This window comes from Labeo rohita, chromosome 18 (genome assembly GCF_022985175.1).
Source record: "Labeo rohita strain BAU-BD-2019 chromosome 18, IGBB_LRoh.1.0, whole genome shotgun sequence".
Lineage (NCBI taxonomy): Eukaryota > Metazoa > Chordata > Actinopteri > Cypriniformes > Cyprinidae > Labeo > Labeo rohita.
Genome location: NC_066886.1, coordinates 17,328,718 through 17,450,786, shown reverse-complemented (window position 1 = coordinate 17,450,786; position 122,069 = coordinate 17,328,718). Strand labels below are relative to the sequence as shown.

Sequence of the window (122,069 nt, the reverse complement as noted above, 5' to 3'; positions counted from 1 at the left end):
ATTAAGGACATTATTCTTAATAAAATTACACGAATGTTACAGACTGACAGTGTTTTTGTGATTTACAGCATGTCTTATAATATATCTGGAGCTGACCCAGACCATCACATTCTATAAAAGCTAACGGGTGCCCTGCTGTTTTACAGCTGCTTAAATCACACTTTGATGTTTTTCTCGTTGTTTCTTGCAGTGATTAAATAGCCGCTCCTAGTAAACATCTGACCTCTGCTAATTCAAAGAAGCAGCCGACTCTTTCAGGACGGAGTTAGTGTTCTCAGGGGAGTGACTGCAACAAGCATGTACTCCAATTAAACATTCTGCCTTGGTGTGAATTGATTTTCAAAAGTGGTATTTGTGTTTCTAGGCCAGAGGGTTTTTGCAGTAACGACATCAATACTTAAAGGAGAAGTCCACTTTTTTAAAACAAAGATTCACATATAATGTACTCACCCCCTTGACATCCAAAATTATGTTTTTTGAGGAAAACATTTCTGCTTTTTTCTCCATATAATGGACTGGTATGGTGCTCCTATTTTGAACTTCCAAAATACAGTTTAAATGCGGATTCAAATGATCCCAAATGCGGTTGTAAACAATCCCAGTCGAGGAAGAAGAGCCTTATCTAGTGAAACTAGATTTATAGTTATTTTCATTAAAAAATACAATTTAAATACTTTTTAATCTCAAAAGCTCATCTTGCCTTTTTCTCCCTGAACTCCGTGTATACTGGCTCAAGACAGTTAGGGTATGTTGAAAAACTCCACTCATATTTTCTCCCTCAACTTCAAAAATCATTTCAAAATCATCCTACATCGCTGCAGAAGTACCGACCCAGTCTTTGCAGAGTGAACATGCAAAGAAGATCAAACACCCTTAACAAAAAAGGTAAAACAGCAAATATAGGATGATTTCGAAATTGAGGGAGAACATGAGATGGGAGTTTTTCAACATACCTTAACTGTCATGACCTGGAACAAAAACAGTCCAGGCAGAGTAAGACAAGACGAGCGTTTGGCATTTAAAAGTATATAAATTGTATTATCTTTATTCAAATAACCGATCGTTTCACTAGATAAGACCCCTCTTTCTTGGCTGGGAATCGTTTAAAGCCACATTTAAACTGCATTTTGAAAGTTCAAAATCGGGGCACCATACCAGTCCATTATATGGAGAAAAATGCTGAAATGTTTTCCTCAAAAAACATAATTTCTTTAAGACTGAAGAAAGAAAGACATGAACATCGTGGATGACAAGGGAGTGAGTACATTTGTAAATTGTTGTTCTGGAAGTGGAGTTCTTATTTAAGTAGATCTGTAAAAGATGTGACTTTTTTCATTATTAGATTGTTTCCAAATGGGAAGTTTAATAGTATTCCCTTTTTAATTCCCTTAAAATAATTAAGTTTCTTTGAAATATATAAAATTGTCAGTTAGGATGTGAGCTTGTAGGCAGGCATTTGGTAGTAGCTGTTGTTCTCAAGTATCAGAGCAGGATCCAGGATCATGGGTTTGATTCCCATTGAAAAGGTGAACTTGATGAAATGTATCTTGCAATGCAGTTCGCTTTGGATAAAAGCATCTGCCAAATGCATAAATGTAATCTAATGTTAAATGGGCTGGCTGCCCAAAGGTAACAGGTTATATCCTCATAGAGTTGATAATGTATTAACAGAGATTCCCTTTCACTAATGCGCCCTTGAGCGAAATATTTCATCCCAGGCTACTACAAGGGAACTGTCTCTGAAATAAATGTGCTGCAAGTCACTGTGGCTAAAGGCATCTGCTAAATAATGAGTAACCATTGCGCAATGAAGTTAAGTCAAGCACTGTTGAATTCTGTTGAAGTGCTGAGGCATTGTGTCAAAGAGTGCTGTTATATATCAAGCGCAAATGGCCAGGCACTGACTACATACAAATGCAGGCTTTCTGCAATGCTTTTTGCAGCTTAAGAACATTATGATGAAATGAATCTCTGCTGCATTAGTTCGATTCTGCATTCTATATGGCAAGCTGAAAAAACAACACAGCGCATCTCTAAAATCCCCAAACATTTGGACAGCTATCAAACCCAGACTATTGCTGTCAGTGTGAAAACAGCAGCCAAAACCAAGGAGCTTTGGCTCTAAAATGCAAAACATGCAATGGCACTGTTTAATAACTTTTGGTGGTACGCAGATTCAGCATAACATTGGCTACAAAGCCAAGGAAAGACGGCAGGGTGGGACTGAAAGTGCTCACCACAGCAATTATGATGAGTTATCTGCCAAACACCAAGAGACAGGAAATGTGTTATCACAAAATATTATGGCAAAAATAGTGATACTCTAAACCAGAGATGCTGAAACCTGGGCCAAAAAACATGCCATTGAGGCATGTCTTCATTTCAAATAGATTTTTGTTTTACCATTTTTATTATTATTATTGTATTTCTTTTTTCATTGTTATTTGATTTTTTGTTTAATAATATACTTTTCAAAAATTTAATACATTTGAATATATTTTGGACATGATGCAACATTTACTTTTAGCCCACAGAAATCAAGTTTTCTGTCATTAATTCTCACCCTAATGTTGTTCCAAACCTGTAAAACCTTTGTTCATCTTTAGGACACATTTGAAAAAAATCTGAATTTTTTCATTTTTTTCAGCACATAATGCTATTAAACATTATTTTACTTATGAATAACATCCCAGACCAGCATCCTGAAAATTACGTCAACTACAAAATAGGCAATAGTTTGGTTGAATTACTCAAACACGCTGTGGAAAACATTCAGACTGGGACCAGAACACTCTAAACACCCACATAATTTTGACACAGTTGAAAAGATCGTGGAACTGAGAGCCTCAGTAGAGCATGATTTGAACAGGCATGTTTTGATTATTTACTTACAATTCTGGTGTGTTTGTACTTTCATCAAGATACTGATTCAGGCATTCAACATGCAGAACATATTTTCAACTAAGTTAAAGAAAGGCTTGTTGTATATTTGAAAACCTTGAAATTTAAGGTGACAACAGAACCCTCTTTATGTTGAAATAAAAAACAAATATTTGTATAGGAGTAGATGAGAGTTTTTGTGAATGTGGTTTCAGTGTTAATTTGCCTACACATTTCAGACACATGATTATGGAAGCCCATTTTCCGCCCCTGAATAAAATTAAAAAAGATCATTCCAACTTCTATCTCACAATTCTGACATTTTTTTTGCAATTGCGAGTTTACCTCTCGCAATTCAGATTTTTTACCCTCAGAACTGTGTGATACAAACTAGCAATTTTGACTTTTTTTCTTAAAATTGTGGGATGTAAACTCGCAATTCTGAGTGATAAAGTCAGAATTGTGAGATATAACCTTACAATTCTGACTTTTTTCTCAGATTTGTGTGATATCAATTTGCAGTTGCAAGTTATAAAGTCAGAATTGCGAGAAAAAAGTCAGAATATAAGCCCACAATTGTGAGAAATAAACCTGTTTTGAAGTGGAAAAAAGGCAGATATTTTCTTAGAATAATGAGTTTATATCTCATAATTCTGATTTGACTAAAACTTCTGAACTCAAAAATTTCTCATAATTGCATGGTGTAAACTCAAAATTGAGAACTCTAAAGTCAGAATTGCAAGTTTATATCTATGTGACTTTTTTCTCACAGTTCTGACTTTATAACTTGCGAGTTTATATCACACGATTCTGAGAAAAAAGTCAGAAGTGAATATCTTGCAATTTTGGCTTTATACCTTGCATTGCGAGTTTACTTTCAATAATTCTGACTTTATAACTCAAAATTCTGTTTTTTTTTTTCTCAGAATTGCGTGATATAAACTCGCAATTGTGAGTTAGAAAGTCAGAATTGTGAGATATAAGCTTGAAATTGTGAGAAATAAGAAATAAGATAAATAGTTCAGAGAAAATAGTCAAAATTGTGAGTTTATATTTCGCAATTGTGACTCTTTTTCTCAAAGTTGCGAGTTTATATCTCACAATTCTGACTTAACTCAAAATTCAGATTTTTTTCTCAGAATTGTGTGATATATCTCACACTTTTTTTCTCAGAGTTGCTTGCAATTCTGACTTTATAACTCATGAGTTTCTATCACACAATTCTGAGAAAAATAAATGTCAGAATTCAGAAAAAGTCTTTATATCTTGCAATTCTGGCTTTATTCCTTGCATTGCGAGTTTACATTCTGCAATTCTGACTTTATAACTTGAAATTCTGACTTTTTTCCCTCAGAATTGCATGATATAAACTCACAATTGTCAGTTATAAAGTGTAAATTCTGAGATATAAACTAAAAACTGCAAGAAATAAAATATAAGATTAATAATTAAGAGAAAACAGTCAGAATTGCAAGACTTTTTTCAGAATTGCGAAAAAAGAAGAGTTTATAACGTGCAATTGTAAAAATTTTTTTCCTCAGAGTTGCAAGTTTATCTTGCAAATCTGACTTAATAACTCGCAAGTTTATATCACACAATTCTAAGAAAAAAGTCACAAGTGCGAGTTCATATCTCGCAGTTTGGGCCTTATTCCTCACAATGCGAGTTTACATCTCGTAATTTTGACTTTATATCTCACAATTCTGACTTTATAACTTTAAGTGATGTAAACTCGCAATTGTGAGTTATAAAGTCAGAATTGTGAGATATATACTCGAAATTGTGAGAAATAAAAAAATATAAATAATTCTGAGAAAAAAGTCAGATTTGCAAGTTTATATCTCGCAACTGTGATTTTTTTTTCTCAGATTTGCGAGTTTACATCTCATAATTCTGACTTTTTATCTCGCAATTCTGACTTTATAACTCACAATTGTGAGTTTAAATCACAATTCTGAAAAAAAATTTGAATTGCAAGTTTGTATCACACAATTGTTGTAAAAAAGTCATAACTGCAACTTTATATCTCACAATTCTGACTTTATTACTGGCAACTGTGAGTTTAGATCACAAAAGGAAAAAAAGTTGCAATTACCTTTTTTGATGTTTTATTCAGTGGCAAAAACAGGCTTTTATACATGATCAACACTGCTTCAGTTAGTGAAGTTACTTTTCTGTAAGGACGGTAATGGGTTAAGAAACAGGACAACATAAACCCTCTTCCTCCTTTATTTTGTGCATACAGCCAAACACTAAATCCACAATTAATGAAATGAAATATTTCTTTTCCCAGGTAAAGATGGCACTGGACTGACAGACACAGAGATGCCTCAATCTGCTGATCCCACAGGTATTGATGGTAGTTACATCAATGTTAAAGAGCCCGGGGTCAAAGGTCAAACAGAACGGTCTGTCTCTGAGCTTGGCAGTCCTATGGACAAGAGTGAGCCTGAGAGCAACAAAGGCAAGAAGAGACGAAACCGCACCACCTTCACCAGCTATCAGCTGGAAGAGCTGGAGAAGGTTTTCCAGAAGACACATTATCCAGATGTCTACGCTCGAGAACAACTAGCACTCAGGACAGATCTCACAGAAGCAAGGGTGCAGGTAGGCCTGGTCCGCCCATCGTTGTAAGAACATTAAAATATGATTTTGATTCATAAACACTTCAGTCCCCCCAAATTCAGCCCACAAAATCTGTAGATTCTGCTCTGCTAAAAAAAAAGGACAACAGTCTCTGTTGTCTAAGACTTTTCCAAACTTCTAGTCCCTGTTTAATGTACCTCTCCACACCACAGCGTTTAAGGATGTTCAGAAGAGTTAGGGAGGAAAAAGCACACGTTCTCTGGCAGGGGAAGAAAACACAGTTTGAGATGCCATAATCAATTTCAATGCAGAGAATGAGGCATTGTCAGGAATCTGGCCATGTTTTGAAGGTACAGTGCAGTAACTGCGTTCATTCTGAGTCCAAACAGAACCAACTATCACACACACATGAGTCTAATTACCTCTGTAGGCTGACAACACAGTGCAGACTCTGTTGAGTGACTACAGGGTTTGACCCGTATTTCAAAAACATACCTACAGACATACGTAATTGAGATGAGCCCCTCCTGCTTTCCTCCCCAGCGCTGTTGTTTAGTGCTGGCTGCTGCTCTGTCTTGCTCGCTCTCGCTATTAAACAGGACTTTTTCTCTCAACAGACTGTAGAAGAGGATGTTTTGGGTGATATCATAGTTTTTGTCCTTGGGACATACTTGGAACATTTTGGAATGTAATTGGGTATCTCCTTATTTTCTAAACATGCATATTGAGAAGCGAGCACATATGTGTAAGGAAGCACACATATGAATTGTTCTTATACATGGCAGTGTACAATGAGAGTATGTGTGTGTCTGTGGATCCGCACAAAAGGTCCACTGCTCTAGTCTGTGGGTCTCTGAGAGGTCAGAGGGGGCAGCTCTGGAAAGCCGAGGGCTTAGGCGTCAGGAAATTAAACATGAAATGTAAACAAACTCTAGCCTGAACATTCTCCCCTTTCACTTTCTAACATCCTTATTTCCCTTCAGATTTTGAGTTTGAAGAAAAGAAAAAGGCTGCATCTGAGAATGATGAAAACAGAAAAGCTGCAGACATAAACTTAGGGTTACAAGAAAAAAGTCAGAATTGTGATGTTAACCTGCAGTTCTGAGAAGAGTCAGAATTGCAAGATGTTAATTCAAAATTGTAAGATATAAACTCAGAATTGTGAGAAATAAAGGCAGAATTGCAAGATGTTAACTCACAAGATATAAACTCACAATTGCAAGAAATAGCCAGAATTGTATTATAAACTCAGAGTTCTTAGAAAAAGTCAGAATCGCGAGATGCAAAATTGCTTGATACAAACTTGTAATTATGAAAAAAAAAAAAAAAAAAAATCATAATTACAAGGTGTTAACTCACAAGATAAACATTTGCAACTGCAAGAAATAGTCAGTTAATTGTTATAAATATGTAATTTCGAGTGTTCAGAATTGCGTAATGTTAACTCGAAATTGCAATTGCAAGAAATAAAATCTGAAAAAAGTCAGAATTGCTAGATGTTGACCCCAAATTGCAAGACATAAACTCAGCTGTGGGAAATTAAAGCAGAAATGCAAGATGTTAACTCGCAAGATATAAACTCACAATTGCAAGAAATAGTCTGAAATAAATTTACAATTTTGAGAAAAAAAAAGTCAGAATTTTAAGATGTTAACTCAAAATTTCTGTGAGAAATAACCTGAAAATTGTGAACTCGAAATTCTGAGAAAAAAAAGTCATAATTGCAAGGTGTTAACTCAGAATATATAATCTTGCAACTGCAAGAAATAGTCAAAATTGTATTGTAAATTTGCATCTGAGAGAAAATAGTAAGAATTGTGAGATGTTAACTAAGAATCACAAGATATAAACTCACAACTGTGAGAAATAAAGGCAAAATTGCAAGATGTTAACTCAAACAATAAACTCAAAATAGCGAAAAATAGTCAGAATTGTTATAAATATGCAATTGTGAAAAAAGTCAAAATTTTGAGACGTTAACTCAAAATCTTAACATTTAAAATCCCATTTGTGAGAAATAAAGCCAGAATTGTATTATAAACTCAGAGTTCTTAGAAAAAGTCAGAATCGCAAGATGCAAAATTGCTTGATACAAACTTGTAATTATGAAAAAAAAAAAAAAAATCATAATTACAAGGTGTTAACTCACAAGATAAACATTTGCAACTGCAAGAAATAGTCAGTTAATTGTTATAAATATGTAATTTCGAGAGTTCAGAATTGCATAATGTTAACTCGAAATTGCAATTGCAATCTGAAAAAAGTCAGAATTGCTAGATGTTGACCCCAAATTGCAAGACATAAACTCAGTTGTGGGAAATTAAAGCAGAAATGCAAGATGTTAACTCGCAAGATATAAACTCACAATTGCGAGAAATAGTCTGAAATAAATTAACAATTTTGAGAAAAAAAAAGTCAGAATTTTAAGATGTTAACTCAAAATCTCAACATTTAAAATCGCAGTTGTGAGAAATAAAGTCAGAATTGTGTTATAAACTCTAAATTCTGAGAAAAAAGTCAGAATTGCGAGATGCAAAATTGCAAGATATAAATTCGCAATTGTGAAAAAAGGTCATAAATGCAAGGTGCAACTGCAAGAAATAGTCAATGTGTTATAAATTTGTGATTTTGTAATGAAATTCAGAATTATGACCTGTTATGACCTTGCGTTTGAAATAAAAAAGTCAGAATTGCGAGATGTAAAGAAATAAAGAATTGTGAGATTGTAAGAAATAAAGGAAGAATTGTAAGATGTTAACTCGTAACATATAAACTCACCATTGCGCAAAATACTTAGAATGGTCATGAATTTGCAGTTTTAAGAAAAAGTCAGAATTTTGAGATTTTACCTCAAAATCTCAACATATAAAATGGCAGTTGCAAAAAATAAAGTCAGAATTGTGAACTTGGAATTCTAGGAAAAAAGTCAGAATTGCGAGATGCAAAATTGCAAGACATGAACTTACAATTGTGAAAAAAGTCATAATTGTAAAGTGTTAAGTCACAAGATTTAAATTTGAAACTGCAAAAAATAGTCAGAATTGTTTGCAATTTTAAAAATAAAGTCAGAATTGCAAGATTGCAATTGCTCGAAATAAAGTCTGAATTGTTATAAACCTGCAACTGCAAGATATAAACTCACAATTATGAGAAAAAGTCAGAACTGTGTTATAAACTTGTATTTGTGAGCAACAAAAAAGTACAAATTGCAAGATATATATACTTGGAATTGTGAGAAATAAGGTCGGAATTAGGAAATAAAAAGTCACAATTACCTTTTCAATTTTTTCTGTCTCATATAATGCCTTACAGTCTACTTAGCTGGTACAGTTTGGTCATTAAACCAAATGTTTAATGTAAAAAAGATTTACATTATACAATGTCCTTCAATTCGTCTCCAGCACATTTCCATCTTAGTAGAGGAAGGAGGAACAACATAAACTGAGTATACAGATGCTGCTCAGGTCATTGATCTTCGGTCATTATCTCTGATTGCTCTAAATTTCGTAGACCAAGGAAAAACAATATAAATGTCCAAAGAGACAGGGATTAAATTAGAAAGATTCCCAAAACAGATGACATGATCATAATGGCACTAGGATGTCAGGAGCAGGCCATGACATCGGTCTGAAAGATCAAATTACTTCATTTACAAATGGCTCCTAGAGGACAACTTAAGCTAATTCAAACAATATATTTTGTAGCTCAAATAAAGAAAAGTGGAAATGCATTGTATCTTTTCTAACTTTTTGTGGTTCCCCATTCTTGTGACCGCAGTGTGCCATTGTCTGTTACCCTGCCATAATATGTCTAGGGCTCTTGGGGATTATGGAAACTGTGATTGGACAGAGATACATTCCACAATTCACGTTTAAGCTCAGTGGTATGGAGAGATTGCTGTTGCCCTTTAAAATAGCCAATGAAAGCATACTTATGCATGAATGCATAACTACTTAAATATGGGAGTCATCTTCCAGCCATAAATTACACATGAGTTAATATCAGTGTGGTCAAGTGGTGATTGTGGAGACCAATTTTTATAAATCCACAACAAATCTGAACATCTCAAAACCTTCTTTTTTACTGCCATGTGCAAGAGAGGGACTCAGCTGTGGTTTGGGGTTGTTGGTTTGTGTCACGGTGCACTAACAGCGGATCAGAACTGGCCTCATCGTGATTGATGAGGTGGACCTGCTCCAGACATAAGTGAGGCCGGACCCGCTGGCTGAGGGGAGACAGAGGAACAGCTATCAAAGAGCAGAGCTCCAACCTGTGCTGGCAGGGGAGAGTTCAAATCCATACATAAATAGTGCAGTGTGGACAGCACATTAAAGACGTCAGCTGAGGAGCCGTGGCATGGCTTTCATGTGCCTCACGATTTATGGCTTTGCATGTGCTCGTTTTTTCACTACAAGTCACTAGAGGGAAAATCCAGTTCTTTTCACTCTAGTAATAACGTGCACCATTATAAGCAGCATCAATGATTAGTATTTTCAGTACCAATATAGAAACAACATGACGTTTTTTTACAATAAAATGCACAATGTATTCACTCCAAATCTTGGGCTTTTGCAGACAGATATTTCATATCATATCTTGGCTCATTTTTTTGCAGGTGTGGTTTCAGAATCGCCGGGCCAAATGGAGAAAAAGAGAACGCTTTGGTCAGATGCAGCAGGTTCGGACACACTTCTCAACGGCATATGAGCTTCCTCTTCTTACACGACCAGAAAATTATGCACAGGTAAAAAGCCTTGCCTTGCCTTACACCAGTTTAATGAACAAGAAGTTTATACATCTTAATTTTAGCCACAATATTTAGTTACTTTGTCTGAAGAATATCCAAAGAAAAAGCCTTAGTAGTGGCATACCTGAATGAATCAGTGTTCTTAACTAATCATTTGTGTGAATGATTCAGTGAGTCAGCTCATAAAGACAGTTGTTTTGTTCCTGAATGAATAAATGTTTTTGAATGAAACAGTTGAGTGAATAGTTCAATGACAGAGGCTGCGTCTGAAATTGCATACTCTAATTGGCAACTTTTTCTGAATACATTATTACTTTGAAACCGTTAAAAAAAGTGTTTTATATACAGTAGTATGAATGTTTATATAAATGTAATCAATAGTTTTCGATGGAAGTATGCATATGAGAACGCAGCCAGACACTTATGAATGAATCAGCATTATGAATGAATGGTTTGAGTGAATGATTCAAATGATTCACTCATAAAGTACTCGTCAATGACCTACTGGTGCTGAAAGTCTCTGAAATAAAGTACAGTAAAAACATTTAGTGTTAGACTGTGTATGAGTGTTCTTTGAACAAATTGTTTTTAATTTTTTTAACAGATCATTTAAGTGAATGATTCAGTGAGTTACTCAAAAAGACATTTGTTTTTTTTCTGAATGAATGTTTTTGAACAAAACAGTTGAGTGAATAGTTAAGTGACTCACTCATAAAACAGAGGCTGTGTCCAAAATTGCATACTCTGTGAGAAGGGTACTTATTCTGAATAAGTTATTACTTTGCAACCATTTAAAAAGTATGTTCTATATATAGTAATATGAATGTTTATAATAATGAAATCCAGATATATGACTACGAATTAGGTCATCCAGGTAGATTTCACACCATTTTCCACCTGATATATAGTAGGGAAGTATGCGTATTAGGGCACAGCCAGACACTTGTGAATGAAGCAGTATGAACGAATCATTTGAGTGAATGATTCAGTAAGTAAATCATAAAGACAGTTGTTTTGTTCCTGAATGAATGAATGTTTTCGAATGCAACAGTTAAGTGAATAGTTCAGTGACTCACTCTTAAAGGAGGAGGCTGTGTCCGAAACTGCATACTCTATGAGTAGGGTACTCCTTTTGAATAAGTTATTACTTTGTGACTGTTAAAAAAGTATGTTATGTATAGTATGAATGTTTATAGTATATGTATGAAATCCATATATGACTATAAATAAGGGCATTCGGGTACTTTTTTCAGACTGTTTTATGAATACTGTTGATTCGGACATAGCAGTCATTTCACACACCGTTTTCTGCCTGATATATAGTACGAAAGTATGCACATTAGGATGCAGCCAGACACTTGTGAATGAATCAGCAGTATAAGTGAATCATGTGAGTAAATGATTCAGTGAATCATTCATAAAGACAGTTGCTTTGTTTCTGAATGAATAAATGTTTTCAAATGAAACAGTTGAGTGAATAGTTCAGTAACTTCATTTAAATAAGTTGTTACTTTGCAACTGTTAAAAAAGTATGTTCTATTGTATGAATGTTTATAGTATATGAATGAAATCCAGAGGTACGGTACATTTTTCATACTGTTTTATGAATACTGTGGATTTGGACATAGCAGGCATTTCACAAACCATTTTCCGTCTGCTATATAGTAGGGAAGTTTGCATATTAGAACGCAGCCAGACACTTGTAAATGAATCAGCAGTATGAATGAATCATTTGAATGAATGATTCAAAATGACTCACTCATGAAGTATTTGTCAATAACCTACTGTCGTTGAAAATCACTGAAACAAAGTGGAGTGACACAAACAGTAAAAAGTTTTAATGTTGGACTATATAAGAGTGGTCTTGGAATTAACTGTTGTATAATTTCATTTTTTAAATTCACATTAACTTAGAAATTCCACGTGTTTTCTTTATTTTTTATTTTTCTTTTAGATTCAGAACCCATCTTGGCTAAGTGGCAGCAGTGCAGCCTCACCAGTGCCAGGCTGTGTGGTACCTTGCGATACTGTAGCTTCCTGCATGACCCCTCACCCTCACTCTGCCAGTGGTATGTCTGATTTCCTCGGTATGCCAAGTCCGGGTGGGAACATGGGACAGACACACATGGGCAGTCTTTTTGGCACCTCGGGAGTGGGTGGAACCATTAATGGATTTGATCTCAGCGTCGAACCAGATCGCAAATCCTCCAGCATCGCCAGCCTGCGTATGAAAGCAAAAGAGCACAGCGCTGCAATCACATGGGCCACATGATGCCTTCATCTGGGACACAGAAGACCAGACAACCTCAGCCCTAAGCTGTCAGCACTAATGAGGTGAAAGTTTATGCCATCTGGAGCCAATATGACCATGAGAAATGGAGGCTAGAAGCTTTAAAACATTTGTAGGAGATTTCATTTTGAAGTTTTTTAGAGGAAGTGGATTGTGCAGTGAGACTTTGAGCTTGAATGTGTGGAAACCAAAGAGCCAGTTTTGAAATGGAGACTGTTTTATGAATATACGGACTTCCCGTGTATTACCCAAAAACTGAAAAAATGTATGCACTATTTTTCCTTATCAGTTACCAGACATATACACTATTATTCAATAGTTTGGGGTCAGTGGGATTTTTTTTTTTTTTTTTTTTTTTGAAAAAAGGCTGCATTTATTGGGTCATTAATATAGTAAAATAGAGTAATATAGTGAAATATAATTGAAATTGAACATAACTGTTTTCTATTTTAATCGTTTTTTTTAATCCTATGATGGCAAAGGTGAATTTGCAGCAGCCATTAGTCTTTAGTGTCACATGATCCTTCAGAGATCTTGACTAATTGGCTAATTTGGTGCTCAGGAAACTTATTATTAATGATGAAAGCAGTTGTGCTGCTTGATATTTTTGTAGAAACTGTGTTACATTTTTTTCAGGATTCTTTGATGAATACAAAGTTCAAAAGAACAGAATTTATTTGAAATATATATATATATATATATATATATATATATATATATATATTATAACATTAGAAATGTCTTTACTGTCACTTTTGATAAATTGAATGGATCCTTGCTGAATAAAAGTTTTTTTTTTTAAATATCTTACTGATCCCAAACTTTACAGTAGTGTAGGAATAAAATTGGTTTTACAGGAGGTTATGGAATAAATAATGTCAGTAGTGAATCCTAGAGGGATAGTTTATCCAAAGAAAACACAAAAAATACATTCTGAAAATGTCTTTGTGTGTTTTTTTGTTTTGTTTTTTTACAGTGAAAGTTAGTGGGGTCCAATGTTGCTGTTTTGGGTCAATATATTTGTATGGACAATAACATAGAAACACACATGAGACATCATATAGGTTTGAAATTACAAAATAATGTGTGAGTGATAACAGAAATGTCATTTTTGGGTGAAAAATCCTTTTAAAATAAGTCGTAAATAGTCACAGCACAGCAGTAGAAGTGCTCCACATAGAGCAAATTTGCACTTAGCTTCATGAAAGCCTGCTAAACCAAAATGTTTGACATTTTATCTAAATTATTTGAATTAAATACCTGAGCAGGACACACTGTCAGTGCTTGGTTTTAGTAAGGCTTAAGAAGATGTCTCTGGCATCAGTTCTTATGCACAAGGCTTAAACTGTTCACTATGGGCTAGAATATAGAAGCATAATAAAACATAAGAAGAACAAGTGTTTCCCATTCAATCTGAGACATACTGCAGGGAGCAGATTTCTGCACCAGCCAAACAGCACACCTAATAGATCCAGACGGGGTGATAGCTACTCTATATAAGCCAAAGAAACATCAGGTTTTGTCCTCTTCATTCTTGATGTGCCGAACATTCAGATTCCTAGAGCTCAAGCCCCAAAAATACTCTTTTTAATCACAGCCACATTCTCTAAAGCAGAGGTAACAGCACATTGTTTCCAGATAAATGCTGGAATGTTATGTTTGTTTTGTGTTAGAGGGAAACAACTCTATCAGCTGGAACATAAGCCTAACTTCATTAATTTCCTGGCTCTCGCACCAGCATAGGTCTAGTTTCTCCTGCTGCAGGGTGGGTCACCATTCAAAACCTCTGCTTTTTCTCAACATTCTGATTATCGTGAAGTGTGAGAAGAGACACTAGGTTTGGCGCCATTAGGGTTCCCTAGCCAATAATGTGCTGCAGAAAGATTTTTTATTAGATGTTGACAAAAGTAAATTCAAGTCACAGTCTCAGTCACAGTTGGCATAGAAGACAAACACAGCAGGGAAGTAAACAATAAATATTAAAGGCATAGTTCACCCAAAACTGAAAATTCTGTCATTAATTATTCATCCTCATGTATTTCCAAACCGTAAGACCTTTGTTTATTGTCGGAAAACAAATTAAGATAATTTTGATGAAATACCAGAGCTTTCTGACCCCCGCATAGATAAATAAAACATTCTGACGTTGTTAAATCAGTGGTTCAACCGTAATTTTATGAAGCTACAGGTTTGGAACAACATGAAGGTGAGTAATAATGACAAAATTTTAATTTTTGGCTGAATAGATTATGGTTTAGCTACACTGTGTGACTTTTAGTTCAAAATTAACAAAATTTACATAAGCGTGTACAAACCGTCATCCGTTATGGTAACCCTGGTGAAAAAAACAGCATATGCTGGTAGGTATGTTTTGATGCTGGGATGCTGGTTAGGTAGGTTTTGATGCTGGTTTAAGATGGTCCTTTGCTGGTTTATGCTGGTCCTTGACCAGCAACATGACCAGCAAAAACCAGCAAAGGACCAGCATAAGCCAGCAAAGGACCATCTTAAACCAGCATCAAAACCTACCTAACCAGCATTCCAGCATCAAAACATACCTACCAGCATATGTGGGTTTTTTCACCAGGGGAAGCTTACAATAATTTGAAGTATTAGAGCTGTCCCGGATTTCCCGGGAGACTGCATACTTTCATAATTGTTTACGTCATGATATTCGTAATTTCACGTAATTACAAACGACCAAAACATTCATTTACTTACCAAAGGACTGTTTCTCCACAAGTAACTTGTACTTTTATGCTTCAACAACTAGAGGGCCAAACGTAACATTGTGTAGCTTTATAGAGCTCGTTCTGTAAATCAACGGAAAAAGTGCTTTATAGACTTCCTGACTGAGATTAGCTAGAACATCTTGAATTTCGAAGTCTTTCCACTTCTAAATGTAGAAGACAATGTAACAAAGAGAGGTCAATGGTCTGTATTCAGAGAGGGCATAACTATTGTTTTCTACAATGAGGCTCCATTGTTCCTTTATTAGTTCCTCAGTTTAAATACTACTGAGACATGCAGTTAAATAATATCATCAGATCTTTGTTTTTGTACAGCATGCACTTTGTATAATACAATGATTTGCTTCTTATGTGTGTTTGAATTTAATGAATGTTATAGTTTTCCTGGTTTTTGTTGTTATTCTTGATAACACAACTAATTTTCTTTTGTAAAATCCTCATTAAATTCCATCCTGAAAATATTGTACACGTTTGTACTGTAAGTGTCATGAAATTCAGGCTGTGTAAAATACAAAGCATTTTATCCATTTGTGTTATTGCTGAATAATAGAATTTTGAAATGTATTAAATTAAAATGGCAATACTTACAGCCAACTAAACACACTCAAACATTTCATGAGTTTCAAACATTTTCTACTTGAGAAGACAGGAGTTTTGACAAAGTAGGTTATTATTGTCAAGTCATATTAATTTTTGTGCTGTGGTGAGCTCATGGGTAATTGTTTTGGGCTTAATTTATAACCTAAAATACAGAAATAACTGCATTTGAATGCATGCATTTTAATACACAAACTTTTCTCATGGTAAAAAACTGCCTTAGTAAGCTGAACCAGAGAAAGGGTGTGGAAAGAGGAAGAGAATGATTTACATGCAAATTGCTTCTCAGCAAATGAACAGTTCACAACAACCAAGAATTGGACTTTATTCCAAACATTTTAAACTGCTTTGCAATAGGATCCATATTTCTAAAACAAAATATCCATAGAGAAATTCAACACATTGCAAATGGAAATTTGCACCTGCGTGTCATGTAAGTCATCTGTTGGCAAGGATGCCTATTGAAATTTAACAGACAGCCAAAATTTTGATAGATTGTAATCCTGTTTATTTGTCATGTTTAAAGCATGAAAAGATCAGTGGTCCCTCAATTCCATATTAGAAAACAACTTTCAAGATAAAATGCACATGCTACATAAAATGAGCATTTCACAGACTGAGTGCCAGAGTTCAACATATTTCACAGGACTAAGGAGCAAACTTTGTCTTCTTCTTCTTGAGCAACAGTTTTGGTCTGCATCCAGAGCTGTAAGGAGACAGCCAACACAATGCTTGTCACCCAATAAAACCTCCGCTGGGACCTGACAGCCTTCCAGATGAGGCTGGAGCGCTCCCAAATGAATCCATCAGGGAAGATGTCTGGCACTCACACAACCCATTTTTACTTTCTCACTCCGTGAACGGTCCGATCCCTTCACTCTTCTTACATTTCTGGCAGAGTTTTAGTCCCTTGGGCTTTGCTAAACTCTCTCCATCTTACACGCACAAACAGAAAACCAAACGCACGTCGGGAGACAAAGATAAAGGAGTTTACGACTGAAGAAAAAGTGTAGGGTGATACAATGCAGAGAACGGGAGAAATATGAAAAGCACTGCATCAAAAACCCTCAGTGAAATATGTCAGGTTGGTTCTATAGCTGTAAATACTGGCACCTTTATTGGCTGCTTAATCCACAGATCTTATGATTTAAACCTGCTTTGCACACATATTATTCACAGTGTTTTATATAGTCAAACAAACATGGTCTATTAGGTCCTGAAGGCTGCCATTGATCATGTTTCAAAAACTTTTTAAGATGTTGCAAAAGGCACAATAAATCTGTTTTTCTTTATTTCATATATTTATTTTACAAAATAGCCTACTATTAATGAAACAAAGATGATTTCCATTAACTGCCTTAAAAAGAGCATTGGAAGGAAAATTAACTTTTATATGGTGTTTGCATTTATGTCTTAGCATATGTGGACACAACAAATGATAGAAATCCGTTTACTCCTTTTTTAATTCCCCAAAAACCTAAACAATCTCATTTATGAAGCGTTTTGATTTTCTGAGCAGTATAACGTCATACTGCTCAAGCCCCGCCCACGACCGCTGACGGGCTGTCGCGTATTTGCATATTCCCGCCCTCAGCCAGTTGAATGCTATCTGCCATTTTCTCCGCGCTCGAGCAGCTGTAGCAAGTGACAACAGTGTTTCGTAAGCAATGCAGGTGTGTTGTAGTTGGATGTAAACGTGAACATAAGAGCCTTTTTCTCCCAACATCAGAGCCACTGAGGACGCAGTGGATTAGTTATATATTTTATAACGCTCATCTTGTCTTTCTCTGCCTGGACTGTTTTTGTTCCGGTTCATGACAGTTAGGGTATGTCGAAAAACTCCCATCCCATGTTCTCCCTCAAATTCAAAATCGTCCTATATTGCTGTTTTACCTTTTTTGTTAAGGGTGTTTGATCTTTGCATGCTCACTTTGCAAAGACTGGGTCGGTACTTCTGCAGTGATGTAGGATGATTTTGAAATGATTTTTTAAGTTGAGGGAGAAAATACATTTGGAGTTTTTCGACATACCCTAACTGTCTTGAGCCAGAATACACAGAGTCAATGAGAGAAAGGCAAGACGAGCTTTTGAGAATAAAAAGTATTTAAATTGTATTTTTTTATGAAAATAACTGATTGTTTTGCTAGATAAGACGCTTCTTCCTCGGCTGGGATTGTTTACAACCGCATTTGGGATCGTTTGAAGCCGCATAAACTGCATTTTGGTTTAAAATCGGGGCACCATATGCTGAAATGTTTTCCTCAAAAAACATAATTTATTTACGACTGAAGAAGAAAAAACATGAACATCTTGGATAACAAGGGGGTGAGTACATTATATGTGAATCTTTGTTTTGGAAGTGGACTTCTCCTTTAACGTTACATATAAGCTTTCAAACCTCAATCCTGTAAATTTCTGTTGATATCAGTCTCAGATGCTCACCACTGACTATAAGAATCATCTGATTTTTTTATGAGGCAATTAAGAGATTACAGATTGGGAGTGGCAGAGGTACAATGTGAGTTCACATGTGTGATACAGAATACCACTTGATCAAAATGTGGGCCTGAATTTGTTCTGTTTTTACTGAAGCTATGAGACACAAACACAGAGTACATCATCACAGTACAAATGTGATGTGGGCAAACATTTCTGACCACCTCTATTGGTTAGTAGCTCCATTCGTCCACTGCTATACTTATGTATGGGCCATTCTACAGAATTGGTCCAGAGTTGGAAACGTCTTGGAAAAAAAAGTTTGTATGTATGGCAATTGTATATTATTCAAGGTACACATTTCTAGTAATCGTGCAGTTAATTCTCATATTGTATTTTCAGAAAGTTTTGGAATATTTGTCCTCCCCAAATTTGTCATTATCGAAACACTGTAATAATAATTTATTCAAAGGGGTTATATTGATCTAGTAAGATTTTGCTTACATCTACATTGTAAATATATATTTTTGCTATTTTATTATTTTTATTCAGAGGTAAATCCATAACAATTAAATTTTGAACAACATTTCAAGTGTAATTTAGAGATTTGTTGTATTTTGAATCCAGTTTTTCTTTGTAAAAGGCAAAACGTTAATCATATTGATTCAAAGTTAAGAATTCATTAGTTTGAATATACATTGAACCAAAAACTATCATAACATCGAAATTGATAATTCAGTATACTTTATTTTTCACAAAACATCCCAAGTTTCGGTAGTGACAGTAATGCTTTGGTAGCGACCACGTCACATTACACATTACATACTAAAATATTTTAAAAAAATAACAATAACTGTACTAAAACTTTGTTTATTTCTGCCAAAAAAAAAATGGGGATTATGTGTTCCCTTTTGTCACTACTGAAACAACGATGACGTGTTTCTGTAGTGACTGTTTTGGTTGTGACAAATTTAGATACTTTTGAACCTAGCTGAAAGATGCTAATCAGCACATGGTTAGCTAGCACAGTTCTGAACAGTGGTACACATATAAAAACTAAATGTTATGGAACAACTCCCAAAAAAGTGTGCTTAATTGTAGAAAAAAAGGTGTTTCAGTAGTGACATTCCTTAAAGTTACACACAGATTTTTCAGACTTTTGAACACATTTACCTCAAAATGATGAGAGCTATCTACTCACACTTTGTAGCTATGAGAGAGGGGGAGTATTGGCACAGGAATATTACCTAAACAAATTTATGGGTTTAGTTAAAATCAGTATCAGCCAATAGACTAAAACAGGGGTTTTCAAACCTGTCCTAGAGGCCCCCCTGCCCTGCACATTTTGTATGTCTCCCTTATTAGACACACCCAAATCAGGTCTTGCAGTCTCCACTAATGAGATGATGATTTGAATCAGGTGTGTTTGATGAGGGAGACATGCAAAATGTGCAGGACAGGTTTGAAAACCTCTGGACATTTTTCTTTTTTACATAAAGTTTTATAATTTACAAAGACAATATCAAATAAATATTTTTTGAACTTCACTTTTTAAAAGAATAAAAAAGATTTTTAACAAATACACAACAATAGAACAGAATTTAGGGGTTAGGGTTCAGAACAGCCACCTCCCAATTGAAAGTACCCTACAAATGATGATTTTATATATATTAAGCTTACTAATATTTTAAATATTATTGTGGGTTTCAATATATAATAGAAATATATTAATAAACATCTAAGATTTGAATACTTAAATGCTTTTTAAATTTATTTACTTTTGTTGTGGGACAGCAGTTTCCGCCAATTCTGTAGAATGGCCCATATACAATTATATATAATTTTTAAGCATGCTGTAAAAACTGAGATGCTTTTTCCAATTCTAACAAACGGCAGACATATGTGATCATATTACAGGTTTGAGTTCTCTATAGTTTCTCTTATTTATTTATTTGCTCTTTGAGACTTTGTTCACCGTTAAATTATATGGTTGTGTTTGATTTCACAGCCACATGAGGGCAGCAGACATCTTTTGAAATCTCTGCAGATGTAATCTAGAGGAGTTTACAAGCACAACAAACCTTGATTTTATATACTGTACAGAGATATGAATTTTATTATAATTATAGTATTAACCACGTGCTTTTTATCCTTTTTATTAACCACAGCCAAGCACAGAAAATACTCTTTATCTTTTTCCTTATTTGGCATATAAATCATATTTCAGAAACATACACAACCCTAATAAAAACATGAGTTTTGAAAATATAACAGTTACCTGTGAAAATAGTACTTATCAATCAATCAATCAATAAAACAAAACAAAACTGTAACTTAACTTAGTCCTCTACATAACTATCAAAACAAGATATTCAAGCTTACTCCTACTCTATAAATACTTCTCTCAAACACTAAAAGACATTTAAACAGTTGGTCGCCTTAGAATTATAAGGTTCTATCTGCATTCTGAGCACTTTTGAGATATTGAGCTTCAAAGTTTTTGCGTTCCATAGACTTATAACCATTTTTTGTTTTATATATAAAAGAAAAAAAAACAGGACGTACACAGGTTACAAAAACATCACATAATGTAAACAAGTTGTCACTGAATAAGACTATGTGAATAATTAAATTTTGACAAAAATGTCAGATAGAACCATATAATTCTAAGGTGACGAGTTGTCTCCATGTGGACTTCTCTGAAACAGATCTGGGTTTCCTCCAAGTACTCTAGGTGAACAAAGACATTCAAGTTAAGATATTCATATAGAGGTTGGCTTAACTGGTACAAATCTGCCTTATAAGCCCACTCTGACCTTGTTACATTTGCAACTTACTGTATGTCATCTTTATTATCATTCTTACCTGCTTCTGTGTAACGTGCCTGCTTCTTTAATAAGGGTGCCTTATTAAAATGCCAGAAAAAATTAATTTCTTACAGCAGTTTATCAGTAATACTGTTTTTATGGAGTGGAGACCAGGTCAGGCTTGAGGTGGCAGAGACAGGGAGCCCTGGAACAGGGACAGTCGGGACAGCAACTCGGGGAACAGGCTGACCGTGACAAAGATCTATAAAAGAAGGAGGCTGTGATTGGACCCTCTGGGATCTGGCTGGCCCAAGAGAGAGAGCTCTTACCCATACGGAAATGTAATATATGTGCTTATATGAAATACCCATATATTGAATACATGTTTATATATGCCATATCCATATATGATTCCTATTAGAAAATGGAACAATTTCATATATTGACATATAAGTCTACCCCATACAAAAATATATGTTTATGTATGTATAATACATGCATTGCCATATATGAAATGTATATAATTATTAATATATGTGAGATATATGTATGTTTTTATTATGTTGTATACAAATTAGACATATATGCATGAAATATATGGTATCATATATTTAATATTTTAATATGTGATCTTTGATCTTTAAATAGAGGTTGTAGACACATGTAAGACACTCTACAAAGTTGCAGTGCATTGCACATTTCACACCTTTAGCCTTAAATGTTAAATGGGACAGAAAGTTACACAAAGAAGCATCTTTATTTAAACAGAATTTATTTAAATAGAAAAAAAAAGTTACTGACCTGCACAATCAAACAGGACAAAAAGAAACAATTACATATATAACTGATCAAAACACTGAACAGGCATAAGAAACAGAACATCAATTGTAGTGGTTCAGCTAAAGGTCTACAGGTTTGTATTCCCACAGCTTGGTTAGTTTTTTTTTTATTGCCATCCCCAGTAGGCCCCAAGTGAAGAAATTTCTGGATTCCAGCATCTGTAAAAAAAAAAAAAAAAAAAAAAAAAAAAAAAAGTTAGGTTTTTTATAAGATAATTACAATAAATTTTCTGCACCATATATGATTTCAGGAAATGCACCACATTCAAAAGCAACTTTTTAGCTTTGGTAGTGTTGGGTGGTACAGTAAACTAAACTTGATTTTAGTCAACATGATATTAAAATATAAAACCTGCTTAAATCTTGCAATCCAACATTGTACCAAAGTTTAATTTAGGTTTTTAGTTAGAACTGTGCCTGTATCTTAAAGTGATTAACTACTATAAGATGACAAATATACTGAGTATTAAACATGGTTGGTAAAGTTAAAGATTATTTTAAAACTGCAGAATACTCATTATTTATGTAATAATTATAAATTGTAGTTGTAAAATATTCCCAGATACCACAAGGACATGGCAGAACAACGACAGAGCACAGCCTGCATGCCCATTCAAATTATATGTCTCTATATACATGAAGAACTAAACTATAGTAACCCAAATGCTCAATGACAGAGTTCACAGGTTACAATTTAATTTGCTATTTAGCATCAATGAAATAAAGTGTTTACATTCATAATACCTAATATGTGCATCGAGAATGTGGCCTGGAGAAAAGAAATAGAGGGTGGAACTATGACATGGGTTTTTGAATGACAATTTTGATTAAATCCCCTAAAATAAGGTCTGCGGTTTACACAAACTCATAATATTTTCACGTTTTATTCTATGACATAAAACACACCAGTTAAACCCCACTCTTGATTTTTATTTATTTTTTTTTTTTTAAACTGTTATGTTTCTTAAAAAAGGTGGTTGCTAACATGCTGCTAAATGGGACTACAGGCCCTGTCGGAGGCATTAAACGTCATCACGCTGAACAGTTTATCAATTTACAGTATTTTCCAATTGTAGTATAATTTATGGTACAATTAATTGTAGAATAACCAATTAATAGTTTCCCGCATGCAACACAAGTCTTCGGATGGAAGATGCTCATTTGATCGCTTTCCTACTGATATGGGGACTCTCTCTGTATTTGTACCATAAATATTACAATTATTCCATATAAACACCACATTTACTGCCTTTGTCACAGTCAAAGTGAAACTTTAATAATCTATAGTGCTTAAAGCCACGTTACGGCCACATGAAGCTGTTAGAAAGCAGACAGATTAAGGATTTTCTAGAAGCAAGGATAAAATAATATTTTGTGTACCCACCCTAACAAAATTAGAGCTGAAATGTGGTACTTCATTCACTAAAATAAGTTTAATCTAACCATATCCCAAAACTCACTCACTCCACTGTTATTTAATAGATTAAATGCACTAGAATTGTATTAAATAGTACATGGAGACACATTTTTAACTAAAATATTTTGTTGATTTGATTTGTTTACATGTATATTGCAGATGCTAGTTTTGGTTTCAATAAAATATTTAACCTTTTCTGTGTAGATGCTCCATCATTCACATCACTGCCATCCACATCTGCAGGTTCGGCCTCCATTTCTATTTTCTGAGAATGTCGGGACTCATTACCTTGTCATGGGACACAAACAAGAATAGCACAATTATCAGCAATGATATGAACAAAATTTACTACGATAGATTAACCATATGTTTAAAACCCCACAATCACATCCTTTAGTGTAACTTACTGTACCTTTATGCAATATGCACATACATGTGCTTACGCACCCACTCTAGGCATGTCACGGACATGTCAATGCACTTGGTGCAATATAACCAAGTACTGTCATTTACTATATGAATTCAAGGTGCTTGTATTTAAATAATTCCATTTCGTGCAGTTTTATAGTTCTAGTCTAGACTACATCTCAGAGATAAACATTATAATTTTCATCCATTATTTTTGTCAGACAGCTTTAAATAATTTCCAAACGTGGCATTGCTTATCAAGTGAAAACAATGAGCTCACAGTATCTCCATACAGATTAACCTGTTACCCAAAAGCTAAAATTAACTTTAACGCGAGCAAATTGCAAAACACATCAATGCAGCTGTAATCATAACATCATATATACAACAATGACAGGGAATATTTAAAACATTAGCTGATCTATATAGAGACAGAGGCTCTTGCAGACCAAAACAATCATATAACACTTAGTTTCTATGTAATATTAGTGTAGGAATAAAGCGTTGAGTAAATTAGTGTAAATTACCTGCACCGCTGCCACATTCAAAGGCGTTTCATCCACTCCACTCAGTGATGTCGGTCTGTCTTCGTGCCCGTCTATAAAATCATTGTCGTTTATTATGTGAAGGTACTGGCACATTTGTTATCCTTCCACTAAGAAAAACATCTTACTGCAGATGACTGTTTGTTTAGCCGCAGCCATTGCTCAGACGCTGCCGTTAGCGCGGGTGTGTTTGAATTTTGGCGCATGCGCAAAAGCGCTATTGTGACGTTCACATACAATCGCTCATGTATTTTAATAAAATGCATTTTAGTTCATTGATGATGAGAGCACATATGGACAAACAGTTACATGAAGTGTTTCCCCCCTCAATAACTCTATAATACATTCCTACAAGTAACTTTTAGTACATTGGCATTTTTTGAACAGGTTATATATTCATCTCTACTTTTTCCCCCAGAAAACTAAATTGAAACAATTAATAAAGTTAAGCAATGAATTGTGTTATATGATTTACAATAAGCAGTATCTTTTAGGCATATATGGTTAATAAACTTGCATAAATTCAGTATATACATTGGTAACAAATGGTCAAAACATAGAGTACCATATATAATTTTGATATATATTGTTAACATATATGGTCATAACATATAATACAATATATAATTTTGATATATATTGTTAACATATATGGTCATAACTTATAATACAATATATAATTTTGATATATATTGTAAACATATATGGTCATAACATACAATACCATATAAAAGTTAAACATATATATACTTTCAATATATGTTTATATACAAATTGTACTATGGGAAATTCATATATGTTATAAACATATATCTACATATATCCAGAAAATGGATATATGTGATAATAATATATTGCCCTATATTTAACATATATGAGAGTAGCACTTCTGATATAGGTACATATATGTCATATATTACATTTCCGTATGGGTAGACTGAGGAGCTCTTAGTAGTAAGGGACCAAATCTCTGTGGTCACACGGCTAAGAGAGAAGTCTGAGGTGGCAGCTCGGGGACCATTATATCGTGACAAAGTACTCTGATGTTACCTCAGGTGTTCTGAGTGATAGACTGAATGAAGACTGGGGTGATGTTGGGCATTAGCTAGTTTCTCTGGGACTGGAGCTCTGCAACCAAGAGGCTAAAAGAGATAGGGCTTTGGATCTGGTGCAGTCGAGATGGGACCTCAGGTAGCAGCCATGAAATGGAGCTCTTGGGGCAGCAAAGAAAGCAACTCAGGGACTGTGACCGAGAACTCTGCTGTTACACCAGATGTTAATGCCATTGTAGTCTCTCGGGAGGCCAAGTGGATCGTTTGGGATCTGGATGGACAGAGAGAGAGTGCACATAGACTAGGGGTCTGTTTTGTCATTGACAGTCATGTCCGACACAGACTGGGCTGGAGTTTGGAAGATGTCAACACTCCAATCAAGTGTAGTAGGCACTGGAGTCTGGAGCATGTAGATCAGGGTGTCCAAAGACACCGCTAAGAGCGGACTGGAGCAGGTAGGATGTTGGTGTGCCAGTCAGATGCAGTGTGCTCTGGAGTGGGGAGGATGCTGTTGCTTCAGTCATGTTCAGAGCACAACATGGAGGACATTATCATAGGATGACCAGATGTGCCACTTCACGGGGACACATTAAGCACAGGATTTCTAAATTGGCTAAAATAACCAAGTGGTGTCAAAGTACCGCAAGAGTGATTTGAAAGCATGGAGCGTCTACTCTGCTCTATATAGCTCTCACGGTACTTTGATGACGTGCAACGATCGATCAGCGTAGGGCAAACAACACCTGGTTCATATAAGCAATTTAGAAATCCTGTGCTGAACGTGTGCCTGGGAAGTGGCACATCTGGTCTGGAAAAGGCCCACCTCCAAAAACTTTTCTTCTTTTTAATGGTGTCCTTCTTCCTTCCTTTCTCTTTCTTACCGTCCACATCCCCCTCTGCAACATCAACGGGTTGTGTATTGTTTTCCACTTTACTCTACTGGAAGATTGCGGTGGTGTACCATGATGGTTTTTGTACACACTGCCACAATACTTTATTGCTGGCTTACAACATGAACTGAGTTGTCTCATATTTGCTGTTGTTAGTGAGTTGCAGAATGAGCAAAGTGAAGATTTTTTGCCCTTATTCACTTGTTAAGAGATGACGTAATGCGTCCAACGAATGCTGTAAAGAAAGCTGTTTATAAAACCTTTTGCAAGATATTGTGACATCCAGGTCATGACTCTGTGTTTCTTACTAATTTCACGTTATGCTAATGTCAGTACCCCATTAGCCTGTTCCACTGTGTGGGCATGACTTCCTCTCAGTGTCTATGTGCCACTGTACATTTTTAAAGGGGCAGAAAGTGATTTGTGTACTTCTGCAAGAAAAAAGACACATTTTGGACTGCAGTCTTCAACTTGAACTCGTCTTTACTATTATCAATATCCTTACAGTTCCTTACTATTTTATATGGGGTTTGACAGCAAAAGTGCTAACCTGTAGCAAAAACTTGAGTTTAGCTTTACCTGTTGAGAAGAAACCTTGTAAGTTCGGCATCACGATTGAAACCCAAACGTTCCATTAAGTACCTCCATTTTGTACAAGCAACCTGTGTTTACTTTTATTTTTTTTTTTTTTTTTTTTTTACCCAGTTGTCTGTTAGGGTTAGGGTTAGGGTTCTGCATATTTTGGCTTCAAATTTCGAATCTGCATTTTTTTAATGGGGTACCCAAAAGTATTTTTTTTTTTAAGTACTCTACTCTCTAGGAAAACATTTATTTCAGTGAAAAAACAACAACAAAAAAACAGCGAGTCCAAAACTCATTTTTACATTTCAATTTCAACATTTTGAACAATAGGACCCTACACCCTGGTGAAAAAACCAGCATGGTAGGTATGTTTTGATGCTGGGATGCTGGTTAAGTATGTTTTGATGCTGGTTTAAGCTGGTCCTTTGCTGGTTTTTGCTGGTCCTTTGCTGGTTTAAGCTGGTCCTTAGCTGGTGATCCTGGTCCTTTGCTGGTTTATGCTGGTCACGTTGCCTTGGCCTTGGCCTTGGCCAGCAACATGACCAGCATAAACCAGCAAAGGATCTTTTTCTTTTTTTTTTTTTTCTTTTTCAGAGTGTTTTGTGTTTTCATTTTTCTGGTAATCAAATGAAGGCATTAAACATGTATTTATTTTAATTTACTCATCCAAAAATTGACGAATTCCATGGCATTCCGTGTTATAGAGTAATATAGAGAAATATATCTAAATATAAATACTGTTCAGTTTCTCGCACAAACCGATCGTTTCGTGTCTTAGGACATCAGTGTATCGTCACGAGCCGCAGGGTTTAATTTGGTTTTGTTTGTGTATGTTTTTTATTTACTCTTAAAGATTTGGTAGCTATTGACTGCCATTATATGACTGACAGACTGCAACGTTTTGACTTAAAAATCTTTGTGTGTGTTCTCCTTAAGAAACAAAGTCACCTACATCTTGGAGGCCCAGATAAACAGATAAACATCAAATTTTAAGATAAACAGATAAGCAGATAAACATCAAATTTTCATTTTTGGGTGAACTATCCCTTTAATGTTTATTTTAAAATTAAAGTGTCAATTTTTATAGCTTATAAGATTTTTTTTGTTGTTGTTGATTTCACTCACACACCACTGAATTATGTGCTGTTAGTTGATTGATTAAAAGAAGACAATTTTTATATGAATGAAATGACATTCCTACTTTTTAACTGACTTAAAGTGTCCAAATCTGCTGCTGTTGCTTTTTTTTTTTTTTTTTGCCACTGCATTTTGTGCTGTTACCTGATTTTTGCTTAGACTGACAATAATGAAAATAAATAAATAAATAAAACCTGATAAGGCACCTGGCTAAACTATAAATCTCACATAAAAATAAATGAATAATAAAAAAATAAATAATAAAAATAAAATAAAATAAGGCACATACTTGAAAGACAGATAAACAAAGAAGTCATACAAACCTGGGTTCTGTTATTTATCATTTCATAAGGCCACACAATTAAACTAAACTTGGGCTTCCAAAGACCAGATTTATAGACACACTGAGCAAATGGTTCATCAGAGATTCCTTTAATGTTAGTTTAATCTTCAATACAAATGCATACACATCAAATTTCAGCTAAAATCACACAGAATTACTATTGAATAAACATCACAATACGAAAAAAAAATGCTGGTCTTCAAGCAAGGAAGAGGTACATTCACCTTACACACACACACACACACGCACGCACACATTTCCAACATCCGCACAGGAATAGATAAAAATGGCAATTCACATGACTATACAACACTAATATAATGTGCTTGTGAAAGCTTGCATTCAAGGACTGTGGTGATGTGTTGGTGACGGGAGAGTGGTTTGTTTTATTTTTTTATTTTTTTGTTTACTAAAAGCACAAATGCCTATACAAACAAGCCAGCATTACTCAGTATAAATATTCTTCATCCAAAATCAGTGCAGCACCTTCTTCATCCATGTTTCAGGCTTTATCTGGTCTATTTAACACCTGGTCGAAATTATGCATGGGCTTTCTGACAAAAAGCCCATTTAATCTTCGCAGTATTCAAAGAATGTTCTTTTTTTGTCAATGTTTCGTTTTGTTACCTTGTACCTCAAAGGTCCAGCTGTGAAGTACAGGTCAATGAAGGTTTTTTTTTTGTTGTTTTTTTGTTTTTTTGTTCCTTAATAACTTTAGAGATATAAAATGGAGAAGTAAAACATTCTTTGACAAGTGGTTCAATTTTCTTTTGTGGTGTTTTCCTCTTTGAAAAAGTCTTTCGGCGAACTTGATCTATTGGATGCCCCTGAACAGACACATGGCGAACACCATTGCGAAAAGCTGTTGAGAAAACAAACACAAACATCTTATGTGGATTCACATGAAAGTAAATGCTTATGAGTCATTCAAACAGTTTTGCTTGTTTTAATTATATAAAATAATCAAGACAGATTCAATCTTAAAGGCCTCTAACATGTTTAATCAATATAGCACGATGGTTCTCAGAAGTCACTCAATTCTGTTGTCTGCCTCCAGCACATTACCACACGAGGGCAGCAGTGATTTAATTTACAGTCCTGGTTCTTTTCAATTTAGACTCTCATATCTGTGGTCATTTCCTCAAGACCAGAACAGTTTTAAACAGTTTTCTGAGGTAATGTCAATAAAACAGACATTATGAAATACCATACCTCAATCGTGAGTACAACAATAGCCAGGGCACCAGCAACATAGATGTACATCTCAAAGTAGTCCACAACCGCTGAATAGCAGCCCTGCCAATCCAAACAGAAAGAAAGCCATTTTAATTTGTACAATTTTGTAAAATGACACCATTATCTAGACACCTATGCAAAAAGTATGCAATTTTTCAGACTTCTCGCAAGCAACAATTTCATTTTCATTTATACTTTCTAACAATCGCAAGCAAACTACCTGATTTCATGACGAAAACGTACCTGTGGAAACTTTTCGCAAGATGCGAAATACGTACGAATAAGTACATATCACTGCAGTTTCAACAGAAATGAACACTAGAGGTGGTAAAACAGTGAGCACTTGTAATAGTTTTTGTACACAGCTATGATTACAGCTCTATATGTTTCGCTTTTTCTGGAGGTAACAAACTTGCTCGGATGGCACGGAAGTGGACTTAGGATGAGGAATCCTTGGGTACGAATCCCATGAAAAACATGACTCATGGTGACAGAGCTGAAAGATGAGAGATTGAAAAACAAGCTAAAACGGCATACTTGCGATTGTTTTTACGTCACATTCACTTTTGTTCGTACTATCGGGTAGGTTTAGGTGTAGTGCAGATGGTATGTTCTTTTAAAACATCACAGAGCATTAGAGTTATAGCGCCACTTAATCGACATTTCAATTCAGAACTGCAGTGACACATACAAAACCAACGTCACATAAAACATACCACATGTACGTTCATCTGTTCCAGGGAAAAAAACGAACACTGTTTTAGCACCACCCAGTGGATATTTCACATCAAATGTGTCATGAAATGTACATGGCAGTTTGTATTTTACGTCTTGCGAAAAAGTTCCCACAGGTACGTTTTCGTCATGAGATCAGGTTGAAACCAACCAACATTTAAATCTCTCAGTAGAACAATACATCTGAACAATAGCTGTGTTGATAAACAACTAGAGGTGTGACGATAAATCGATTCATGGATAGATTCTGCAATTTTCACGAATGCATTCATGAATAAATTCCAACGAATCCAAGGATTTTTGAACAAATCATTTGAATTTGTTTTGAGTGAGGTCGCACAAATTTGTACGAGTTAGCCACATCATACAATGTAAGATTTCTGTGAGGCGCAGGTTATGGGTGTTCATTCGTACGAATTCCAACGAATCCAAGGATTTTTTTTTACGAATCACCTGAATTTGTTCGAGTGAGGTTGTACGAATTAGCCACCTTGTACAATGTACGATTTCTGTGAGGCACAGGTTTAGAGGTGTTTGTTCATACAAATTCCAACGAATCCAAGGATTTTTTAACAAATCATTCAAATTCGTTCAAGTGAGGTCATACGAATTGGCACGAATTAGCCACCTCGTACAACGTACGATTTCTTTGAGACGCAGGTTTAGGGGTGTTCTTTTTTACGAATCCAAGGAATTTTTTTAATAAATCATTCAAATTCGTTCATGTGAGGTCGTACAAATTGACACGAATTAGCCACCTCGTACAACTTACAATTTCTTTGAGACGCTGGTTTAGAGGTCATTCGTACGAATTCCAACGAATCCAAGGACTTTTTAACAAATCATTTGAATTTGTTTTGAGTGAGGTTGCACGAATTTGTAGGAGTTAGCCACATCATACAATGTAAGATTTCTGTGAGGCACAGGTTTAGGGGTGTCCATTCATACGAATTCCAACGAATCCAAGGATTTTTAAAAATAAATCATTCAAATTAATTCAACTGAGGTTGTACGAATTGGTATGAATTAGCCACCTCGTACATTCTACAATTTCTTTGAGACGCATGTTTAGGGGTGTTAATTCATACAAATTCAAACGAATCCAAGGATTTTTTTAACAAGTCATTCAAATTAGGTCGTACAAATTTGTACAAATTAGCCACCTCGTACAGTGTACGACTTCTATGAGGCGCAGGTTTAGGGGTGTTCATTTGTATGAATTCCAAACAATCCAAGGATTTTTTTTAAACAAATCATTCAAATTTGTACGAGTGATGTCATATACATTTGTACCAATAAGCCACCTCGTACAATGTAGGATTTCTGTGAGGCGTAAGTTTAGGGGTCTTCATTCATACAAATATGAATTTGAACAAATTCAACTTTCATTCAAATTCGTCTCATTTTCATTCTTGTCAAAAATTAAATATGGTGCGAACTTGACTATAGTTAGATCTAAATCCAAAAGCTCACTAAGGCATTAGACAAGCAAGTATGACTTCTGATACAGCTCCTTTGAAAAAATGCGTATTCTGAAAAGTGCTGTACAAATAAATTTGACTTGTGACTTGAACGATTTAAAATGGACTGGACAATTTGATCAAGAATCAAACTGACTAAATGGATCTGGTCTCAAATGAAGAGCTCACTGAAGCAAAAGATTATTAGTCAACAATGAGCCTGTTCTTCACACAAAGCTATCAAATGACTCCAAATGACCTGAAATATGACTATTTTTATAGTGTGTTTTTCTTCATTTTTGAGGCTAAACAGCTGTGAACTGTATAAGGATTTTTCAAAATGATAAATTTTGTATTTCACAGATACAATCATGGAATTACATGAGGGTGAGTAAATCATTTTCCCAACACATACACAATGTTTCCCAAAGGAAACATTCTTTTGCTGAAAGTCCACTTGTAACTTCTTAATACAAGACCACATGACTAGTGGACATCTGTCTGAAAACCCATGCAGACCCTTACTTAAGTTTAACTGCCCCAGCTCGCTTTCACAGAAACTCTCACACGCGCTCACATTCCCCAGACACTGAGAACATGGAAAAGCACTAGTCAGCATTGGGAGAGCTGAAGCTGAGTGGTAACCCTATTCCTATTTCCTGTTTTTCTGCTCTAGTTAAATTTGAGCTTTTGAGCAGGCAGAGGGAATGTGACGTATACAACAGTACGAAAGCCCACCTTGTTGTTCCGGTACAGCATGCTGCCGGACAGGCATTCGTCCCTGTTACTGAACCCTACTTCTCCAAGATGACTGTTCCTACGACAGCAGGCCTCAGGCACCACTTCACCGGGGTTTATAAACCTGAAGATGCTTTCCTCAAAGTCTTCTGGACTGTTCACTCCACAGCAGTCAAACTAGAGGGACACAGAGATAGGCGAGTTAAAATAAGCAAATTTTTGGCTTGTAAGCATCGATTCACAGTAGCTGGTGTTTGAGGAACAAACAAGACCTACTGTAGTCATAATGGCGTTCCACGTTGATGTGAAGACATCAGTGTTGTTGTAGCCTTGGTAGTGCTTCTTCAGTTCCTTAGTGAAGTATTCTCTGGTCAACTGTACACACACATTCACAAATAAAAATGTTAGAGATATTCGGAGCACAGCACCACTGATAGCTGAAATCTGTCTCAACATGTTGGACATAGCCACTCACATGTTCCCGGAAGATGAAGGCGAGAATGGCTGCCGCCAGCTCTGCCAGGAATATAATGAGGATCAGCATGAAGAACTGCAGAGAGAGGAGGATTTTGTCACACAGTCAGCGTTTGGGTTGGACAACTGTATTTACTAACAGACTAAATCCTGTCTGTATGAATAACTGAAGCTGAATGTATTTAGTTCTATGAAACAGGACTAGCTATTTTGCTACACTCTTAAAAATAAAGTTTTCAAAAACGGGTTTTCACAACAGTGCCATAAAAGAATCAACTTGGGTTCCTCAAAGAACCTTTCAGCAAGGGTTGTTAAAAGAGCAATACTTTTCTTAGTGTGAGAAACATCTTAATAATGTGAAGAACCACTAGCATTATTGCTGCTGCTGAATATGGTCAATTATTGTCATGTTTTGGGCTGTACTAATCGGGTTGGACCAGAAAAAGCATTTGGAATACTACAGTCTGCCAAAAGTTAAACAAATCAAGCAGAAGAGTGCGAAAAACTGTCAGAGGAACAAAAGGCATTTGTAGTTGGCCAGACAAAACCAGGACTTCCAGGGCAAGAATCCTGACAACATTCATTAACCGTGCAGTCAATGCTGTTGTTTACATCTGAGTATCTCCAGTATGGCCGCACATCCGGGTAACTGACCAAACCGTGACATAAGTGCAAACCCTCTATAGAAAACCTTATGTCCAACGGAAAGGTTTTCAAGATTCTTCATGGAACCATAGATGTCATCGATGTATGAGACAGCAGTGTTACTGGAACATAATGTGGAATAAACTGTGACTTACAAAAAGCAGCAAACACTTGTTTTCTCGTATGGCTCCGCAGCAGCCCAGGAAGCCCAGCAGGAAAAGCATGCCCCCCATGGCCAGGATGATGTAGACGCCCGTGAAGAGAAGGGGGGTTGGCGGCCACTATCTCCCTAAAACCTGTGGGGTCCACCACAACCCACACCCCAACACCAAGGAGGAAGGAGCCACCCAGCTGTGGAGATGGAGAGATAAAGCAAAAAAGCCATTTAATATTACTATATTACAGTTTGTGTAACATTTAAAGGCATAGTTTACTCAAAAATGAAAATCGCCAATTACTTAACCTCATGTCATTCTAAACCAGTGTGATTTTTCTTCTGTGGAACATAATGAAAAGTGTCTCAAAATGTGTGTTTTTTTTTTTTTTTTTTGTCAAACCCAAATAGACAAAACCCAATAGCCAGGTTTCCATCCAAACTTATGCGCAAAAATTGGAATATCGCATAAAACATTTGCAAATAAGCACCGTTTCCATCCAACAAGTCAAAGGGAACAAGATTGTCACTTCCTGATAAACTAACACTCTATAAGTAGGAGAAGCCACTTAATGTAGTAATTTCATATATAATAAATTACTTGTGCCTCAGAGCGAGCAGACGAAACACAATAAATGTGATCATTTCTTTAGGAGGTGGATGCCTGCTGTTTGGGAACGCAGTCGTGTAAGACAAGTCTGGGAGGCAATTATACAGAAATACTTTGATGACAGGCTTTGCTCAGGCATTTCAGAATGATCATAACAACATTTCCGATGCTGTAGAATGAGATAGGTCAACTGGTTAGACGGGTTTTGCTGTCCCATAGACTTTTTTGATGCATATGGAGGAATTTATTCGGCAAATGCATTTTCATCTCCCATCAAAATGTTGATTAAATGTTGGTCCAGGCATATGAATCTCAAATAAAGGGATAGTTCACCCAAAAAGGAAAATTCTGTCATTAATTCATAAGACTTTCATTCATCTTTGGAACACAAATTAAGATATTTTTGATGAAATCTGAGCGCTTTCTGACCCTGCATAGACAGCAACACAACCAACACGCTCAAGGCCCAGAAAGCTAGTAAGGACATTGTTAAAATAGTCCACGTGACATCAGTGGTTCTACCTAATTTTATGAAGCTACAAGAATACTGTTTGTGCGCAAAAAACAACTTTATTCAACAAGTCCTTCTTATTCCTGTCTGTCTTCGATGCACGTTCACAAGAATACTGGTACTAGGGATGGGGGAAAAAAATCTATTCTCATATGAAGCGTGAGATTGAGATCTAGCAATTTGTATGGGAATGTGTAAGATATTTTTGATTTATTAGGAAATTGATAGCTAATAGGAAACATTGATTTCTTAAGTCAGGACTACCCATACTATAGACTGGTCTGTTTTTGTATCAAAATACTGGTGCGTTTAATGTCACAAAAAATTGATGAAAAATTGTGAATCGTGATTAAAAATCATGAATCGATTTTTAACCGAATCATAACCCCAAGAATCAATATGAATCGAATCGTGAGGTACTGAAAGATTCCCACTCCTAACTGGTACACTGTGGTACTCTCGTGAACGCGGATCAAAAGACTTGCACGGAAGAGAAGACATTTTTAAATAAAGTCATTGTACTTGTTTTCTTTCTACAAAAAGCAATCTCGTAACGTCATAAAATTACGGTTGAACTACTGATGTCACATGCACATGCATTTTACGATGTCTTTACTACCTTTCTGGGCCTTGAACTTGGTAGTTGCGTTGCTGTCTATACAGGGTCAGAAAGCTCTCGGGTTTTACCAAAAATATCTTAAATTGTGTTCTTAAAAAAGGTCTTGCAGGTTTAGAACAACCTGAGGGTGAGTAATTAATGACAGAATTTTCATTTTTGGATGAACTGTCCCTTTAATTGTGACTGGAACAGTTAACATGGGGCCACTTCACACACCCTTCACAACATCCAAAATAATTCCCTACCTTAATTTTATGGGCATTTTAATTTATATGGGCAAGACTCTTCAACAAAAGAACATTTGTTCGTTTTAACTGAAATTTGTGTTTTCACCATAAATGGCATAAAATGCCATTACAATGGTATGAGTCTAAAAAACATGGCATTTTTTGGTAGTTGTTACTTGTCCACTAATGGCGCAAAATAAAACGCTCTTACATTCAAGACACATTCTGTGAAAGCAACATCCATTTAACATCCTCTAATAAAATAACATCTTTTTTAAACTGGAAATAAAAAAGATAATGACTGCTGATTATTTTGCAGTGCAGGATTAATGATTGCGATAAACATGAAAAATTACCACGCACCACAAATTGCTGTTGTTCGCACATTACTTGGTAAAGTGAACACAAAGGTTAACGTGCCACCGAGCAGAGAGAGAATACTAATGGGCTCTACTGCTGAAAATAAATCATTTTTGAGTAAACGGCTACCGAAAGTAACGCTTCCAGAGAGGAGGGGGAAGGTGAATGGATAGAGGAGCATGAGGAGTTTAAACAGGCGAGTCAAAGACAGTCGAGTGGGGGCTGGGAAACACTGCTGTTTCTTTTGCAGCTTCCCACAATCCTCTACCTGTCAAAGTGATACCCTTCCTCCATACCATCGTTCATAGACACACACACACAGATGAAGGTTTGAGCAGACACCAGACTGGTGATTAAGCAGCTCAAGAAGCGCATATGTGTGTGTGTGAATGGGTTTGTGTGGTGTGTTTTGAGATAAGAGCCTCACACAAAAACATGTTCCTCAGTCTCTCTCTCCTGTGAGCCAAACCTGGGATTCTTTTCATGGATGGCATTAAGCAATGTGTCTGTCAAGGCGAGTCCTGTCACAGCAGCTATTTTTGTCATAAACAGTTTGACTGTATCACTAAATTGGTGTTTTAATAGTTTTTAGGGTTGAATAAATATGAGCATCTGTTTTCGGCTTATTAAAAGGATTTCAGAGAATTATTTTAGCATTTATTTTGAAAGAAAACAAGCTATTTTATTGTTAGCGTCGCACTTACGTGTGTACATCACATTATTTTTTGCTGTTGCGAGATAATTAATTCAGTCAAACGAAATGAGTCCAAGTCTGTCTCAGTTTATGCCAATCCCACAGTGGGCATTTATGTTGTCAACCTAGATAGATGATCAAAGAAGCACTTTCTGTCTCTTCCCTCTTTCTCTCTCTTTGTCTGTTTTGCTTTGAAATGTTTAAACAAGTAGCAGTTCTGCTACAAATCTGTGAATCACAACAGTCTACAGGCTGAATCTTGGGGGAAATATAAAGTCAAAGCATATCTTTATGAAAAGGAGGACCCTTTAGTATGTTTATTATGCAAATAACACATATTTAAAACAATATACACTACCAGTCAAAAGTTTTTGAACACTACGATTTTTAATGTTTTTAAAGAAGTCTCTTCTGCCCATCAAGCCTGCATTTATTTGATCTGAAGTACAGCAAAAGCAGTAAAATTGTAAAATATTTGTACTATTTAAAATATCTGTTTTCTATTTGAATATATTAGAGCTGGCAAATGATTAATTGTGATTAATCGCATACAAAATACAAGTTTGTGTTTGCCTAATATATGTGTGTGTACTACGTCTAATTATTATGTATATATAAAATACACACAAATTACAGTATATATTTAAGAGAAACGTTATTTATGTACAAAATATTTTATATATAATATAAATTCTAATTTCTAATTGTAAATCATCAAGAAGATTGAGCGAGTGCGGATCCTTTACTTAAATATATATAACATAAATTCTATAAAATTTATAATAAATACATATACTTGTAAATACTTCTTAAATATATACATGAATGTGCTTGTATTTATATATACAAAGTTACACACAGTACACACACATATATTAGGCAAAGTCAAACTTTTATTTTGTATGCGATTAATTGCGATTAATCGTTTGCCAGCCCTAGAATATATTTAAAAATGTAATTTATTCCTGTGATTTCAAAGCTGAATTTTTAGCATTATTACTCCAGTCACATAATCCTTAAAAAATCATTCTAATATTCCGATTTGCTGCTCAAAAAAAAAAAATATATATATATATATATATATATATATATACATATTATTATTATAAAAACAGTTGAGTAGATATTTTTTCAGGTTTCTTGGATGAATAAAAAGTTCAGAAGAACATCATTAATCTGAAATAGAAATCTTTTGTAACATTATAAATGTCCTTTTCATCACTTTTGATCAATTCAAAGCATCCTTGCTACATAAAAGTATTCATTTCTATAATATCTTTCCCAACAACAACAAGAAAAAGTATACAGAATCCAATCTTTTGAATAATATAGTGTATACTGTTGCAAAAGCTTTTTAGATAAATGCTGATCTTTGGATCTTTCTATTCAAAGAACCCTGAAAAAAGTACTGTAATAATGTTTAATAATAATAATGTTTCTTGAACAGCAAATCAGCATATTGGAATGATTTCTGAAGGATCATGTGACACTATAATACTGAGTAATGATGCTGAAAATTTAGCTTTGATCACAGAAATGAAATCACATTTTCAATACAAAACAGTTATTTTAAATAGTAAAAATATTTCACATTTTTTCTGTTTTTGCTGTTACTGTTCAAAAACTTTTGACTGGTAGTGTACTTTTGCAATTTTTCACATTCATTTTTCTTTGAGTAGTCTGTATCTTTCCCTTTATACTCGTCTATACTTCTCTGCTAGATCAAATGCGAAGTGTAAGTCAAAGTGTGACAGATAAATACTCACAAAGATAAGGAAGTTGAAGACAAACATGAGGTACTTGATGCAGCTGAGGCAGTCTCCTTCCATGCTCGTCCCCCTCGCTGAAGCCTCCCCGAGCCCCTTGGAAGAAAAACAAACATAGCGTCATCTTTGAACTGATCTTAATCAGAAACACTCACAATCGAGGCTTTCATGTACATATTGACACTCGGCATAAAAACATTTGTACTAAAACGCTCTATAAAAACTTAAAAAGGTTCACTCAGTTTGTAGACCACAGAAAGAAGAAACACCAGCATCAAAAAAGGCTTTTCCCATAATCCTGTATTCAAAGTGCATTAAACAAGGTGAATTCAGGGTTCCCATGTGCATACTAAAACGGCCATACTATTTTTAAAGGCACAGCCTTCCTTTTAGTGTAATTAATGATGAGAGGCCCTTGTATTTCAGCAGACCATCCCTCTACCTGAAAAAGCACTCTCTGGGATGAAGGCCTATTACGGCGCCACTTTCCTTAAATGAAATGGGGCCTTTTTCATTAGTTCTAGGCGAGCGCTAACAGCAAGCACTAGCAGAGCTACCCTACCATTACTCAGACAGCACAGAGAGGGTGTATTACAGGAGGGTGTCATCCTTAAATACATGTTCGAGTGCAACCTTATCTCACTGTGCAGTGCTAATACCACAAGTCTTGTTGCGAACAACAATACACGATGGATCGTAAACATTATTAATAGATATGGTAATCATAGCAGTGAGAACTCTGTGGAGAAGAGAGGCCGGGAAAATCACTTGGGTGTGTTGACTTGAGCCAGAAATAGAATGTGGCTTGATGTCAAGTACACTAGCCGTGACCTTCCTTCTTGTTTTCTTTGTATTTTCGTATCTTGTCAGATGCATTCCCATTATGCTCTGGCGGAACTTTCTCAAAAGAGGTTTTTGGCTCGCCCAGTGTTGTTTTTCTGGCTCACCCTGTATCACCCAAAGTGGTTTTCTTAGAGCTCTATAGATATTTATTGAGGAGATGAGGATGTATCTGCTATCTGCCAAAATGGAATTGTCTGTAGCAAAGGTTTTAAATTAGACTAAAAGGAGGTCAGTTTATAAACATTACTTATATTCTCACAAAAAAAAAATATATATATATATACATATATATATATATATTTGTATATGTAATGTATATTGCAATGTTTCTCTTCAAGTGTTTTTAAGCATTTTACACGTATTCCAAAATAATAACTGAAGGCAGTAACAATTTAAAATATTTTACATATGTTTACATACACCTTGCAGAATCTGCAAAATGTTATTTTACCAAAATAAGAGGGATCATACAAAAAGCATGTTATTTTTTTTTAGTACTGACCTGAATAAGATATTTCACGTAAAATACATTTACATATAGTCCAAAAGAGAAAATAATAAATAATAATTTCACCCGTTCAAAAGTTTACCTACACTTCATTCTTAATACTGTGTTCTTACCTGAATAATCCACAGCTGTTTTTTTTTTTTTTTAGTGATAGTTATTCATCTAGTTTGTCCTGAATAGTTAAACTGCTTGCTGTTTTTCAGAAAAATCCTTCAGGTCCCACAAATTCTTTGGTTTTTCAGCATTTTTGTATATTTGAACCCTTTCCATCAATGGCTGTATGGTTTTGAGATCCTTCTTTTCACACTGAGGACAACTGAGGGACTCATATGCAACAACTACACAAGATTCAAATACTCAATGATGATCCAGAGAGATACACGAAGATGTGTACATTTTTCTTATTTTGCCCAAATATCATATTTTTTTTCCATTTAGTACTGCCCTTCAGAAGCTACAGAAGATACTTACATGTTTCGCAGAAGACAATATAAGAAATTTACTCTGATCTTCAAATTCCAAAAGTTTTCACCCCCCAGTTCTTAATGCATCATGTTTCCTTGAACCTTCTGTAATAGTTGCATATGAGTCCCTCAGTTGTCTTCAGTGTGAAAATATGGATCTCAAAATCATACAGTCATTGTTGGAAAGGGTTCAAATGCACAAGAATTCCTCAAAAACCAAAGAATTTGTGGGATCTAAAGGATTTTTCTGAAGAACAGCAGGCAGTTTAACTGTTCAGGACAAACAAGGGACTCATGAACAACTATCACTAAACAAAAAAACATAGCTGTGGATCATTCAGGTAACAACACAGCATAAAGAATCAAGCGTATGTAAACTTTTGAATGAGGTCATTTTTATACATTTACCTATTATTTTCTCTTGTAGACTATATGTAAATGTCTTTTATGGAAATATCTTATTCAGGTCAGTACTAAATAAAAAATAACATAATTTTGGTAAATAATTAACATTTTGCAGATTCTACAAGGTGTATGTACTTTCAACCTCAACCTGTATTTCAGGATGTGGGTACCTCACAAAGGGATCATCATATTTTGGGGTCTTTATCAAATATTTTGAAAAGCCCTAATGTGGCAAACCTTGTTGCTCTTATCCAAAATAATGATTTTGTAAAATGATGATCTTACAATTCTTCATTGCCCAAAGAAATAGACCTGCAGCCTGTGTTTAATGGATCCTTTCAATTAAATGGAGGGCCCAAGTATCAAAAGTGTCGGCAAAGTGCTTAGAGCACCCTCAGGGCAATTAGTGTTTTAATTACCCTCATTCTTAATAAAGGCCAAACCAGGAGGTTTTAATTAGGGTTGCATAGATTAAAGCTTTCATTAGCAGCATCTGATGACCTCTCTTGTATAATTCGATATGTTCTTTGCAGGTCGGCACAGCCATTAGCAGCTGGACGTGGGAGCGTGGGCTAAGAACGGTGTAAAAAAGCTTTTAAAAAGTGGGCCTGCAAAATTTGGATCCACATCTGAGAAGGCGTTTCTTTGGTTTTGTGTAAAAACTTCAGCATGATGCTTAGCTTGCTGAGTGCAGGAGACCAACACACACTCGCAGTTGGAGCGCACTGGTGTAAAGCATCTTGGATCCCAGTATAAATCAAACTGCCTGCGGATCGGAGCTGGCTCTGGAGAAAGTGCAGAATAAACAGGGTATTTTTCCCAAGACTCCCACAGCACTGCAGTCATCATCAATCAAACACACAAAGCTACATATAACAGGAAGGTCTGCAGTGAAACTACATGCTCGTTGCAGCACATTTGCACAGTCCAAAGAGCTTCAGCGGTGAAACACGCAAATCCAACAAGACTGATTTGTGTTCAGCTCATTATTCCAAAGCCTGGGGTCTCTGATTATGAGACCAAAAGCGCAGTGTGTTTTTTAAGTTCCAAGAATCGTCTTTGAATTCTCGTACACAACAAAAGCAGAAGCACATTCATCAAAAGTGCAGAAATATCTGAAGCGAAGCAAAAGTGAGGCCAGATCAACAACATGTGTGTATACGAAAGAGACAGACATTAGCTGACACGTGCACAGTCAGTACCCACAGAAAGAAACAAACACACCCTACCCCCACTTTCGAATAAAACTAAACCCACTCTTTGTGTGATACGTTCACTGCTATACAGTAGTTAACATTGCGAAATCTTCTATTTTGGTTTTACTGAACTACAATCTAGAGGAAAAGTAATTCCAGTTAATATTTCCTGACTGAAAATCCACAGACATAACAAATTAACAGCAAAATTGTAGATAAGAACCTTACATTTGGAAGTGAATAAATGTCATAAATGTGTTTTAGATTCACAACTTCAATAATGATCCCTTCACTGCAGGGTTTCTATCCAGGAAACGTGTTAGTTACTATAATGATTCACAAGTAGAGGTCAGTTGTAAGGAGCTCATTAGTGGAATTGTTTTTCATCTGTGTTAACTTCGCATTCGTGCAATGCAAAGATTGAACGCTTATGCCAATTTTTTTTTGTTCCAACAATATTTTTGTCTTCATTCTTGTTGTATACATATATTAGACTATGGGGGGGGGCGCCATTTTTTCAATGATTTAGTTTTATAGCAACACAACTTGGAAAATAAAATACTGATACAGTGACACATTATGCGGCTTTTGGTTGCAATTTTCAGTCGAAGGGCAACAAGAGTAGTGATGTATGTCTTCACTTCTTTCATAGCGATACGACGAAGAGAAAGGAATGGGAAGATGCCTGTGGATGAATAAAACTTCCAAAAGACTTGAGTTTTTGTTATCTCCACTTTGGCCCTGATGGCTTTTAGGCTTTTAGCAGACCACAGCTACTGAAAGAGTTTACAAAACGGCAGAGACAAGGAACGCTAGATGCCATCCTGGCAGGATGTAAACATGCAGACGCTTGTCATGATGCTGCAGCCACTGAAGGAGTTTCTCAGCGTGGATTTGAAAAAATGACGCCCCCATAGTCCAAAATATGTATAAAATGATGTGGATTTTTAAAATAACATAAATCTTTCATAGGTTTTCTACTACATATTTCAGTAATAGCATCATTTACATTATATTAGTCCATACAAGTCTTAATACCCAGGGTTCCTGTTAAATTTTTCAAAAAATTTATTGGAATCAGCAGTTTAAATCATTTAGAAAAATTCTGTTATTAACAACAGAGGTATACATTGTTTAGGCATTAACGCTGTTTGGAAACCAGTGTTAAACCAGTGTTTATGGTAACTTTTACATTACAGTTCAAATAATGCAGTTCTAACAAAAACCATGGTTTTCTCTATTCCAAGACTTTCAAGGACTTTTTAAGCACTACTTTTTTGATTTTCAAGAAACCAGAGATCTCACTTATGGTTTGATGTTTTCTACTGTTTAACAAAAAAAAAAAAAAAAAAAAGCGTGAAACCTCTTCGAAGTCCTGATCTGAATTAAATGATTCGCAAACCGCAATTTGAAGGCCAAATCTGAATCAAATGATTCATGATATGAGATCCATTTGGAGCACTTCAAAACAGTGAATTATGTTATGATGCAATGTTTTTTTTATGGTTTTTAAAATCATTACAAGCGATGTTAAAAATTCGAAATTAATGGCTCTTTTAATTTGATCTGGTTTTTGCTAGTGAATCACTTGAAATGAAAAGAAGTCCAACTTAAATGACTCACTCAAATGATTTGGTTCATATGTTCCTCTTTTTGCATCTTCAGCCTTGTTTTCACGACACTGTCAGTACTACTGCTGGTTTAGCTTGACAGTTTTATGACATTAACTGAAATAGGCAAAAAAGTATGATTTTTTTTAATTGTGTGAAAAAATATGTGCTTAATAAAAAAATTAAGCACTTATTTCATACATACGTTGTCTTTCAATAAACCTCTTCAGGAATATTGCTATTTTCAAGGGTTTTCCAGGCCTTACATTTCAAAAAGTCAAATTCAAATACTTCAAGCACTTTAAAGGGGTCATCGGATGCCCATTTTCCACAAGTTGATATGATTCTTTAGGGTCTTAATGAAAAGTCTATAATATAACTTTGGTTCAAAATTCTCAATGGTTGTGCAAAACAACACTCTTTTTACCTTGTCAAAATGAGCTCTGCAAAAATCATCCCATTCTGAGGGATTGTTCCTTTAAATGCAAATTAGCTCTGCTTGCTCCGCCCCTCTCTTGCTCTCTCCCCTCGCGCTGTGGAGTGACGAGCCTGTTTACTTTAGCTGCGTTTAGCCGCTAAACTTGCTAACTAGCATGTTATTAGGAAAGGCGATCGCAAAGATTCATAAAAAAACCCTTATACACACTTCTGCTGTAAGTGAAGCTGGATCACAAATGATTCGCATGAACATAGACAGATATATGTAGATTGAGAGCCGCATTCCCTTCACAAACAAACGTACTCCACTTTATCTTCAGCGGCTTAGGTGTCAGGAGTAAATGACGACCACTATGTTCATTATTACATCCAGCAATACAACACCTCAACCACTCAATCTGAGATATTCTTGTCTAACTTACATCCCTGCTCCAGCATATAAACAATGGAGGTCGGACTGTTACAGCTGATCTGAGGTAAGACGCTCATGTCAGTCAACTATGGTGGGAGGGGCCTCTGTCGGTGTGACGCCAGGCATCTGAGAATGGCTATTCTGACAAAAGAGTGAATTTGCCCCCAAAACACACACACAACTAAAAAAACTCTTTTTATGTATCGTATGAATGGTGTATTTCATTTGTACATTTGTATGTATACAGTAAGCACTAGAAACCACCCAGAACACCCTAGAAACCACATAGCAACAACTACAACACCATAGCATAGTTGCTGAGAGTTCTACAAACGCAATTACCACTCACATATCCTTTAGAAAATGAAAAACCGAGTTCGCAAGCTAAAAGTCACTGAGGTCTTCCTTTTGAAAACCACACTTTTTTAAACAAATAGGCTGAAGAGACTCTCCTTGAAGTTGACACTTTTACCAGGATTAATCCACTCTCTGCTTTAGTCACTCTTACCTTGCTAACTGGGACAAGATCATTAGCTGAAGGACGAGGACACTTTGTGCTGGTCAGCCGTCCCCCATCAGCCATGAGCTTGCATACATAAAGACCAATATAGCATGAAACACAGGATTCACAAGAGCACTGAACTTCTTCACCCTCAGTGAATCAAATGATTCCTAATTGTTCTTTTCAATGCACGGCTTGAACAGCTAGTGACAAATACGCTCTGTCTGCGTGAGTGTGTGTGCACATCAATAGTGCTCCGTTCAAGAAAATTCAGCAAATCTAATTTTCCGCGTAGACGTTTTTATAATACATGTGAAACTGGAAAACATTCTAGCTGTGTTAGGGGAAGGGCTATGACAGCATTGTCTACCCAGCAGGCATGTATAGTCCCTTAATGAACCTCCAATTAGGGCTGAATAAGTCACATGATTCTCAGCTTTGAAGTCTGCATAAGTTAAAGCAGTTAGAGCATGTTCATAAAGAGGGCAGGTACCTCACATGTATCAGAGAACACGGTAATGACTAACTGGCTGTATAATTAATGAAAACTTCAGCCTATAATGAGCCTAAAGCTTTTAGTGGTTCATCAGTGATCATTTGGATAAGACAAGTGATAAGAACCGATGGATTTCTTGTCCTCTGGAGGAGAATTTAAATGTTGAATTGGACACAAAAAGCCTGCAGTGCCAAAGCTCATTCATTTCACCAGCTGACTCAAGAACAATGACCTGATTTAGATATTTAGAGAAAGCCCCCAGTGAAACCAGAAATATGACTTGATGTTATTCAGACAAAAAAGGGGTGTAATCGTGAGTATACTGTTACTTTTATACAAAAATTCAATAAAGAACATGCTAGTGTTGTGCAACTTGTTTTAAGCACTGGTAACTTAGTCTGGTTTTGCTTAGCCAATGCAAATAGAGCCAAACAAAGTGCCTCCGAGCAACACTTTCTGAATGAATAGGGATTCTTGAATTAATTGGTTGAATGAATGATTCAATGACCAAGGCCACATCCGAACAGTGTTTACTATATGAGTAGGTACTTCCTTTGAATAAGTACTTCATGACCATTAAAATAGTATGCTCTATATAGTGTGAATGTAATTCAGTGGTAGTTGTGTTGCTGCCATTCATAAATCCTCTCCTGTGGCCTCATGGGATATTAAAGTGTATACACACTGTATATGCACTTCAGAATCTCGCTAGAAGTAGTGGTTCATCTGGGTACTTTACTACTTTTTCAGCCTGCTATATAGTGGGAATGTATGTACAGTATGGTTGAAGGAACGATTCAATGATTTACTCAAAGACTTGTTTTAACCCCTTAATGAATCAGCATTTTTAACAAATTGGCTCAATGATTGACTTAAGTTACTTTTCCATAAAAACAATGCAAAAATGCAACATTTGTTGGGCTTTAGTCAGCATTTTTGAATGAACTGGCTGGCTGAAGGAATGATTCAATGACTCACACATAAAGACTTGTTTTAATTCCTTAATGAATTAGTGCTTTGTACAAATCGGCTGAATGACTGATCAAGTGACTTTCTCTTAAACACAATCACTACAGTACAAAAACAAAGCATATATACTTTGGGCTTTAGTCGCCATTTTTGAACGAACTGGTTGGCTGAAGCAACAATTCAACGACTCACTCATAAAGACTTTTTAAAATTCCTTAATAAATCTGTGTTGTGAGCAGTTGATTGATTAACTCAAGTGACTTTCTCATAAACAATGCAAAAACGAAATATACTCTGGGCTTTAGTCAGCATTTTTAAACAAACTGGTTTGAAGGAACGATTCAATGACTCACCCCTAAAGACATGTTTTAATCCTAATGAATCAGCATTTTATACAAATCAGTTGAATGATTGACTCAAGTGACTTTCTAATAAACAATCACTGCAATACAAAAGAAAAAGTATATGTTGGGCTTTAATGAGCGTTTTTCGAAAAAACTGATTGGTTGAAGGAACGATTCAATGACTCACTCATAAAGACTTGTTTTAATTTCTTAGTGAATCAGCTTTGTGAACAAATCAGTTGAATGATTGACTCATGAGACTTTCTCATTTCTCAACAATCACTACAATACAAAAACAAAGTACACTTTGGACTTTAGTCAGCGTTTTTGAATGAACTGGTTGGTTGGTTGAAAGAACGATTCAATGACTCACTCACAAAGACTTGCTTTAATTCTCTAATGAATCTACATTTTGAACAAGTTGGCTAAATGATTAACTCAAGTGATCTTCTCATAAGCACAATGAAATACTAAATAAACTTTGGGCTTTAGTCAGAGTTTTTGACCAAACTGGTTGGTTGAAGGAACAATTCAATGATTTACTCATAAAGACTTTTTAAGTTTTAATCCCTTAATGAATCAGCATTTTGAACAAATCGGTTAAATGATTGACTCAAGTGACTTTCTAACAAACACAATCATTACAATACAAAAAAGAAGTATATTTTGGGCTTTAGTCAGAGTTTTTGACCAAACTGGTTGGTTGAAGGAACGATTCAATGACTCACGTATAAAGATTTGTTTAAATTGCTTAATGAATCAGCTTTTTGAACAAATCGGCAGAATGATTGACTCAAGACTTTCTCATAAACAATCACTACAATACAAAAACAAAGTATACTTGGACTTTAGTTAGCGTTTTTGAATGAACCAGTTGGTTTAAGGAACGATTCAATGACTCACTCATAAAGATGTGTTTAAATTCCTTAATGAATTAGTGCTTTGAACAAATTGGTTAAATGACTGGCTCAAATGACTTTCTCATAAGCACAATGATATATTACCTACTGTCACTTACTGGTATATCGAAGTAACATTCAGGAAGAGTCACTGTAAAACCCACGCCATTAATACACAGACTGGCAGTCTGTCTCAAACACATGAACACAAACAACTAGAGCAATACAGATGAGAATAGTTCCAGTGCTGTTAGACTGTTGTACAACAGACTTCAAGACTGTTGTACAACAATAATAATCAGTATTCATATAAACTGCATTATTGAACATCTTATGTGAGATTGTGTGTAATAAGCTTTCTAAAATGTTCTGTAGTGAGAAATGGAGTTCATTACAGAGATCATTGTTAAGATGCAGGTGCAGGTTTCAGATGAATAAAGCCACTTTATCTTTGTCAGTAGGTCAATGAATGCCGCATTCACTGAGGAGAGAAACCCAGTGGACTTGGGGAAATGGTCAGTGCTGGTAAAGTGAAGAAAATGAAAGAGGAAATCTATGGAAAATTGTCAACCTGCAACTTCCTGTATGAGTTATGACTGCCAAGCTATTCAATATAATGAATTTACTACTTAAATGCTGAATGAGGTCGATACGAAACCTAATAACTTCACACACATAATAACTGAGAAAAATTCTTTGTTCTTAGATATAAAAACACAGTTTAAACACTTCTGTGATCCATATACTTGTATCTGCTGCTCTGGTGAAGTCATCAATCCCAAATAGAGAAGATCACTTGCTCAGCAAGATCGATAAGACATTGATCGGTTGAAGTCCTTCTCCTTTGTCTTCTCAGCCTCTTTCTGTCTTTCAACAATGTGGATCACATCAACACTAGTTCGTTAATACAATAGGGATTTCCCATGGCACTGGACTTTCCCTTTTTATTAAATCAAACTTTAAGTCACTTGTACCGTGTAATTGGTTATTTAGGTAACACTTTCTTAGCATTTCTCGAAATGTTTAAATCTGCCAAGTGACGTACTTATAAAACAATTTAGTGTTCTTACACATGTTACCCTTTAAGGATAGCGTAATATTTTTGGTCTTGAAAGACCAGTTGCACAATCGTTTGCTTGGTAATCAAAAACATCCCACATTGCATAAGAATCTAATATAAGCTGGGGAATGAATGTCCAAAAGTAAATGAATTTCCATTTAGGGAACTCTGAACCTCAAAACCACAAATAAAATGAAAGAAAACATTTTCCACAATGACAATGGATCTCTGTCCTCAGCAGCAGGCTAAAGATACAGCACTGATTACCAGCACAGGAATTGAGAACTAAAACATTTCATAACAGCAATAAAATTTAGATGGTATGCAAATGAGCTATGTGGGAACGTAGTGATTCGCCAACTTATTCAACAACCAATCAAAAATGGCATCCAACAACCAACAGTCACTGTCAGTGTGAACGGGTCCTAGTGATTTAGTGTAGGTCAGCTTGTTTCCTACAAACATTTGCGGTCAAACTGACGTGACCTAAACAGTGAGGTTTGCATTAGTGCTGAATTGTTATGTGAAGGAAGAAACACACATGGAGAGTTGGACCACAAACACTGTGTTCGGCATGTCAACGCAAAAATAATTAAAAGTCCTACAGGGCAAATATCTTCTCCCCTTCTTCTCACCTCATTCCAAACGTCACACAAACTCAAGAACGTGAAGTTCAAACGGTCCACTCCCCCACATTTGAGCTCTGAAGTTCACATCTTACATCTTGGCTGATGTTTGAAACAGGAAAATGTAGTTTTGCCAAGAAGATAAATATGGAACCATAAAGCAAAAGGGAGGGACTTCAGCATATTTTTATGATAGCTTGGCTTCTACAGTCTAAGCTAAATTGGAGGGGGTTGGGATAGATGGACGGCCCTTTGTTTCTAGACGGGTGTCTGGCGTATCCACTTAACACCAGTTCCTGTCAGAGCAAACACGGAAAGCAGCAGCCTTCTGCAGATGGAGCACAGCTTGGACTAGCGTTTGTCTAATGAGTGATCACTCAGAGGCCTGTCAAACATGCCATCTGGAGGAGGACCTCTGGTCTGCCGTGAAATATGGAGTTTGTTGACACTCTGTGTTAAATCAGTCCCTTAGTGCATATGTTTGGTGATGACAGTCGTAAACACAAACGCAGACAGAAGATGACAGTGATATAGTTATTAGAAAATACATGGGAATTTAGTCTTGGTATGCATTATGGTTTGGAGTATGGTGAGGTCCAATTACTCAATTGGAAAGATGCATTCCAGCATGCAACATTACATTTCTGAAGAATCTGTGCCACAGTAAAGATATTAACTCAAATCATGTGCTTCTCCAGTGACAAAGAGCTCACAGAACAGACTGTTCATTTTTCTGACAGCCTTATGTTGAAAGATGTCCTAAATAGGAAAAAGCTCCTAGAATCTCAAGGGTACACCCATTACACAACTAAAAGAGTAAAAATATCTTGTTCAATTTTGAATCCACCAATCCACATGTAAACAGTGTGGGGTAAGACGGGGTAAGATGTTGTCCCCACATTTAATTTTTTCTCTTGATCATATGTCACTAAATCTCTCTTTTTCTCTCTCTCACACACACATTGGGTTTTCATATTTTATGAGGACATTTCATAGGCGTGATGGTTTGTATACTGTGCAAACTGTACTTTCTATCCCCTTTCCTTAACCCTACACCTAAACCTACCTGGAAACTTTTTGCATTTTTAGATTTTCAAAAAATCTGTGTATGATTTATAATCTTGTTATATTTGGTCCCTCATGGGGACCAAAAATGTCCATCTTTGTAACATGATGTCCCCATAATATTAATTTATACCTGACCCACATATCCACACACACACATACACACACACACACACACACACACCAACATTTATAGAATATGCAAGTTTGACATTTAATTCAAACATCATTATTTAAACATCATGAAATGTATATAATCTGGACAGTTTTTCTTAATTGATTAAATTTTTTAAGGGTCTGATTAAGCTTAATGAATTTATGATTCTCTGAAACTCATGTATGTATTTTTTTTTATACATAACAACAAATACATAACAATAACAATAATGATTATAAATTCAAATTTAATAATTGCAGGTTTTGACAAATGATAAAGATGCAATGCAATTTAATTAATGGAGTTATTACTGATATTTCCAGAAAAATAATCTTTATCATTTGCCATAACTTTAAAGAATTTATAGTTGTTATTATTGCTATCGTGACATGCACTCTTTGTTGTATAAGTATGATATTTACAATAAGTATTTTATACATATTGTAAATATCAGATGACGGCTGGATCAGGTGGGTTATTACCAGTACTGGGCAAGTTACTTTTAAAAGTAACGTATTACAATATTACGTTACTCCATAAAAAGGTAACTAACTGCATTACTCAGTTATGGAAAGTAGGACTTTCAAACGATTAATCGTGATTAATCACATCCAAAATAAAAGTTTATGTTTACATATGTGTGTGTGTGTACTGTTTATATTTATTATGTATATATAAACACACATACAAACATGTATATATTTTTAAAAAGTTAATGTATATTCATAATAATATATATTGTATAAAATAGAATATATATTAATATAAAGATATAAATCTAACATATTTTTTGTTAAATGTGTGTGTATTTATACATACATAATAAATATACATAGTACACACACATATAGCATGTAAATATAAACTTTTATTTTAGATGCGATTAATCGTTTAACAGCCCTAATGGAAAGTAATGCATTACGTTACTTTTTCTTAAAATTTATTTTTGGGGATTTTTGCCTTTATTATAATAGGATAATTTTGAACAGACAGTAAGCAAAGTAGGAACATGACTGGGAAGGGTCCTCGAACTGGGATTCAAACTCTGTTCGCAGAGCACCAACACTATATGTTGTCGCACTTGCCCACAATGCTTTCGGCACCGACTGCATTAGATAACTTTTGCGTTACTTTTTGGTACCTGGACTGGGTATGCTTACATATTTTTAATGAGAAAAACCCCAAAAGTTACATTTTTTATACAAGCTCAGGTTGAAGGAAGTTCCTTTTCTCAACACTGAGACAGGAGAGCTGTCAGTCAATAAATGTGAAAAAAAAAATCCACTGGCGTTACTTATTTAAAAAATAAGTAATGCATTACTAGTTACTTGAAAAAGTAATCTGATTACGTTACCCCCAACACAGGCACTTACCCAAGCAAGACACATGCTTTTCGATGAATTGCAACCACTATATTAGCAAATGCTTCCATTTATTTCACTTAATAAAATTGGATGATACATCATGCATGTGAACTTCATCTCTAAACAGGTTATGATTTATAACTAACTGTACATTGTTTTTAAGGTGGCGTCCCAGCGTCCCCTTGTTTTTCACCTTACATGGATCTGAAAGAATCATAAATGAAGTGGAAACGAACAAAATTAAATATGTATTGAGCGCCTTCTTTCTGAGGTACACTGTGAACAAGTCCCACATGATTAATGTGAAAATATTGATGTGAAAATTCTGAAATTACAGACGCCATTACACAGCATCAGACTCCCTGTTTGAAGTGGCCACTTGAGAATCTCCATCATTGTTATAGATGGATGGCGTAGAGATGATTAGTATGAAGAGTTACCATCTGTTATAAAACGCCATCAGTTTAACTTTAGAAACTGTCTGTGGCATCTACAGGATGGCTGATTTTCATTTCCATCTCTGCAGATGCTTTCTTTACCAAAGCAGCCTAAATGGCACAAAGGGCAAAAATAAAAGTCAAACCACCAATCTTCATCAACATAGCATTTTGCTTATTTGGCATTTGAGGCTCGGCTTTCAGGGGCGAACGGAGCGGTTGATGCATCTCTGTCAGCGGGACCTTTAACTTTGAGCACCACGTATGTGTATTCCTGATATGTGTGTGGAATTTTAATGCACTGAGTTTTAATGCAAATCAGTTCCCCACAAAGACCGGCTCCCAGCCATGACAGAGAGAAATAATAGATGCCGCTTCAGTATAAGACAATCACCTCTCTGCTGTTGACAGTGTCACAATGGCTTTGCGCACCAACAGCCCTCCACCAGCCAAACAACGCTGTCAACACAATGATTTCACTGCATTTCCACTCAGTTCATTTTAGTGAAGCATTTCCTTTTAAATGAAGCTTTCTGCTGGATATGGTGCATGAAAGGAGAACTGTGTGGAATAGGCTAAAATGACTTGCAGGGACTAGATTAATGTGGTATTGACTGATGAATTTACAAAGCAATTAATATGTATAGCAAAATCACTGCCCTAAATTGAGCAAATCCCATTTACACAGGTGAAATGCAATAGGTACTGATTGTGATTATCATAGCTGTGAAGAAAAAAACATTCCTATACACAAAGAGATGATGCATGCAATACAAGGTTAAAGAAATAGATAAAGGGATAGTTCATCCAAAAATGAAAATTCTGTCAATTATTCCTGTGATTTTTGGTTTCTTTGCACACAAAAACATTCTTGTAGCTTCATAAAATTATGGTTGAACCACTGATGTCACACAGACTATTTTATCTAATGTCCTTACTACCCTTCTAGGCCTCAAATGTGGTAGTTGCATTGCTGTCTATGCAGGGTCAGGCTCTGGGATTTCATTAAAAATATCTTTTTTTGTGTTTCGAAGATGAACAAAGGTCTTACGGGTTTGGAAAGACATAAGGGTGAGTATTTAATGACAGAACTTTCACTTTTGGGTGAACTATCCCTTTAAATGAACATATGCACTGAATTTGCAAATTATTATTTAGGGTTTTTTTTCCCATACAATGTGACAATGTCTGTCAAACTCTAAAAATGACCATAAAAAACCACCATAATAGTGGTTCAAATGAGACTTTTGAAGTCATATGTCACCTTTGTGTAAGGAACGAGTTGTTATTCACAGAAAATGTTCCTTTCTGCCAAAGCTCTGAAATCTTATCTGAGTTTACATTCAGATTAAAAAATGCAGGTTTGACGTCCTTGACACCAAAAACTATCGTGTTGTAGCCGAACGTGACAACCAAGTTTGAATATACAGTACAGAATGGAGAATGAAATCTGTGCTGTAGAGAACTGAAAATAGTTTTAGTGAATAATAAGCTAAATTTGAGTCTTTTCTTTACACAAAGTTATGGAATGATTTTAAAAGACGAGTGTTTTTAACACTAAATGGCAAAGAGCAACGTAAATATTTTTTTGGTTAAGGTGCAGTCACATTTACTGTCGTTCAATGGATTTTTGAGAGTAAAGTCCAGTCATTTCAATAGGAATCCATGCGACCAGGAATATTTCATTAGAGCCAAAAGATTTCACCATGTTGATTTCGAAACAGATTCAAGTTGCTCACATGGATTTGTTCTGCTTGGTTTAAAAGTGACTTCATACATCGCTACACTATTGACAATTGAAAAACTGCCATTGAAATGTGTTAATGTGATTGAACTTTACACTGAAAAATTAGGAAGCATCTATTTGCTTCTATTTGCTAAACAATGCTAGATACTGTTTGCAGCACAATTACAACATTTTATTTACACCAAGTTTAAATGTTGTCAGGGCTCCACAGTGCGACCATTTCAGTCACATTTGCAAGCGACTGTGAAAAAATATTTAGGAGGACCATGTTCAAGCGACCTGATCAGCATCTACATGTTCTATCTAAAAGGTTTCTACGCGTTTTTGCAATGTTGAGTTAATGTATCACAACATATCTCATGAACAAAGTGTTCTCCTTTCATAAACAAAGTGTAGAGAGAGTGTATATAAGAGATTCATTGTGCAGAGTAGAGAGGTTCATTGATTACAATGGAACTTGCGATGAACTAAGACGAGTGACAGCTTGTAATGATTTTTAAGGGCGTTTATAAATGAGATATTGAATTAAAACAACCGGTAAATAAACAAGAAGTTAATGTTAAGTGACTTTGTCGGACTTTAACACTATTGCCTGATTTTGCTCTATTTCGTCATCAAAAACAGTTTGAAACAAGTCACAACTGAGCTGCTGTGTATATCCATTCAAACACAGCGGTGTTTTATTTATGAATGAACATGCTTTTTAAAAGAATCTACTGACTCAGTGATTCAATTTTCCATTCATAAAGACAGTCACTTGCATTATTCCTGAATGAATCAGCCGTTTGAACGAATCAAATGAATGAATGACTGAATGCCGCCAACTACCGGCAGATTTAGTTTCATTTTTAAAGTATCTTTTCTGTTATTTAAATCATTTAATATTCAAAATATTATATTTAAAACATTAATCTCAACATGAATTTATCAATTTGATTGCACTCATGCCACCTCTGAGCCTTATTAAACATGAAAATACACCTACAAGACACTTTTGTGTTCTTCTGTGCCACTTCTGTAGTACAAATTAATTTTGTTAATACTGATTTCATTTGATTGGTAACTCATTCTTATTTTACTTGTTCTTATTCTATTGTTTTAATTAAAATTTTAAAAAGCTTAAAATATATATATATATATATATATATATATATATATATATATAAAATTTGACATAAAAGATAATACTTTTAATAAAGTTTGAAAAATGTCACTACAAAGGTAAAAAGAAAAATTCCCCTCTAAATTACTTTAAGGAGTCAAATATCACCTCGTAATGAGAAGGCTAATTTTTGATTTTTGATTAGAAGGTGCTCCTAAAATTTCGACTGAATTTTTTAAAGTTAGAAGCATAAGTGCTCCTAAAAAGAAAAGTAAGTGTAGAGCTCTGGTTGTTAGATGCTTTTCAAAGTGTAAATGTAAGTAATATTCTGAGCAATAGTGCGAGGTGTTCGCAAACAAAGTTGGTTATTTGAAATTAGTGTAAATAGACACAAACAAATAAACAAATACTGAAAAGAAAAAGTAATAGCATCCATGTTTAAAACCAAATTTAAAACAGAAACAGGGTTGTTTTCTGTTGAACTATCGCTTTAAGAACACACAGATGCTCTGTTTATGTTAATAAGCAAAAGCACCTACCATGAGTTCTTTGATGTAGTTCAGGATTCAGGTCAAAAGATGTAGCGCCTCTGCTCTCTCTTCCGTCTGTTCTTATTAGCTGTGAAAAGAAACACAACCAGAGGTCATGGCACATATTTAATCACACCAAGCAAACAGCAAAGCAAATTCATATCCACAAAAGCACAATAAAACATGAAAGATGTAGGAAAAACAACACTCCTCCACACTGAACTGGCTCGGAGGAAAGCTTGGTACAAGGCAGGTAGTAAGTACGAATCTTGGAGTGCGACGAGATTGAGGATTCATTATTGATGGCATTCCCTGTGGTGCACTACTCTGAAACAGCATGTGCGTGAATTTTTCACTTTGCAGCTTGAGTAAAGAAATGAACTGGGACAGAATGAGCATCACACTCGCTTTAATCAATCTAAACCCGCGACTGAAGCGGGTGAAATATTAATGGCTGCCGTTGCTTATCAGATCCGTTGCTTGGTTAATTGCTCTTTATTGTTCGACGCCAAACTGATTGCATTTTGCCTGTTATGCTCGGTGCTACTAATCTTGATTAGTGTCGGAGGTCATGAATAATTTATTAGAAACAGCATTCCTAGCTAATTACCTGTAGCCGATTCTCGCTGTCGGAGAGGATCACCAACTGTGTGCAGCTAACAAGCCTAAATGCTTTAACTTTCTTCTATTCATATTGTTTTGCCACAAGTGTCTCCCAGTTGCAATACGCTACTATCCAATTAAAATTGAGATGTTCCTGGCACACTCTTAAAAATAAAGGGTCTTTCTTTTCTCCAGTGGTTCTATGAAGAACCTTTAACATCCACGGAACCTTTCTGTTGCACAAAAGGTTTTTTTGTAGTGGAGAAAGACTAAATAAAGAAAAAATGGTTCTTTTAAAGTCCCCATGAAATTAAAATGGAAGGTTTTTTTTGTCTTGTTTTGTTTTGTTTTTGTTTTTTGGCTTTTAGGAAAACAATTAAAGGAACAAGCCTTAAAGGAACACTCCACTTTTTTTGAAAATAGGCTCATTGCCCAACTCCCCTAGAGTTAAACAGTTGAGTTTTACCGTTTTTTAATCCATTCAGCCGATCTCCGGGTCTGGTGGCAGCACTTTTAGCATAGCTTAGCATAGACCATTAGCATCTCACTCAAAAATGACCATATATAATGACGATATTTTTTCCTATTTAAAACTTGACTCTTCTGTAGTTACATCGTGTACTAAGACTGACAGAAAATAAAAAGTTGTGATTTTCTAGGCTGATATGGCTAGAAACTATACTCTCATTCCGGCGTAATAATCAAGGAACTTTGCTGCCATACCATGGGTGCAGCAGGCGCAATAATATTACGAACTGCCTGAAAGTGACCGGCACTAAGTTTGTGCAGATGCAGAGTTGCAACCGGCAGAGTTGACGGCTGCGTAATATCATTGCGCCTACTGCACCCATGGTACAGCAGTAAAGTTCCTTGATTATTACGCCTTGCCATATCGACCTAGAAAATCGCAACTTTTCCTTAAAGGTTTTCTATAAGCCAGTGTGTATCAAAACTTCCGCCAATATGGATCAACACTTTTGATGAGATCACCCTGCACTTCAGCTTCTCATTAAACTTTCTGTCCAATCAAATGCTCTCTAGAATCTGAAGCATCCCACACCCTACACTATAAATAGACACTGAAGCTGTAAAGATCTTCAAGACAAATTAAGTTATTTTTGCTGAAATCTGAGAGCTTTCTGACCCTGCATAGACAGCAACACAACCACCACGTTCAAGGCCCAGAAAGGTAGTAAAAACATCATTAAAGTAGTCCAAGTGACATCAGTGGTTCAGCCCCCTACACTATAAATAGACGCTGAAGCTGCGACTGAATCAGTCATTTGTTCACAGAATTCGTATTTGCTGTACGGTGAATGGTGAACTTTATAGTGGATAGGGAACGATTCAGACAGTGTAAATATGCCTTCCATTGGTGCAAAAAAAAAAAATTGGTTTCGTCCTTTGTCACGCGAACCCCGGCAGCACTCACAGTCTGCTACGGTTCAGAGAAACGATAGCACAGAGTGGATCATATGCGCGAGTCGGTGCAGACCATAAAACGTATCGGATCCATTTGAATTCCACATAGAATGCTAGATTTTGTAGCGATATAGCCATACACTGTCAAATGTGGCTTTACTGTGCTCAACAGCTCTGGCCCAAGCTGTGATATAAGCAGAACGCTATTGGCTATTTAAAAAGGGGGGGCGGGACACGTTTCTGAACACATGGAATAACGCTGCATGTTTCAAAGCACTTCAGTGGACCTTTAAGAACTGCATACTGAAAGGTTCTTTAGGGAACCCCAAATGTTTCTTCTATGGTATCACTGAAAACCCCTTTTGGAGGCTTTATTTTTAAGAGTGTGACCACAAGATTTATTCACGATAAGCACTGAAAGCTTTGTGAAAGCTGTAGCAGATTTTTCTTAAATAAGGACAGATTAACGTAGGGAGAAGAATAGGTTTAATAAAATCCAGGATGCTCAAGTATTAACTCATGTAAGCACAATGAACCCATTTCTTCAGAAGTGTTTTGTAGATAAATTCTGTGTTTCATCTATGACCTGGCAGAGCAGAATCCCCTTGTTCTCCAAGCACGCTACACTCCCTACAAAAATCCTTGTACAGAATATCATTAGTTTATACAACAATTGTTTCTATAGTGACACACTGGAGGAGAAAATAAAGCTGCAAAAGAGTACAACAGTCAATTTCCACTACATTTAAAGGTTTTCCAGTGAAATACAATACATGCAATCATGAAGCAAGATTGCATTTACAAAGACAGAACAGCAACAACAAAAAAAAAAAAGGTCAGTGAGGGTTTTTTAGAAGAAAGGATGCATTAAACAGATCAAAAGTGACAGTAAACCTGTTACAAAAGATTTTTTATTTTAAATTGAACAGAATATTTCCAGTGCATTAATATTTCAATTGAACAGAATATTTCAATCTTCTGAAATTAATCAAACAAACCTGTATCACAGTTTTCACAAACATATTAAAGGGACAGTTCATCCAAAAATCTAAATCCTGTCATTAATTACACACCCTCATGTCGTTCCAAACCTGTAAAGATCTTCAAGACAAATTAAGTTATTTTTGCTGAAAACTGAGAGCTTTCTGACCCTGCATAGACAGCAACACAACCACCACATTCAAGGCCCAGAAAGGTAGTAAAAACATCATTAAAGTAGTCCATGTGACATCAGTGGTTCAACTGTAATTTTATGAAGCTGCAAGAGTACTTTTTGTCCGCCAAGAAAACAAAAATGAAATGAGTCTTCAGTGCAACGCCGCCTCCTGCGTCAACAGCACCACAAGCACACGTTGTGGTAGTCTTGTGAACATGAGTCGAAGACTGACACGAAAGAGAAGAAATTCTTAAATAAAGTTGTTATTTTTGTTTTCTTTGCACACAAAAAGTAATCTCATAGCTTCATAACATTGCAGTTGAACCACTAGCTGCGTTTCCATTACCTTTCAAATTGCGCAAATTGAAAATGCCGCTAATGGAAATGTGTCGATTTCACAAAAACAACTCCCATATAACGCAAAAAGTCATATGATCATCCTTCAGTGTACTATAACCTCCAAGAAACACTTCATATGTGGCCCTCTCAAGTATAAGGGGCTTTCCATGCCATTAATGCTTATACTATTTACACTGCACACATCTGCGACGCGTTACGGCTCCGACACGGCCACCAGAGCTGAGTAGCAACTCTAATCAATGCTTATGGCCTTGAACGTGTCAGTTGCATTGCTGTCTATGCAGGGTCAGGGTCTGATTTCATCAAAAATATCTTAATTTGTGTTCTGAAGATGAATGAAGGTCTTATGGGTTTGGAACGACATGTGAGTAATTAATCTCATTATTGCTGATTCAATATGTCATGGTATGTCATTCTCAGTTCTTCATATGAATGATTAGTTAGTATGTTCTCTTGAAAATGTCTTACATCTTCATCTCTCTTTTTCTTAAAACAGTCCTAAATTTTAAACAAGGTGATTGCTTTTTTCTCATTTTTTTTTAAATCTATGAAAAAATGAGTGGGAGAAAAACATTTCACAAACAATACATACAAATTGCATCTACTCTTGAGGCTTCCTTTACTCAAATCTCTTTTACAAACCTCTTTCACTCTCAAATCAATGGCATTCAATGGCATTTAAGATCGACCACAGTGTGCACTGATTGGTCATTCCCTTCTAAATTGATTTGTTTCTTCTGACCTTACGGTCTGAGGGGACCGTGTGCTCTTTAATTGTGTTCTCTACACTTGCAAACATTGTTTCCTCCATCTAGAATCAACAAGGGGTTTGAACAAAAGATCTCAAAGGGCATCTGCATTATGTTTATCTGCGTCCACGCTAAAGGTCCCTTTTCAGTCTGCGGTACATTTGAACAATGCAGGATGACTTAAAGTTCAATGCTAATAGATGACCGGAGAGGGTGGGCAATAAAGGATGTGCTTGTTGTTATTTGTCATTATACACTCTCACTGGCCTACCTCTTCCCCTCTCTGTTTACGATCATGCTACGCTATTCGCATACACGATGAGTGAAACATCCTACAGGACGTCTGTCCCTCTGGAAGGATGTGATGGCCAGGCTTGCCAACTGTCTAGTCATTCGAGGCATATGCGAAGCACTTTTCCTCTAATAGACTATGTATTCATGTTCAATGGTTAAGATAAGCATGACCTTGAACTATTACTTTCATAATTTACAATATTATCAATATTACAATAGTGGGATATTGTACTACCGTTTAAATGTATGGGGTAGGTTAAATTTTTTATGTTTCTGAAAAAGTCTATTATGCTCACCAAGGCTGAATTTATTAAATCGATGATACAGTAAAACAGTAATATTATGATATATTTAATTTTTTATTTTTTTTTAAATAACACAAATTCTTCTTTGAAGACTATAAAGAACCTTAAAAACACATGGGGAGTCAATGACAAAAAAAATATTACTTATATTATGGACTATGGAAGGCCAAATGCGTCAAAATACATTTTTATTTTTTTTAATTAATATTTTGGTGATGCCTGAGGCTAAGCCTATAGGCCTTTTTACACTAAATGCAGAAATTCAGTGCGAATGTTCGATGCAATGACGCTTTTCAATCCAAACAATAGATCCCTATGGGGCTACTTACACCAGCCACTATTAAGTGTGAAAAAAGCGACAATTTTTTCCCCCAACGGTCCGCAATGAAATGGGCCACCGAAGAGCTTAGATCTTAAATCATGTGCCCGGAGCAGCTGTTGTTGCACAAAAAGGTGAGAGTGGTGGCGCTGTTTCGAAAGTAAACAAACGCCAAAGAAAGTGGGTTTTAAGCCAAAACTTTAATAGTATTACAAATTTTTAAGTGTAGCCTAATGCTAATTCAATGCTGTATACTGAGCACCGGACGATGTTAAATCCATATATGCACCACCTAGCGTGCAAAACAAAGATTCATATATAATGTACTCACCCTCTTGTCATCCAAGATGTTCATGTCTTTCTTACTTCAATCGTAAAGAAATTATGTTTTTCGAGGAAAACATTTCAGCATTTTTCTCCATATAATGGGCTGACATGGTGCCCCGATTTTGAACTTCCAAAATGCAGTTTAAATGCGGCTTCAAATGATTGCAAATGCAGTTGTAAGTGATTCCAGCCGAGAAAGAAGGGTCTTATCTAGCAAAACAATCGGTTATTTTCATAAAAATAATATAATTTATATACTTTTTAATGTCAAACGCTCATCTTGTTTTACTCTGCCTGGACTGTTTTCTTCCAGTTCATGACAGTTAGGGTATGTCAAAAAACTCCCATCTCATGTTCTCCCTCAACTTCAAAATCATCCTATATCACTGTTTTACCTTTTTTGTTAAGTGTGTTTGATCTTCTATGCATGTTCACTTTGCAAAGACTTGGTCGGTACTTCTGCAGTGATGTAGGATGATTTTGAAATGATTTTTGAAGTTGAGGGAGAAAATACGATTGGAGTTTTTCATAAGTAATGAAAGTAACCGATCGTTTCACTAGATAAGACCCTTCTTTCACGGCTGGGATCGTTTATAACCACATTTGGGATCATTTGAAGCTGCTTTTAAACTGCATTTTGGAAGTTCAAAATCGGGGCACCATAGCAGTTCACTATATGGAGAAAAATGCAGAAATTTTTGCCTCAAAAAACATAATTTCTTTTACGACTAAAGAAAGAAAGACATGAACATCTTGGATGACAAAGGGGTGAATACATTACATGTGAATCTTTGTTTTGGAAATGGACTTCTCCTTTAAAAGGGTGTTTTTAGTTTTAGCTCCAGCAGTAATATTAAAACAGTAGCCACGTTTTTATTACCCTTCAAATTGTGCAAATTGAAATTGCAAATTATAATTATACCCAATGGAAACAAAATTTTTGCAAAAAAAACCTCCCATATATAACATATCTCAGAAGGCAATCAATCGTTTTAAGCTTGGTGTGAAAGCACAGTTTGGCGCCAATTCGCCTCACTTTTTATATAACCTTTTATATAACCTCCCATATATAACATAGAAGGAGAAATCTCGGAACTGCAATGGAAACAGTTTTTTTGCATGTACAGGTCACATGGCATATGTAAAAGTCACATGATCATTCTGATCATCTCTCCGTGCTGGTTCATTTAAGATACATGGATATGTCTCATTCGATTAAAAATAACGGCTAGTGCGGTGGCTGCAATATACGTAAATCTACAAATATCCACCACCATGACTTATTGCAAGAGGAAAAAATTACATTTTAGAAGCATAACATCAGTTAATGGAAATGCCGTCAATTTGCAATCGTTTTTTTAATCAACATTTAAAAATATCGTAAGTTTTGCACAAATCTGTAATGGAAACAAGGCTAATGCCACACTGCAGATGTAATATTTCAACACTTCACTTCAAGTGTATCATATTCCAATATTTTCAAAGGATAGGCATTCGCAGATGTCTGGACAGAGTGCCAAATACTTCCTGACACTCTATGAGATTGTTTCTGAATTATATTGATAAAACACATCAACTAAGCACATATTTAAGCAACTTCTCTGCTTTAGACCCTTGATTGATACATTTGATTGAAACGTGGTAGGATTTGCTTCGCCCAGGTGTCCTCTGACCTTGCGGCAGGTGTCTGACCAGGTCTTTAAGTGCAGTCCCTTGAGGAAAAGGAGGCTGTCAAAGCGTTGAGAGAGTCACATGGTACAGCTCCTGGCACAACACACAGTGCTGTGATAATGACCAACTCTGTACACACCTACTTAGTGTTTCCTCTACGCAGTCTGTTCTTGTCTTTCATTAAAACCTCCCTCTCCCTTTTTAGGCCCCAAGGCCGAACAGACCTCAGTCTCTAGGGAGAGAAAAGGTTCAGGGCATCAAAACAAGCCTTTGAAGCCGAGCGATTAAACCTGTTGGAATGGGCCAAAAGGGCTTAAAGGTGTGGGGGAGTCAGCTTCTCCAATTAGGGACAAGAAAGGTTGTTAACATGCAACCCAAGCAGTCGTGAAGCTCTGTTTTTTCAAAAAGGGTTATGCAAACAGCCTGCAAACAGGATAAATGTTCTGAACTTGTCAATAATGAGCTAATGATTGACTACATTGATTGATGTTAGGTGAATACAGATCTCTCATTTTATCAACACAGAGTAGCTTTTTGAGCAAAATTGAGCTATACTATGCATTTTCTGCATTAATTGATCTAAAATTAATGTTATGGCTGGATTAAAGAGAAAAAAACCCTCATTATTATTAAATAGGGGCGAGTGGGTAAGTTGACCCACCCCCTGTATTTTGGCAACTGTACATTTTTATTGTCATGTGACCATGTATTTTGGAACCACCCATCATTTCCACCAGACTGTGAAAAGGAGAAACACCTTTTTTCAGAAAGCGTGTTTGTTGTGTTTTATGAATAGGCACAAAAAAAGTACAAAGAAGATTTGGTGATTCAAGAAGATAAATATATTAACATTATATGACTTGATGAAATATACAGTTATATTTTGCCATCTTGTAAAACCAAAAACAAGTCAATGATTTTTATAGAATTTCTGGCAACCAAATCTACATTTTTTCTCATAAATTTAACAGGAAATTTTTAAAAGTTAAATTTTTAATCACTGTCCTCCACATTTATTTAGCTCTGTGTCAGACAAGCTTCTTAAATATGTGCCTACATCTGTTGTCAATTTCATGTCCTCGTTAAAATACGTGCCAAACGTCATAGCTGTCGTGGATGTTGTGTCTACTGTACTTTTATTCCTCCTTCATTCATTATAAGTCAAAACAATGTATGTTAATATTCAAAAGCAGCAGTATGTGTATTTGGTAAAAAAAAATCTAATGCAGTCTTCATCCTTCTGTTTATATATCCTTATAGGGTGTACATTGTTTATTTATTGCTGACAAAACGTAAAAATTCAAAGCGCAATCTGCCGGACCGGAAGCACTTGGTTCCCTGAGTCTTTCTTAATTAAAACCAGAGAAAGAACTATTTAGTCCCTTACACAAACACAGGACTTTCCTCAAGCCAGTTCATATTCCCAAAGCAATTGGTTTGAAAAATGAGCAGATTCTGCTGTTTGGTCTCAGGAACAGCAGGGGATTTGGAGGACTAACCAAGCTGCATGCTGTGTCAACACCAAACATTCTCTGCTGTCAGTGTAATCCAATTCACCATGGGAAAACAGCACGGCACCTCAGCACAACAGAATGAGTGCGGGACATGGCCAAAAACGGGCAACAGGATCTCAAATGAAATCATGGGTTGAGGGTTCCCTTTGTAAAACCCGGTTCAGACTACACATTTGTTTTTGTCGGTTACGACAGTCAGAGTATCCGATTTTGACTCCTAAAATCTTGTTGTATCGTTAACAAGAAACATGTCAGACTATACGCTGCTACCCGACTATTCACAGTGTACAGTTTTTAACGCCATGCGTGCTGTCATCGATACGGTGACATGAGCGTAAACAAACAATGGCTAACAAACAGTGTGTTTTGCTCTGTCTTGTCGTCAAAGCCCAAAAAAGAAAGAAAACTTGGCAGTGGACACAAATCTGGATTTCGTAAAGAGAATTGAGGTAAAATTGTTTATTTGACCTTTTTTTCACTCTGTCGTGGTAGTCCCTCATCATAAATGCAGGAGTAATATTGTCATAGCGCCATTGAAGATTTCCTCCATTGTAAAAATCCACCTAGCAGAACCGATACTATTGTCTCTCTTTCGTTTCAGCTTGTTTGATAGCATGTATGAGGACGCTTCTGTGCTCTTACAGATGTGACACTGGCCAGTCACTCGTCGTAGAAAAATTAAACATGCTAGTCTTTCTGTGGTGATTTCGTGAAGTGTCGCAGACGTGGCAACGGTGGTCGTCAACTATGACACATTACACAAGATGAAACAATTGGATCTTGCGTCTCGACGTCCCTATTGTCGTTTACGAATCCCCACGGCACTCTATGTCAAGCAGATCCTGCCCAAATTGGGCTAAAATTGTGTAGCCTGGACCGGGGTTAACTTGATTTGAAACCGACTGATTTTAGAACTTAAAATGTACAAGAGATCTTCGACACAAAAAATTATAATGTACAGCATGAAAAAAATAGATATTCATGAATAGTTCTGCGAAAGATTTCATTTAGTAGTACCTTTTACGGTTTTTCAAAGAAACAGTCAAGGTGACACCCATTTTTATTAAAGAAAATATTATCTAAGACACTGAAAAACTGGAAAACTGTAAATTACCTGGTTGTGGTCATTTAAATATATATTTTTACAGTATTTAACAGTAAATATTCATATAATGCAATGGTATTTTGAAAATTAACATTTTTTTTTTAACTGTTTTTGAAAGATGTCTGATCAAAATACTAATACTAATAATTTATAATTTAATACATAACATTAATAAATATATCTGCAAGCACTTTAAGTCATTTAAGCACATGTGAAAAAAAAGACACCAGACATCTTGAGGAGTTCTATCATATGATACGAATATTGTGCATATGTGTGGAAAAACTGTGCAATATGCAATCGTTTATGGCCTTGAAAAATCACAGACTAGGGCCATGAGTCAAACAGCCAACCAAATTTTATTCTGATCAACCTACATTAAGCTGGTCTAATAGGTGCTCAAAGTTCATCGGCCTATGGCGAGCATGTTTTTTAAGATATGCAAATGTCCTTAGTTTATTTGTTTTGTATTTTTTTTCCCTCTTACAGCACAACCAAGTGGCCAAGCTCCACGACTCTTCTCATGTGACCTCAACTTTTACATATGCATTGTGAGTTTGGCAAAAATATCTCATTCCGTTCAAAAGTTATAGCCATTTTAGTAAAGGCAGCCCTGCCCCCTTCGAATGTCTTGGCGTCCATTTTTTGATAATTATTGATATTCACTCTCCAGAGAATCTTTCCTGCACCAGATTGGTTCCGATCAGGCAAAAAAACCTAGAAGTAGTTCACAAAAGTAGGTTTTTCAAGAAATTCTAAATATCTGAAAAAATTTCACCTGAATGACAAGGATTCCAACAACATAAGACACTTGAGCCTGCGATGAACGGTTTAGGAATTATGAGCGATTTCGTACTTTTGCTGATCCTTGGCCATTCTAACAAGCGGTTGAACCTCTAAATATTATCACAATTTAAAATAACTTTTAATATATTTATAATTTTAATATATTTAATTTATTCCTATGATGGCAAAGCTGAATTTTCATTACCTCAGTCTTTAGTGTTACATGATCCTTCAGAAATCATTGAGAAATCAATATCATGCTGATACTGAAAACCAATCAATATTGAAAAGTCGTGCTACATTTTTGTGGGAACTGACATATTTTTTAGGATTCTTTGAAACTTCGAAAGAACAACATTTATTTGATTTATTATTTAATAATGTAAAATCCATTTCACTTTTGATAAAATGTAATGCATCCTTGCTGAATAAAAGTATTTATTTCTTAAACAACAACTTACAAATCTCAAAATTAAAACAAGTTTCTATCTATATCTATCTGTTCACCTCAAATATCCCAAAAATGACAAAAACACCAGACTGCAATCCCCTCTCCACCCACATCCTCCTCTCAAGACACCTAATCAGTGGATTTCACGTGTGTGAATATGAGATTTTGATACACGCGTATAAAACCGCAGCATCTGTCAGACAGAGATTCGGAAGAGAAGCTGGATGCTATAATTGATCTAGACTGAGATTTGACATCGCTTGAGGCTTGAATGGTAATTCTGCACTGCGCCGATTTCACGGGCACAACCGGAGGAGCAAAAAGAGCAGAAGTCATGCTGGGATATAAGCACATCAAGCCTTAGAACAGAATCACTGGCCTCATCAGGCAGAAGCTCAACAGTGGGATCTCCTCGTAAATGGGCATGTTTTGTTTAACCCCTACACCTTTGTATGGTTTGCTAAAGCTCTGGCTGTGCCTGAAATCTGAAAAAACATTGTTAGCGTTTCCATCTTTCTGTCTGGTGTTTCAAATGCTTTGACGTTAATTAAACTTAGGCTAATTTTGCTTAGCAGTTCAAAGCAAAGCCGTTGACACAAGATGATAAATTAAGAGCGAAATATGATTCACTTGGGTCCTTCAGACATCAATAAGGCTTGTATTTTTCCTATAATCAGTTCATAAAATGTTTCTGTTTTGCAATTTCCCAAAATCCCATTACCCTCAGGAAGTAAAGAACAAGACATCCTAGGGTAGATATCCTGCTTTTTACAGGATCTCAGGAGGAGACTATCCGGGAGGGGTAAGTGGCAAAACGACCAGACATTTTTTCCACAGTAAGGTCTTGTAAAAAATCTCTCAGTGCTTTTAGAAACATTCCTCCCCCCGGCCATGGGAGTAGAAGCACAGAGACGTCAAGAGGGATCACGCTTAACGCAAACACAAATACTCTTAGAAAATCAGATGTAATCTTCAGGTCTAAATGCAAATACCAGACATAAGCACTCTGAGAGGTTTTACGATTCTCAAAATGTGTTCAGTCTCATTCGCCTGGATAAACACTGCAAAAACAGTCTATAACCTTAAAGACCTCAGTCGGAATAATTGGAAATTTCAGAAACGTGTGTATCAGAGGAATACGAGAGGTCATTTCGGTCGTTTCTGCCCTGAGATGTAAAACCTGATGTTAACTGGTCACTACGCAACACTCTCCACTAGAACAAGCGCTTCAGCTCACCAGCTGTGGGAACGGCAGTGTGAAAGATTACATCACGATGATTTATGGCACATGAGGAGGAGTCGGAGAAACTATGGAACATGAGATCATTTGGAGGGCATCCAAGAAGAGGTCTCAATAGGAGCACAAGTCAATTGGTTTCCACCACAGAAGATGATGGAACACCAGTGGGACAATAAATGAATGTGCTGAGAAAGTTAAGAGAACATCTCAGGCTCACACATACTATATCATAATACACATTCTCTGCTTTTTTAAGGAAATGGCATCTGTAAATGGAAAATAAGGAAGAGGTAAATCATTGGACCATCACTGGTCAAATGAATGAAACTTTATATACTGTTCTATAAAACCAACACGACATACTACACAGTCAATTAATTCATATTCTTATTTTTTTGGAAGATTTCCCTTTGAGCTGATTTCTATTGTAGCATAACTCTGGGTGGTTTGCTGCTCCAGTTGTTGATTAGATGAAAGGTAAAACATGCCGTTTACAACTGATCTTGTAGGCTGATGCTTGTTCCATATGTCTTCAATTGCCTCTGAAAGTCTCTAGCCAATTCTTGAAATTCAGTTTTTGTTCTCCAAAACAAGCGTAAACAGGGCCACACAGATTATCTGACTCATTTTGACTCAGATCTCTTTTTGGACTGGATTCTGCTGACTGACACTTCCAACTCAATGATTTCCTTTTTGTTGAGAAATAGGCTGAGAAGAACAATAAATCTTTCTACCTATTCACCAAATTTCACATAATTACAGTTGTGTAAAAATTATGAGTAATGCAAATCTCAAACCTTCGGGACGTGGAAGAAAGTCAGTGACACAAGGAAAATTAAAGGGGTCATGACCTGAGAAATCAAAATTCCCTTGATCTTTTGACATATAAGAGGTCATTTGACTATAGCAAAAAAAATCCTGTAAGTTTCAGAACTCAAAACCTTCTCATTAGTCGAAAAACAGCTAATATTGCCAGAACAACAGGTTGTAGAATTTGCCAGTTTATGATGTAATAGTGTGGCTAAACTCCGCCTCCGCAGAAGATGATCAATGCCTGCTTCTACATCACTGCCTGTTTCGCCCCACCCACCAATTCACACATGTAGTGTAAATAAGAGAGGCGAACACAGGTCTATGTAGAAACCAAACGATAAAGATGGCTCCGACGAAAACAAGACATTGAACAGTGCGAAGTTGTGGAAAAACAGTTCTTCTGATCCCAACATTAGGAACAAGTGGATGAACTGTATTTTTAATGAAATTCCAGACCACATCAGTAAAAACTCCATCCTTTGTTTACTTTATTTAAGGCACAATTCGATGCGTGATTTTCAGAAAGACTGAAACTAAAAGACGATGCTGACAGTAATGTGTGAGTAACTGTTTTTTTTAGCTGGTCACTATTGCTTTGTCTGTTATTACAGATCGTTTGATGTGTACTAGTGTATAATTATGCATTTTAAACCTAAATCACATCAGCATCCATCTGTGAAGGATGTAGGCTGTTAAACATACACAACTGCTAGCCAATCATACCAGGGGGCATTTACATCTGAGTCTACAAACAGCCGTGTCTATTCAAACAGAGCGTTCTGATGAGCGGAGTCAAAACACGACAGAAAATAGCCTATTACTCCTAAATTATGATGTTTTTGATGTAAAACTCTTGATAACATTATGTGTGTACAACAGAGTTTTAGTGCCATGTTAAAAAATCTAAAATTACGAGATTAAAGTCATAATATTTTAAAAATAAAATAAAATATTTCAAGAATAAAGTCAAAATTACTAGAATAAAGTCTTAATATTTTGAGAATAAAGTCGAGATGTTTCAAGAATAAAGTCAAAATTTTGTAAAAAACAGTAAATGATTTGAAATAATATTTAACATCTTCCATTCATTATTTGTTGCACACCAGCCACCCAGTAATTGCAAAAATTTTATATAACTTTAATATAAAATTTAATATAACACAGCTCAGCTTTTAAATTCGTTTTATTTATGTGTTTTTCTCTTTATTTCAGGTTTATATATATATATATATATATATATATATATATGTATATAGCCTAATTTAATTAAATGAATGAAAAAAAGACTGATTGACATGCCACTTAAAATGAGGCGAATACATCGATCTGTCACGCCACACGCCAGCGTGAAAAACACATTCTGGTAATAGACATATTGTTTGTATTTCACTATAACACTGACAGATTTTGAAAGCTTAGACTTTGGAATATCTCCTGGTGCTCCCAATCTGGGCCATTTGCATGTGCAATAGGCTAGAATATACTCTCAGAATATTACAACTTTAATCTCGTAATTGCTACAAATTCATTTTAATGTTATTCTCAAAATATTTAGATTTTATTCTTGAAACATTTCGACTTTTATTCTCAAAATTGTGACTTTATTTGCATAATTTCAACTTTATTCTCAAAATATTTTGACTTTAATCTCATAATCTATGATTATTTTTATTTTTTAACATGGAACCAAAATGCAATTCTATATGTGGATCTCAGAGAACAGCACAAAATAATAAAAAAGGCAGTTCATGACTCCTTTAACGGTATCAAAAGTGGTGCATACAACTCATGCTATACTTCAAATGAAAATTTCCTCTGCTGTAGCTCCCAAATGCAGCCTGCCAGACACATCGCAGCAGGATAGTCTTTAAAATGAGTTTGAGCAGGCATAAAAGATGACAGGATTTTCATTTTTGAGTTAACTGTGCTTTTAAATGCTTCAAATCACATTTCATAAGGTATTTTAAAAGACACAGAATCTATTTGGACTTCAAAGGCCAGGTAAGTTATTCAGGCACAATATTTAAGGGCTTATGGGAAGGAATTGAAAAGGGTTTTTATCATTCTATCAACTTCAAACTATAAAATTAAGCTTTGATCAGTGTGGTGTGAAAAAGATGAGTGAATAATAAGATATGAGTGAACCATTTCATGCATGCTTAGCACTACAGTGTCTATCGCCCACTAAAATCAATCAGTCAGTCAATAAATGAATACATTTAAATTAAATTTTGATGTCTGTGTTTGAACATTAGGGTCAAACAAGGTTATCATAAGGTACTAATATAAAAAAAAACACTATAAGGAAAAAAATAAAGTATGAGGAAAAAATGTTTTGACATGCATTGAAAAATAAAGTCAGTATTTGAATGGAAAAATTAAATGCTTTTCAATTTAACAAAGAAAACAGTTTTCACAACAAAACAAGTTGACATTTCTTCAAGACTAATGATGGATGACGCACATTTTTCCATGAAAAAAATAAGCATTTAGCATACAGTAAACAGAAATCATTCACTTTCCAATTATTAATTACATCTCTGTTTATTTCCCATTTATTTTTCCCGAATGTTAGCCAAACAATGAAGCCAGTGAGTTCCACTTCTATTGTTCTATGTTAATGGAGTTTTATTGGGCTATTTTAGGTCTGGGGGGAACATCTCATATTCTACTCTAAGACATTTTGGCAGGCAAAGAAGTGCAGCACTGAAATATCCATTTTTGGTTGATTTACACCATCTCAGATGCCATGGTCTCTCAGGACCCAAGAAAAACATTACAACTTGCCAATCATAAGATTATCCCAAAAGAGCAAACAGCTGGAGACTTGCCTCAACTGCTGGGTCTGATGTTTTCAGTCTTACCGTCTCAAGCAGGTGGTTGTAATTAAGTCAGCGTAATGTGGCCACTAGCTGGCAAAAGAACATGTGACTAATTATTGGGACACAAGCCCAGGTTTATCATTTCCTGAAGCTCTCCTTCTTTGACCTGCATGAGGATTTAACTTGCCAATCATAGCCCAAAAATGCAGCACCGAATCAGAATAAGCACCTTGTAACCTTCAGTCTCGAACAATCCTGTTCTCTCCATCATCAAAAACACAAGCTGGCACATTCAATTTATGTTAAAATAATCAGTAACATGCAAATGATGCTCACACAGAGCATTTACTACCTTTGAAGGGTGCTCAGTCTTTTCCTCTGGCAGTTTCCAAATATGAGCAGAGATTAGAAAAGGAAGAGATTAGACTTCATGGTCTATTTCATCCATTGTCCAGCCTAATCAGTGGGGAATGATATCACTGCCCTAAATATTTCCTCAGCAGCTTGAATGGAGAAGCGTGTAGTTTCCTCATTAATGACCACACAATGTGACAATACTCCACCTTCCTGTGATCACGTTATCTCATGATTAAAGAAGGCAGCTTTCCTCATGGCCCTGCATTGAACCGAGAAAGCTGACTGACAATCGCCGTCCTGCAGAATGATGCCTGGGGCTTCACGACATGGCCCTAAAAGCCACAAGATGGCTTTAACTTTAGTGACCCAACAAATCTGTTGAAAGCCACATATGGGTAAAGAAGCCTGGCTGAAACATTTATGGCATCTCATAAAAAAATCAGGAAGAGTAAAACTAAAAAGTACAGAACATGTCAACTTAATCTGCTATTAAACACCAGGCATATATATATAGTGGCATCTGATGTGGCAGACTTGTACGAGGAAGTTGTCAGATACATTTTCAGGAGACTGGGGAAATGTTCTGGAGAATCAGACATGTATTGTACTTGACATTAACACTGACATACAAATGTTTTTTGTCAGTTCGGTTGTGGTTTTGTCAGTTTAATTGAAAGCACTGTGGTTCTTAGTCTATCTGACAGGAACGGTTATTTACACACTACCTGTCAAAAGTTTGGACTAGGGCTGCCCTCGACTAAAGATTTTTCTGGTTGACTAGTAGTCGTTCATTTTAAGCATTAGTCGCACGTTTATTAATAAACCATATAAATCATAATAATGAGCCTGTAATTGCCTACATAGCCTAATAAGCGCATGCAAAAAAAGCTTGCCACAGTGCACTAGCATCTGGGAAAAACAGCAAGGAGACTGCATTAACATTTCAATAATTTTTTGATAAACTAGAGCTTTCTTTGTTTTTGGCTTAAGAGATGAAGTCGGCGACAATGTCTCGTCATCTTCGCAGTAGTGATGCGCCTGTATGCATGTTTCATACGGATTGCAAATTCACAGAAAATCTGTTTTCTATTTGAATTGGTTCATTTAAAAGCAGACATTTCACTCTCTATAGATATATTTTATGTCTGTAAGGCAAGTATACACAGAGTTATGAAGTCTGGCGCTCAAGTAAGAGACCAAGACGGCAGAAAACGCACCCTGATTGCTTTAAAGGAACAATCCACTTTTTTTTGAAAATAGGCTCATTTTCCAACTCCCCTAGAGTTAAACAGTTGAGCTTTACCGTTTTCGAATCTATTCAGCTGATCTCTGGGTCTGGCTTAGCATAGATCACTGAATTGGATTAGACCATTCTCAAAAATGACCAAAGAGTTTAGATATTTTTCCTATTTAAAACTTGACACTTTTGTAGTTACATCGTGTACAAAGACGGACGAAAAATGAAAAGTTGCGATTTTCTAGGTCGATATGGCTAGGTCAAGGAACTTTGCTGCCGTACCATGGGTGCAGGAGGCACAATGATATTACGCAGCCGTCAACTCTGCTGGCTGCAACTCTGCATCTACATAAACTTAGTGCCGGTCACTTTCAGGCACTGCGTAATATCATTGCGCCTGCTACGCCCATGGTATGGCAGCAAAGTTCCTTGATTATTATGCTGGAATGAGAGTATAGTTCCTAGCCATATCAGCCTAGAAAATTGCAACTTTTCATTCTCCGTCAGTCTTAGTACACAATGTAACTACAGAAGAGTCAAGTTTTAAATAGGAAAAATATCGTCATTATATATGGTCATTTTTGAGCGAGATGCTATCGGTCTAATCAGATTCAATGATCTATGTTAAGCTATGCTAAAAGTGCTACCGCCAGACCTGGAGATGGATTAGAAAACGATAAAACTGGAAAGTTGGGAGTTGGAAAATGAGCCTATTTTCAAAAAAAAGTGGAGTGTTCCTTTAAGTATTTTACAAAAGTGCAACATTTCATTGTTATTGTGAGTGAAATATGCATTACTAAGAACTTCATTTGAACAACTTTAAAGGCGATTTTCTCAATATTTCAGATTCCAGATTTTCAAATAGTTGCATTAGGGCTGCACAATTATGACAACAATCATAACTGTCAATTATTCTGTTGAAATTGTAATTACGGTGATCACAATTTACATTTAATGATGCTTTGAATAGCTTTATACCATTGTTTGAAGCATTGCATGCCACCTTTTTGTATATAGTTTCTTCTTTAAATATAAAAATAATGTTAAAATATAAAAATTATAACAATGAAAAATAACCTTAAGATAACCTGTAGGGAAAACACACACACCCACATCTTAAGCAAGCAGAATAATGTAAGTGGATCTAGTTGTTGTTTTTTTTTTTTTTTTGCCTTTGAATGATTACATAATTGTGGCATCTGTAATTGTAATCACAATTAGAAATTCAATTAATTGTGCAGCCCTAAGTTGTATCTTAGCCAAATATATCCTAACAATTTTTTTTATTCAGTTTTCAAATGATGTATACATCTAAATTTTAAAAAACTGACCCTTATGACAGGTTTTGGGGTCCGTGGTCACATATAATAAAAAACTAAAATTAATCCTATACCTAAAGGAAATGCTCTGGAGGAGTTTGGCCAGATTGTGAAGAAAAATCATCCAGCAAGTCTCCAGCGTGTATGTAAACCCCTTCAGCACTGTTTACAAATCATCCCAGGATGCACTTCATGAAGCTAAGAGAATTCCCAGAGTGTATAGTGCTGGAATCTTGTTTAGCATTGTTTTGGTCAATAAATAATTCCCATACTTTACTTCTGTTTAAAGGATTAGTTCACTCCAGAATTAAAATGGCCTCATAATTTACTAACCCCCAAGTCATCCAAGATGTTCATGTCTTTCTTTTCTTCAGGTGCAAAAGAAATTAAAGTTTTTGAGGTTCACATTCCAGGATTTCTCTTCATATCTCTCTTGGGTTGAAGGTCCAAACTGCAAATTCAGTGCAGCTTTAAGGGGCTCCACACTATCCCAACCAATGAATAAGGAAAATAAGGAATAAGGAAAAAAAAAAAAAAATTATTTACTTTTTTAACCACAAATGCTCGTCTTGCACTAGCTTGACTTCACGCATTATGTGGTCACCTTGGAAAGGTCAAATGTGCCGTAGGTGACAGTACCGACAATGCAAACGTGCGAAGCGCCATTTACAAAAAAAATGGTAACAACGATATCAGACAATTTTAAAGTTGAAGGAGAAACTGAGATGGAGTTTCTCACCCTACCCTACCATTTGAACCAAAGTACACAGACGAAGAACTAACCACATGTGACCTTTGCAACGTGATTACGTAATGTGTGAAGTTGTGGACACAATACTAGTGCAATTGTAAATTTGTGGTTAAAAAAAAAAAAAAGTATACACTTTTTTTTTTTTTTTTTTTTTAAATTACCAGTCGTTTCACTAGATAAGACCCTTATTCCTCGGCTGGGATCGTGTAGAGCCGTTTGAAGCTGCATGGAAACTGCAAATTAGACCTTTAACCCGTTGATCCCCATTGAAGTCCACTTAATATCTTTTCGACTGAAGAAAGTAAGACATGAACATCTTGGTTATCAAGCAATTTTAATTCAGAAGTGAACTAATTCTTTAAGGGTTTGTGGTCATTAAGTTTTTATTTATTTATTTTATTTTATTTTTTTGTGTTTATGTTAGTCAGTGGGGATCTATTACATTTTCAAAAGTGACAGTCATGCATAATGTTACAAAAAAATTTCAATTTAAAATAAATGTTGTTTTGAACTTTTGAACTTTCTAGTCATCAGAGAATTTTCAAAGAAACTGTCATTTGTCTTTGTTTTTAGTTTTGACTATCATTCTAAAATATGGAAAATAGTCAAAAGAAAGAATGACTTGGTGTTTCCAAACATTTGATTCATAATGTGTACAAATATAAAATGTTTTTGTCTGTATCACTCTTGTTTTGTTAAGCTTGAACTGTTAACTGTGTTTTTACACCAGCCTAATGTGTTTTGAAATTAAAGACAGAATGAATAAAAACATGAATACATTCTAATGCAGAAACATCTTGGTTCTACAGAAGCATATTAATATGATGTACTAATGCATAATGCATAAAAGTGCATAATGGTAATAAAATCTAGGGGAAAACAACACATAACCCATTTATGTCCAAATGGTTCATATACTGTAATACTCATCATATTTGTGTTTTAAGGACAGCTTATCTCAGCACATTGAGATTTTAGTGCTTAGCCCAAAATATCATGCAAGTTCTGCTATTAAACCACTATCTCCAAATAGAAACACTGCACCCGTAAGCTACATTCAGCTTCAGCTATATAAATTACAGGATATCAGTACAAAGTCCAGAATTCAAGACATGATCCTAAACAGAACAGCCTTTTTAATATTGTATCACAGAGTAAAGACCTTAAACACACAAAGCTAATGGACTTGAGCCAGCTGTGCTCGTTCCACTCTGCTGTAAGAGTGTGTGTTTGTGTGAATGCATGCTAATGTCCTTGTATGTGTGGGTGGTATTCAAAGACAGAACAACGTGTTTGTTGATCATCTCAAAAGAGCTTAACAGTAGTGAACATCTTAACACCACTGAGCACAGAAAGAGACTAAAACCTACAAAATGCTTTCCACAAAGGAATGTCTGTCTGTAGAGTAATGGCTTTTGAGTTTGCTCTGTGCACTTGAATACACAGGAGCGACCGCAGAAATGTTACCAAAACCAAAAACCCAGAGGAAGGGGGAAACAGAGGTGGAGAGTACAGGGAAAAATCTGGGGAATAAACCTACTGGAATGAGAAAGAAAAAAAAAGAGAAAGATCAGAAGCACACAAATATGCCTGAGTCAGGAGTAGTGAGGAGTTTAACTGTGTCAAGTGGAGAAACAGGCCTTTACTATAATGTGAGCCCATACTGAGAGAAACAACTGTCTGTGTTCAGGCCATACAAATGTCACGAAGAGAGCAACTCAAATCAACAGAGCTCTTTTACTCAATATCTGAGGATATACAAGGATGAGTGTGTGAACCACTATTATAAACAGCCCATGGATTTGTGAAATTATTTTACCAAAACCTTATTTATCAACAAAACGCAAAAAAAAGTTTAGAATTTGAATGTAAAAACTGCAAAAACTGTTAAGTTGTTACCTGTAGATTTCCTTTATCATATACAGTGAAAAATGACTTACCAGGACCTTACATGTAATTTAACGTACTGTGAATGGTAAATGGTTTTATAACTTTTACCATATTCCATAATTTATAGCAAATATCTATTTTTTGTTCAAAACAATACATGTACTTTTGCAGTATTTCTACATAAAGTGTGGTTCTACCAAACATGCATTTACTTTCATTTGCAAAGACACTATAACTATAAGCATCTAAATGTACAATATTACGTTTTAACATCTAAAACATAAATTATTTACATATGAACAGCTTTACAGACTTACAAACAAATCATTATGAATACTGAAATTGTGACATTAACATTTTCATTATATTGTATTCAGTTGTCATAATAATGACATTAAGTTTTTAATCATATATTTTTTTTAAATAACGCAGTTTACTCATTTACTTAACATGCGACAAAAAAAGGTTTCACTAGTTTCAACTTCAAAACTTACGTTTAGCAGCTGACTTAAAATTTTAAGTAAAATCAACTTAAAAGTACAAGTAATTTCAACTCACAGGTTAAATCAATTTAAAAGTACAAGTAATTTTATCTCATTTTTATTGTAATGAGTTAAAATGACTTTTAAGTTGATTTAAGTAGTTTTAAGTTGATTTAACTAAGGCAGCTGCTGAACTTAAGTTTTTAAGTTGAAACTGGTGAAAGCTTTTTACAGTGTACAACACAGTAAGATATGCGTCGTTTTCCTCTTGTGAACAAATGTCGACAGACACGGAAAAGAGGGAATTATTAAATAAAGTCATAATTTTTGTTTTCTTTGCGCAAAAAAAATATTTTCGTAGCTTCTTAAAATTACAGTTGAACCACTGATGTCACATGGACTATTTTAACTACTTGCGTTGGATTTCACCTCAGATTTCAGCTCTCAGATTTCACCAAAAAATTTTAATTTGTGTTCCGTAGATGAACAAAGGTTTGGAACGACATGAGGGTGAGTAATTAATAACACAATTTTTATTTTCGGGGGAACCCTCAATATTCTGTGTGATTTCTGCTGCCACCTCGTTTCGAGGATTACATAATGTTAAAAAAGACTAAATTTTGAAACTTTAAAATGAATAACATTTCTGTTTTCGTTTAACCATTATTTCTCATGTAATATTTAGTTCGTTTGCTGTGGGACACAAAAGGCATTTTCTCAGTTATGCCTCAATCATTCTCTGTCAGCCTTCACAGAATGTATCAGAATAATATTTTCAACAATTAACAACTTAAATTGTGCTCTGTATCTCACACAAATTTCCACCAGAGAGAACTCTGACTGCAAAGCGTCATTATTTAGACTACTTTTGGTACCACTTTTGGCATTTTTCAATAAATTAAAATCAAATCAATCAAAATGTACAAAATGTACATTTTGTACCTGTAAATGTTACATACTTATACCTATATATAAATAATGAGATCAAGCTGGTTTTCAGCAGTCAGTACCAATACTAGTAAAATTTTCAGATTCTCCATACCAGTTGTGATATATACTATGTGTAAGCTGTTTCCATCACCCTGTTTTTATGTGCATTTTGAAGTATTGCATAAAAAACGATTTCGAAAGAAAATTCCATAATTCGCAAAAAAGTTTTTACGCTCACTTGAGGTGGTTTTTGACATTACTCCATGCATATAAAAAAATTCATGTGACTTTGCGCTATGGGACGGAATAACTTGACTAACCAATGGACCAATCATTTTGCACGACTGCGTTCCCAAACCACAGGCATCCACTTCCGAAAGCAATGACCGCATTTATTGTTTTGCCTGCTTGCTCTGAGGCACAAGTAATTTATTATATATGAAAAACTTTATATTCAGTGGCTTCTCCTACTTTTCTTTGTGATATTTATTGCCAGTTTATCAGGAAATTATGATTTTGTTCTCTTTGGCTTGATGGATGGAAACTGTGCTTATTCGCAAATGTTTTATGCGATATTCCAGTTTTGCACACAAGGTAAATTCAAAACTTCGGATGGAAACCCAGCTGTAGTCTGTACAATATATAGACCTAGGGACCAAAATGGCATCCCATTTTTTACAGTAAATTTAACAGGCTTTTTACTGAATTACCAGCAGGCATTAACAGCGAGCAAGTGTGCCAGTTATTCTTTGCAACCTGAAAGAAAGTCATTCTGTATTCCTCTCAAATCAAAAATCAAGCCCACTACCAATGTCGACTGCTTCAACTATTCATTAAACAGACTATTCAAAGGAAAGTAAGCCACCTTAATAACTAAATTTAATAAGCTGCTTAACGAGGCCTTGACTCCAAACTTCTCTATTAAAGTTCTCCTGTTTAATCACTGTACCTGTAGCAAGATTTCTATCTGTAACTAAAATACAGATATTTAGGGAGATAACATTTTGAATGGACACACAAGGCTTCCATATAAAGCCTACACTTTAAAAACTGGAGCGTGGAAAAATATAAGCGTGTAAAACATCTAAAATCTGCATTTCTTTGTGGGTAAAGATTAAATAATGACTGTGAGACCCTTAGCTATCTGTAGGACCCAGCTTGTTATATGCATACTTTCACCTCATTATATTCCCGGCACACTAATACTGAAGGAAATTGCCTGAATAATAGATAAGCATTACGCCTAACACAAACAAGCAGCCTGTTTCCTCTTGATAAAGTGGTCCTGTTATTTACCAGGGTCAGTGGACATCCCTGTCTTGAATGAACTTTGGAGCCCTCAGCTGCATCCTCTAAAGTTTCTCTTCGCCGGTACTGGCGTAACAAAAAAGATCTACGCATTCACAATTGAAGTTCTATGGCGGCAGGTCATACTTGACAAGCCTCTTAATTTTTGAAGAATCTATGACCAAAGCACACATATTCTTCATGGTAATTAATCTACACAGCTCCTTTGCAAATTTCATATGTCTCAGAGGCAACGAGGCCCCAAAACCCATTACCGGGTGAAGCGCCCCATGTCACACGCATTAGATGAGAGTCCTCCAGCAAATGGGGGGGAAAAGCAATTTTCTTTTCAAGGCAATAGATACTCTATCTCATTCCAGATCCTCTGCAGACTACAAACTGCCAACTCGTGTAGCTCTGATGCCTGAAACTTGGAAGAAAGTGATGACTTGACCTCCTTTTCTCCCAGGGCCTTCGCTCTGCTGTCAATAAGGGCATTTCACTGGAGGCTGGATAAGAGCTCAGGGTGGAATGAATCACCTGCGCCGATTAGAGATCTGGGAACTGCAGTGGAGATCAAACCAGCCCTGACGACCAGTTCATTTGCCGCCATGTCAACTGATATTAATATTACAGCCTGGAGACGGGCCTCTTGCTCTCAACAGGGACTTCCCACGACGAAGAACCAAAGAATCATTTCCAGAAGCTCAACGCTTTAGTGAAGGAAAGATTCCGTGTCTGCTCAAGCAGAACATCACAAGCTCCCTCTTCCATAACACATCAGTCCACCACTTTAGCTCTTAGTAGGTTAGTTTGATACACCTCTAAATAATCAATCGGCTCATTTTCATGCCTCTAAACAGAATTTTCATTAGATAATTACCAAAAATACAAACAAAAGTGACCATTAAACTAAAAATAAATAACTGTCATGATTAATTTCTTTAGCAATACACCTAAAAAATGTAGCAGAGTGTATTTAAAAATGAGCAAATGAGGTGTCACATTGATTTGCTTTTTTCCATAGGACATTCTGAATGATTTCATAATTCTAAGAATGTAGTCTAAAAAAAATTTTTTAGACAGAATTTTTATACAGGTGACATGTTCCGCATGACATCACTGTTCCGCAAGCAGATTTATACAAATTACCCCAAATCACAAAAACATTATATAGCTACAAACAGCCATTAGATTGTGCTGGTTCTTCTCGAATACCCTGCAACAGCTCAGAGGAATGTAAAGGTTAAGGCTCCAGTCTTACCTCTGAGCCCGCGTTGAGTTGTGTGAGTGAAGTCTTTGAGTGCTTCTGACATCAGCATTTAGCTAAACTACAAAGCCACCAGAGGCCGGCATTAATGGATCCCTCAGAGCCAATATCTTCACGCACAAGTGCCTGACTAATTGAAAACTGGTCGGAGTCTGCTTTATGGAACAAGTGCAGCAAACCTTTATGTCAGACTACCAAAATAAGGTCCAGAAATAGGTGGACAAATTCACCAAAACCCTCTAATGGATATAGAGTTATAGCACGCATGAAGTTAGACAGCTGGAATGTAAGATTTAAGGCCTGTGTACTTGCAAATCCTTCGATAACCACTTGAGAATACATGGCGGGGCTTGGTTTAAAATAAGATATTCATCACAAATTCCTCTAGTTTTAAGAACAACATCATTTTCAAGTTCTTCTCAATAACACCTGATAAGATAAGATTTGATTGCATGGCGTATCTGGTTACAGCATACCACCATATTTGACGTAGCTTGACAGGCTGTGAAGATCATGTAGGCTGGACAAATGGTTAACATCTCTGGTTAAGTGCATTTCAAAAATATTGTACAGGATACATTAACCTAACCCGGCACTGCTTTTGTTGCTTCTGGAACACGGTCAAAGATAATACTCATACATGGTTTTGGCTTTCAGGAAAACCCCATAATTCATGTCTAATGGTGCACCATTGTTTCAAAGCCTGAAGAATTTTACTCTTTGTAAACAGGAATGTCATGGGTTAAATGATTTGATTTAGATAGACAGATAGATAGATAGACAGAATCTCTTTCACACCCTTAAGACATGAACGGCGATCTGACAAGATGCGCGGTTTGATTGATTTAAACTGGCACTGAACTCACGCCCGTCGGCAGGGCTGCCTCCATCTGCTGACCTGTGCGTCTGGGGGGGATAAACCACAGTTATGACGGGACCTCCTGGACAACACACGCTGCCTGCTGTCACACCCCGTGGGAAAACCGCCAGCTTGATGCCTCCTCATCCCACCCAGACTTTCCCCGAGCTTTACTCAACTAATTAGATTTAACAGAAACCGGCGGATGGTGACACGCGCCGTCATCGGTGAAATACGAGCTAGTATAACGTGAGGAAATTGTTTGTTTGTATCTAACAGTGAGAGAAGCGCAATGTTAGCTGAATACACAAACGACTGTTTTAAATTCTGAGTGTTTTCTGCCTTCAAGCTTCTCAAAGCAGTTGTTAGGCGACACTAACATAACATTTACGCGTAAAAAGCGTGTGAACGCTATTAAGGAATCACTGAAATTTATTGTTACTGTGAAAAGAATACAAAAGAGTGTTTATCTGTTTAGTTCTACCCTGCTTAAGAGATAACCATATATGGTAGAGTTTCAAAACTGAAATCTTTTCTAGCAGATTTGAATTGAATAAATAGATAAAAAGAGCTTCGTATCTCACTGACCGGCTATCACAAGTTTGCATTCACGTAAACACGAGCGGAGTTCAGTTTACCCGAGAATCTCACCTTAAAATCCAAACAACGCGCGTCTTCGCTGTCCTGAGTTCCACAGATGAAACGCGGTAAAATGCTACACTCGAATTAATGCCGAGTGAAAAACTGGCGAACCTGTAGATCTGCTCCGAATCCAGCAAAAAACAACGAGCTTCAAGCGTTAGCTAATAAATTCCAGAGACCCCCAAACTGCTGCCCTAATCTCGCGTCCCTCTGCAAGCGCAGACCAGACCCTTTCTACAGTGCAGCCTGGAGGGAGGGACACTCTCTGCTACAACTTCAACGCCCAGTTTCTTCACTTTCTTTCACTGTGTTCGCGTTCTGCTGCTGTTAATCAATAGATGTGCTATTAGAAATGATAGATTAGTGGTGTTGGTACATTCAGGGATTCTCTCTGACTCCTCCCTGAACACCAATTTAGCGCTTTGCTCTTTCAACTCGTGGGCGGAGATTTAATGGTCAAATTGTTTTCACTTCCCTGGCCCCCCTCAACACCACCACAGATGGCGAGTCAGATAAGAAAAGTATCACGATCCCTTTGTCTACGTGCCCACAAAGGTCGTGACACTGACATTCCCTGTGGCATACATGATATCCCACCGCAAATCACATGTAGACCACAACCTCAGTCATAACTTAACCCTCAACAGCAAACATGCATTAAGGGAAGGCTCACAAGAGGGTAGTGTAAGTATGAAGTATGATGCCTGGTTGTACATTGTTATTAAGGCAAGTTGTTTGGTGGTCAAGACTACTATTTTTTTCATGTTGTCACAAAAGGTGTGCGTGTTAAACAACCTTGATTTTTTTTCTGAGCACCTGAAAATAAAGGTTTCCATTCTACAAAAGGTTCCGCAATGTAACAGCGACAGATTTTTTTCTTCTGTATTGTGATGTACATCCGAGGGTAATTGATTGAAATAAAAAAATGTAAGGAAGGACTTGGTTCTATATGGGGTGAATTTCCATTTCGTGCTGACTTTAAAGACCTGTTCACACCAAGGACGAAAACTAATGATAACGATAATAAATTTGTAATTACCTTTCTTTGATAATAGGGATTTCCACATCACAGCTATCATTTTAATAACACAGAAGAACGGTATTGTTAGAATCACTTTCAGAACGTTTTTTTTCTAGCTGATGAACAATAAAATATTGACAGCCAATCAGTATCCACCAAACTTTAACGGGGCCATGACATGAGAAATCAAATTTGCCTTGATCTTTTGGCATATAAGAGGTCTTTGTACCATTAAAACATCCTGCAAGTTTAATAGCTTAAGGGTGTGTTCACACTTGTAGTTCAGTTCGTTTGGTTAATTTGGTTCAGACCAAAAAGGAAAATAATACATTTGGTCCTGGTCCGCTTAACGTTAATACTGGCATTTTTGATGCCTAGAACCTAAAGATACCTAAAGGCATAGTGATACATTCACATTCACAACCTGATTGGTTGGGTTTAATGATGTATATTTTGTGACTGAACACTCCAAATAAAAGGAAAAGGTGTGTTTAGCTTAAAGTGGCGCTGCGCAGACCGATCGGTGTATGACGTCAAAGTACCCATTCACTGATTGTTCTGCTCAACGCCGCTTTAAGTCGAATACACCTAATGCCATCTGCTGGACTAAGCGTGCTCATTGTTGCATGTATGTGATTTTATCTTCACCACCTGCGGACTCACAAAGAGCTCTTAAAAGGCACTTTACCTCCTCGTTGCTCCATGTTTACCCTCTGCACATTTAGTTTTGAATACACCACTTCTTTCCTTCATGAAGTCATGTTGCATAGCGTCACATCTTGTCATTACTTCCTGCTATTGGTTTGTTTAGAAGTATTTGGTCCATGTTGCGTTCATATTTCATTCGAACCACACTGGAGTTTGTTTGGAAGTGGACCGAGACGCATATTTTCAGTGGCCTCAGTCTGTTTGTTTGGTGTGCACCAGGGTTCATATGGCAGCGTCCACACTTACTCAAATGAACCGCACTAACAGAGCAATCGCACCAGAATTCATTTTAATCGAACCAAACATGGCAAGTGTGAACACACCCAAAAACGTCCTTCTCATTAATCAAGCTCCAGAAATGGCTTATTTGGATCGGTACAAACATTTGCATAAACACTGTCTCCAAAGCAAGGCATTGACGAATAGTCATCTTCTTACCATAGGCCCCGCCCACTGATGTTCAGTTGCTTAACGCCTAAAACACTGAATGCGAGTGGTGCGGCGCGTCAAAAGCGAATAGAAATTACAATCACCGCTGCTATCTTGTCTACACTGGATACAGTATACAGATGAGTGTTCGCGTTCTGACACAGTTCACATGCTTGAGTCTGTCGACAACAGGACAAATGGAGTGGAAGAACGTATGTTTTGACGTGTTTGGTTTAAACAGCTCATTCGCGTCTTTGTACAGATATCAGAAGAATCCCAGTGTAAGGAACAAATGGATAGTTTATTTTTAATGGAATCTTGGATCGTGCCAGAGGACTGATTGGAGCATTTACAATAGTTTTGTAAACGAGACAAAGTGTCAGAGAGTTCACAAAGAAACATTTGTTGAAAAATTAAGTAGTACTAGATCTGACTGCAGCTGCATCACAAACTGTAAGTAAATGGTTTCATAATGCTTTGTCTGGAAATCACAGTTTTTTTTTTATCATGTTGTCAAAACACTCACATGCGATAGCAAGGGGGCATAGATACTATTTCTTATGCAATGACGTTAGCCAATCATAACAGGGGCCAATTCTTGACAAGCCTTAAAGGACACGCCCCTTGAAACAGATTGTTTTAGACAGAGGGTCAGAATGCGGGTTGAAAATAATCAACTTTCCATATATTTATTTAGTTTTTTTGTGCAAAAATACTTTCTTAACATTATAAGTAAACCTTAAGGAACATATTAATGTAATAAAAAAAATGTGTCATGACCCCTGTAAAGAGATGAAGCATTTAAAAAATATATATATCTTTATAGTTCATTCTTGGTGTGTTCATTCTTTGGGCAACCCAAAATAGGTATTCTTAATAAAAACCTACCTTGAGAAATATTTACTTGCATAAAAAATAGTGACAACTAGCCCCAGCCTCCACTACAAGTATTCTATCAATCATTGCGAGAGTGAGTTGGTACACATACAATTTTTTCAAAGAGACTGCACCTCTTAAAGTCTATGTTGTTTAACTATATTGGAACTGTGACATGTGACAATCCATCTCTGAGACGTCTGGGAGTGTGAAGAGATGCCTCTGTGTGTGTGCATGTGTCGTCTGTATGTTATTGAAATGTCAGCTCTCTGGTGTTGGTGTCGTGATTTGAGCAGAATGGGTAGGGAGGGGGTATAGCATGGCCGCTGGGGGTGGGCAGTAAGGGTACTTCAGGGTCGTTTGTGCTTTCTTAAGAAAAGACACTCCACCACACAGCAGTCCATAAAAAGGGCTGATGAGTAAATGAGTCTTCATGCCAATCAAAATCTATATCACTTGTAGAACACAAAAGGTAAATTTTTGAATAATATTCCAGTCACTCTTTTCAGAAACACTCTAAAAAATAAAGGTTCCAAAAGGGTTTTTTTTTTTTTTTTTTTTTTTTTTTTGCAGTGATACCAAAGACACTTAAAAATAAAGGTTCTTTATTGGCATCGATGGTTCTGTGAAGAACCTTGAACATCCATGGAACCTTTAAAATGCAGAAAAGGTTCTTTATGGTGGAAAAAGTTTCTTTAGATGTTTTAAATGTTCTTCAAAATGGTCATTTTAAGAACTGCTCACTCAAAGGTTCTTTGGGGAACCAAAAATGGTTCCTCTATGGCATCACCACAAAAAACACCTCTTTGAAGCCTTTATTTTTAAGAGTGGAGAACTATTTTTGGGTTCCTCAAAGAACCTTTCAGAGAACAGTTCTTAAAAGGATTTTTTTTTTTTACCAAAAAGAACCTGTTGCGCGATGGAAAGGTTGCACGTTCTTCATGCAACCATCAAATCCTATAAAGAACCTTCCTAAATTAGGGAAGAAACACCATAAATTGAACTGGTACGTATGACTTGTATGTCTTCTGAAGCCCTTGAGAGGAACAAATCGGAAATTAAATCATCATACACTGAAAATCGTAATATCTGCAGTAGTTCTTAGATCATTATTAAGTTCATGAGAGAACAATAAAAATCCTTAAGTTTGATATTTTCACTGAGTCAGCTGATCCAGCTCACAAACAGTCTGAGATGATTCGTTCACAATCATATGGACTACATTTATCATTTTAAGTGTTTGAAAGTTCCAACCAGTAAATAACTGAATAATTCTCCTTTTGTTCTCAAAATAAGTCAAAGTGCACAAACTAAGAGCAGAATTCGCATGCACTTAACAACTTGAAGCTGTTTATTGCATATTGCAAAATTATTATTCATAGCTAAAAGATCCCATCTGTCGCCAGCCCATTATGTTGCACACTAACAAAAAACAATGTCCAACATGCTTATGACATGACAGGCAACTAGACCCCCTCCCTAGCACACCCCCATACTCCATACTCACTCTAGGCAGCCTCATTCTGTCAGGGGCCATCACAGAGAGGACAAGGACAAGCACCATGCATGCATCATACTTTGTTGTTCCAAACTGCCTAAAATGGATTTGCAGTACAAACAGAGATTTTTTTTACACAACATCACAAAGTGTTTATGAATATTTTCTCAAGAAATCCTCTGCAGCTGACAGCTCTGCCAATAAAAGACAGCATTTGTATGTATTTGTATGAGTCAATGTAAAACCTTTTTTATTTTCCTACTGCATGCTGTTGAACTTATTGTGAACTCTTCATTGGTCCATGTTATTCCAAATGAAAAAAATTTGAGTTCTTTAATCAAAATTGTAATAAATGTAAAAGGACATAAAAGCGAGCAAGTTCCACCTGCACTTCTTTTTCTTTGAATTCTTGTACTTTGAAGAAGAAAGAATGTTGGAGAGGTTGCTGTTCCAAAGCGTTTGAGAAAACATGAGGTTCATTGGCATTATTTTGTAAAAACTATACATAGATATTATATAACTACACATAGATACATAAATATTTCTGTTTACTTCTTATTGTTATACTTGTTATACTTTTCACAATCAATATCTGATGGATAAAATTTAAGGGATACATTAAACAAAAACGAACATTTTGTCACTAATTACTCACCCTCATGTTGTTCCAAACCAGTAAGAGCTTTGTTCATCTTCAGAACAAAAATTAAGATATTTTTGATGAAATCTTTTTTTTTTTTTTTTCTGGGCTTTTGTTACTTTTTTTTTGTTAGCCTTGCGCACTAACCGCAAGGCTATCGGCGGCAACATTTTTTATGAAATCTGAGAGCTTTCTGACCCTGCAATGCAAGTACCTCATTCAAGGCCCAGAAAGGTAGTAAGAACATCATTAATAGTCCATGTGACATCAGTGGTTCAACCTTAATTTTACGAAGCTACGAGAATACTTTTTGTGTGCAAAGAAAACAAAAATAATGACTTAATTCAACAATTTCTTCCCTTCCGTGTCAATCATTGGCAGTCTTCAGTCATGCGGTGTGGTCTCTTATGGGTTTGAAATAACATAAGGGGGAGTAAATAATGACAGAATCTTCACTTTTGGGTGAACTATCATACATTTTTTCTTGTGAATACTTCATATTATGGAAGTAAAGTGGGTTCCACACAGCCTTCCGTATCTGTATGGGAGAGTTTAACTAGAATTGGTTACTAGAGTGTGACATTTGTTATGGTGACCAAAGTATTCTATAACTGTGGGGAGAATTAACCAGTCTGCAAACATATAAGGAACAGCTAACAGACATCAAACATATAGATTTTCCATTGCTTGAACATGATTATTATGAGACAGTCTAAATTGTACCTCTTACAGAATAACACTAATGCTCTCAAATGTCTGTATTCTATACTCTGTTTAATAGGAGAGCTAGTTTTACCCATCTGATTGAGATGGATTTGCCCACTGGTGATGATTGCTGCTTGAAGAGCCCTACAAATAACTACTCTTCTTTTGGAGCAGAGTACTTATGTTTACCTGTTACTTAGCAACGGTGTTCAGAACAGCAGGGTAGATAAAACTGGTTTTGGAAAGAATTATATTTTTATGATTATTATTATTAGACTTCTTCATTAAAAAGCATGTATTTTCTTTATATGTGGTATACTGGATGTTATTTGGTCATAGCCATTATGTGTGTATATATGAGTAAAGACAGAGATTGCTGCTTTGAAAATAATGCTTCTGGTCTAGATGTTTCTCTACGATTTTCTCTTGATTGTGAGAAGGGAAAATCTGTACATTTGAGAAATGACAATACATTTTTTTAAAAACAAATGAACAAACAAATGTTTAAAGGAGACCTATTATGCCCATTTTTACAAGATGTAATATAAGTCTCAGGTGTCCCCAGATTGTGTCTGTGCCATTTCAGCTCAAAATACCCCACAGATCATTTATTATATTATTTTGAAAACGCCTGTTTTGAGTGGAAGCAGAAATACGCTGTTTTCGTCCATGTCTCTTTAAATGCAAATGAGCTGCTGCTCTCCGCCCCCTTTTCCAGAATAGGGCTGTGCCTTTACAGCTTGCAGCTCAGATACTCTGCTAAAACACATCTGTTTGGCTTGAAATCATGCGTTTTAAACCATATTAGTTTACGGTTTTCTGAGCGAACACACACGCACAGAAAGCGGCTGTCACACGGCATGTGAGTACAAAACTAAGCTCTCTTTCATGTCTTATTGCGCTTAAACTGTCAAATACACACAAGTTTATGTTAAAACACACAAAAACAGTTGGCTATGGTAGCAGGTGAACAGAAAATTGCATGTTTATATTAGATCTGTGTGCCAGCAGTGTAATATACAGTAAATAAATCAATAAATCCACTGCTCTCTTGTCTCCTCTGAGGCTGGGACTCTAAATAGTGCTCTGTGCTCGTCTGTGCAGCAAACAACAGAACAGTTAGCTTGCTTTGCACAAACACCTGCAATGGCGTAAGAACTGGTATACCATTCTTGCTTGTGAAAACAAAATGGCAGTTGTTGACCCAATTATAGCACTTACACATGGAAAAAAATCTGATTTTCATGTCACCTTTAAAAAAAAAGTGTTATTTGTTAATTAAAAACTTGCAACTTGACCTTCTGTATGCAATCCATTACTCCATATGGCAGGAAAACTATTTTAATAGAAACAAATCCCTATGTGTATGGAGGAGGAACATTTACATTTCCTAGGCTAACTTTATTCTGCTGTTGCTTCATCCTCCATTTTTAACCTGTGATTCATCTGCTTATTAGCACTGATGGATAAGATTGATTTGACAATAAAGTTTCTAACACGTCTCATGCTATTAATTTCATCTGTTCTCACTGTCTACCAGCCCACTATTTGGGTGAGTAATGGCAGTTTGAGACAAAGTGGGATTGAATGAGCCAGGCTGCGTATCAGTTGGATGCAGACCGGAGCCTGCGGACACATCATAATTGACTGCGCTGGGATCTGAGAGTCCCATAGGGAACAGACAGCAGAATACCCATAGGACAATAGACTTCAGCATACTGGAACTTATGACTTATAACTACTGCCTGCTAACAGTAGCAAGATGAACAGATTTTCAACATAGTGAGTACAGCATCTTAAAGCATCAAGAAGACTGAAGACATAAGTATTAAACTGCATTTTTTGATATGAATCAAAAATGATGTCACATGGACTATTTTACAAAATGTCCTTACTACCTTTCTGGGCCTTGAACGTGTCAGTTGCGTTGTTGTCTATGCAGGGCCATAAAGCTCTCAGATTTCATCAAAAATATCTTAATTTGTGTTCTGAAAATGAACGAAGGTCTTACGGGTTTGGAATGACATGAGGGTGAGTAATTAATGACAGAATTTTCATTTTTGGATGAACTATCCTTTTAATCTATTGCTTTATGATACATTAGCAGCTCAAAAGACAGGAAAAGCTTCTTATGCAGAGCAAATCATAATTTAAAGCATGCAAACTTCTCTTGAAAATCACTCAAATCCTCCATACTACAATTTGTGCTCTTACATTGGCTACAGTACATCTCTATGAGCAGATACCTCATCTCAGCACTTTCGGGAACCTGCCTTTAGCTCATCAACTGATTTTTCACACTTTTCCAGTCAGTTGCTGACAAAGGCACTTTTAGCTAGACAAGTGATAGATACGTACATCATCCTGGCTGGGGACAGACAATGATGACAGTTACAGAGTCATGATGGGTGCAGGACAGTGAGGGACAGTGTGAAGAAAAAGCACCTCATTTAACAATGTAACCACCCCTCCCCCTTTTTCGGATGTCTGCATTGTGCTTCACCCTCTGTGACAGGCCAAGCGTGCCTGAAAGCCTTTGTATACCTCCAGTGTTCAGTTCACAAGGGCTGCCTCGATGGTGATAGGAGAAAAGTAGGGCACGACTAGCATGGCACATCCCCTTCTTAAGGCCAAGTCCGCTGATTCACTGCAAGGCAACTATCAATTATTTCTGTCAGAGCGAATTCATTTTGCTTGCTTCGTCCTGATGCTTGCATTGCATTTCTATTTTTAATCCATTCGTCATAGATTTCAAGTTCAATTAAATGAACTTTCCAGACTTTTATGTGTGGTTTACTGCTCAGTGTTGCCAGATGTAATGAGAATATGGGCAATATGTTCACTATAACTCTGATTTACAATCTGTAGTTTGCATTTAAGGCTACTCAAGATTTTCAAAAAAGACCAGTTATGTACTGTACTTTTCTTTTCTTCTTTACATGTAGTCCACAAGAGAAAATAATAGTTGATAAAAATGACCCTGTTCAAAAGTTCACATACACTTGATTCTTAATACTGTGTTGTTACCTTAATGATCCACAGCTGTTTTTTTGTTTAGTGATTTGTTTAGTTTTGTTCATGAGTCCCTTGTTTGTCCTGAACAGTTAAACTGCTTGCTGTTCTTCAGAAAAATCCTTCAGGTCAAACAAATTCTTTGGTTTTTCAGCATTTTTGTGTAGTTGAACCCTTTCCAATGTTGACTGTATGATTTTGAGATCCATCCTTTTTTCCACACTGAGGACAACTGAGGGACTCATACGCAACTATTACAGAAGGTTCAAACGCTCACTGATGCTCCAGAAGGAAACACAATGCATAAAGAACCAGGGGGTGAAAACTTTTGAATTTGAAGATCAGGGTAAATTTAACTTATTTTGTCTTCTGGGGAACATGTAAGTATCTTCTGTAGCTTCTGAAGGGCAGTACTAAATGAAAAAAAAAAAAAAAGATATTTAGGCAAAATAAGAAAAATGTACACATCACCATTCCGTTCAAAAGTTTACACCCCTGGCTCTTAATGCATTGTTTTTCCTTCTGAAGCATCAGTGAGCATTTGAACCTTCTGTAATAGTTGCATATGAGTCCCTCAGTTGTCCTCAGTGTGAAAAGATTGATCTCAAAATCATACAGTCATTGCTGAAAAGGGTTCAAATGCACAAAAATGCTGAAAAACCAAAGAATTTGTGGGACTTTTCTGAAGAACAGTGGGCAGTTTAACTGTTCAAAAACACATGCTTTACCTTAACAAAGCTCCACACAGAAGACTGTGCCATCTCATGACTTTTACTGTAAATACATAAGCAGAACACCTGAATATGTCTTTATTTACACCAAGTTGAAGGAGCAAATATGAGCATGTTACCTTGCTATTCATTGCTTGGATACTAGCACTTCCTTAGCAACAACATCGCCGATGGCTACATCTGGTAGAGGTGTGCACAGTTGGCTACAGCTGTCAGACAGGAGCGCTATCTCACTTTTCATTACTGCTTGCAGTCAGTTCAACTCTGCACTCCTAAGCTGGAATGAACTACCTGTCTGAGCCTACGGTCAATCAAGCATGAAGAAAACACATACTGCCATATGGGCAAAAATATGAGGACACATCATTTTAATTGAGGAGGTTTACTGTTTAAGCTACACCTTTTACTAAGATATAACGTAAATCAAGCATACAGCAATACAATCTCATTAATCTTCAATAGAACAAAGTGCACCAAAAAGTCATAGGATGCCACTTTAATGGTTTATAGGGTCCTGAATCCCACTCAGCTCCTTGGGCATTGAGAACTGGAAAGCCAACATTGGTGTTTTGACCTCACTAATGATTTTTGTGGTTGAATAGGAACAAATCCCTACAGCCATTTCAAACATCTACTGGAAAATCTTACCAGAGTAACAAACTCTGTATTAATGGTCATGGTTTATTCACATTATGATGGATGGATGCACTTTATTGGACTACTGAATCTCAACAGCCATTCACTGACATTAAAAAGCTTGGAAGAGCCAGGATTTTTTTTATATAACTCAGATCCGTCTGAAAGATGAAAGTCATATACACCTAGGATAGCTTGAGGGTGAGAAAATCATGGGGTATTTTTCATTTTTGGGTGAACTATCCCTTTAACATCAGCACAAGACAGTGATGACAGAATGAAAACGATCCATAAAAGTACATGAACACATGTTCGTCTTTTTGAGATAAAGCTTGCCCGAACTGAGCCAGACGAGTACTTGGACATGTTTCTTTCTTTCCTGTTCAGACACAGCTCTAGCATTGTTGGACTGAGTTTTAGCTCAGCCCCTCTTTGGCAGGCTGAAACTGATACGAGTCATTATAATAATAACAGCCTCTGAGGGGAATGCCCAACAACATTTGTCATGCACCGAGCCAAAATAAAATTGCGAAATTTCTGTAATATGATTCATTATGGCAGCTCCTGTGCGTGGGGGATTGTATGTGTGAGTGTGTTAGTGAGAGACAGAGACAGACATTTCAGGTCTCTAGACTCCTGCTTATCTACATAGACGACTTAGGCTTACGGTAAGTTGCAAAGACAACGATCAATAGTTTGGAGCCTGTGTCTAACAAATATTTTTTTCATGACAACAGATATATTGACTTTTGAAATGAGTGGGTGGGTCGTTTAAAGGGATAGTTCACCCAAAAATCGCAACTACCTCATAATTTACTCACCCTCTAGCCATCCTAGGTGTGTATGACTTTCTTCTTTCAGACGAATACAATTGGAGTTATATTAAATAATGTCCTGGCTCTTCCAAGATTTATAATGGCAGTGAATGGCTGTTGAGATTTTGAGGTCCAATAAAGAGCATCCATCCATCATAAAAAGTACTCCACACTGCCCCAGAGGGTTGATAAAGGCCTTCTGAAGTAAATCAATGCATTTGTGTAAGAAAAATATTCATATTTAAAAACACTATTAGAAACTGTAAGCTCTAGCTTCCGCTAACTGTTGTACGCACATTCATGAGTTTATATCCTGCAATTTTGACTTTATATCACAAATTCAGACTTTTTATTTATGGCAATTTTTAGTTTATATCCCGCAATTCTGACTTTATTTCTGGCAATTTTGAATTTATATCCCACAATTCTGAATTTATATCATGCAATTCTGAGACAAAAAGTCAGAACTACCTGTTTATATCTCGCAATTCTGACTTAATTTTTTTGCAATTCTGACTTTAAATCTCGTAATTCTCACTTTATTTCTGGTAATTTCGTGTTTATATCCCGCAATTCTGACTTTAGAACTCACAATTGCAAGTTTATTTTATTTAGAAATTAAGTCACAATTCTGAGAAATAAAGTCAAAATTGCAAGATATAAACTCATAATTCTGAAGCTTTTTTTTTTTTGCATAATTGCAAGTCGTGCAATCTTGCAATTGTGCGTTTTTTTTCAGAATTCCAAGTTTATTTCTCAGAATTGCGAGTTGATATATACAATTGCAAGTCTGCAATTCTGACTTTATACCTCACTATTCTGACTTCATGTCATGCAATTCTGATACAAAAAGTCTTTAGAATTGCCTGTTCATATTCTGACTTCATTTTTTGCAATTCTGACTTTATATCTCGCAATTCTGACTTTACTTCTGGCAATTTCGAGTTTATGTCCCACAATTCTGACTTTATATCTCGTAATTATGACTTAATAATTCGTAATTATGACGTTTATTATTTAGAACTGAGAAATAAAGTCTGAATTGCGAGATATAAACAATCGTGCAATTTTTTTCAGAATTGCGCATTTATTTCTCAGAATTGCAAGTTGATATATACAATCTCAAGTTATTAAGTCAGAATTGTGAGATATAAACTCGCAATTCTAAGAACACATCAGTCTTTTTTTCCCCCATTCAGAACTGGACTTCAGAACTTGCAATTGCAAGTTTATATCTCAAAATTATCAAAAAGAAAGTCTGCAATTCTGACTTTATTTCTTGCAATTCTGAAACAAAAAGTTAGAATTGCTTATTGTTTATAATAACTTTATAATTCGCAATTGCAAGTTTATATTAATTAGAAATGAAGTTGTGGATCTGAGAAATAAAGTCAGAATTGTGAGATATAAATAATTCTGATTTTTTCGCAGAATTGCGGTTCTATATCCTGCAATTGTGCCTTTTTTCAGAATTGCATTTATTTCTCAGAACTGCAAGTTCATATATACAATTGCAAGTTAAGTCAGAATTGTGAGATATAAACTCGCAATTCTGAGAACACATCCGTTTTTTTCTCCCCCAGAATAGGACTTTAAAACACACAATTGCGAGTGTATATCTCACAATTCTGAGAAGAAAGTCTGCAATTCTGACTTAATATCACGCAATTTTGAGACAAAAAGTCAGAATTGCCTGTTCATATCTCACAATTCTGACTTCATTTTTTGCCATTCTGACTTTATTTCTGGCAATTTCAAATTTATTTACCACAATTCTGACTTTATATCTCGTAATTATGACTGTAATTTATGACTATTATTTAGAAATAAAGTCGCAGATCTAAGAAATAAAGTCAGAATTGCGAGATATAAACAATTGGGCCTTTTTTCAGAATTGTGCATTTATTTCTCTGAATTGCGAGTTCATATATATACAATTGCAAGTTATTAAGTCAGATATAAACTCGCAATTCTGAGAACACATCAGTCTTTTTTCTCCCTCAGAACTGGACTGTAAAACTCACAATTGTGAGTTTATATCTTACAATTCTGAGAAAAAAGTCTGCAATTCTGACTATATATCTTGCAATTCTGAGACAAAAAAGTCAGAATTGCCTGTTTATATCTCGCAATTCTGACCTTATAACTTGCAATTGCAAGTTTATTTAGAAATGAAATCGCAATTCAGAGAAATAAAGTCAGAACTTTGTTTTACAGAACTGTGAGTTTATATCTTAAAATTCTAAGAAAAAAAGTCAGAATTGGGAGATACAAACTTGCATTTGTGAGAAATAAAGTCAGAATTGCTAGCTTTTGTCTCACAATTTTGACTTTATTTCTCATAATTGCAAGTTTATATGACACAAGTTTACATCCTGCTATTCTAGCTTTATAACATCGCAGTTGCTAGTTTGTATCATGTAATTCTGAGGAAAAAGTCAGAATAGCAAGATGTCAGAGTTGTGAGATAAAATGTCGCAATTACTTTTTTTTTTTTTTACTCAGTGGTGGAAACTGCTTCCATACAAAACAGCCACTTACGAAATGACATACCAGTAATGATGCTGTTTTAGCCGCTCCATGTGTAGTCAGTAGAGAAGCAGAGAACCACAGGCCACAGGTCTCTAAAAGACTGCTGTATGTGGACAGGAACTCATTTCAACAAATTTGTGAAGAGGGCATCTGTAAATGAGTTCGTACCTCACACCTCTAATCTGACGCTCCCGTTGAGACTTCCTTCCTCTTATTAAGCTGTTTACACCAAAGAAAACATACTGTTAATTACTGCTAGCACTAACGGTCGCTATCTTGCCACAGGGCCCTGCTTAATAACTGAGGCATATTTCCCACTCTCTTGGTGATTATGTCAAAACACAAGGCTTAAAACATGAACTAATCATGGTATATTTCTTCTTAACGCTGACGTACAAATGACCCCAGGTAGTGAGCAACAGGGGACAAGCAGCAGAAAATAATGTGTGCCTACAAATAAGGGTTGACTGATGTGTTTGTTTTATTTTGGCACAAACGTTCAGATGTTCTTCTTCCAGTGAAACTTGAGAAGCTCTTTTGGATCTGAAAATCATGCTGGAGAATATGATCATAAGGTCTGACACTTCAAAACATGTTAAGTGGTGCTATATCTCTAATGCTCCATGAAGTTTTAAAAAACGTACCACTTGCACTACACCTAAACCTCCCTGACACTGTGAAGTAAAAATTCAATTGCAAACATACCGTTTTAGCTTGTTTTTCGATCTCTCATCTTTCAGCTCTTTCATCATGAGTCATGATTTTCACAGGATTTGTACCCAAGGATTCCACATCCTAAGTCCAATTCTGTGCCGGCTGAACTACAGAAAGCTAAACATATGGAATTGTAATCATAACTGTGTACGAAAACGATTACAAGTGTTCATTTCTGTTGGAAACGGCAGTGATATGTACTTACTGGTACATATTTCGCGCCTTAAACAAAAAAAAATTCCCACAGTTACGTTTTCGTCATGAGATCAGGTGTTTTTGCATAGATTTCCATTTGAACCAAGGAATTACAGATTCTACTATCTTCTGTGAACATCTTGTGAACTCAATGTAACAATGTAACTAATGTAATTCACGACAATTCTAGATTATGAAGTCCACTTAAAATAGCAATTACTTAAAATGGAAAGACATACTGCTTAACTCTCTCCTCTAAAAAATCATTTTCTCCTATTCAAATTCATAAGAGCCCATTTAGAATGGGCTCAACTGAGGGAGAGCCTATTTTTTGTACTATCCTATTAAATAATGTGACACACTTTTAAGTATTGAGGAAGGAATAAATGAAAAAAGGGGGAGAACAAGCGAGAATGACAGAGACAGAGCCAGAGGAAAAAGCCTAAATGTACAAGTGTTTATACACATGAGATATAAATGTGTCTGGAAACATTTGATATTAGGTCCGGATTGTTGGATTGAAATATCAAGACTTTTATTTACCGCTCTGTGGCAAGCAGATAAAGACTGAACCCAGAAACAGAAAAGGGCTAAAGAGGTTTCAGTCTAATCATGTGTTCTGGATTGCAGACTAGCGACTCAATACGCAGAACATCATCAGCGCATTCAAAGTGACAATGGCTTATCCACTATAGAGTGGGTGTTTCTGGAAGACTGGAGAAATATAAAAGGGGTTAACAATCTCTTCAAAATATGCGCCCACGCTTCATTTATGCATCCATATGTGTTGAAATACTTATGTGTAGATCAAAATAAAGAGATATCAGTCTCGAAAACCATATTAATATTTATAGTCACGCTTTCTATACTCATAAAGATTCAGTAGTACTGTGAGCTTGTGTTTAAAGGCTATACATGACACTGTGTCTTTGTCGCCATGACAACAGAGAGTTGGGAGCCAGAGCAGGGCTATATGGCTCCTGACACAGAGCTTTCTGCTAACAAAGGAAGCAAAAAATTCTATACCAACAACATCTATGTGACCAAACATGCACAAGGTATGTAGAGTTTAAGTCAAAAGATTACATACACCTTGCAGAAATGTTAATTATTTTCATAAAATAAGAGGGATCATACAAAATGCATGTTATTTTTGATTTAGTACTGACCTGAATAGATACTTCACATAAAAGATGTTTACATATAGTCCACAAGAAAAAATAATAGTTGAATTAATAAAAATGACCCTGTTCAAAAGTTTACATACGCTTGATTCTTCATACTGTGTTATTACTTGAATGATTTTTTTGTTTAGTGATAGTTGTTCATGAGTCCCTTGTTTGTCCTGAACAGTTAAACTGCCTGCTGTTCTTCAGAAAAATCCATCAGGTCCCACAAATTCTTTGGTTTTTCAGCATTTTTGTGTATTTGAACCCTTTCCAACAATGACTGTATGATTTTGAGATCCATCTTTTCACTCTGAGGACAACTAATAGACTCATATGCAACTATTACAGAAGGTTCAAATGCTCACTGATGCTTCAGAAGGAAAAACAATGCATTAAGAGCCAGGGGTGTAAACTTTTGAACGGAATGGTGATGTGTACATTTTTCTAAATTGCCTAAATATCATATTTTTATTTTTTAGTACTGCCCTTCAGAAGCTACAAAAGATACTTACATGTTCCCCAGAAGACAAAAATGAAATTTATCTTGATCTTTAAATTCAAATGCATGTTTTTTTTCCTTCTGGAGCATCAGTGAGCGCTTGAATCTTCTGTAATAGTTGCATATGAGTCCCTCAGTTGTCCTTAGTGTGAAAAGATGGATCTCAATGTCATACAGTCATTGTTGAAAGGAGTTCAAATACACAAAAATGCTGAAAAACCAAAGTATTTGTGGGACCTGAAGAATTTTTTTCTAAAGAAAAGTGGGTAGTTTAACTGCTCAGGACAAACAAGGGACTCGTGAACAACTATTACTAAACAAAACAAAAAAAAAAACACAGTTGTGGATCATTCAAGTAACAACACAATATTAAGAATCAAGTGTATGAAAACTTTTGAACAGGATCATTTTTATAAATTCAGCTATTATTTTCTCTTGAGGATAATATGTAAATGTCTTTTATGTGAAATATCTCATTAAGGTCAGTACTAAATAAAAAATAACATGCATTTTGTATGATCCCTCTTATACTGGTAAAATAACATTTTGCAGATTCTGCAAGGTATATGTAAACCTTTGACTTTAACTGTATGTTAATGATGAAATATACAAAAATTAACAGAACACAATGTGAGCTTACACACATAGCTATATTCACATTGATTATACTTGTTTTTAAGTTTTAAAGTGATACTGAAATATATACAGATATGTAATCACTTTATTTGTAGTGTTTTTAAAGGGATAATTCACCCAAAAATAGTAATTCTGTCATTAATTACTCACCCTCATGTTGTTCCAAACCTGTGAGACCTTCGTTCATCTTCAGAACACAAATTAAGGTATTTTTGATGAAATCCAAGTGCTTTCTGATAATAGATAGCAACGCAACTACCACATTCAAGGCCCAGAAAGGTAGTAAGATCATCTTTTAAGTAGTCCCTAAGAATACAGTCTCCTGTGCATGTGTCGTGGTACTCTCGTAAATGTGCACCGGCGACTGACACGGAAGAGAAGAAATTGTTGAATAATGTTGTTTATGTTTTTTTTTATGCATAAAAAGTACTCTTGTAGCTTCATAAAATTACAGTTGAACCACTGAAGTCACATAGACTATTTTAATGATGTCTTTACAACTTTTCTGGGCCTTGAACATGTCAGTTGCATTGCTCTCTATACTGCAAAGCTCTCTGATTTCATCAAAAATATCTTAATTTGTGTTCTGAAGATGAATGACATGAGAGTGAGTAACTAATGACAGAATTTTTTATTTTTGGGTGAACTATCCCTTTAAGTGTGTTATTAAAAAAATATACAATGTATACAAACGACAAGCATATATTATATACAGCCGATTTTGCTACATCGAAAGGTATAAATATTGGTCTGTCGCCGGTGATGGATTCTTAAAAGTTATATGTGGCATATTTACTTTTGTCAAACATGTAGAGATGAAAAGATTTTGACAAGGAGGCATGTAAACACACACACATACACACACACACAGAGTGATTGCATACTGAGATAAGGCTGCCAGTACTGACATTTTTTGAGCAGAAACATGATTTCTCTTTGCTTTTGACATTTCCCAAGGGGAGATGGTAAAAGCAAGAAGGAAAAGGAAAAAGAGCAAAGGAAAGAGCGAGAGAGAGTGGGGGAAGACAAGATGCCCAAGGACAAGCGCTGAGTATTATTAATGACTGGTAGCACAGCATAGCTCTGCTCAGGAGAAGTCAGCTGAATCTACTCTAGACAGTGACAATTACGAAAGCCGCTCTGATAGAAATCACCACAGCAGGCTGCAGAAAGAGGATAACCTCTTTCATGCAGGAAAAGACAGAGGAGACCAATTACACAGAGAAGAACATTTCATTTTTTTCTCTCGCAATCTTCATTAAACCAATGTGTTTGCTCATTTTCTAGTAAATGAAGACTTCCAGGCCAGCTCTCCCTTTCCTGCACATGACTTGCCGCTAATTAAAAGGTTTTTCTGCCTCTTTCATGCACTTCCTTACTAAGTGACAGCAAAGAGGAAATCTGCGTCAGGCACTGAGAGCACAATAATCAGAGGATTTAGAAGCTGAAGTCCTGCTGCTTTTACACACATTCACACTCTGCAAGGCTTAAAAGGCTTAATTTATATTTAATTAAATAAGAAGGGATGCCAACCTACATAAAAAGTAGGAAGAAATAAAACTATTAGTGATGAGTATTAGTTAAACATGCAGAAAAACATCTTGAACGTGTCAGTTGCACTGCTGTCTATGCATGGTCAGAAAGCACTTGTGTTTCATCAAAAATATCTTAATTTGTGTTCCGAAGATGAACGAAGGTCTTACGGGTTTGAAACGACATGAGGGTGAGTAATTAATGACAGAATTTTCATGTTTGGGTGAACTATCCCTAGCCAGAAACACAGAGTCAAAAGTATTCATACAGCAGTTCAAGAAATATACAAAAGAAACAAAAGATGAGGGCTCAGAGAGCGATACGGGATCTTAACAAAGGCTTGAAATCGATTCATTATTAAACATGACACTTCCAGCACACAGAGTAGTGGAAAAGCTGTTAAAATGCATTTCTCACGCAGAACCCACTTCCAGACAGCAGCAGGAGTGGAGTATCCGGACGGGCTGTGAAAACTGTGAAGACACACACGTGCAAACAGACACACACGTGCTGAGAGATGCGTAGTGCTTGGAGCTGAGGATGAATCAGGGCAAGGATTATAAACTTGCTCTCACACACACAGAGACATCACTCAACTCATCCAGTCTTGCTCGTCTAGGTCACCAATTAAGCCTGACCCACAAAAGCTGTTGGCTTGGCAACAGTGCTGCATAAGAAGTCCGCCTAACCAAATTTGGCTGGCGTTTAGCTGTCACTCATCTGTGACACATGTACACTCTGAGACCGAAAACAGAGTCGGGGGCCTTGGCAGATTTTTATTACTAATGATCAAAATTAAGTGTAGAAAAAGCTGAACAAATAAATAGAAGTACACATTAATTTGAGTTTTTTTAATCTAACCTGCATATTACCTCAAAGATTCCACTAAGAAAAAACAGTCAACTGAAATGTACAAAACAACCAGTCTAACAAAAAGAAAAGAATACAAGTCTGCAGTGTGATACATGAGACATGAAAGTATTGCCACTATTTGTCATGAGTTCAGTGCTTTAATAATTTATCTCATAATTATGACTTAGGAAATCATGATTTTAAATAAAAAAACATAATTGAGATAAAAAATAACAAACCGATGAAGTTCGACAAAAGTCTAAATTATGAGATCAGTCATTATTATAAATAAACTTTCAACTTATGTCATAATTATGACTTTCTATCTTAGAATTTCAATTCACAATTACTTTAGAATTGTAGAAGAGTATCAGCTTTTTGTCAGGACTTCAACTTTTTATTTCATAATTTATCTCATAATTATGTCTTAGTAAATCATAATTTAAACATAAGTCTAAATTATGAGATCAGTCATCATTATAACTAAATTTTCAACTAATGTCATAACTGATTTTTTTATCCCACAATGATTATGACTTAGTAAATCATAATTTTGAATTAAAAAGCAATTATGAGATAAAAGATAAATTTAAATTCATAATTACTTTTTCAACTTTTTATCTCATATTTTATCTCATGATTATGACTTAGTAAATCATAAAAAATAAACATGATGAGATAAAAAACACTTTTTGTCAGAATATCAACTTTTTATGTCAGAACTTCAACTTAGCTCAAAATTTCTCATAATTATGAATTAGTAAACCATAAAGGTGCACCCCAATAAATTAGAATGTCGTGGAAAAGTTCATTTATTTCAGTAATTCTACTCAAATTGTGAAACTCGTGTATAAAATTAATTCAATATACACAGACTGAAGTAGTTTAAGTCTTTGGTTCTTTTAATTGTGATGATTTTGGCTCACATTCAACAAAAACCCACCAATTCATTCAATCTCAACAAATTAGAATATGGTGACATACCAATCAGCTGATCAACTCAAAACACCTGCAAAGGTTTCCTGAGCCTTCAAAATGGTCTCTCAGTTTGGTTCACTAGGCTACACAATCATGGGAAAGACTGCTGATCTGACAGTTGTCCAGAAGACAATCATTGACACCCTTCACAAGGAGGGTAAGCCACAAACATTCACTGCCAAAAAAGCTGGCTGTTCACAGAGTGCTGTATCCAAGCATGTTAACAGGAGGTTGAGTGGAAGGAAAAAGTGTGGAAGAAAATATGCACAACCAACCGAGAGAACCACAGCCTTGAGAGTCTTGTCAAGCCAAATTGATTCAAGAATTTGGGTGAACTTCACAAGGAATGGACTGAGGCTGGGGTCAAGGCATCAAGAGCCACCACACACAGACATGTCAAGGAATTTGGCTACAGTTGTCGTATTCCTCTTGTTAACTCACTCCTGAACCACAGACAACATCAGTGGTGTCTTACCTGGGCTAAGGAGAAGAAGAAATGGACTGATGCCCAGTGGTCCAAAGTTCTCTTTTCAGATGAGAGCAAGTTTTGTATTTCATTTAGAAACCAAAGTCCTAGAGTCTGGAGGAAGGGTGGAGAAGCTCATAGCCCAAGTTGCTTGAAGTCTGTTTGATTACGTCATTAATTGATCTTTACCACACATCTCTACCATATGTACATCAAGCTACTACTACATATATTGTAAAAATGTCAATTTGGTGTAAAGTTGCTTTGCAACGATATGTATCGTGAAAAGCGCTATACAAATAAATTTGAATTGAATTGAATTGAATTGAATTGAAGTCCAGTGTTAAGTTTCCACAGTCTGTGATGATTTGGGGTGCAATGTCATCTGCTGGTGTTGGTCCACTGTGTTTTTTGAAAACCAAAGTCACTGCACCCGTTTACCAAGAAATTTTAGAGCACTTCATGTTTCTTTCTGCTGACCAGCTTTTTAAAGAGGCTGATTTCATTTTCCAGCAGGATTTGGCACCTGCCCACACTGACAAAAGCACCAAAAGTTGGTTAAATGACCATGGTGTTGTGTGCTTGACTGGCCAGCAAAATCACCAGACCTGAACCCCACAGAGAATCTATGGGGTATTGTCAAGAGAAAATGAGAAACAAGAGACCAAAAAATGCAGATGAGCTGAAGGCCACTGTCAAAGAGACCTGGGCTTCCATACCACCTCAGCAGTGCCACAGACTGATCACCTCCATGCCACGCCGAATTGAGACAGTAATTAAAGCAAAAGGAGCCCCTACCAAGTATTGAGTACATATACAGTAAATGAACATACTTTCCAAAAGGCCAAAAATTCAGTATTCTAATTTGTTGAGAATTAGGTTTTTGTTGAATGTGAGCCAAAATCATCACAATTAAAAGAACCAAAGACTTAAACTACTTCAGTTTGTGTGCATTGAATTTATTTAATACACAAGTTTCATAATTTGAGTTGAATTACTGAAATAAACAGCATTATTTTTTACTTTTCCACGGCATTCTAATTTATTGAGATGCACCTGTAATTTTGAATAAAAAACTTAATTATAAGATAAAAAGCCAAAATGATTAAGTTTAACATGAGTTAAAATTATGACATCAGTCATTATAACTAAACTTTCAACTTATGTCATAATTATGACTTTTTATCTTAGAATTTCAGTTCAAAATTACATTAAAGAGTATCAGCTTTTTTGGGTCAGAACTTCTCATCTTATAATTTATCTCATAATTATGACAGTAAATTATAATTTTGAATAAAAACAAATGAGATAAAAAGCCTAAATGATGCCCTTTGACTTATTACGAGATCAGTCATAATTATAACTAAATTTTCACCTTATGTCAGAATTATGATTTTATCTAATTATTTCAATTCATAATTACTTTTTGTCAGAATATCAACTTATGTCAGAACTTTATCTCATAATTATGACTTAGTATATCAATTTTTAATAAAAAATCATGACAAAAACATTTTAAATGAAGACATGAAAAATCATATTCTGACATTTGGTCATGATTTGTATCTCATAATTCAGACTTTTGTCATAATTTAACTTATTAACCTATGACTATGGCCCTGTTACACAGACAGGGCTTAGACTAAGCCAGGGTTATGTGATAATTCAATTAGGACATTTAAGTAATTTTTATAAACCTGCTTAGAACAAAAACATTACTGGTGTGCATCTTGAGACAAAACAAAGGCACTGATAATATTTTAAGATCAGTCAGTGCAAGTTTGTTTCCGCTGAAACTGCTCAGACTTACATTTTGTGTCAAACTGGGGGTACATATTATACTTTTATCTCATTTTTTTTTTAAATAAGATGGAAATAAGACTTTAATATGCTGTTGTTTTCGAATACAAGAAAAATATCAATACTCTTTCACTGGCATTCAGGAAATCAAATTAGATAATAGAATCTAACTGTTGTTTAAAGGTGAAATAAAATAAAACCAGACCAATTTTGAGGATGAGTCAGAATTATTTAATTGGAAATGAGGTCCTTTTTAACGTATGACAATTAGAGCAGAAACTCTATTGAAACCTCCTCAGCATACAGTGAAATGCTGCTTTGTTGCTATCTCTCTTTCACTGTCCTTTTCTCCTCATTCTGTCTAGAATCTCTGAAACATCCATCTTGAAATGATTTGTGGGGAGTGTGCAGATTTGGATGAGCTGGGAGAAATTTCCACTCACCCTGGTGCCATGGCACATGTGCTGAGTTACTGAGCCAAGAGGAGCCAATGGCTGGCAGACGGTTCCTGCGGAGAGCAGCAGCTTCCACTGTCCACTTTCATCACAGCGTGCTCCTCCTGATCAGGAGAATTAGAAAAAGATTTGAACAGCTTTCATTTTGGTCATTTATTCAGTGTAAAGCCATTTTAAGCAGATTTTCTGTCACTTTGGCTCTAGCAGCGCTTCCTGGAAGACCTCTTTCACTAAATATTCTGTGTAATCGTGCTCTTTGGTGATCTTTCCTTGTCTGTTTATTTCAGTTTTCCCTTATCACCCTCTCTCCTTTCTCTTTCAGCCTATCACTGCTCTTTTCACTTTCTTCCATTCATTTTTCTCCCTCGTTCTCTTTGACAGCAGCGGTCAGACAGCCTCTCTTTAATAGAATCCAGATGAGCTAGAAAAACAGGCTGAGGAGAGGGGCCCATTAAACTGTGGACCCTGTCATCATTCCTCACGTGCCTCTACGGTCCCGTTGGTATGAGCTTTACATTGCACAGTGTGTTTGTATATCTACATATGCTTCTTAAATTAGAGAGTCAGTAAAATTTTGTTATGATTGATTTACAGTCACTCTGATGCAAATGAAATATGTTTGATTTTCTGTCAAGTTCCTCTGGAGTCGAGCCAGACCCACAGACTGACATTTAGCTGATCTGAATCATTTTAGAAATGCAAAAAATGCACAAGGAAGAACCCACTTTATTAGTAGGGTATGAGGGACAATTCATCCACCCTCAAGTCATTCCAAACCTGCACTATGAAAAATGTCTTTATTTCAGGGTTCATACATACACTGTACAATAAAATTCCAGGGCTTTTAAGGACTTTTCAAGCACTACTTTTTTGATTTTCAAGGACTTCAATCAGATATTTCACTTATGGTTTGATGCTTTCAGAACAGAAAAAAAGATGCGCGAACCGTGAATCACAATTCACGAAACATTCTATTTGCAGAATGATTCAAGAACCTGCTCCAAGATCCTGATCTGAAACAAGTGATTCGTGATATGCGTAGTTCTGATTTAAATCAAATGATTTGAGATCCATCCTCTGAAGCCCCGATCTGAATAATGAATCGCAAACCATCAGATCAGGACTCGAAGCATGAATTGTGAATCATTCAAATTGCAGAATGATTCACAAACCTGCTCCAAAGTTCCAATCTAAATAAAATGATTCGAAATCCATGCTATGAAGTTCCGATTTGAATAACGAATCGCAAACCATCATTTCAGATCAGGACAAATCATTCAATCATGAATCATTCAATTTGCAGAATCTTTCAAGAACATGCTCCAAAGTAACACACGAAGTTCCAATCTAAATTAAATGATTCGAGATCCATGCTCTGAAGTCCTGATCTGAATAATGAATCTTGAACCATCATTTCAGATCAGGATTCGGAAAGCGGGTCGCAAATCGTGAAACGTTCAATTTGCGGAATGATTCAAGAACCTGCTCCGAAGTCCAGATCTGAAACAAATGATTTGTGATATTAGTTCTGATCTAAATCAAATGATTCAAGATCCATGCTCTGAAGCCCCGATCTGAATAATGAATCATGAACCATCATTTCAGATCAGGACTCAAAGCACGGATTGCGAATCATTAATTTGCAGAATGATTTACAAATCTGATCCGAAGTCCCGATCTGAAACAAATGATTCATGATACGCAAAGTTCTGATCCATGCTATGAAGTTCCCAATTGAATAACGAATCGCGAATCATCCTTTCAGATCAGGACTCGAAGCACGGATTGCAAATCATTCAATTTGCAGAATGATTAACAAACCTGCTCCGAAGTCCTGATATGAATCAAATGATTTGTGATTTGCGTAGTTCTGATCTAAATGAAATGATTCGAGATCCATGCTCTGAAGCCCGATCTGAATTATGAATCGCAAACCATCATTTCAGATCAGGACTCGAAGCACGAACTGCGAATCATTCAATTTGCAGAATGATTCACAAACCTGCTCCGAAGTCCTGATCTGAAACAAATGATTCATGATACGCAAAGTTCCGATCTAAATCAAATGACTTGAAATCGATGCTATGAAGTTCCGATTTGAATAACAAATCTTGAACCATCATTTCAGATCAGGACTCGGAGCACAGATCGCAAATCGTGAAACATTCAATTTGCAGAATGATTCAAGAACCTGCTCCAAAGTCCAGATCTGAAACAAATGATTTGTGATGTGCGTAATTCCGATCTACATTAAATGATTCAATATCCACTGAATCGCGAACCATCATTTCAGATCAGGACTCGGAGCTTGGAGCTCGGATCGTTTTAAATATGGATATTTATCTTACACAAATGCATCGATTCTCTTCAGAAGGCCTTTATTAACCCCTTGGGGTTGTGTGGAATACTTTTCATAATGGATGGACAGTTTTTTGGGCTTTAAAATCTTGACCACCATTTACTGCCATAATAAAGCTTGAAAGAGCCAGGGCATTTTTTTAATATAACTCTCACTGTATTTGTCTGAAAGAAGAAAGTCATAAACCTAGGATGGCTTGAGGGTGAGTAAATCATAGGGTAATTTTCATTTTTGGGTGAACTATCCCTTTAATGGCAACAGCGGACAAAGTAAACAATATTAAATGCTACTTTGAGATTTTAAGTAAAAAGAAGAGTCCAAAAAATGCACAAATCCGGCTGAGCTGTTGATGGCGATAACGACTTGCCACTGAAAAACTGTTTGAAATGTACATTTTCACACTGATGTGAACACAAGTGAGAGATTGAGAAAAAGATAGAAGTGAGAAAGTGAGATAGCGAGCGTGGACGTCCCAGTAAATGGGGCGTTGAATAAAAAATGACCCATTCTTCATACACTACAAATTACTGACAGAATGTGAAAGAATAAAAGATGACCCATTCCTGTTGCAAAGACTAAGCTAGTTTAATTGCCACGACAGATTTATTGGATTCTACTGTAATTGCGAGAAGTTTATAGAGGATGATGTAAACGGGTTTGCTCTATAAATGAGTGACAGATAAAGGCCCTGCAGCAGTTGGACTAATGTGTCTTTATTACATTTCTATTCCTTAGAAAATTCACAAACAAGGCTTAGCTTGACAGGTGCTGTGAGACAGTTGAGTCACCTCATTTTCCTAGATGGTAACACAGGCTTCACTAGTGTCTGTGTGTGTCAGAGTGCCACAATCAGTTTGGTTTATTTTGGACACCATTACTCACTATGATGAGGCAAAGAGACAGATGGACCGGTGTGGGAGTTCATTTCATCTGCTCTCTGTCACTTTTCCTCTCATCTCTACAGGACAGCATGCAAAACAGAGATGGAGAGAGTAAGACAGCTGATGAGGGAGTTTTAACCAGGCTTATCCTCAATGAAAACATTATCCTGCAAGTGGCCGCCGCAGCCATAAAAGAAAACACAACAGCAATAAAAAGCTGACATTTCAATTAATGGCCAACTGCTTCTGCTGAGAATTAAAAGGGAATGGTCACAATCTGTCTTCTTCCAAGCCCACCTGTGTCACAAGGCTTTTATAGCAGAGCACAGAATGTTTCCTTAATCACATCCATAGGGAGAGACACATCGACTGCTGGCTCACACATGCATCATTCTGTCAGATGCAGTCAAGCTACGTGCTCTCTCTCTCTAATTCTATATTTCCTAGTTATATTTTAATAGAAAAACATCAAATATATATATATATTTTAAGCTAAATAAAATATACAGTATATTTATTTAGTATAGAAGTAATAGTTAGAGGATAGTTCACCCACAAATGAAAATTCTGTCATGAATTTTTCACCCTCATATCGTTCCAAACCTGTAAACCTGTACCGTTCATCTTCAGAACACAAATTAAGATATTTTTGATGAAATCTGAGGGCTTTTTGATCCTGCTTTTTTGTGAGAATACTTTTGTGCACAAAGAAAGCATTTTAAATTTAATTGAACAATTTATTCTTTTCTGCATCAGTCTTTGACGTGCATTCACAAAAATTGTTGAATGAAGTCATTATTTTTGTTTTCACTGTGCACAAAAAGTAGTCTTGTAGTTGCATAGCATTATGGTTGAACTATGGTGGCGTTTTAGTGCCACGTTAAAACATTTTAAAAATTGAAGACTACGAGATTAAAGTCATAATATTTTGATAATAATGTCGAAATTGCGAGAATAAAGTCGGAATATTACAAGAATAAAGTCGAAATATTTTGAGAATAAACACAAAATTATGAGAACAAAGTTAAAATATTTTGACAAAGTCAAACTTACAAGAATAAAGTCGAAGTGTTTCGAGAATAAAGTCGAAAAGTTTTAAGAATAAAGTAAGAGAATACAGTCATAATTATGAAAATTAATTTGTAGCAATTACGAGATTAAAGTTCTAATATTCTGAGAGTATATTCTAGCCTATTGCGTGTGGAAATGGCCCAGATTAGGAGCACCGGGAGATATTCCAAATTCTCAGCTTTCAAAATCTGTCAGTTTTATAGCGAAATACAAACAATATGTCCATTACAAAAATGTGTTTTCCACGCTCTTTAATGTGGCATAACAGATCGCTGTATTCTGGGTTGCTAGCACTTCAAATAATGAGTGGAAGATGTTAAATATTATGTCCAATCTTTTACTGTATTATACTGTGAACAAAACAGCCTTGTGAATAGTCACGTATATACCGCAGAAAACACAACAATATTACGTGTTAACTTCAACCTTTAGAATATTTTATTGTTGTTTTTAATTAAAAACATGAAGAATGAAAGATTGGACCCCACAGACGTTTTTGCGGAGTAAATGGTGGAACTGTTACAAAGAAAAGTTAATTTAATGAAACGAATGTCTCATTGTAATTGAAAAGACGATTGATTCACATCTGTCCCGCCACATTAAAGAGTGTGAAAAACACATTATTGCAAGACACATTGTTTGTGTTTCCCTATAAAACTGACGGATTTTAAAAGCTGAGACTTTGTTTTATATTAAACGTACCAGAAGCACAAAGCTTATTGCTATTATTGGGTGGCTGGCGCATTACAAATAGGCCTAATGAATGCAACTGAAGATGTGAAATATTATTTCCTAGCATACTGTCCCTGCGAGTATAACAAATGGTATGACTTCTGCTAATAATCCCACATATTCAAATAAATTGCAATGGTCTGGCTTCTCCCGGTGCTCTCAATCCGGGCAATTTGCATTCGCAGGCTATACTCTCAAAATATTATAACTTTAACTGCTACAATATAATTCTCGTAATTTCAACTTTATTCTGGAAACATTTCGACTTTATTCTCGTCATTTCAATTTTACTCTCTAAACATTTTGGCTTTACTCTCGAAATATTTCAACTTTATTCTAGCTATTTTGACTTTATTCTTGTAGTTTCGACTTTATTCTCAAAATATTACAACTTTAATCTCGTAATTTTATTTTATTTTTTTAAAACGTGGCACTAAAACGCCATCGTAGCTGAACCACTGATGTCACATGGACTATTTTAACGATGTCCTTACTACCTTTCTGGGCCTTGAACGTGTCATTTGCATTGCTGTCTATGGTCAGAAAGCTCTTGGATTTTATCAAAAATATCTTAATTTGTGTTCCAAAGATGAAAGAAGCTCTTACCGGTTGAGGGTGAGTAATTAATGACAGAAATTTTCGTTTTTGGGTATCCCTTGAAGCAGCAAAACCAGACATTTTTAAACACAGCGAATACTAACTTTTGTTAGGTGTTTAAAAAAAAAGGTTATGGTATGGTTGATGGTAACAGCACATTTGTTTCAGCGCTGACTACTCTTTACTCACATCCTTTCATAGATGGATACCAGGTGCTAAAAGTCATGAGAATCTTTTAAATATAAACTGCTTTTGGGGAACTGCAGTTTTAATATGGTTGTAATGGAAGAGCTCAGTCCCATAAAGTCCATAAAGCAATAAGCCCAGTGCTCTGTTGTCTCTTTTGTTGGCTTGCTGAGTTCGGCTTGTAAAAACAGTAAGATCTCATTGGCCTATCACTGGGATGCCACAGTCATCTGGTCGATGCCTGGGTGGCTTCAGTTTACAGGTTCAATAATGTGTTCAGTCATGCAACAAACAATGAATTTCAAGAGCAATTAGGAAAGTTATACGCTGGCTCTTGTGGTTATTTCCATGGCCTTTATGACTTAAAGCAATTTAATCATTACAAGGTGCATGAATTTGATTATTTTTCGCTATCCATAACCTCCCCAAGTCTTTATAAATGTAGTAACCTTTTTGCCTGTGATCTGCAAACCTACTTAAATCTTCATTTTTGATTACGTACCAAAAGTTCCATTGAGAGAAAATTTGAGACTACTGGGGACTATTCAGGGTGTCCTGTCCTTCAAATCGTCAGTTTAGCACTGCAACTCAGGCCAAAAAGATACATGAGAGGTGACGTTAAGATTGAGGCGACATCTGTGTGGGGGGAAAAGATTTAAAGAGCCACGCGAGTCTGCTGTTGTTAACATTAAGTCAATGGAAAGTAAATCAGAGCTCTAAATTCCTGACTTGTTGGCCCTGTGAAGCACTTCCAAATATAGGAAAAACTGTTATACAATTTACTAAAGAGAGACTGATTCAAAAAAATAAATTCAATTGGATGGTGACCCACTTACAGTAACCTTGAAAATACATTGGTGCTTACTTTATCGCTTTATTTGCTTAATTATTTAAAGTTGAAGTGCGCAGTTGTTCCAATATACTTCAAGATATTTTCTCCAGCCCTAGTTTAACAACCAAGTAAGCCATTTGTAGGCTGTAAATACTGTAGCACTACTGTTTTTAAGCATCCCTACTAGCCCCACACAGCAAAATTGGTGCAACTAATGGTGCGTTTGGGGCTATTTGGGGACTACATGTTTGTCCAAATAATAACAGATGGGTTCGGGGAAAACTGTCATTATTTTTGAAATTCATTTCTGACTTCAGCTGAACAGAAATAACACACTACAGCTTTAAGAGAGGATCAGTGTAAGGAGTAAAGGAATTTAATTACATAAGAAAATGAAATGTTTTACCATTTGAATGTAATTTAATCTTAACAGGAGGTTATAAGTGGGTATCTATGTACTTAGAAGCATATGTCCAGAGTTGCTTACTAAGCATTATACTGAGATAATTGTATCCTCCAATCTCACTGTGTGTAAACTATGCCCTTGGGTCTTTTCCTGGTCTCCTCCTCTCATCCCTGAGTCTTTACTTCCTGCCACTTCTTTGACTACAGCCCTTGAATAAACCAATGAGTGTGTTCAAGGAAATCATTAACACACTCCTTCCTCTTCACACAGAAACCCGATCTCTCTACGATCAGCTTCAACCCAAATGAATTGAACCCAGCCTTATCTGAAATAATTTACCTCTATCTACACATATTCTACCAATATTTAAAGATGAAATATGTTAAAAGACATCATTGAATACAGTATACTGTGCACAGGGGAAAAAATGAAAGGTTATCATGCTGTGCTTCTGTTTGTCAAGACCAATTTATATATTGTATACTATATATATTATATATACAGTAGAAGCCATTTTATACAGGGACATTTTAATATTTCAGGTACACAGGTACACAGCACAGGCTGAAAAAATATTATAAGGACTACATATTTTTAAATGAGTTCAGGACTAAATAACTCAAGCATTCAACATTGATCCACTCATGTACTCACTTGGGTCAGTCGAAAGTTCATTGATGAGATAACTAACTAAACATTGAGGCCATCAAAAAATGACTGTTGAGGTCTTCAGTATAACATCATAGATGGGTTCAAAGGTTAGGGTGTATCAATGAGGTCATGGGTGATTTAATCAAAATGGATTCTGGTGAGGTCATTGATTACTTCCTGAGTGGGGTCACTACTGACCTCAAAAAACTAGTTCATTGATGATGTCATTAATGTGCTCAGATTCAGTTTATGATGCACATTAACTTTTCAGTTATTGGCCCTGGAACACAGCTAACAATTTTTGGTTCCCAGAATGTTAGTTTTTGGTTCTCAGAACGTAATTTTATAATGGTTTGTTTTTGGTTAGCTAGAAGTTTTCTTAACGGAAACAGAATGTTAGTTTTTGATTGTATAACGTTAATCTAATGTTCCCAGAACATTATAGTTTTTGTTCCCAGAACGTCAGTTTTTGGTTCTAATATTCCGCTAATGTTATTATAATGTCCCCAGAAAATTAGTTTTTGGTTCCCAGAATGTTATTTTGTTAAAGGGGTTATTTTGTTAAACAGCTCTTTTGGACTACAGCATTTGTTTTCCACATGCTATGTTTTCCACAACGTCATTATAATATCATTAAAATGAATCCCGCCTATGGACATTCGAATTGTTGGGGATCCATCCATAATAAAAAGTGTAAATATATGTGTATATATGTGTATATATACCAAAAAAATAATGTTAGTTTTTGGTTTGTAAAAGCATTATTCTAACGTTAATGTTACGTTCCCAGAATGTTAATTTTTATTCCTAGAATGTTATTTTTTTAAAAAGTTTGTTATTGTTTAGCCAGGAAAGTTTTCTTAAAAGAAACAGTATGTTAGTTTTCTTAATGGAAATAGAAAGTTAGTTTTTGGTTTGTAGAACATTATTCTAACATTAATCTAATGTTCCCAGAGTGTTAATTTTTGTTCCCAGAACATTAGTTTTTGGTTTGTATAACATTATTCTAACAATAATTTAACATTCCTCCAACGTTCTTATAACGTTCCCAGAATGTTAGCTCCTGAATTGTTAATTGTCTAAGGTTTGTTTTTGGTTAGCCAGGGAAGTTTTCTTAATGGAAATAGAAAGTTAATTTTTGGTTTGTAAAACATTAGTCTTGTGTTAATCTAATGTTCCCAGAATGTTATTTTGTTAAAGTTTGTTTTTGGTTAGCCATGAAAGTTTTCTTAACAAAAATCAAACATTTTTGGTTTGTAGACCGTTATTTTACCATTCCCATGCTATAACTTTCCCCTAACCTCTTTATTGCGATATGATTACCCCGCTGTAGTAAAGGTTATTTTAAAAATAACCACCCTGCAATGTTTTGGGAACGTTGTTTCATGGTTGCAAAACAATAACCTAAAAATAACCATTAGGCAACATTCAGTATAAGTTAATTTTAGGTTATTAAAAAAAACTAGCCAGCAAGGTGGTTCCTAGAGAACCAATTTCCCACTCTGGCCGTTTTCCTGTTTGCATTCGCACCGGCAGCAGGAACTCTGAAGTGGCCAACAGCAAAGTTTTTATTTACGGCATTAACAAACGTCAACAACCAGTGAATGGAGGACGCCCTGATCGGAGCTGGGTTTTTTTTTGAGTGTCGTGGGTTTTGTGATAACAGAGATGAAATGTAAACGCACAATTTACACAACTGAAAGACCATTAAAATCTGACTAAATCTCCTATGACAACTTGCCGTGTTACATATCATCGAGGCTGAGAAAAGGAAACAATGTTAAAAAAAAACAGGTACTTAAATGTCGTAATTGCTGTTTTCCATGCACATGGAGTAAATATTTTTACATGGCTTTTTAAAAACGCCGGGTAGCCAGTGTTTCATATGCATTTGGCCGATCAGTGTACACTTGCGCCACTGGTAGTTCTTATAGAACTGTTTAGAACCTACTTTGAAGTAGGAGCTAATTTAGGTCCCCCAAACAGAGTTCCTACACTCTTAAAAATAAAGGTGCTTCATGTCGCTATAGAAGAACCTTTTTTGTTTAAATGGTTCCATAAAGAACCTTTAACATCTGAAGAACCTTTCTGTTTCACAAAAGGTTCTTCGTAGTGAAAGAAGGTTCTTCAGATTATAAAAATGTAAGAAAGAGAAGGTTCTTTGAAGAACCTTTGACTGAATGGTTCTTTGTGAAACCAAAAATGGTTCTTCTATTGCATAGCTGTGAAGAACCTTTCAAAGCATGTTTATTTTTAAGAGTGTAGAACTAAATACGTTCCTAGTTTCTGCGGTGCCAACATGCCAAAATGTGGGTACCTCCACCAATAGTTCAAGGAACTATAAAAAGGTTCTTCCGGTGCCAACACGCTTATGGTTGCAAAAAATAAAACCTAAATGAACATTCCTAGAACATTATTTCTTGGTTCTATATATATATAATAACCAAACAGGAAGCAAAAACATTAGGGGAAAATTCTATGTTTGCTAGGTAGTTATCAATTCACAACCAAAAAAAATTCTCTGTTGCTGAGAAAATGTGCCCTTTTTTTTCTCATTATGTTACACTTTTAGAAGCCCCTTTTATAACTCCTCCATCTCATCTCATTAACAGTTGTCCCCAAAAAGACTATTGAAATATTCACTGTTAGTCACAGACCACGAGCCCCCTGGTGAATTCAGGTAAATTGGGGCACTTTTTTGTCATTGAAATGAATGGAAAAGTGGCCCAATTTTTCCCAATTTCACCCTATATATAACTCTTCATAAAGACAACGAATATGTTCAGAACTGCATATTAACATATTCCTACTGTTGCAGCAGTTTAGTGTATGCTGTGGACAGTATGCAAATTTTCTGTATGCACAGATTACTCAGTTGACCTTCCACAGGTACCAAAATATTCAATAGTATACAGGTCATGCTGAACAGAACAGCATCCAATAATGCCATGCACTCCATTTGTAATGTGATGAATTAATTAGATAATATAAGAATAATCAACCATTAAGAGCTATGTTTAACTTCTCCATCTTATCATTATTTCATCAGACTTCCACAAGTTAAGGTGTCAGTGTCATGTGGCAACAATTTAGCATACTTCTATTTATACACAATGTCTACAATTTCACGGATTGGCTATTTTCTAAAAACAAAAACAAAAATCACAGCCACTTTTTCCCCCTGTGATTTAAGCAATTCATGTGGGTCACATTTCTTAAGGTGGAAAATACAGAAATATGCAAAAATCCCATTGCTATACCGCACAGTATTCAGTAAGATAGTATTTTATTCTTAACACAACCAAAGAAGTTTTTAATCCAAAACACGTAGTTGATTGCTATTTGAGTACTCTGGTGATCAATATGAGTTTGTGGTTTTGTTGCAGTAATGAGCATCTTCTGAGACTCGATACATCTGTAAGCACTAACACACAGAGGGGCTCCGACAGTAGTGACACGTTCATCACCAGCACACTTGACACACCACAGCTGCTGCTAGCTAAAATCCCAGAGTGCTTTGCCTGTCAGCTCCCTCCTACAGCGGGCAAACACTAAAGGGACACATAGCATTTCTTGGCACCACCGAACAAGCAACATCAACATGATGATCAGAGGAACCGAGCCCCACGTGAACGAGTCGGCCCTGAACAAAATATTTTTGCCAGTTCATAAAGAGTCTGGAGAGTCAGATGTGGGACATGAAGAGACGAGGCGCACCAAAGGCTTCATTTTTGTGCCAATGAATATCATTAGCTATCACTGCTTCTCTAATCAGTCTCCAGGAATATTCGCCACAAGCCGAGCTTCGAGCTTCCTCCCCGCCCCCTTGTCTTCCCTCATTTTCATTTAGACTGTGCCTGCACTAATGCATAAATTTTAAATTCCTTTTATTAAGAAGCTTGATTAAATCTCCCAGGGAAAGTGGCTGTTTTGCATGCAGGCAGTTGCACTTGATACTGATGGCGGAGTCTTAACCTTTGTCTGGGTTTGTCTTTAGGGACTTAAGCAATGTAGACACAACTGAACACCATTTAAAGCTGGAATACACTACATGACTTTAAAAATCAAAACAGATTTTAAAACACAAGGTATCATTCACTTGATACCAAAAATATGCTAACGACTACCAGACCTTCAAGTGGCTCCAAACACAACAAACTCTAATTATAAATAAACGACGTCACTAACGGCGTTATTTTTTCAGTAACGAGTAATCAAACGAATTACTGTTTCCCCCGTTACAACGCCTTTACTGTTACTGAGAATAAAATGCGGCATTACTTCCATTTTTTTAAATATTACAATTTTATTTTTCAGTTCATCTCAATAGATGCACAGCGTACCTGTCATTGACGAACCATAAATTCTAGCGTGAAGGCACACGACTAGCCATCGCTTTGTCTCTCTCACACACACAAAGAAAGATACAGAGCGAGAGAGTTTTATATACCATGCAGAATTGATGCGCTACATGTAAATGATATTCTTTGTTGTATTTTCCTTTTAAAATAGTTCCTTTGGAATTCTTCAGCTTTTAAGAACTTCCAGTTTCTCCGGTAGTAGGCGGAACTAATACGCAAACAGCAATCTCATTGGCTGGCGCTCACCTATAATCGTCCCTGTTCTGATTTCAGCAAATCAGTTCGAGCGAACACAGACAACGTTATTAATATTCATGAACCCAGCAGCTCATTAATCCTTAGTGTGTTTTTTTTTTATTGTTATTCGTAGCAGAATTTGTAGTAGTTTTGTTATCTTATCAGTATCATTTTTATTTCCCCCCGCTCCCCCCGTTTTTATTTGTAGAAACACTAAATTACAAACAATATCTTAGCAGTTGTCAACATGACAAATATGCATTCATGCATGGTTATTCTAATTACCAAAGTTCTAATTGCTAAAGTCTACTAAATTACCATAATGTAATATTATAATGTTTGACTGACTGATGCTAAATGTACTTTCAGAAAAGTAAAAAACTGCCATCAAGCTTTATATATATAAAATAGGTTGTTTGCAGTCACGTGATTCTGAGGACGCGCGAAATGCAGCTGGAGGGCAGGAAGTGATTTTTCTCTATAGGAATCAATAGCAGAATCTCAAAATGACTATGTTTTCAGTTGTTTATGGAAATCAGTCAAATCGAGAAATTTTATTTCATATCGTGTATGAACATCTGCTGTTACATAAGCAGGAAAAGGCAAGAAATTGACAAAAAAAAATTGGGAAAAGTGGCTTGTAAACCTGCGTCTGCGGTCAGGAGGAGAGTCAGATAATGCTTGTGTGTGCGAATGGTTAATAAAAGATTAATAATATTAAGATATAAAGAAATATATAAATAGATACAGGGTGAGACAGTGAGAATTCACTCAATGCTAAATGCCACACGTACATACAATGCAAATAAGATATTATATTTGCAGTTGATTACAACTGAACCTTGTGAGATTGCGATAAATTGAAGTGAGTCACAGCTTTTTAGTGACTATATGAAAGCGCTATTTGCTCGCTTTCTAGGCTATAATCAATTCAGAATTTGAAAAAAAGTTTCGCTTTACATGCTACTAACAGGACCAATGGCCAAAAACCCTGTAGAGCAGTAGTTTTAGGAGTGACATATATCCTGCATCCTTCATATAAATGTGGGAATCACTTTCGAAAGAGTTCGTTTGCTATCAGGCTTAGTTGCGTACCGCCTCCATGACAGGCAACTGAGGCAGCTACTTCCATTTAGTTGTAAAATCACTCCTCTTCATAACATAAGGATCACATCCAACATATGTTGTAATTTTCTGTCTATACGTTTCTCTTGTACAGTACAGACATTCCTCCATCTCATCCGTTCTGCTTTTTAGTCACTCCTGAAAGGTTTTGTGGCTATCGGTCCTGTTAGCAACACGTAAAGCGAAACTTTTATTCAAATTACGAACTTGTTATAGAAAGCGAGCAAATAGCGCTTTCATATAGTCACTAAAAAGCTGTCATTCACTTCACTTTATTGCAATCTCACAATGTTCCGTTATAATCAATGACGCTCTCGAAACTACAAATATAAAATCTTACATTGTGTCTACGTGTGGCGTTTAGCATTAGGTGAATTCTCACTGTCTCACCCTGTATATATTTATATATTTCTTTATTAATATCTTAACATATTATTATATCTTTTCTTAACCATTTGCACACACGAGCATTATCCGACTCTCCTCCTGACCACAGACGGAACTTTACAACCCACTTTTTCCTGCGCTTTTCAGTCAATTTCTTGCCTTTCCGCCCTTATGAACAGCAAATTTTCATACATGATAAAAGATACTTTGTGGTTTCTCGGTTTGACCGATTTGAGCATCCATAAACAACACAAAACATAGGCATTTTTTAGTTTCTGCTGGTGATTCCTATGGAGAAATATCACTTCCTGCCCTCCAGCTGCATTTCGCGCCACAGCAATGACGTCATGTGCAAACAACCTATAGTGTATCAGGTATTTAATTTTAAAATTTAATTAATTTCATTTAGATTTCATTCATTTAACATTTAACATTGGGGCATTCAAAAGTTATTTGACATATTTTAACATTTTTTAAAAAAAGTAACACAATAGTTACTTTCCCTGGTAATTAGTTACTTTTATAAGGATGTAATTCCGTTACTAACTCAGTTACTATTTGTAGGAAGTAACTAGTAACTATAACTAATTACTTTTTTAAACATTCCCAACACTGCTTGTTTCTAGGCTACCTGATCTCATGACGAAAACGTACTTGTGGGAACTTTTTCACAAGACATGAAATATGTACCAATAAGTACATATCACTGCAGTTTCCTACAGAAATGAACACTAGACCTTGTGAAACAGCAAGCATTTGTAATCGTTTTCATACACAGCAATGATTACTGCTCCATATGTTTGGCTTTCGGACATAACAAGCTTGCTTGGCAGCTCAGGCGGCACGGAATTGGATTAGGTTGCAGAATCCTTGGGTACGAATCCTGTGAAAAACATGGCTCATTATGAAAGAGCTGAAAGATGAGACATTGAAAAACAAGGTAAAGCGGCATGCTTGCGATTGGATTTTTATGTCACATTCACTTTTGTTTATACTGTCAAATAGGTTTAGGTGTAGTACTGATGGTAAGTTATTTTAAAACAGTTATAGTGCCACTCAATGGACATTTAAAGTCAGAACTGCGGTGACACGTACAAATTCACCATCACATAAAACATACCATATGTATGTTCATCTGTTCTGGGGGAAAAAAACAATCAGTCTTTTACATCACTGAATATGTCACAAAATGTACATGGCAGTATATATTCCAGTTCCCCCAGGTATGTTTTCATCATGAGATCAGGTTGTTTCTAGGAGACAGATGATAATTTAAAAAAATAGATTTAAATCGGCTCAAAATATCAAACATGTCTGATATCCTTTGACTAGAGAGATTCATAGTATGAAGTTTAAAAATTCTGTGTCTATTATACACTACGTGATTTTTTTTAAATCTGTCAACTACGAATGCCAAAAAATCTGCAGACTGGGTCTGGACACATTTGAAAACTCACGTTTTTCTCCATGTTTTGGACTTCCATCTACACTGAGATGGCTTTTTGTCCTGCGAAAACAGAGCTTTTTGAATACGCTCTCTCACGTGAATACATGCGAAAACACGTTGTAGTGTAGACTGTGAAAACAGCATTTGAAAATGATGCTTGTTTAGTCGTGTGACAGATATTACATCAACAGATACCAATGTTTTTAATGGGATGTTTGGTTGAACGTCTGATCAGGGTTGCCAGGTTTTCACAACAAAACCCACCCAACTGCTACTCAAAACAAACCCAAAAGTAGCCCAATCGCATTTTGAGGAGGGTCCCTTGTTAAAAATCGTGTTCCTGGGGGTAAAATACATGTTTTTTTTATTTTTTATTTTTTTGACAGAATTGCCATGGTCAAATTAGCATTCCAGGGGCTAAATATTAAGTTACTGGGGAAAACCTTTCAGGATTTTTCTCCATATACCGGACTTCAATGGTGCCCTGATGTTGAAAATGCAGTTTAAATGCAGCTTAAAAGGGCTGATCTCAGCCGAGAAAGAAGGGTCTTATCTAGCGAAACGATCTGTTATTTACTATTTAAAAAATTACAATTTATATACTTTTATATACAATTAACATGCTTTTTAACCTCAAACGCTCGCCTGAACTGTTTTTTCTGGTTCATGACTGTTACGGTATGTCAAAAAACTCCGCTCATTTTCTCTTCCAACTTTAAAATCATACTACATTGTTGCAGAAGTACCAACCCAATGTTTAAAAAGTGAACATGCAAAGAAGATCCCTTTAACACCCTTTACCCTTTAAAATAATTTTTTTGTTTGTTTGTTTTGTTTTCCTACATTTCAGTGTGGACGAGAAACGTGAAAACATTACTGTGAATGGAGACTGTTTCGAAATGAAAACAGTTTACAAATGCTTATGGATTAATAGATTCTGACTTCATCTTCAATCACTTGCTCAAACATTACTGTAAAACAAAGGGAAGCACAAAATTATCCTGAAGAGGCCTGGAATCATCATTGTCAATCATAATCATAAGTCATCTGCTCTAATGTCAGTATACAGCAACAACATAAGAGACATATCATGAAATTAAGAGATAATGAGATGTCTCAGATGCAAAACAAAGCTCGGTTGTGGCATAGGAATTGAATTTAAAGCTATTGTTTGTATCATTGACATGAAATCGCTTTACATCTTTACACAAAGCAAAGTGGTCTAAA

At 35.9% G+C, this 122,069-nt stretch overlaps 2 protein-coding genes and 1 long non-coding RNA gene across 3 annotated transcripts in view; 1 reads left to right on the top strand and 2 right to left on the bottom strand.

The window, feature by feature from the left end:
* alx4b (ALX homeobox 4b) overlaps positions 1–14,974 on the top strand; it is a 21,328-nt gene extending 6,354 nt beyond the window's left edge. Inside the window, exons 2-4 of the mRNA XM_051135047.1 lie at positions 5,174–5,487; positions 10,082–10,210; positions 12,168–14,974. Of these exons, the coding sequence (XP_050991004.1) occupies positions 5,174–5,487; positions 10,082–10,210; positions 12,168–12,485 (761 nt within the window). The 3' untranslated portion in view covers positions 12,486–14,974. The remainder of the gene's footprint in view (positions 1–5,173; positions 5,488–10,081; positions 10,211–12,167) is intronic.
* A 6,947-nt stretch (positions 14,975–21,921) lies between these two features.
* On the bottom strand, positions 21,922–24,464 carry LOC127180782 (uncharacterized). Its single transcript, XR_007829694.1, has 3 exons — positions 24,285–24,464; positions 23,541–23,637; positions 21,922–22,091 (listed from the first exon to the last, which is right to left on the bottom strand). It is a non-coding gene; the product is annotated as an uncharacterized LOC127180782 (long non-coding RNA).
* Positions 24,465–28,376: 3,912 nt separating this feature from the next.
* tspan18b (tetraspanin 18b) lies at positions 28,377–81,266 on the bottom strand. The gene is given in 10 exon segments (XM_051135055.1): positions 28,377–29,168; positions 29,519–29,602; positions 32,476–32,652; positions 32,752–32,850; positions 32,951–33,025; positions 33,750–33,863; positions 33,865–33,945; positions 38,536–38,631; positions 55,719–55,797; positions 81,164–81,266. Coding segments are annotated over 9 exon segments (777 nt in total). The 5' UTR covers positions 55,722–55,797; positions 81,164–81,266; the 3' UTR covers positions 28,377–29,120.
* Between the last annotated feature and the right edge of the window lie 40,803 nt (positions 81,267–122,069).